The sequence below is a fragment of the Bufo bufo genome, chromosome 3 (genome assembly GCF_905171765.1).
Source record: "Bufo bufo chromosome 3, aBufBuf1.1, whole genome shotgun sequence".
Classification (NCBI taxonomy): Eukaryota; Metazoa; Chordata; class Amphibia; order Anura; family Bufonidae; genus Bufo; species Bufo bufo.
Genome location: NC_053391.1, coordinates 584,421,362 through 584,565,540, shown reverse-complemented (window position 1 = coordinate 584,565,540; position 144,179 = coordinate 584,421,362). Strand labels below are relative to the sequence as shown.

The following is a 144,179-nucleotide window of genomic DNA, read 5'->3' as shown; positions in this document are numbered from 1 at the left end:
CTTTGAAAATCATGAATATCGGCCGTTAATATCGGTAAATCCGATAATCGGTCGGTCCCTAGTATTTTAGGCCCCGCCTACATTGGTTGTCCCGCCTACTTGTTTTGGCCTGTCTTCTGTCAGTTTGGACCCACCTACCAGTGATGGTCAGTTCGCAGTGTTTGCCAATGAACACATGCGGGCTGCCATCTTGACTCACCCGTCCGGCAATGCACAGGTAAGCCCTTACCTGTGTCGGGAGCCGATCTGAAATCAAATGCGGTCACCGGGAGCAGGCAGTTCCGGAAAAAGCCACCGGGGGCCTTTATCGGGCTGTTCTCGGAACTGCCTGCTTCCGGTGACCGCATTTGATTTCAGACCGGCTCCCGACACAGGTAAGGGCTTACCTGTGCATCGCCGAACGGGTGAGTCAAGATGGCAGCCCGCATGTGTTCGTTGGCGAACACTGCGAACTGACCATCACTGCCACCTACAACATGGGGCCACTTTTATTTATTTTTCCTGGGCCACTTTAAATTCCCAATCTACCCCTGCCTGTCAGCAGCTCCCCTTGGTAACATCTCTAGAGTTGTCACCCATCTTTTTGAGACACTTGGCTGGCTAAGTATATTCCATGTGGGGAGCCCAGCACATGAGGGGACATTTTATACTCTTGGAAAACCCCTTTAAAATACATTTGTATTAAAGGAGAAATGTTAATATTTCTCTTGCTATCTGAAAACCTAACCTATGTATTACTATGGTTTTATAAGTATATGTGTGTATTATTATATATAAGCAATGACATCCGCACAACCAGCTCTGAATAACCTTCATCTGTCACACACACCAGGCATACAATCTTTGAAAGTCAGACTCAGAATATAGGAGGTGGGTAAAGCCTAGAATGTATGGGCGTCTGAGAGGTTTAGGTCACGTCACGTGGTCATGAAATGGGTGGTGGTGAAAAGTGCGGGCACGCGCTGACGTCACTGACGTCCTATCCCGTGCACTCTAATCCCCCATCCACTAGATGTCGCTGTAGAGATTTGTCTCAGCTCTCGGTTTCTGCGCTCTTTTCTCTTTCTTTAACAGCCGCTCTAGAAGAACGGGCATGCGCATCACCTTCTGTCAAAGGCTGTCATTGCGCCTGCGCTCCTTCCTTCTCTCCCCGCCAAGGTGAGGCCCCGCGCTGCTGCAGCCTGCTTGCAGGTCTGCCGCTCTGGATTCGGTTGGGGGTGCGGTGAGCTAACGCAACGGGTTCGCATAGTTGTAGTAAACGGGTGTTTGTAGCGGGGTGCCCGGTGTTACTGTCCCGGCTGCCTCGGCGGTTTCTGTGACCTTGTGCATGTCCCTGTCAGTGCAGTGGTCAGTCTGCAGGGTGGACACTTGGGGTTACCGGGGTGTAATGCAGAGTAGAAGGGTGGGTGTGTGGTGTGAGTTCAGCCCTGTGCTGAAGTGGATATACTGCTATATAGGCAATCAGTGCTGCAGGGAGGCGCCCATTCCCTGTGCCTAGAGGGGCAGCCTATGAGGGCGTCAATGACTGTCAGCTATAGGATGGGGGATCTCTTCTTAAAGGGATAGGTCATTTCTGTGCAGTGCACCTGCTGATACGTATGCTGCGTGCATTGTCCTGATCCTCAGTGCTCACCAGAGCTGTCATCTGCAGCATATCCGACATCCGTCCATTGTCTCATCGTGACTGGCAGATGCTCTATTCAGTGATACTGGCCATGAGGATAGGCTCTAAGTGGTCATTTTTTGCAATCCATGTGGTCACCCCGAGTCAGTGTTGGAATGAATGGACTGCGAGTACGGAGAGACGCTTGATGCATTTAACGTGTTTCTTTCTTTTGCAGCAGTTCTTCTTGCACTCAGTCCGTCCACTTTACTAGCAAAATGTTCGCTTGTGTCAGGCTTATGTCCAACCCATCCATGGTGAGTGCTTTATGCTGACGCAGCGCTTCGGTTAGCAATTTAGTTATTAGTAGTGTTGAGCGAACTTTGTGTTTCAAGTTCGGCGTCCAAGGTTCGGGTTATCTAAGAATTCCGTTACCACGGACCATAACGTTTTTTAGTCCATGGTAGCGGAATCCTTAACGGAATTCTTAGGCCTCTTTCACACGGGCGTCCCGGATTTGCTCCGGATGCGTCACGTGTGCATTGCGGGAAACCCGCATGAGTGCGCACGCAATTTGTCATTTTTGACTGCGATTGCATTGTGGTGTTCAGTTTTTATCGCACGGGTGCAGTGCGTTTTGCACGCGCGGGATAAAAAGCTGAATGTGGTACCCGAACCCGGACTTCTTCACTGAAGTTTGGGTTCGGTGTTCTGTAAATTTTATTATTTTAGCTTATAACATTGTTAAAAGGGAAAATAATAGCATTCTTAATACAGAATGCTTACTAAAATGTCAATTGAGCGGTTACAAAATAAATAAAAAAAATGAACTCGCCTCATCCTCTTGTTCGCTCAGCCGGCATAGTCTTCTTTCTGGACCTGCCAAAGGACCTTTGATGATGTAATCGCACTCACCACGTGGTAAATGCAGTGATCTCCAGCGCAGGTCCTGCTGAATGAAGATCCTTCAATCTTCATTCAGCAGGACCTGCACTGAGGTCACTGCATTTACCATGTGATGAGCGCGATTACGACATCAAAGGTCCTTTGGCAGGTCCTGAAAGAAGACTCTGCCGGCTGCGTGCACAAGTGGATGGGGTGAGTAAATTTTATTTAATATTTTTTAACCCCTCAAGCAACATTTTAGTAAGCATTCTGTATTAAGAATGCTATTATTTTCCCTTATAACCATTTTATAAGGGAAAATGCATATATTCCCTATTTATAAATTGGTGAACAATTGAATAATCATGTATCTCTCCAATGATCATTGCAGAAAATGGTCTTATGACTTGGGTTGAGCTTAAAGGGGTTGTCCAGTTTCCAATATTGGTGACCTTTTCTCAGGATAGGTCATCAATATCAGATCAGTGGGGGTCTGCAACATTCTCTTAAAACAGCTGATCAGCGGGGGGGACCAGGAATTGGAGAATAGGTCATCAATATTAGAAACCGGACAAAACCTTTAAGGGGTATTCCAGCTAGGATGGCTAACCTCCATCTGTGGTAAAACTATGACTCCCAAGATGTACAGTTGCTTGGCTGTTCTCAGAACTCCATAGAAATGAACAGAGCATGCTGGGAGTTGTAGTTTCGCCACAGCTGGAGTGCCGGTTAGTCACCAATGTCTGGCACCTCCACTGCTCAGCTGTTTTCAGCAGTAAACAAACTAAACGGAGGGTGGAACTGGAAGCGGACTCCTCCGTCCATTGTGTGGCGGCCGTCCTAGCGTACTGAAGCGCAGCTGCCTGTATGGTTGTCGGCATCTATACCCTGTTACTTCACTACAGAACCACAAATGGCCTAAGTCGATCATCCATACTAAGTAATGCATCCACTTCTGAAGTGAAGATATAAATGATCATACGACTAGAGCTGTGTAAATCTAGTGCTCTACTAAGATCCCATAATTATTAATGGTTTCTGTAAGGAGGTTTTCTCAGTTTCCGATTGGCTTCTTATAAAGATGTCCTTGTCCTCAATATCCTTTCAAGCTCCCAGACGTCCACTGATAATAGATTAATACCAGAAGATTCAGGGGGCTGTAGACTAGGGCCAAATGAGATGGTTATTTGCTGAATGATGGTGTCAAGAGAAATGGCTCCACATACAGGTCTATGGCTGATGACCGATGTTTAGTTCACTGTGGAAAAGGGAATAGGTTCCAGCCAGATACATCTGGCTTCGATCCTTCTCCTGTGGGAACAAGGAATTGGACCTATTAAAATCCAATAATCCTGTCTTTCTTTCACAGAGGAACAGTCTGGTGGTCCATAGAACCATCGGATCGTTGTCCTACCTTACTAGGATATGTAATATTTATGGCCAGCCTAAAGGTGGTCATACACTTTCGGTAACTGACTCTCCCATGTCCCTCATACACATACGTGTTCGGTTCAGCCAAGTGTGTATTTAATGGGGAAAGAGGAGAAAGCCGCTGCCAGACACCTAAATACACAAAATATTAGCTTCACCCGATCCTTCCCTCCCCCGGCAGATGATGTCGGGAGCTCCTCGCACACATCAGGGGCTCCTCGCACACATCAGGGGCTCCTCGCACGGTTCATCTGAGATTACACTAATCTGTATGGGGGCATCAAGAGCTTACAAGGTCTGTCCATGCTCACTAGTCTGTGTGACGGTGAGCAGTAGATGACTGCAGCGTCAGCGCTGCCACTGGAGGCACAGGTTACTGTTAGGAGCAGTTATAGCTGCGGGCTGGCCTGTAGTATAGCCACATTGTGCTGCACCCTTGTTTTGTCTGCATTGAGGTTTGTATGTGAATGTGACTCTTAATATATTTGTTTTTGTTTCTTTCCATACACAGGTGAGGAGCGGAGCATGCCTGCTCGCCAGACCCCTCTCCACCTCCCTGCTGAGCCAACCTGCAGTCAAGACAGAGCAGGTATGGGGAATGCTGCTCCTCTGTGGACATGTGCTTTATACAGACTGCTATTCTATCACATAGTCACACGGCAAAATCCACAGCAGAAATCAGTGGCAGATCAGTAGTGCCATTAGCAGCTGAAAACAGTTTTTTTTTTTTTTTTTTTTTTTTTTTTTTCTTGGGTGGCGGTGGCAAATGCACTCCATGTACACCTCTGGCTGATCAACGTATTTTACTTCATTCCCATTGACTTCTATGGAAATCGCCATCAAATCTGCTTGAAAGAAGTAACATGCCACTTCCCTTGGTTTTTCAAATCCACTGCAGAAAAAAGTGACGACGTGCATGAGTTTTTTTTAAACGCTGAAGTCAATGGGAAGCTGTTGATGGTGTTTTTCCTGTTTTCCGCTGCTGAATCTACAGCGCATTTTGCCCATGTGAACATAGCCTAATGCAGAAAAGAGTTTTTTTTTTTTAGTTAGTCCAAGCTATGAATGATTTCTTGGGGTCAACAGAAACAATGGTGAAACAAGGATGCCACCATCTTTGAATCGCTACTGTAAATTTTAAAGGGGTTTTCAGGACTTTAATCCTCAGGATAGCCCCTCAATATTTGACCATCGGAGGTCTGACATCCCGCTGTTTTGCAGTAGTGTCAGAGCTACAAAGTTCCATCTTTATGTAGTGGATGCAGCTGGTTAATGCAGCCTTGCTCCTAGTGATGTGAATGGGAGCAGCCCTGCAGTCACCATCTCTGTCCGCTACACAATGGACAGAGCCGTGGAGTGCCAGAGCTACCCCAAAACAGCTGATTGGGTGTCAGAAAAGAGAAAATTTGACAGGCATATTGACTGAAAACCAGGCCGGATGCTGGATTAGGCCTCATGCACACGGCCGTTGTTTGGGTCCGCAAAACGGCGGCTTGGATGCGGGCCCATTCACTTCAATGGGGCCGCGAAAGATGCGGACAGCACTCCGTGTGCTGTCCGCATCCGTTGCATCGTTCCGTGGCCCCGCTAAAAAAATATAACCTGTCCTATTCTTGTCCACCCTTTGTGGACAAGAATAGGCATTTATATTAAAGGCTGTCCGTGACGTTCCGCAAATTGCAGAACGTGCACGGATGCCATCCGTGTTTTGTGGATCCGCGATTTGCGGACCGCAAAACACACCACGGTTGTGTGCATGAGGCCTTAAGCAGCCAATTGTCTTACATCATTAAGCATTTTGTATATGGCATTGGCATGGCATTTGGTATGCTGGTGAATAGCAGTCTTATCATTAAAGGGGTTTTCCTCTGGATAGGCCGTCAGTACGTGCTTGGTGGAGATTCACTTAACTGCAGCAATGTCACTGATCGGCTCAATCCACTACACCATGCACGAGGCTACAGGGTAACAGCTGATCAGCGTGAGTGTCTGAACTCTGCCGATCCTATACTGATAGGCTGTGGGTATCAAAATCCTGGACAGTGCCTTAAAGGGATTCTGTCATGACATTTGAGGCCTATAACCTAAACATATGTCCAGGTCCCTACTAATAACCTGAATCCGAAACTGTCCTTATTAAATGTGCCTGTTGCTCTATTAGCACATAAAACAGGTTTTTAAACCCTGTCATTCACCTACCTAAGGTGCCCAAGGGGACGTCTCTTCATACAGGGTGCCCGGCTGCAGCCATCTCCGTCTGGTGCCCAGCGCCGCCTTCCTACTAGAAATCGCCGCCCTCCCTTTCTATAGAGCCGCCTTCCTCACCACAGTATCGCCTCCGAAATCGTCCGCTCCCTCAGCCAGATCCCGTGCGGCTGCAATAGGGCAGTCAAGGCAGCTTTGAGCGAAGTGCGCATGCGCACTTCGCTCAACGAGGCCGCTGCCAGGAGTCCGCACAGGCGCATCAGGGTTTACCTAGTGCGCACGCGCGGGATCTGGCTGAGTGAGCGGACGATTTCGGAGGCGAGGAAGGCGGCTCTATAGAAAGGGAGGGCGGCGATTTCTAGTGGGAAGGTGGCGCTGGGCACCAGACGGAGATGGCTGCAGCCGGTCACCCTGTATGAAGCAATTCCTGCTGGGAATCCTTTCTTATAATATTGCTGTGGATTGACGTCCTCTTCCGGGCAGCATGCACCTGAGTGAGTGCTGGTTTCTCCACATCCGTCACCCTGTATGAAGCGATGTCCCCTTGGACACATTAGGTAGGTGAATGACAGGTTATAAAAACCAGTTTTATGTGCTAATAGAGCCACAGGCACATTTAATAAGGACTGTTTTGGATTCAGGTTATTAGTAGGGACCTGGCCATATGTTTATGTTATAGGCCTCAAATGTCATGACAGAATCCCTTTAAAGAATACCCACAGTGAGAAAAGTCTGCTGTGTCTCCACATGTGTAACATGGATTCTTTACACTGACACACACCGCAGGTGAATTTCTTTGCAGAAAGTTTGCACAGCACATGGACGAGATTTGTTCAGATTGCACTGTGGATTTCCTTTGCTAATCTAGAAGCAAAATCTGCAGCGTTTCCATCCCATACGGACATGTATGTTGAGAACTGTGTTCGTGTGTTCTGGTTCTTGTGTCGTTCCAACTGCTTTTCTCGCTTGTTTCCATCAGATGGCGCTGGTTCCAGCTCGAGGAATTCAGAGCAGCGCTGTGTGCCGGGATATTGATACTGCTGCAAAATTCATTGGTGCTGGAGCTGCCACTGTAGGTGTGGCCGGTTCTGGTGCTGGTATTGGTACAGTGTTCGGCAGCCTTATTATTGGATATGCCAGGTAAAGACATTTTATCAGCTCATTTCATTTTAGGGTATCAATACTATAGTCACATGCTAAATGTGTCTGTCGAGTAAAAAAAAAAAAAAAGTATCTCTTAAAGGGGTTATTCCATGATTAATGTAAAAATGAAAATCAGACATCATAACCACCTCTGCTCTGTACCTCACATGGATCCAGAGATCTCTCCATCCATGGTTCCAGTTGGGGGGGGGGGGGGGGTGTCCTTTCTCCTGCAGCTTTCTCCCTGTACCTGTCACATCTGCTGACATTACATACAGCCGGTGGCAGTTGAAAGATGGAACTGAGCATGTGCGACCACATCAGCGTAGTTACTGAGAGGGACAGAGAAAAAAGAACAAACAGGTGGCAATATACTGCGATTTAATGGAGTAACTCTGTGGCTATGTTTATATTTTTAATTATGCCAAAAAAAGACATAGATTGGACCTCCACATACAATGCATTGATCTTCTGATGCGAAGCATAATTTATAAATGTGAACACGAGACACTTTGTAAGTAAGTGCATTGTCCCGGTCACCACATCAAAATGGTCTCTTGAGTTTGTCTCTTCAAGGGTTGCATTGGGTATTGAAGTATTAATGCTTTTTCGATACCTTGATGCCCAGTTCAGTTCGATACTGACATTGTCAGTATTTTTATACTAATCTGCTCTATTGTGTACTTAAAAGGGTATTCCCCCCACTGATCTGATAGTTATCCCCTATCCACAGCCTCACATTAATAGTGAGAGACACCCCCCCCCCCCCCCCCCCCCCCCGCCCCCAATCAAGTACCTTCTAACATAGTGGACAACATGGGGTTAATGTGAGGTACGTAATGAGGTTATTTACTATTGAGGCACACTAATGTTTAGATTGATGCCTCACATAAAGTGCCTTATGTTTTCAAAGTATCGATTTGGTATCGAGTATCTTGATACTTTACGTGGTATCGTGACGACCCTAATTCTTACACTAATTGGCGCAGCACCACATGGTCATCAGTGTCTGATCGGTGGATGTCCAACACCTGGGACCCCCAACGATCAGCTGTTTGAGAAGGCACTGGTGCTCGCAGTAGTGTCATGGCCTTTTCTCAGCTCACCAAGCATAGTGTGATATACATTATATATCGGCAGTGCTTGTTGTTGCTCTCGGACCCATTCACTTCAATGAGGCTGAGCTGCGCCTAGGTCATGTGACCGATAAACGTGTTGTCCCTTGCCTAGGAAAATCTGGAGAAGCAAACGGAACTACTGCGAGCACCGCTGCCTTCTCAACAGCTGATCAGCGGTGCTCCTCGGTGTCGGACCCCCACCAATCGGAGTAAAACCTCTCAGAAAACCCCTTTTTTAATTTACATATGGCTAGAACAAGAATCAAATAGCATTTTCTGTGAATTTTACAAATTACTCCGAGTAATCAAGAATCAATTCTGGACCAGCATAAACTGATAAAGGTATTGTGGGCAGTTTTCAAACAGGTAAATGAGATGTGAGGCTCCCTTAAAAAAAATAAAAAAATAAATCTAAAAATTATTTTAAATAGAAATGGGATACCAAATTTATGTAGAGAAGTTCATACCACCATACAGCAGTGAATGCTGTAAAAATAATAGCGGAATTAGTTTTTTCTCATCCTTCCCTCCGCCAACCAAAAAAAGTAACTTGTTATATGTATCCCATAATAGTGCCCATTAAAAGAAAATTACTTGGCCTGCAAAAAAAAATAAAAAATTACTCGTAGAATATGTTGGTCACTAAAGGGTCACTAAAATGTTAACGACTAGTTTTGGGAATAGCAAATGATTTTACCGTTTTACCCATGATACCTATGAAATTGAGGTGAGCTTTAAAAGGGTTTTCTGAAACTGGATAGGTCGTCATCTGATTGGTAGGTGTCTGACACCGGGCACCCCCACCGATCAGCTGTTTGGGAAGACACTGGCGCTCCTGTAAACACAGCTGCCCTCTAAGTGCCGCACATTGTATAGCGGATGTGCTTGGTAACGCGCTCAGCCCCATTCACTTCTATGAGCTGTGCCTAGGCCACGTGACCGATGAAAGTGTTGTCACTGGCCTAGGAAAAGGACGAGGATCTACTGCAAGTACCAGTGTCTTCTCAAACTGCTGATCGGTTGGGGTCCTGGGGGGTCCAGACAATAGTTTGTCTCGGAAAACCCCTTTAAACAGAACCAGTCACTTCTGACATTTCTGTTGTACGAACTACTTGCTTTCATCGTTAAGTAGCAATTCTAGAGCATCTTTTATGTTGTCATTCCTCTGTTATTCCTGTTAGAAGTTTATGGATAAATTGCTAACCGGATGTTACCATTACCCTTATCTAATGGGTGTGTACTGTCCCTACACAATCTGACATTGGCAGCACTGACTGGACAGTGTCGGTGTGCAGGGACATAACCCCACTGGTAACACCCAGTTGTCAATTTATGTGTAAAGTTCTAAGGTTACAATTAGACTTGAGGGATCATAGATCCGAATCGATTCATTCAAATACTTTGACTTTAATGCTGTTTCCGTACAGCATTAAAATATATTGGCTCCGTGGAGGAAAAGGGTTTCCGCGCGAGACATCAAACAATTCCTGCTGTATTCATATCTATGTATTAAAAAAACAATTTAAAATAGCAATCCAAAGTGGGCTTCGGTAGTGGCTGGTACCTTTGTACCAAAGCCCACTTCGGATTGCTATTTTAAATTGCCTTTCGAAACGCAGATATGAATACAATAGGAATTAAGCCAAGTCTCGTGTGACTTCAGGCGAGGTATGATACCTAAATAACAAAAAATATAAACATCACGGGTATCGCCGCAACCCAAAACGCCCGTACTAATAAAATCTAAAAATATTTTTCCAATACAGTGAATGGCGTAATGGAAGAAAGGGTCATTGCTTATCAAGCTGGGACTCTAATTGTGTCCAGTCCCAGTGCTGTCACCCCAGTATCGGGTAGCTAGCTAATGGTAGCTAGCCATCTGAGACCCATGTACTGTATTAGATTCCATGATCTCACGGAACCCTTGCTACCGCTATTATCTAAGTCTGGCTAATAATCGTACCCCCTGCTTGACGTGTTTCTCCGTTCATCAGGAGCTTATAGGGCATAGATGATACAGGTAGTGTAAATAGTAGAGGTGGGACGAATTTTTTTCGAATCCGAAAAGGTTCTCGAATATATCAAATCTCGAATCCTGTACATAATTGTGTGAACGCAGGGTGTAAGAAACAGTCAGACCGCGTCAGTTTGTCTGAACCTCCACCTCCCAGTCACGGTCGCACCCTATATGACGGCGGTGACCCCTGCTATGACCCCTGCTCCTATCACTACAGAACATACAGGGTAATAGAGCGCCCCATACCTCTTACATCCAGTGACGTCTCCTTTGATGTAGATGTTCTTTCCTCATCTTCTCCTTTCAGAACTTCAGACCAGACACCATTTTTCGGCCGTTTTTCGTCTCTGAAGTTTGACAAAAAAAAAAATCTTAGTTTACTACTTTTCCATCATCCTCCCATCTTCTGGACAAATCATCCTAACACCCCCAATACTGTGCCGCTGTGCTCCCCAATACTATACCGCAGAAACAGATAATACCCCTGATAATACTAGTACCACACAGAGCCCCCCATATAAAATACCCCTTCTTTGTGGCCTCAGTAGATGCCCCCATAGTGCCCCCCAATAATGTGCCAATAAGAAGTGGCCCCACAGTGCCACCCAATAATGTGCCAGTAAGTGTCCCCATAGATGCCCCCCTAATCATGTGCCAGTATCAAGTGCGGAGTGCCTCTCTCCTCCTCCTCCCCCCCCCCCCCCCCATGTGCCGGTATCATAGTGCCATCTCCCCCCATAATGTGCCGGTATCATAGTGCCATCTCCCCCTATAATGTGCCGGTATCATAGTGCCATCTCCCCCCATAATGTGCCGGTATCATAGTGCCATCTCCCCCCATAATGTGCCGGTATCATAGTGCCATCTCCCCCCATAATGTGCCGGTATCATAGTGCCATCTCCCCCCATAATGTGCCGGTATCATAGTGCCATCTCCCCCCATAATGTGCCGGTATCATAGTGCCATCTCCCCCCATAATGTGCCGGTATCATAGTGCCATCTCCCCCCCCCCATAATGTGCCGGTATCATAGTGCCATCTCCCCCCCCCCATAATGTGCCGGTATCATAGTGCCATCTCCCCCCCCCCCATAATGTGCCGGTATCATAGTGCCATCTCCCCCCCCCATAATGTGCCGGTATCATAGTGCCATCTCCCCCCCCCATAATGTGCCAGTATCATAGTGCCATCTCCCCCCCATAATGTGCCAGTATCATAGTGCCATCTCCCCCCATAATGTGCCGGTATCATAGTGCCATCTCCCCCCATAATGTGCCGGTATCATAGTGCCATCTCCCCCCCCCCATAATGTGCCGGTATCATAGTGCCATCTCCCCCCCCCCATAATGTGCCGGTATCATAGTGCCATCTCCCCCCCCCCATAATGTGCCGGTATCATAGTGCCCTCCCCCCCCCCCCATAATGTGCCGGTATCATAGTGCCATCTCCCCCCCCCCATAATGTGCCGGTATCATAGTGCCATCTCCCCCCCCCATAATGTGCCGGTATCATAGTGCCATCTCCCCCCCCCCATAATGTGCCGGTATCATAGTGCCATCTCCCCCCCATAATGTGCCAGTATCATAGTGCCATCTCCCCCCATAATGTGCCAGTATCATAGTGCCATCTCCCCCCATAATGTGCCAGTATCATAGTGCCATCTCCCCCCATAATGTGCCAGTATCATAGTGCCATCTCCCCCCATAATGTGCCAGTATCATAGTGCCATCTCCCCCCATAATGTGCCAGTATCATAGTGCCATCTCCCCCCATAATGTGCCAGTATCATAGTGCCATCTCCCCCCATAATGTGCCAGTATCATAGTGCCATCTCCCCCCATAATGTGCCAGTATCATAGTGCCATCTCCCCCCCATAATGTGCCAGTATCATAGTGCCATCTCCCCCCCATAATGTGCCAGTATCATAGTGCCATCTCCCCCCCATAATGTGCCAGTATCATAGTGCCATCTCCCCCCCATAATGTGCCAGTATCATAGTGCCATCTCCCCCCCATAATGTGCCAGTATCATAGTGCCATCTCCCCCCCATAATGTGCCAGTATCATAGTGCCATCTCCCCCCCATAATGTGCCAGTATCATAGTGCCATCTCCCCCCCATAATGTGCCAGTATCATAGTGCCATCTCCCCCCCATAATGTGCCAGTATCATAGTGCCATCTCCCCCCCATAATGTGCCAGTATCATAGTGCCATCTCCCCCCCATAATGTGCCAGTATCATAGTGCCATCTCCCCCCCATAATGTGCCAGTATCATAGTGCCATCTCCCCCCCATAATGTGCCAGTATCATAGTGCCATCTCCCCCCCCATAATGTGCCAGTATCATAGTGCCATCTCCCCCCCATAATGTGCCAGTATCATAGTGCCATCTCCCCCCCATAATGTGCCAGTATCATAGTGCCATCTCCCCCCCATAATGTGCCAGTATCATAGTGCCATCTCCCCCCCATAATGTGCCAGTATCATAGTGCCATCTCCCCCCCATAATGTGCCAGTATCATAGTGCCTCTCACCCCTCCCCCCCATAATGTGCCAGTATCATAGTGCCTCTCACCCCTCCCCCCATCCCATCCTATAACAGTGTAATCCACAGACCCCCCCCCCCCATCCCATCCTATAACAGTGTAATCCACAGACCCCCCCCCCCCCCATCCTATAACAGTGTAATCCACAGACCCCCCATTGCCGCTCCAGTACAGTTATAAAGTATGTAATTTAATTAATAATGAATGATTCATGCTGCCCCCTCTGTCTGTAGTACATTCAATATATCCAACTTACAGGGCTACTGACATCGTAATGCAGGCCAGCCGGGCAGACGAGCGGCAGAGTGACTGACTGACGTCACCTGCCTGCGCCGCCTGCTTTATGAATGAAGCAGGCGGCGCAGGCAGGTGACGTCAGTCAATCACTCTGCCGCTCGTCTGCCCGGCTGGCCTGCATTACGATGTCAGTAGCCCTGTAAGTTGGATATATTGAATGTACTACAGACAGAGGGGGCAGCATGAATCATTATTAATAGAATACACATTTTATAACTGTACTGGAGCGGAGGGGCCGGAGCACAGTGAACGCATCGGCCCCCAGCTCCTCCTCCCAGTCCCTCCCACCAGATTCGTATCGGGTAAATTACGTCGGGATTCGAGTCCACGAATCCAGCAAGATTCGAGGGATTCGTGGATTCGACGAATCCCCCGTCCCATCTCTAGTAAATAGCCTAGCAGACAGAGAGCTGATAATTGGTGCTGCACTGAGAGTTGTGCAGCAGCGCTGGTATGGCTGATAGGAATGTGGATGACACAAGAGTTATAGTTATAAGAATAGAGGCTCCATAATGGACATTTCGCGTGGAATGCAATTATTTACTTAGACCAGTGTTTCCCAACCAGTGTGCCTCCAGCTGTTGCAAAACTACACCTCCCAGCATGCCCGCACAGCCAAAGGCTGTGCGGGCATGCTGGGAGTTGTAGTTTTGCAACAGCTGGAGGCACACTGGTTGGGAAACACTGACTTAGACATGTCAGGAGTCCTCTTTATATGTGCCATATCCAGTACCACTGCTCTGCCCATGCTAGAAATACTCTGTGCGGAGTGGGACTGGTACATGAGCTGAAATGGGCAGGATACGGAGATATGCATTTACAGTAGGACGTGTTCTCATACTGTGTGACATCTGCAGTAATCCTTTGTCTTTATCTTTGCCTTGCAGGAACCCGTCTCTTAAGCAGCAGCTCTTCTCCTACGCCATCTTGGGCTTTGCCCTGTCTGAAGCTATGGGACTGTTCTGTCTCATGGTTGCTTTCCTCATCCTGTTTGCCATGTGAAGGGTCTCCTGTCCTGCAGATTCCTGTATGTCCACTAGTGCTCCGTGGCTCTGTTTTTAGGGGTGGTTCCCTTGCCACAAGATCTGCCCTGCCGGTGAATGCTGGGAAATTAATAAATTAAAGAACATGTTTCTTTTTGGTCTGTATTCTCTATTAGACTACAGGATGGTAAGATATCTGAAGTGAGCTCTTAGGGTACAGATTTGTGTGCAGAAAATCCGCTGAAATCTGGACATGCTGCAGATTTTAAAATCCTTACAACAGGTCAGTTTCTGTACCTAAGAAAATAAACAAAGCGTACTTGAGATTTGTGAAATCGCAGTCACTTTGCTGGTATATTATTACCCTGCGCTTTTTTTAATTCCCACAAAAATCCTAATGCAAAAACTGCACGTAATCTGCACAGTGTGCAGCCACCCTAAATAATGACACTGAAGAAGACCTGGAGGACTTGCAGCATGTCTTCTCTGTAGCGGTGTTCCTCCTCTCCATTTGAATGTGAAAATCTGTATCCCACATGGATGGATTTAAAGAGGACCTTTCACCGATTACCCTATGAACTAAGTATACAGACATGTAGAGCGGCGCCCGGGGATCTCTCTGCACTTACTATTATCCCCGGGCGCCGCTCCGTTCTCCTGCTATGCCCTCCAGTATCTCTGTTCCCTAAGTTATGGTAGGCGGAGTTTGCCCTGGTTCTGCTCTAGCGCTGGCCAATCGCATTGCAGAGCTCACAGCCTGGGAGAAAATAACCTCCCAGGCTGTGAGCTCTGTGCTGCAATTGGCCAGCGCTAGAGCAGAACCAGGGCAGACTCCGCCTACCATAACTTAGTGAGCGGAGATACCGGAGGACATAGCAGGAGAACGGAGCGGCGCCCGGGGATAATAGTAAGTGCAGTGAGATCCCCGGGCGCCGCTCTACATGTCTGTATAGTTAGTTCATAGTGTAATAATCGGTGAAAGGTCCTCTTTAACCACTTCAGCCCCCAGTGCTTAAACACCCTGAAAGACCAGGCCACTTTTTACACTTCTGACCTACACTACTTTCACCGTTTATTGCTCGGTCATGCAACTTACCACCCAAATTAATTTTACCTCCTTTTCTTCTCACTAATAGAGCTTTCATTTGGTGGTATTTCATTGCTGCTGACATTTTTACTTTTTTTGTTATTAATCGAAATTTAACGATTTTTTTGCAAAAAAATGACATTTTTCACTTTCAGTTGTAAAATTTTGCAAAAAAAACGAGATCCATATAGAAATTTTGCTCTAAATTTATAGTTCTACATGTCTTTGATAAAAAAAAAATGTTTGGGTAAAAAAAAATGGTTTGGGTAAAAGTTATAGCGTTTACAAACTATGGTACAAAAATGTGAATTTCCGCTTTTTGAAGCAGCTCTGACTTTCTGAGCACCTGTCATGTTTCCTGAGGTTCTACAATGGCCAGACAGTACAAACACCCCACAAATGACCCCATTTCGGAAAGTACACACCCTAAGGTATTCGCTGATGGGCATAGTGAGTTCATAGAACTTTTTATTTTTTGTCACAAGTTAGCGGAAAATGATGATTTTTTTTTTTTTTTTTTTTTTTTTTTTTCTTACAAAGTCTCATATTCCACTAACTTGTGACAAAAAATAAAAACTTCTATGAACTCACTATGCCCATCACGAAATACCTTGGGGTCTCTTCTTTCCAAAATGGGGTCACTTGTGGGGTAGTTATACTGCCCTGGCATTCTAGGGGCCCAAATGTGTGGTAAGGAGTTTGAAATCAAATTCAGTAAAAAATGACCTGTGAAATCCGAAAGGTGCTCTTTGGAATGTGGGCCCCTTTGCCCACCTAGGCTGCAAAAAAGTGTCACACATCTGGTATCTCCGTACTCAGGAGAAGGTGGGGAATGTGTTTTGGGGTGTCATTTTACATATACCCATGCTGGGTGAGAGAAATATCTTGGCAAAAGACAACTTTTCCCATTTTTTTTTATACAAAGTTGGCATTTGACCAAGATATTTATCTCACCCAGCATGGGTATATGTAAAATGACACCCCAAAACATATTCCCCAACTTCTGCTGAATACAGAGATACCACATGTGTGACACTTTTTTGCAGCCTAGGTGGGCAAAGGTGCCCAAATTCCTTTTAGGAGGGCATTTTTAGACATTTGGATACCAGACTTCTTCTCACGCTTTGGGGCCCCTAAAATGCCAGGGCAGTATAAATACCCCACATGTGACCCCATTTTGGAAAGAAGACACCCCAAGGTATTCAATGAGGGGCATGGCGAGTTCATTGAAAAAAAAAAATTTTGGCACAAGTTAGCGGAAATTGATTTTTTTGATTTTGTTCTCACAGTCTCCCTTTCCGCTAACTTGGGACAAAAATTTCAATCTTTCATGGACTCAATATGCCCCTCAGCGAATACCTTGGGGTGTCTTCTTTCCAAAATGGTGTTATTTGTGGGGTGTTTGTACTGCCCTGGCATTTGAGGGTCTCCGCAATCATTACATGTATGCCCAGCATTAGGAGTTTCTGCTATTCTCCTTATATTGAGCATACGGGTAATGAGATTTTTTTTTTTCCGTTCAGCCTCTGGGCTGAAAGAAAAAAAATGAACGGCACAGATTTCTTCATTCGCATCGATCAATGTGGATGAAAAAATCTCTGCCAAAAAAAGAAAAAGGAGGGGAAAGGCGTCTGCCAGGACATAGGAGCTCCGCCCAACATCCATACCCACTTCAGCTCGTATGCCCTGGCAAACCAGATTTCTCCATTCACATCAATCGATGTGGATGAATAAATCATTGCCGGGATTTTTTTTTTTATATATACAAAGTGTTTGCCAAAGTATAGGAACACCGCCACCTCCTCAGCTCATATGCCTCGGCAAACGTATCTTTTACTGCAGAGGAGAAATCTCGTCTTGCAGCGCCGCATACACCGACTTGCGTGTAATCTGACAGCAGCGCAATGCTTCTGTCCGAATGCACATCAGTGCTGCAGCTAGTCGATCGGTTGGTCCACCTGAAAGGTAAAAAAAACAAAACAAAAAAGAAAAAACCAGGCCGCAAAGCAATAACTTTATTAACTGTTGAACAGAACATAGAAACTTTTTTAAAACTTTTTTAACTGAACATTTAACTTTTTTACTTACCGGTATTTTTTTTTTTGTTTAGTTTTTTTTTACCTTTTATAGAACAAACCTCTCCTTCCCCATGGGACAATGTGCAAAGCGCAAATCGCCCAAAGATGTGGCGAAGTACGTTATGCACTTTATCCCAGGTGAAAGGAGAGGTTTGCAGCAGCTGTGAGTGAATGGGCCCTAATAGCCCTGTGTGCCTGTCCTGGTGAGATGTGATCCCTATGCTAGGTGTACCTGTGTGTGGTACTTCCGGAAACACTCTCCATAGCATAGGGCAGGGTGGTCAGGACAGAAATAGCGGGTGTCACGCCTTATTCCACTCCTGCTACAGACACGACATCTTTTTCGGGGTGACGGTTGGGTTGAGGTACCAGGAACGACACTGGGGAAATGTCGCTCGTGTAGACGGCTAACTACACTGGTGGATGGGGCCACGGAACCTCCTGGGTAAAGGAGGTTCTCGATGATCTCTTCCTGGAATTTGAGGAAGGATCCTGTTCTCCCAGCCTTACTGTAGAGAACAAAACTATTGTACAGCGCCAATTGAATCAAATATACAGACACCTTCTTATACCAGCGTCTGGTTCTGCGGGAAACTAAATACGGAGACAACATCTGGTCATTGAAGTCCACCCCTCCCATGAGTGCATTATAGTCGTGGACACAGAGGGGCTTTTCAATGACACGGGTTGCTCGCTCAATTTGGATTGTCGTGTCTGCGTGAATGGAGGAGAGCATGTAAACGTCACGCTTGTGTCTCCATTTCACCGCGAGAAGTTCTTCGTTACACAAGGCAGCCCTCTGCCCCCTTGCAAGACGGGTGGTTACAAGCTGTTGGGGGAAGCCCACGCGACTAGTTTGCGCGGTGCCACAGGCGCAAATCCGTTCTAGAAACAAATGCCTAAAGAGGGCCACACTTGTGTAGAAATTGTCCACATAAAGATGGTACCCCTTGCCGAATAAGGGTGACACCAAGTCCCAGACTGTCTTCCCACTGCTCCCCAGGTAGTCAGGGCAACCGACCGGCTCCAGGGTCTGATCTTTTCCCTCATAGAGCCGAAATTTGTGGGTATAGCCTGTGGCCCTTTCACAGAGCTTATACAATTTGACCCCATACCGGGCACGCTTGCTTGGGATGTATTGTTTGAAGCCAAGGCGCCCGGTAAAATGTATTAGGGACTCGTCTACGCAGATGTTTTGCTCAGGGGTATACAAATCTGCAAATTTCAGGTTGAAATGGTCTATGAGGGGCCGAATTTTGTGGAGCCGGTCAAAAGCAGGGTGGCCTCTGGGACGGGAGGTGGTATTGTCGCTAAAATGCAGAAAACGTAGGATGGTCTCAAATCGTGTCCTGGACATAGCAGCAGAGAACATGGGCATGTGATGAATTGGGTGCGTTGACCAATATGACCGCAATTCATGCTTTTTTGTCAGGCCCATGTTGAGGAGAAGGCCCAAAAAAATTTTAAGTTCGGAAACTTGGACTGGTTTCCACCGGAAAGGCTGGGCATAATAGCTTCCCGGGTTAGCGGTTATAAATTGTGTGGCATACTGGTTGGTCTCTGCCACGACTAAGTCCAAGAGCTCCGCAGTCAAGAACAGCTCAAAAAAATCCCAGGGCCGAACCGATTTGAGCCGTCTCAACCCGAACTCCAGACTGGGCGGTGAAAGGGGGAACTACTGGTGCGGCGGAAGTTGGTGACTGCCAATCAGGATTTGCCAGCACCTCAGGGACTCTACGGGCCCGTCTTTGCGGTGGCTGCGACGGGATAACTATTGCACGTGCCACCGTACCAGCTTCAACTGCCCTTCTGGTGCTCGCTACTTCACCAGGTTGTACGGCAGTGCTGGTACTAGGTCCAGGAAGGGCTGCGCTGCTGGTGTATGCCTCACCACGTGATCCGGCAGCGACAGCCCCACTCTGCTGCTCTTGAAGCGGATCCTGCGTAACCTGTGGTCTAGCGACATGGGGCCGGGTACGCCTGGTGCTGCCAGGGACCTCCACCTCCTCGTCCGAACTTTGGGTCAGAGAGCCACTGCTTTCCACAGGTTCATATTCTGACCCGCTAGATTCGTCAGATGAGGGTTCCCACTCCTCATCCGACTGGGTCAGAATCCTGTAGGCCTCTTCAGAAGAATACCCCCTGTTTGACATTTTGGACTACTAAATTTAGGGGTATTCCCTGAGACTACCCAAGAAAAAAAGCAAACCTGTCTTAAAAAGGGGAGGCTAGCGAAGTACCGGAGGCTGCTGCGGTTGATAAAAAATATCAAAACTGATTTTTTTTATCGCCGCAGTGCGTGTAAAATGAATGTGCAGTGATCAAAAAATATATTTTTTGTCACTGCGGTGGGGCGGGCGTGGGTGAACGCACGTGTGGGCGACCGATCAGGCCTGATCGGGCAAACACTGCGTTTTGGGTGGAGGGCGAGCTAAGGTGACACTAATACTATTATAGATCTGACCGTGATCAGTTTTGATCACTTACAGATACTATAAAAGTACAAATGCTGATTAGCGATACACTAAACAGCGAATAAAAGTGACTGCGGTGCGGTGGGGTGGGCGCTAACTGACGCTAACTACCTAACCAAGGGGCCTAAACTATCCCTAAAACCTAACAGCCAATACCAGTGAAAAAAAAAAAGTGACAGTTTACACTGATCACTTTTTTTCCTTTCACTAGTGATTGACAGGGGCGATCAAAGGGGTGATCAAAGGGTTAATTGGGGTGCAGGGGGGTGATCTGGGGCTAAGGTGTAGTGTTGGTGCTACTCACAGTTCAGTCTGCTCCTGTGCTGGATCCAACCGACGAAAAGGACCAGCACAGGAGCAGACAAGCCATATAACAGATCATATTTACTAATATGATCTGTTATATGACTTTGGATTGGATTTTTTGAAAATCGCCAGCCTGCCAGCCAATGATCGTTGCTGGCAGGCTGGTGACGAAATACTTCTTTTAATTTTGCCGGCCCGCGATGCGCATGCGCGGGCCGGCTTTGAGCGAAATCTCGCGTCTCGCGAGATGACGCGTATATGCGTGACTCTGCGCAGCGCTGCCACCTCCGGAACGCAATCCTGCGTTAGGCGGTCCGGAGGTGGTTAAATAGTAGATGGAGTCCAGCTCACCTGCTTAAGGCCTTCTGTCACAATGAACTCCTGGTGCGTGGAAAAGTTAAGACCTTGGGAAACTTGGCTAATAGAAAAGATCCGGCACCAAGGAAATGTAAAGCTGTGCGCTCCTTTATTACAGTGGTAAAATTCATGCAGCAAATCGACATCCAGTGACATCCATCTGTTAAGTCAACATGTTTCAAACAAAACTGTTCTTAATCCATGACTTGTGGGATTTATCTCCATAGCTGGGTTTATAAAGGAGATTTCTGTTTAGGTTCCTCCACTAAATGGGGGGTGGAAAGAAAGATCATGTGTGATCACTCATCCAGCTAATGGGGAGAAATCCATGAGATTCAGTTGACACACATACAAAAAAACATACATGAGGCCCTTGCTGTACTATACCTCTAAGTGGACTGGCTCAGCCCTGTATAGTATATGATATGGTTTCAGCATACGCCAGCATTCAGACTAAGCGGTTTGTCAGCAGACTCTAGCGCCACCATATATGGTATATTTAGTGGTTGATTGGTACTCTTTTTGCTGACTTATCTGCATAGTCTTTATAGCATGTGTTCTCTATTTTAACCACATGATCACCATGGTTTTATTTGATAACTTTTTGTATGCTTTTTTTTTTTATGCTGTCAACTGAAATCCCATGGATTTCTCCCCATTAGCTGAATAAGTGATCAGACATGATCCTCCTTTCTTTCCACCCCCCCCCCCCCCCCCATTTAGGGGAGGAACCTGAACAGAAATTTCCTTTTATAAACCCAGCTATGGAGATAAAACCCACAAGTCATGATTAAGAACAGTTTTGTTTGAAACGCGTTGACTTAACAGATGGATGTCGTTGATTTGCTGCATGAATTTTACCACTGTAATAAAGGAGCGCACAGCTTTACATGTCCTTGGTGCTGGATCTTTTCTATTAGCCATGGATGGATTTACAATGCGTTACCTGCACAGTCTGAACCTAGCGTCCTGTTTGCATATATTCACCTTCCTGCCTTTTTAGCGCCACATCAGAGTTAAATGGTTCAGGACCAGGATAATTATGATGTTTAATGCTATAATTCAGTAAATTTCTGTAATGTGTAGATTAGGCGAGCTTTACTGCCTACAGATTGTGTTAAATCCACACGTGTGCTTCCCATTTCTGTTCACGGGAAAGGAAGGTGTAGTCACCATGTACCACATGTATACTATGTGCAGGTAAGTACTGAAGAGGATGCAGTGCTCACACAAGTGCCACGGCCCCTTCTAACAGTGCATCAGTGGGGGTGCCAGGCGGGGATGCTCACCCCCTGCTGATCTGATATTGATGACCTATTCCTGGGAATAGGTCATTAATAACCTGAAACCAGACAACCCTTTTAAGTGGAGGAATCCTTTTAATATAACAAAAACTACCATTTCGCTCCACCACACCCATTTTACCTGACTGCAAGAGGTGCTTTATAAATATGGGGCTCATTCTGAACTGCTTATTTCTCAATGTATTACACCAGACAAGTGATGTAAATACACTAAGTTTCCCCCTATACAGCTATTAAAGGGGGTTTCCAGGAATAGATATTGATGACCTATCCTCAGGATATGTCACCAATCTCAGATTGGTGGAGGTCTGACACCTGATCAGCTGTTAGAAGTCGGCGGCTCCCTGAAACAGCTGATCCGCGGGGGTGCTGGGGCTCAGACCTCTGCTGATCGGATAATGATGACCTGTCCTGAGGATAGGTTATCATTTACTGAATAACCTCCCTAATCCCTACTTCTCACAAAGTATGTGATAAAACTTGCATGCTGTCACCACTAGGGGGAGCACAGTGCCTAGGCATTTATACAGCTACCACTGAACTCAATGGAAGCTCCCTTAGTTGGGGCTGTGGTTTCATGTCTGGTACCATGCTTTCCCTCACCACAGGCCCCATTGCAGTGTAATGGTCTATCTCCATGGTGAATATGCCCCTGAAATTAGAAGGTGTAATTGGTGATGGTTGTGCTTGATTTATTAAAAGGTACACGTGTCTGGTGCATTTAGAATTTCTATCCAAGGTGCCCATACGCCTTCCGCAGCTGAGGGATAGTTCTGCCGACAGCCTTTCTTCCCAGTTCTCCTCATACACATGCCTGCTTAGCATGTGTTCTCAGTGGGGAGCAGAATAAGTCACTGCTGGAGGCTGCAGTGTTTGGGAGAAAGGATGTGTTATTGGAGTATAAACTTAACCAGACTCCATGTGCAATCGTCGATCGGATCCTAGACGCCAGGATCGGGTAGATAAATGCTTCCAGATCCTTCAGCTGGAGACTACAATACCGCAGTGCTCACATGGTTATCGGTCCGGGCTGTAGAAGCTGTGGACCAGCTGCTCGGCCTCTCTGCCAGGTCCTCTTTTTGTTGCCATGATTTTGGCAGCTGCGCTGTTTATTACAGTTGTTCCTGTGCTTTGGTAACGCTGCATTTTCTCCAAAGCAGACGCGTGGGAAATCGGTTTCGTGCCTGATGGGGTATTTTTAGGCACGATTTTCAAATATCATAGAGAAACAGGAGCTCCTGCCAGACCGGAAGTCACAACGGTTGAATTGAGGGCAGATGACAAGATTACATGGAACCGGTCGCTTGCCTTTGGGATGCTGAATCACCAGCATGCTGTTATTCGGCTGGGGTTTAGTTTGTGTAATAACTGTGAATTGACAGGGTTGTCCGGGTTCAGAGCTGAACCCGGACAAACCTCCATTTTCACCCAGACAGTCCCCCTGACTTGAGCATCGGAGCAGTTCATGCTCCGATGCTCTCCTTTGCGCTGCGCTAAATCGCGCAGGGCAAAGGCTCTTGTTTACAATAACACACTGCCAGGCGGAGGCTTTCGTCCAGCAGTGTGTTCGGTGACATCACCGGCTCTGATGGGCGGGCTTTAGTGCTGCCCTAGCTGTTTTAATGGCTAAAGCCTGCCCCCTCAGTGCCGGTGACGTCACCGGGCTCCCTGAGCAGCCGGAAGAAGAGGCTTCAGCTCGCCTGCAAGAGACCCGGTACGTCACCGGGTATAAGAAAACAATCACTTCCGGCTAAGAATATCCTATATGAAAACGGCGCTTCAGAAATATGTGGCAAAGGTAGGACATGTATGTATTATGTATGTATGTCACTCTAGTACTATTACACCAATGTCCCCAATCCTGGACAACCCCTTTAATTATCACTGTAAAAAAAACTTGATGCTGAACTCTGGTTTGGTTCACAGTGGTACCTTGAAACTGAACCAGAGTTCGGTATCAAGGTTTTTTACAGTGATAATTTAGTTCACAAAGTTATTACACAGTCTCGTGAGACTTTGCAAAGTAATAAGTTCGGCTCATCAGAGCTCCCACTCCGTGCAGTATTACAACAAAGTTTTATGCGAATCGACTTAGAATGAAGCATCTGAAGTTGATTCGCTCGTCCCTACTCCTCACCAGCTACATTATGTGCATATGGTGAGATGGTTTCTAGGCCTAAGTCCTCTTTCACAAGAGCGAGTTTTTACGTGCGACGTGTGTAGTGAACACGTAGCATTCAGTGTTAAGGACAAACTGCAGCATGTTCTACAATGTGTGTTTTACACTCGGCTCTGGCTCTATAGCAGTGAATAGAGCTTTTGTGAAAACGGTAGGAATCCGGATGCAATGGGGGAAGATATATCATTATGGTGTGCGCCATAATCTGCGACTTTCTTACGCCACACTAGCAGCGTTAAGAGCTTAATAAATGTCTCAATGTGTTTTTCGTTGATGGCTGCTAGGAGATGTAGATTATTCTTCAGTCTTTCTTCATATGCGTGAAAAACGCATCAAAATTGATGGCATCCAATGCAATCGCAGAAAAACTGATTGAACTTGAGTGGAAAACCATCAGTTTTTTCCCTGATCAGATCCTGACACAATCCATATTGCTCGTGTGAAAAGTCTTGAACAGGTAGTTGAGTCAAGGAAATACTACAACCTAACATATGTGCAGAAGGGGTCATGTCATGCACAGGACCGTGATCGGCCGGGGACCTGTGGGTCGGCTGAGCGCAGCTCCCCTGACCTGACTGTATCATAGTGACTTATCATGCAGCCTGATCACAGGGCTATTATAGGAGTACAGTACAAGAGACCCCGGATCATAAATCACTATGATACAGTCAGTTTGGGTCGGAGGTGCACCGACACATGGACCGCGTTTCCCAAGCCGATCACGGTTGTGTGCATGAGCCCTAAACTTAGGATAATACAAGTGGGGCCATGGATTATAAGGGTGATAGAAATAAATTGTCCCAGGGTTATATCTCTCCTATGATGGAAATCCACCAGTGATCTACAAGCTGTAGCGCTATCCTGAGCAGGGGAAGTAGCCTACAAGGAGCTTACTGCTACGTTCTAGAATAGCCCAAAAGGCTTGAACATTCAGGAATCTACATTTTTCACTCTATTTTACTCACTTTTATAGCACTGCTATATTCCGCTGCACTTAGCGGACATTTCCATCACGCTGTCCCCAAAGGAGCTCACAATCGAAGGTCCCTGTCAGTATGTCTTTGGAGTGTGGGAGGAAACCGGAGAACCTGGAGGAAACCCACGCAAACACGGGGAGAACAAACAAACTCCATGCAGATGTTGTCCTTGGTTGGATTCGAACCTAGGACCCCAGCGCTACATTTCACGCTTTCTTCGCTGGCGTTTCAGAGTGGCATAAGGCACATCCCAAATTACTTGGCCCACTTAAGTGCCTATCGATACAAGGATGTAGCATGTCTTCACATCTAGATGAATACTGGGCTATTCTACAGAACTCAGGAACATAATTCACCACAGCAGGGTCATCTGTAACCCATTGCAATAAGACATAACTGGTAAAACCTGGCGGAGCAGTGTGCACAGAGCATGTACCACAGCATGTGCTATTAGATGCTGCATATTAGGCTGAGTTCACACGAGCGGGTCCGGAAGCGTTGCGGCAAACCCGCGCGAGTAGGTACCCAATTGCAGTCAGTTTTGACTGCGATTGCGTTCCGTTCAGTTTTTATCGCGCGGGTGCAATGCGTTTTGCACGCGCGTGATAAAAAACTGACTGTAGTACCCAGACCCGAACGTCTTCACTGAAGTTCAGGTTTGGGTTTGGTGTTGTGTAGATGTTATTATTTTCCCTTATAACATGGTTATAAGGGAAAATAATAGCATTCTTTAATACAGAATGCTTAGTAGGTGGTCAATTGAGGGTTAAAAAAAATAATTAACTCACCTTCTCTTGATCGCGTAGCTGCTGGTCTCTTCTTACTTCTTTAATCATGAGCTGCCGGCTAAAGGACCTGTGGTGACGTTACATCACATGGTCCGTCACCACAGTGATGGACCATGTGATGTGATGTCACCACAGGTCCTTTAGCCGGCAGCTCATGATTAAAGAAGTAAGAAGAGACCGGCAACTACGCGATCAAGAGGAGAAGGTGAGTTAATTATTTTTTTATTTTCTAACCCTCAATTGACCACCTACTAAGCATTCTGTATTAAAGAATGCTATTATTTTCCCTTATAACCATGTTATAAGGGAAAATAATACAGTGAATAGACTGTCATCTTAGCAACCATGCGTGAAAATCGCACTTTCACTTCTATGGGGCCTGCGTTGCGTGATAAACGCACAATATAGAGCATGCCGCGATTTTCACGCAACGCATAAGTGATGCGTGAAAATCACAGCTCATGTGCACAGCCTCATAGAAATGAATGGGTCCAGATTCAGTGCGGGTGCAATGCGTTCACCTCCCGCATTGCACCCGCGCGGAAATCTCGCCCATGTGAACTCAGCCGTGGGAGGTTTACTCCACGGGAAGGATTACGTCTAGAGGTAAGTCGTTTAGTACATACAGCACCCAACAGAGCCTACAAGGCTCCATACACACAGATATGCCTTGTGCATTTAGCTTAAAAGAGCACGTGACAGCAGGATTAATCCTATGATACCAGCACACCGCCTGGCAGTGTTGACACTGGTGATTAAAAGGATACCTGTCTTGTGAAAATCAGTTGTGGCATTGCTGAGAAAAAATAATTTTATTCTTTCTGCAAATAAAGACTTATGTGCACCAAGAGGCGGGGCCTAGCCCCTTGTTGGACCTCCTCTTAGTGCTGGCCACGCCCCTTGCTGCACTGAGGCTCCATATTCTACAAAGGGTTCAAGCCTTTTTTTTTTTATCTTGGGAACATCAAAACCGATTTTCACAAGACAGGTATCATTTTAATCTGCAGGATCAATCCTACTAGGCAGAACGTCTGGTTGAATAGGGTTGATCCTGCTGACAGATGCCCTTTAAGGCCCCCAAACACAGCGGAAACTGCTGAGAACAGCAGACAATCTAATGTCTATGGGGAACTGCCTGGGATCGGGCGAACGAGACATTTTGTTCTTCCTGGCCATAAGCTGTCTCCTAGTGGACAACACAGGCATGCTCGGCTGAACTGAGCATGTATGTGTATGGGGGAGTCTGGAGAGAGCCATCAGCTGAACAAGCATTCGGCTGACAGCTATTGACTGTGCAGGGCCACCTAAGTCATCAATATCTGCTGTTTGCACAACCCCTCAGACTTTTATGCTGTCAATGGCAGAGGCGTTGCTAGGTTTAAACATTCGGGGTCAAGGCCCCTGATGTTTTGTCCCAGGCCCCAAATGTCCTGCCTGCCAGATAGATACAACTGCATTACCATCCTCAGGACGGCAATACAATTGAATCTAATGCACTGCAAGAGCTGTAGGACCTGTGATGACCTCACAGGTCATGTGATCAGTTCTAAATGCAGTAGATGAAAAGGACCTGGGATGATGTCACCATCATGTGACCAGTGCAGGAGAGGACGGTCCAACAAGGGCTCGATAGAAGGGACTTATAGATCCGCATTATTTCTATGGGGGCCTTATTACTACTGAGGGGTCTGTATACAGCTTTATTACCATTGGGGGAACAATAGGGGGCCTTATTTCTACTGGGGGCTCAGTAAGGGTATTATTAATACTGGAGGGCTCTTCTACTAATGGAGGCACTCTTGGGGAGCATTATCACTGTTGGGTCCAGTAGGGGGCAGTATTACTAATGAGAGCATTCTAAGGGAATTACTATTGGTGGGACTATGAGGAGTACTGTTACTATGGGGGGGCGCACTCATTTCTCTTCAGGATAGTATTTGGGGGATGATGACAGAAAAGTAAGGAAGCTAAGATGTCTGTGCGTCACACTGTGTGGTTGTTCAATGAACTAGACCATATGCATTGGTGCTTGTGCCCCGAATCTTTTGAGACCCTAGCAACGCCCCTGGTCAATGGGCATTGATGGGGCCAAAAGCAGTTGATCATAGTATAAAGTGACCTGACTGGTTGTTATGGGCAACACTGACACTTTTCCCCTGAACAGTTTTCATAACGCAGTCATTATAGTAATAGCCTGCTATTGTAATGATTGGGTTCCCCCCTACATGACACCTACCCGTCCACTCTGTTTCTAAAGGATTCTCAGCAGCTCCCAACTTGCATAATACACATAGGTGTAGTAACGGGATGGCCTGCAGAGGGCGCTCCTGCACCTATTTACTCCCCCAAATTCCCATGGACAGCAAGTCACCTCATCCAAGGGTCTCCGCTGTCAGTCAGGTCGCTCAGCCCCACCCGCTCGCATTCTTTACAGTCATCACGACCCCGCCCACTGAGTTGTCAGCGTCCTAGCCCCGCCCCAATCCCCTGACAGTCAGCTGGAAGCGCTGCACGTCACGAGGAAGGAGCCTGCCCCGCCCATGTTGTTCTCGCGAGAATTGAGGATTGGGGCGCCCGCGCTGCTGTAGGTTGCTGGTGGAGGACAGCGGGGCCGGGACTCGGAGAAAACGGAGAGTCGACACGGTGAGAGATGGCGGCCGAGAGCTGACTCGTCCGTAGCACACACACCGCATGTCACTTGCGGGCTCAGCGACACAACGCCCCAAATACCCTAGAGGTTCGGAAAGGGCCCAAACCTGGGAGACGCCCCCTTTCCTTGGGTCTGCTTTGAACAGCCAATAGGAGGCGGTGTGTGAACAAGTGACAGGTAACACACCCAATAGGAATTTGCATGGAGGCGGGTTTTTAACAACAGGGCTGGGACAGAACGTACGCTTTACAGACTTACTGTCTGAGCTCCCAGCCATCACTGTCTGCTCCCTCCCGGTCCTGGGTGCCTGCTCCCTGCTCCCTCCCGGTCCTGGGTGCCTGCTCCCTGCTCCCTCCCGGTCCTGGGTGCCTGCTCCCTCCCGGTCCTGGGTGCCTGCTCCCTCCCGGTCCTGGGTGCCTGCTCCCTCCCGGTCCTGGGTGCCTGCTCCCTCCCGGTCCTGGGTGCCTGCTCCCTCCCGGTCCTGGGTGCCTGTGGAGCACAATGGCGGTTTTGTGTAGATATTAGTTGTTTGTGTCTTTTACTCTGCTTTTGTGTAGCTTCATACTGGACTTTCCAGTAATAATACTCATCATTACTACTTGTGAAATCTGATGTGGCAGCCATGTCGGCTCCTCATAGTCTGTAGTAGGATCTGTATGTAGCCACTAATTTATAATAACTGTAGCTCTAGCAACCCCCCAAAAAACTGGGTTTAGTGTTACTACAACCTTGTCGGTGAAGGGGGTTGTGCAAGTGAAGCCTTGCAGTCCACAGACAGATGATCGCTGGTGGTCCGGCCACAGGAATCCCCCATCATTACCAGGGAAAGCTGCCGGCGCATCTTCTGAAGAAATGTGGCGTTTTACTGGGCCCAGCGCTGTGACTTGCTGACCGTATGGACACAAGGAGGACTGTGACCTGGACCCAAAGGCTTGTTGGGAATTTCCCATTTTCCCGGTGACCTGCAGACTCCGAGCTGTCTGCTGTCGCTGCTTACAGATCTATCGCACACTTATATTTTTGAATGCCGTTTCCCCCAGTTACATATTCAGTATGATGAATTACAATTGCTTCTGCATCCTAAAGGCGCATTTATATGCCCCAAGCAGCAGCAGAAAGGAAGCGTTCCTTCCCGACAGTCAGCTGCTCATGCAGTGGAGGAGACTGCTGATATTATATGCAGTGATCACCTCCACAGAGGACAAGGGGTCGATATTGCGATCGCTTGTCCTCATACAGAATCATTGTTTCTGGGCCGCAGATCGCTGTTTATATACAGCACGATCGGCTGCCCAGAAACGATAATTTAGATGCCTGCACAAATGACAGTATCACCCGAGCGAAACGTGTGTGATTGGTGCACCTTTACATGGGCAGATTGCCTGTCTAAATCCACCTTTAGGGTCCATTCACACGTCCGTGAATGTGTCTGCATCGGAACGGGTGCGGACCCATTTATTCTCTATTGGGCAGGAATGGATGCGGACAGCACACAGTGGAGCCGCGGACCGGAAGATCGGGGGCACGCTCCGAAAATGCGGATAGCACACTGTGTGCTGTCCACATCCATTCCATCCCCATAGAGCATGAATGGGTCCGCACCCGTTCTGCAATTTGCGGACTCATTATACGGACGTGTGAATGGAGCCTAAGGCTACTTTCACACTAGCGTTCAGAGCGGATCCGTCTGGTGTCTGCCCAGACGGATCCGCTCATATAATGCAGACTTGGGATCTGTTCAGAACTGATCCGTCTGCATTATATTGTAGAAAAAATTCTAAGTGTGAAAGTAGCTTCAGACGGATCCGTCCAGACTTTACATTGAAAGTCAATGGGGGACGGATCCGTTTGAAAATTGAGCCATATAGTGTCAAATTCAAACGGATTTGTCCCCATTGACTTACATTGTAAGTCTGGACGGATCCGTTTGCCTCCGCACGGCCAGGCGGACACCCGAACGCTGCAAGCAGCGTTCAGGTGTCCGCTCACTGAGCGGAGGCTGAACGCTGGCAGACTGATGCATTCTCAGCGGATCCGCCTCCACTCAGAATGCACTAGAGCTGGACGGATGCGTTCGGGGCCACTTGTGAGCCCCTTCAAACGGAGCTCACAAGCGAAGCCCCGAACGCTAGTGTGAAAGTAGCCTAATTCTGCCAGAAACAGCCGAGCGCCGCTCCTCCTTACAATTTGTGTTGGTGGTTTGAACAGGCAACCATGACCTCCCTGATAGTGATAGGGGGACGTACCTGTATTTTATCCTGTAGTCATTGGACATTTATCAGTTATTGAGGAGATGTGTTATAAATGTTTATATGTTGACACTGTGCGTATTCTGCAGGAGAGCTACCAGTTTCTACTGTGGTTTTCACTTTGAATGCCATGGACCTGCTTGTAGTTTAGCCTCATTGAATGGAGCTAAACCGCAAACAGACGTCGGCCGCAGAGTCCATCCAGACTATAGTGGAGATTTATCAAGACTGGCGCTTTCTGCGCTGATGATAACCCCTGCGCTGCCCGAGGATGCGCCACATTTTTACAAGATTCTGACCTTGTTATAAATTAGGCTTATTCTCCTGCAGTCAGTGCGCTTGAACAGAAATCGAATGAAGATTAATTTGTTGTGGTGACGGCACGCCGCCTTCTAGCCCTTGCCACCGCCCCCTTCAGTTTCACCCTAACCTGTTTACTCTGGTGACCAATCTCCACATGATGGCTGAATACTGCTCCTCTTACTGCACTCGCAGCATCGTGACGATTTCTGATGCTGTGAAATCCTTCCTGATTATAGGTCTACTGTACTGAACTGACATGATGCTATGAGTAGGGTGCAGTAGATCTGCATTCAGGCAGGAACTCACAGCACCCTAAATGTGAGTACAGTCAGAGGAACAGTGTCTGGGAAAAGCAGCCATCTCTGAACACACTCATGTTATTAGTCTTCTGGTGCGTGGTACATTTAGGGCTCATTCAGATGGCCGTATGTGTTTTTGCGGTCCACAAATTGCAGATCCGCAAAACACTGATACCGGCCCGCTTGCTTTCCACATTTTGCACAACGCACACGGCCAGTCCTATGAAAGAAATGCCTATTGTCCGCCTATTTGAAGCACGGCGTGCTGCCTGCATCTTTTGCAGCCCCATTGAAATGAATGGGTGTCACGATCCCTCCCGTGACAGAGGTTAGAAGATCTGAGAGACTGGCTGCACTTGAGGTTATCTGACAGCCTCTCGGTTTTCACTTATTGCAGTGTTGTTGTTGGTAATGACCACACCTCTTGTCTCAGGTGTAGCTTGTGGTCATTACTGCTCCTCTGTTTAGTCTGGACTCGTACCTCTTACCATGTGGTTTATATTATCTGCCTGGCGTTGGAAGAGCTGGTGTGTGGTTCTCATCTGAGTTCCTGCTCATCCATTTTCTTTTGAAGATGAGTATACTTCTCGTTGTATTTTGTTGTTCCCATTTGTTCGTTGTTTACTAGGCCTCAGGGAGACGCTGGTTCGTTCATCTGGGAAGGAACCAGTAGTCTCAGACCCTGTCACTACTCCTAGGGCTATTCAGGGTTACTAGGGCCTAGGTTTCCGGTGTATGAATATTCCCACCTTCAGGGTCTATTCACACTGACAGGAGTCAGGTTTAGGGTTTCCTAGGTGGTTACCGTTTCCCTTTCCCTACCCTTGAGGCCTAGTTTCTGGTCATTTTCCTTCTGTTATCATTCTGGTGTTCCTCCCCTACGCTGTGACAATGGGTCCACATCCGATCCACAAATTGCGGATCGTATGCAGTCACCAACATACAGCCGTCTGGATGACCCCTTACCGTGCTCGGTGTGAGATCTGGTTACTTTGTGGTGTTCCTGGATATTCCGTTCCGTATTCTGATTTATTGTGACTTTTCAGTAGAATCGTTATCAAATTCTGAACCCTTCCCCGTAATTACTAGTAGGTTTTCTAAGGGCTCTTTCACACCTGCGTTCTTGTCTTCCGGCATAGAGTTCCGTCGTCGGGGCTCTATGCCGGAAGAATCCTGATCAGGATTATCCTAATGCATTCTGAATGGAGAGAAATCCGTTCAGGATGCATCAGGATGTCTTCAGTTCCGGAACGGAACGTTTTTTGGCCGGAGAAAATACCGCAGCATGCTGCGCTTTTTGCTCCGGCCAAAAATCCGGAACACTTGCCGCAAGGCCGGATCCGGAATTAATGCCCATTGAAAGGCATTGATCCGGATCCGGCCTTAAGCTAAACGTCGTTTCGGCGCATTGCCGGACCCGACATTTAGCTTTTTCTGAATGGTTACCATGGCTGCCGGGACGCTAAAGTCCTGGCAGCCATGGTAAAGTGTAGCGGGGAGCAGTGTACTTACCGTCCGTGCGGCTCCCGGGGCGCTCCAGAGTGATGTCAGGGCGCCCCAAGCGCATGGATCATGTGATCGCATGGATCACGTCATCCATGCGCATGGGCGCTCTGACGTCATTCTGGAGCGCCCCGGGAGCCGCACGGACTGTAAGTATACTGCTCCCCCCTACTACTATGGCAACCAGGACTTTAATAGCGTCCTGGGTGCCATAGTAACACTGAAAGCATTTGGAAGAATGCTTTCAGTACACTTGCGTTTTTCCGGATCCGGAGTGTAATTCCGGCAAGTGGAGTACACGCCGGATCCGGACAACGCAAGTGTGAAAGAGGCCTTACATTGACATATTAGTGTCTCACATCCCATCATACAGGTCCTATGTGGTTACATGATTGCGGTAGTGAAGAGCGAGCCTGCTCTACCAGTTACACAGACTGTTCTTCAAGAGCATTCAGCTCTGATAAAGATGCTTTGAAGCCACCTTCAATAGTAGGGTATTCAGTTCTGAGGCTGGTAATCCCTTCTTTTGTCTACCATGGGGCCAAATTTTCTTCCCAGTCAGGATCATGTTTTTTGAGGCTGTCCATAGATGTAACTATTGTCATTAGCCGTCCAGCCATTAATGATTGGCACTAAAATAGCTTCACATTTCTACTTTCCAGTTGGAGTCCTACTGGCCAGTACAGTTATAGGACCTGCTATAGGGAAGGGCCACACAGTCAGGGTTCCTGGTGCTGTTTTGGAAGCCAAAACCAGGAGTGAATTCAGAAAGAGGAGAAGTTGTATCTGTCCTTCACCCTCATGTCCTCTGCTAAGAAGATCTGCAGGCTTGTTCTGTCTCAAAAGCTACAGCAGTGGTACCAGATGTCGTGATTAAAATTGGAAACCATGCGGGTGCACAACCATATCCGTATCTCGGTCCGCAATCCACGAATCCGTAAAATATGGATACCTTCCGTGTACACTCCACCTTTCTCACTCCCATCAATAGAAATGGCTGTTCTCATCTGCAAAATGGACCTGAATAGGACATGTTGTATAATTTGTGAAACAGCCACACAGATCTGCCAAAAATATGGATGTATGCATGGCCCCATAGAATTCAATGGGTCCATGTGCTTTCAACAAAAATAGCAGCTAGCAAACAGATGAAAAATGCGGTAGTGTGCAGAAGGCCTAAGGCTCCATTCCTACAACCGTATTTTTGGTCCGCATCCAATTCGCATGTTTTGCATTTAGGATGAGGACCCACTCATTTCAATGGGTCCACAAAAAGGCGGACAGCACTTCTCCATCCATATGTCCTTTCCGCAGCACCCGCTAAAAAATAGAACATGTCCTATTCTTGTATGTTTTGCAGACAAGAATAGGCATAGTTACAATGGATCTGCAAAAGGATGCCCTCTGAATTTCTGCGGACCGCAAAAAACGTAGTGTGAATGCACCCTCAGGGCTGCATTTTTTGCGGATTTGATGCGCACCCATTCACTTCAGTGGGGCTGCAATTGATGCGGACAGCACATCGTGTTCTGTCCACATCCGTAAGTCAGTTCGGCAGCCCCACAAAAAATAGAACATGTCCTATTGTCCGCATTACGGACAAGGATAGGACTATTTTATAGAGAGCAGGACGTTCGGTTCTGCAAACTGCGAAACTCACACGGCCGGTATCCTTATTTTGCGGATCCGCAATTTGTGGACCACAAAAACACCAACAGTTGTGTGTATGAGACCTAACTCTGAGAACCATTCATTGGTTATATTACAATCCACGTGGCTGACTCCTGTTTTTGGTTCCCCCTTATTTCTGTTCGTTCTCCTCTTTCGTGTCCTCTTCAGTCTGTGTACATGTGAGCAGAAAGACAAAAATGATGGGAATATTGAATCCATCAGGACAGCAATGGCCCCTGACGACCCCGTTCAATAGGTCTTTGTCATATTACCGGACAGCGTGGTGTTATTTTGTCTCTCTCTTGTGGTGGAATCTCCTAAGGAGGTGCCAGAGTAGATCTGAAGGGTAACTGTCATATAAAAAAAATAAAAAAAAATAAAAATTTATTATTATTTTATTTTTTTAGGTAATTGGATTGGTCTGACTAAGTTTACCTTAGTTCCCTAGTTAATACTTTTGTATAGGTATTGAATTACCTAGTAATTGCAGCATGTTCTTTCCTCCCCCAGGCATTTCAGTGGTGCGGCTAAAACAGCGTTTCTAGGTGTCTTCCGTCTCCTATCTTCTATATACAGAAGACGGAAGACGTAGTAGTGGGCAGTAGGGTTGTTGCGATACCAAAATTTTGATTTGATTTCGATACCATAAAAAAGTATTGCGATATTACATACCACGCGAAAAAAATAAAACCAAAAAAGCCACGTGCTTTCTGCATTTAAAAAAATGGCGACTCGCTCAGTTGTTATTTATATATTTTTTTTCTCTGTTCCAGCGTTCACTACATAGGAGATTTTTTTTAAAATATACACTGCTCAAAAAAATAAAGGGAACACAAAAATAACACATCCTAGATCTGAGTTAATTAAATATTCTTCTGAAATACTTTGTTCTTTACATAGTTGAATGTGCCAACAAAATCACACAAAAATAAAAAAATGGAAATCAAATTTTTCAACCTATGGAGGTCTGGATTTGGAGTCACACTCAAAATTAAAGTGGAAAAACACACAGGCTGATCCAACTTTGATGTAATGTCCTTAAAACAAGTCAAAATGAGGCTCAGTAGTGTGTGTGGCCTCCACATGCCTGTATGACCTCCCTACAACGCCTGTGCATGCTCCTGATGAGGTGGCGGACGGTCTCCTGAGGGATCTCCTCCTAGACCTGGACTAAAGCATCTGCCAACTCCTGGACAGTCTGTGGTGCAACGTGACGTTGGTGGATAGTGCGAGACATGATGTCCCAGATGTGCTGAATTGGATTCAGGTCTGGGGAACGGGCGGGCCAGTCCATAGCATCAATGCCTTCGTCTTGCAGGAACTGCTGACACACTCCAGCCACATGAGGTCTAGCATTGTCTTGCATTAGGAAGAACCCAGGGCCAACCGCACCAGGATATGGTCTCACAAGGGGTCTGAGGATCTCATCTCGGTACCTAATGGCAGTCAGGCTACCTCTGGCGAGCACATGGAGGGCTGTGCAGCCCTCCAAAGAAATGCCACCTCACACCATTACTGACCCAATAAACCGGTCATGCTGGAGGTTGTTGCAGGCAGCAGAACGTTCTCCACGTCGTCTCCAGACTCTGTCACGTCTGTCACATGTGCTCAGTGTGAACCTGCTTTCATCTGTGAAGAGCACAGGGCGCCAGTGGCGAATTTGCCAATCTTGGTGTTCTTTGGCAAATGCCAAACGTTCTGCACGGTGTTGGGCTGTAAGCACAACCCCCACCTGTGGACGTCGGGCCCTCATATCACCCTCATGGAGTCTGTTTCTGACCGTTTGAGCAGACACGTGCACATTTGTGGCCTGCTGGAGGTCATTTTGCAGGGCTCTGGCAGTGCTCCTCCTGTTCCTCCTTGCACAAAGGTGGAGGTAGCGGTCCTGCTGCTGGGTTGTTGCCCTCCTACGGCCTCCTCCACGTCTCCTGATGTACTGGCCTGTCTCCTAGTAGCGCCTCCATGCTCTGGACACTACACTGACAGACACAGAAAACCTTCTTGCCACAGCTCGCATTGATGTGCCATCCTGGATAAGCTGCACTACCTGAGCCACTTGTGTGGGTTGTAGACTCCGTCTCATGCTACCACTAGAGTGAAAGCACCGCCAGCATTCAAAAGTGACCAAAACATCAGCCAGGAAGCATAGGAACTGAGAAGTGGTCTGTGGTCACCACATGCAGAACCACTCATTGGGGGTGTCTTGCTAATTGCCTATAATTTCCACCTGTTGTCTATCCCATTTGCACAACAGCATGTGAAATTGATTGTCACTCAGTGTTGCTTCCTAAGTGGACAGTTTGATTTCACAGAAGTGTGATTGACTTGGAGTTACATTGTGTTGTTTAAGTGTTCCCTTTATTTTTTTGAGCAGTGTATTTTAATAGTTTGGACTTTTCGGACGTGGCAATATGTGATATGTTTATTTATTGTTTATATATTTTATATGTAAAATTGGGAAAGGGGGTGATCTATACCTAATAATTTTATTATTTAATTTTATTTTTCTACTTTTTAATTTTTTACTTTTTATTTAATAACTATTTCCACCCTTAATGGGCTAGAACCTGGGGTCTTTTCATCCCTTGTCCTATTCACCCTGATAGATCTCTATTAGGGTGAATAGGACTTTACACTCTCCCTGCTGCCCTGTATAGTACACACATCAGCAGGGAGATTACCATTGCAGCCAAGAGCTTGCCTGGCTGCCATGGTAACCGATCGGAGCAACAGGATTACACTGCTGGGGCTCCGATCAGAAGCTGCCACTGCCACCAATGAGAAGGGGAGGAGACCCTGATTTTAATAGTGGGGAGGGGGGCGCACTGCGCCACCAATGATTTTAATACTGGGGGGGGGGGGGGGCGCACTGCACCACCAATGATTAACCTTTAATACAGGAGGCAGGTGCCGGCAGCAGATCAGCGGCAGTTAACTCCTTGGTGCCTCCCTGTCAGAGGCAGGGTGTCTGCTATGTGATTCTGCTGCCGGCACCTGCCTCCTATATTAAAGGTTAACTATCATTGGTGGCGCAGTGTGCCCGCCCCTCTCTCTTCTTATTGGCAGCAGCCGCTCAGGGGGGAGGGAGAGATTGATGACTTCTTCCCTGTGCTGCTGAGGGAACATGAGCGCGCTGACAGCAGCGCGCTCCATATTCTCTGATGCTAGGCTGCGCAGTAGGGCAGCCTAGTATCAATAAATATCAAATCATAAATATCAGGGGGACCCGCCGATACTGACGGAACAGTACAGGGGATTTGATGTGGGCAGACTAGACACTATAGACAGTAAATTGGTAGACATACTGACGGTGGTTCAGACCACTAATCAATCGGTCATAGACATCTCCACCACGGTAAAGACACTGCAGGCGGAGTTAACTCTGATTAGAGATGATATGAATAAAATTAGGGCCAGTATTAAATATGTTGAAACTGGTTTATCAACGGTTCAAATAGAACAGCGACAGATGAGTACAAGAATAAATGATTTGGATAAGGAAAATAAACAGATCAATGCGAGATTAACAGATATGGAGGATAGAGCACGTCGGAACAACCTGAGAGTGTCGTCGGCTTCCCTGAGGGTGTAGAGGGGGGGAACCCCGTGGAGTTCATACAAAGATGGTTGACGGACACGTTGGGAGTCCGAGGGGACGCCCCCGTGCTCTGCGTGGAGAGAGCGCACAGAATCCCTTTTAAAAAGCCTCCGCCGAGTGGCCCTCCTCGCTCCCTCTTGATTAGGATACTATCCTCGAGCGACAGAGACTGGGTGCTCCGGCGTAAGAGGGAATTAAAGGAGATTGCCCTCAATGGGAACTTGATACAAATATATCCCGACTTCTCTAGGAACACCCAAAATAAGCGCAGGGACTACTTTGACATAAAGAAAAGATTACGAGATGCCAACATCAAATACTCCATGCTATACCCCGTCAAACTAAGAGTGGTCTATAGGGACACTGTAATGTTCTTCCCTACACCTAGAGAAGCCTTAGAATGGCTGGATACTGTTAGAGAATCGACAACATGATGTCGGCTGAGGTAGAGGGAGGATGTCTGGACGTAGGGGGTGGTGGGGACGATGGGGGGTGGGCCCATGGACGGATGGGCGAAATATAAGAGGTTGACAAGATGCGTCGCATCAGTGAACCAGTTTGGGGGATAGTGGGTGGGGGGGTAGGAGGGTGAGGGGCGGCTTGGGAGGGGTGGGTTTGGGCGATGGGGTGGGATGCGGGGATTGGGTGGGGGTGGGCTCTGGCCTGGTTGCGGCTGCCCTTGGGGGGGGCGACGGACGCTCCTTTTATAGCTCCATGACATGACAAATAACAGAGTTATGATATGGAATGTGCGTGGATTGGGTGATAGAACGAAACGGGTTGTGGTCTTTGACCTGATTATTCAACATCTCCCCGCAATAGTTGCCTTATTGGAAACGCACGCTACACCTGATATCCCAGAATATCTAATAAAGAGATGGGCGGGGCATCAGTTCCACTCCGGCTTTTCGTCATATTCCCGAGGGATCAGTGTATATGTACATCAAAGCATTGATTTTTATCTTACTGGACCAGTTGATTGATAGAGATGGGAGATTCATCTTCCTTTATGCTCAATGGAACGGTAGAAAGTGTGTTCTAGCCTTCTTGTATATCCCCCCACCATTCGCAATGACAGTCCTAAATCAGTTGACGGTTTTCATGTATAATAGAGAGCGGTCCCCGGTATTAATATGTGGCGACTTTAACTGCGTCCTGGACCCGACGTTGGATAGAATTTCAGCTGCGGGGAAAAGCTTGCAGGGAAAGTACGCCTTACTTCGAGGTTTTTGCGAGGAGATAGGACTAATAGATGTTTGGCGATGGCTTTATGGTAATAAACAGGTATTCTCTTTCTTTAGTAAATCATATAGTGCTATGTCCAGGATTGATATTGCCTTGGCCAATGGTGAGATGCTCGACTCCATCTTAAAAATGACATATGAGATCCACGGCATCTCCGACCATTCACCGATTTTACTGGTAATGAAGATCGGGCAACAAGCCGGGACTACTAGATCGTTCAGATTGAACGAGCACTGGTTAACCATACTAAACGACTCCGAAGGGATCGACAAAGAACTTTGGCAACAATTTTGGCAAGAGAACATTGGTACAACACATGTCCATTTTGTTTGGGATGCCATGAAGGCGTTTATTCGTGGGCTATACTTTTACAGAATAAAAAGGAAGAAAAATGAATTCTTTAAAGAGCAAAAAAATTTGGAAGCAAACATTGCATATTTAGAGGGTTGCATCCGAATACATAACGACGCGAGCACACGCACTAAGTTAAAATCCGCTAAATACCACTATATAACCTATATGAGGAATAAAGCTCAGAATCAATTATTTTTTATGGGCTATAAACATTTTTGTGAGGGCGGTACCCCAGGTAAGCTATTGGTCTCTATCATAGCGAATCAAAAGCCCCCCCAAAAAAATTAGACAAATACTGACAGGTGACGGGCACAGATTGGAAAGAGGAGTGGAGATGGAGGGAGAATTTTTTAAATATTTCAGCAACCTTTACTGCTCTGGAGCTGATGATACGGAGACTAAGATAGACGACTTTTTAAAACAGGTCAAGATCCCGGTGCTGTCGGATTTGGACTCGGCCCTCTTGAGCGCCCCCATCTCCTTGGGTGAGCTACAGGTGGCTTTGCATGAGACCCGGGGCTCCTCGGTGCCCGGATCGGATGGACTCCCGTTTGGCATATATAAGAGCCATGCGGGGGTGCTCCTGCCCGGGTTGCTGCAGGTCCTGAACGAATCTAGCAAATGTGGCAAGCTGCCCCCGTCTTTGACGGAGGCAATTGTTACATTGATCCTGAAGAAGGGGAAAAATGGAAACAAAGTTGATGACTATCGCCCTATATCACTGCTTAATGCAGATTATAAAATAATTGCAAAGGTTCTCTCTAACAGGCTAAAAAAAGTAATAGCTGGCCTAGTCCATACAGACCAGACAGGGTTTATCCCCGGGCGACAGATCCAGACCAATATACGCCGGACCATTCTCAACATCCAGATAGGAGGGGGGGAGGACCGCTCCATCCTGTCTTTGGACGCCGCTAAGGCGTTTGACCGGGTGGAGTGGTCCTTCCTCTGGCGTGTCATGCATAGGATGAACCTGGGACAGGAATTTATTGGATGGGTCAAATTGCTATATAGTGGACCAACGGCCAGAATTAATGTTAACGGGGTGCTTACCCCTGCCGTCTCCCTAAAGCGGGGGACACGACAGGGATGCCCACTCTCTCCACTCCTCTTTTCAATTTTTATGGAACCCCTCGCCTGCAGGATACGGGCTGAACCTAGTATAGTGGGGTTCGGGGGGAGAGGGACGGACGATAAGATCTGTCTATATGCAGACGACGTATTGCTCTATCTGAATTACGGATGGAAAAGCGTCCCAGATGTTATGCGGATAACAGAGGAATTTGGTAGAATTGCCGGATATGAGATAAATTGGGTAAAGTCTGTACTCTTCCCCCTGAATCGGATACCCCCCTTGAACGATCTCAGGGTCAGAATTATTGCCCCAACAGACCACTTAGATTATCTAGGGATAAAAATTGGCAGCACCATCAGGGACTACAATATATTAAATGTTACTCCCCTAGTCGGGAAAATAAGGGAAAAAATAAGGGTCTGGCAGAAACTTCCGCTTTCGCAGATTAATAGAATTGCGCTGATTAAAATGGTTCTGTTGCCCTGGATATGGTACACGGTTAGTTGCTGCCCTGCCTGGATTGAGGATAGTGTTTTTAATCTGATTGATCGATTGATAAATGACCTGATATGGGGCAGAAAAAGGGTTCGCATCAAGCTACAATACCTGCGAATGGCGGCAAATAACGGTGGCCTTGGCTTGCCTCACTTTCAAATCTATTACTTGTGTTCACAACTACAGTGGTGTGTCAATACGGGGGATGGAGTACTATTAACCCATATTCTAGGGCAACGCCAACAGCATACATACAATATATTCAGCATATTGGAATCCAGGCTTCTGGAGTGTGCGGATTTTGTCTGTCCCATCGGGGCAGCGCTACAGAAGACCTGGAATAAAATTAAGGTACTTACTCAGGCCCCTCAAGTTCTGGATTTTACCCCGCTATGGGACAACCCTGCGTTAACAGAGTTTTTGGCCCTTAATGAAAACGACTATTGGACTCGGAGAGGTATTACGTTATTTTCACATATATACACGAAAGGGAAAATTAAATTAATAGGGGAATTGTTTCAGCAGACACCAATAACTGCATTAGAACACTATAGATATTTCCAATTACAACATGCATTAGCATGCACACTTAAAAAAATACTTTTGACAACAACCACTCAGAGGTTTTTATTATTTTGTTATAATATAGTAGGGAATAAAGTTAGGGTCTCATTAATATATAGGAGATTTATCGAGGAATTAAGCACGGTCACTAAATTTAAAAGTGTAGATAAATGGAAGGTGGATATAGGGGAATGTAACCCTTCACAATGGCGGGAAATATATCAAAACATTAAGAAGGCTTCCCTCTCACGACAACACCGGTTGACACAATTTAAAATAATACACCGTCTATATGTTACCCCGAGTCTTTTATCTAAAATGTATAGTAACAAGGGACAAGAATTTAGTTGCATGAAATGCTCTCTTGTAGCTGCAGGGTATGTACATATGCTGTGGGATTGCCCAGTTATCAAGACCTTTTGGGGCAGCATATTCCAGGAGATGGCGGCACTAAGCGGGAATAGCCCCCCTCCAACCATCCAAGTAGTTGTGCTTGGACTCCTCCCCCCCGAGTACAAAAATAAAACTACTAAAAACGAACAGGTTTACTGGCTGAAGGGATTTCTATTGGCTAAGGTAATAATCTTGAGACAATGGGTGAAAGATAGATCGCCAACAATAAATGAATGGCAAAGCTTAATGGCAAGAGTAACAAACTTTGAGTGTATGAAACGGCGCGGGATGAGCTATATTTCAGAAATAGGGTCATAGATAGGGGAGGTGGCAAGAAGAAATATCCGGACTGGAACTGATGACCCCCCATTCTCTGTGGCCAAGCCCTAATATAAACAAATACATTTTCTATCACCTCTAAATAATAAATAATAAATAAACATTACAATTAGTCCACATTAAATAGGATCTGCCCCTATGTAGGTTTGTGAAATACCCTAGAGAGGGGCATGAGCGTCCTACCGCCCCTCGTGGCGGCCGTACCAGGCCAGGTATGTTGGGGGGGAGTGGGGGGGGGGGTTCTGGTGTTTGGGGGGGGGGGGGGGTTGGCTTTGTTTTGATATGTGCGACAGAGAATTGACATTAATTTAGGGCATCTTTCGATCTAGATGACTCTGTATGTATGTACGCTGCCTAGCACCAAAGTAACACATTGTTTAAATGTACCTGTCAAACGTGTTCATTCTCTGTGACCAGATATCTTTTTTACATTGTTTATATGTAAGAAAAAAAAATCAAAAAATAAAAAATATCAAATCCCGGTATCGTATCGATACCGGGACAAAAGTATCGATATTTCGATACCCGCAGCAACCCTAGTGGGCAGTCCCGAACGCTGCGTGCGTGCTCCCGTCGGACCGGGATAGTGCCGATATTTGCGATAAAAATTCACAAAAAAACTACTCAGGAGGAAGAGGGCGTGTTTAAGTCTGGAGAAAGCCGACTGGTTGGGGTGAGGCTGCGCGTTCCCGAGATGAGCCGAATGAATTCTGGGTATTTAGGGAGGGAGGTCTTAGCCTCAGGGTAAGGGCATTGGCGGCCATCTTGAGAATATAGTCAGAAAGACGTCTTGTGAGGAGCGGTTGAAAAATATAAGTTATCCTTTAATTCTGTAAATCAAATCCATGGAGGGTGCTGTATCTGCATCGTGGCCGCTAGGGCAGAGTGTGCTCGTCTGTATGAGACCTTGCATAGAATCATTCTTTATTTGTATTCTTTTTTAAACATTTTTTGGCTCATCTGCTTTTTTTATGCGTCCAGATGTAATTTTTAAAGGGGTTTTTGCGGTTTGCATCAACATACTTTAAAATAATGAGTACTGAAGTCCGCTGTCATTTTATAATACATTTCTTTTACCTTTTAGGCCCCATTCACACAACCAGAGGCCGCGCTACATTTTTTCCGGAAGAGTAAAAATACTCCTCTGACCATTTTTGAGGAGTATTTTTAGCCGAGGAGGAGTACGTAATTTGCGGTAATTCATATATATAATACACAGGCCTAAATAATGTTAAGATGTTGCTATTTCGGCAAGGAAACCATTACCAGTCTCCTCTATAATGTCTTCCATGCAGAAATAGCTATTTTTGACCTTTTTAATTTTATCTCTCAGAAGACCAAATCCCTACCTTTCTTGAAGCACCAAATCTGTCATGTAGAGATCGGAGCGGTAGACTGTGCAAAACACAATGCAATAAGAATTGAACAGGGACGTCTGGTGGTTGTGGCAGGGAGCAGTGGGTGGCGGTCTGGGACGAATGCACAGGAGTCAGTTATAGGACAGTCTTATACACGGTATATTGGACTATTGCACAGTATAGTGTACTTGGCGTCTCTGTACTTTACATCTATGAGCACTGTGGCTTTCACTATAAGGTCTGAAGCACACGACTGTATCCATTTTGCGGTACGCAAATCACGGATGCGGTCCGTGTGCAATCCGCATTTTCTTGCGGGCCCATTGATTTAAGTGGGTCCGCCAGAACAGGAGATGCTCTATCTTTTGCAGCATGGAGATGTGGATAGCACACGGATGTCCATATTTTGTGGATCTGCGATTTGCAGACCTCAAAATGGATACAGTCGTGTACATGAGACCTAATGGAGGCAAAATGGCTGTCCGGATATCTGGGACAATCTATTGCTTATTTGCCAACCCTCCTTGGTTTTTCTGGAGTCTCCCTAAAAATGTAAGCCCTCTTAGATCCCAGCAGGACACATAACATTGCACCAATCACAAATTGTGCCGTCTAATTATGAGAAACTCATTTAATGTGCTCACCAATCATAAGTCTTGCAATAGTCCCATTTACTTCATGTTCTGGACGGTCGGGCTGAGGGTCACTTTCTCCATGTGCTCACAGCGTCCTCTCCAGTGAAGAACGTGCGCCCAAACTCATAGCCCACCCCAAAACATCACCATCAGCCCCCCCAGTCTCCATGTCAACATGCGCTGCGCCCGACTGGCCTGGCACGGACCCGATCATTTTATTCATCCGACCAGGGAAATCATGCTCCGGCATATAGTGCCCTGGGGAGAGTTTGTTGGTATCTAGTTGCTATGGAGTTTGGGTGCACATTCTTCACTGGAGAGGACGCCGTAAGCACATGGAGGAAGTGACCCACAGCCCAAGACCGCTTACCCCGCCAGGCGCCACCCGGTGAGAATCTCGCGCCGCTGCAGGACTCTTCCTCCTCACTTCAGAGCAGTGTGCCGAATGGTCCGGCTGCCCGCTCAATCCGACCAATAACAAAGCTCCTTGCTGTAAGGAGCTTTGTTATTGGTCATTTCAGGCACAGGCAGCATCGCTGCGCTGCCTGTGCTGCTCACTGCGCTGATGAAAGGCAGGGAAAGTCTAAGGCGTATTGGTACACCTTAGACTTTTTTTAAGGAGTAAAATCGCCAGAAGACCCGTCTATGTACAGGCGTTATTGCGACCTCTGCACACAACCGTATTAATTTTTTTTTCTCTGCATCCGTTCCACATTTTTTGTGGAATGGATGCGGACCCATTAATTTCAATGAGTCCGCAGAAAATACAGGCAGCGCACCGTGTGCTGTTCGCATTTGTGTGTCCGTTCCGCAGCCCCTCAAAAAAGATAGAGCATGTCCTATTCTTGTCCGTTTGGCGGACAAGGATAGGCATTGTTACAGTGGGTCATAAAAAAAACAAATACGCACATCATCCGTATATTTTTCAGAACGCAAAATACACACCGTCGTGTGAATACTTTCTCCCTTATTTCTACTGTTTTCTGTTCTGGGCTGTGGTCACATGACCATGTCCATGTATCTCTTTCTTATTTCCTGTGATGTTATGACGATGAGCGGGGCAGTGATAGGGGAGTGTCTATGTAACTAGCTGGGTGTTAGGGGCGGGGCTGGAGCTGTGGCTGAGAAAGGAGAAGTGCATCATGGGTTTGGTTGGATACAGCAACATGGAGTCATACATAGAGGAAGTGACCAACCGAAAACGGTCAGGAACTGCTGCTCCCCCTCTACTTTGATTGACAGAGCCATGTGTGACGATGATTTGCCTGCCTGGTCCTGTCAATTAAAGTGCAGAGGGCGCAGCAGTTGCAGAGAGAGCAGAGCCTCTAAGTGTAACTGCATATATTCAAACATCATTTTTCTCAGTAATATGAGCAAATATGTACATGGGACCAACACAGATGTCTTCAGCTGCCAAGTGCACATGGAACAGGTCAGCCAGTGTCATAGGGACAAATCTGCCTTTTAGATAAATGCTCTTTAAAAACCATAGTAATCCCAGAGAACCCTTTTAAAGGGGTTTTTCCTGTAATGAACATTTTATTATTATTTTTTATTTTTATTAATTTTTTTAAATAAGTGTCTGCAGCCGCCCCTTAAACAAAAAATTAATTTCATACTTAACTGCTCCATGCCGCTCTGGTCCCCCCTACTGCCTCTGTGTCCATCTTCCGGCGGGTGCATGGTCACAATCACCATTCCAGCCAATAACTGGCTTTAGTGGTGACGTGCTCCTTATGGCGTCATCACCACTGAAGCCAGTCATTGTCTGGAGCAGCACATGTGATCATGCACCACTGGATGTGACAGTGCGGGGACCGGAAGATGGACACAGCGGAGGCAGTGCAGAGGACTAGAGCGGTGTGGAGTAGTTAAAGGGGTTCATTCAAGTGAACAGAGCTTAGCCGCGCCCAGGCCAGTTGATACTAGTCGTGACTTCACTGGGCCTGCGGTAAACAGCGAGAAAGCTGCGGCGCTGCTAGAGCGCCGCTGCCTTCTCAAACAGCTGATCGGCAAGGGGTCCCAGGTGTCGGACTCCCGCCGGTCAGATGCTGATGATCTATCCAGAGGATAGATCATCTATTTAAAAAAAACTGCAGAACCCCTTTAAATATGAATCTTTTGTTTCAGGGGGCAGACTGTGGTCACTTGCTAAAAAAAAATCTTTATTACCAGAAAAGCCTTTTTAGGGTACCTGCACATGGTGAAGATTTGTATGCAGAAAATATGCATGAAATCTGCACAAAAAAAGGCTCAAATCCGTATTGTTTATTATGGATCTGGTGTGGTGTTTGATACGGGGATTAGTGCAGATTTTCTTTTTCTGTTAACAACCCCATTGAGGTTTTTGGGGAATACCCCTCTACAGAGTGGGTGGAGCGCACAAACAATTGACATGCTGCAGATTTTTAAATCCACCCAACATGTCAGTTTCCACATGGAAGAAAAAAACAACGGGGTTATTTATTAACCAGAAATACGCATATACTAGGTGTATTCCGGGCACAGATCTGCGACTTTTTTCCCGCTCACGCCAGGTCTAAAAAAGTGGGCGAGGAAGGGGCCGGGCCGGTAGGCCCATATCATTTGCCATTTCCTGCGCCTGGTTTAGGCATAGAAAATGGTCTAAATGTAAGACGGCAAGAAAGCAGTCTTACACTTGGGGCTTATTCACACGATCGTATTATTGAGTCCGCAGACCCATTCATTTCAGTTCCACACCAAAAATTCCATGTGTTACTTGCGGTTTTGTGTAGATCTCTCCCTTGCATTGAAAAGAGTGCAATCCGTAAAAAGAATCGCCATGCTGCGAATTTCAGAATCCGCACGGAACGAAAAAGCAAAGTGTGCATGAGATTTGTGTAATCTCATCCACTTCGCTGCTGCTGTTCTGCGGTGCTGTTTTTCCGCAAAGGAATCTGTGTGGGGAAAATAATGGCATAATCTGTAACGTGTACAGGTAGCCATACAGTCTGTGGGGCTTGGTGCCGGAGCAGTGTATGCAGGCTGCTATCCTGACCAGAAAAGCACGTACCGTCCACGGTTCTGTCGGCACACCGTGCCTGCCGTCACATGGCTCAGAAGAGGGCACAGTGCATGGAACTACACATATAGAGAGAGATAAGTATATCTGTGCGAGTATAGGATACATGGACTACTGTATATATGGAGAGTATGTGATAGGAGTTATGTATACCATATGACTGGAAGAGTATACAGTGCTTCCTCAAGATACAATGGCCTCAGGATACAATATGTTCAACATACAATGGTCTTTTCTGACCCATCGTAAGTTGAAACTAAACTCAACATACAATGCCTCAGATCCAACCAATCAAGGTCACTTCTCTGGTAAAATAGCTGCTGATCCTGGATGTTATATGTAAGGACTTGTTTTATCTTTAGTTATCTTCTTATTTTTCTTCAATCTTCATTTTCTCTTATCTTGGATGACATTTTGGGGCTTACGAACCGATAACTTAAGTTACCACTTGAGGGACCACTGTATAAGAAGTCTATATTATGTATGAGAAGTATGGTGAGTTTATGGTTAGTCTATACATGGTTTGGCTGTGGTGGCCAACACTCTGTGACTTACCTGCATCTTCATTGTACTAACTTTCCCACTGGCCCATCCGGTGAGCCTCCTGCTGGACTGCATCCTGGGCCAGGAGATCGGGAACCTGTACAACAGGAGATGCTCAAGTTTGGTAAAAAGCAGAGGGGGCCTGTGAGGATGCAGGTTCCTCTCTAACTGGAGGACTATCAGTCCCATCAGACTGGCTTGTTAGGCCTTGTAGTTCTCCACCCCAGTTGTTGCTCAGAGGTGAAGACCCTCTGGATATGATTACCTAATTCTAGTATAGTAATGACCTCTGATAGCAGATGTTATAGTGATTGGTGACTGATGCCGCTGATCTCCAGATTTGAACTGTTCTGGCTGTGAACATTAAGAACCTTCATCTAGTGAAAGCAGCCATATGGGCCGTTAACACAGGCTAATGATCGACCTGAAAAACTTCTGTTCCAAGTCAATGGCCAATCGGTCAACGAACCACCACCCCCCTGTTTATCTGCTGATCGGGACTTTTATGTTGGCGGCACATCTCCTGTGTAACCGGTGGATGTGCTGCCGACAGTAACTTTAAATGAGCCAGTTTTTCATGCAATAGTTTGGGTAATTATTGCACCACGTGAAGCTCCTTAGGTGATCGATTTGTTGTATCAATGACCTGACCATACACATTAGATGTATGTTAACCAAACCCATCGATTTCAGTGGGACAAGCCAACTGGGGGACATTACTGGTAGCATTTTAGGGGGCATTATTATTACTGGTGGGAATTATTATTGCTGGAGACACATTATAGGTGCATTATTAATTCTGGGGGGGGGCACTGGGCATTACTATTACTGGAGGTATTGTACAGGGCATTTTTACTATTGGGAGAACCATATTTTTTGCAGTATAGTTATTGGGGGGCAAAGTGGGCACAATATCGGGGTGGCAGCAGGGTAAAACTGTTGGGGCACAAAGATGGGAAGTTTGTGTTCAGAAGGTGGGAGGACGACCCTTAGGGCCCATTCACACATCCGCAACTGTTTTGCGGTCCGCAAATTGCAAATCCGCAAAACACTGACACGGGCCATGTGCGCTCTGCATTTTGCGGACCGCACACGGCTGGCACTATAATAGAAATGCCTTTTCTTGTCCGTGTCTGCAGACAAGAATAGGACATGTTCTATTTTCCAGCTCATCCCTCATGTCAGCACAACAGAAGGTTGTTCCCCTTTGACCTTCTTGGGACAGGAAACAGAGAGGTTAAAAAGTCCCTCCCACCTTCACCCACCAGTGTTCTTCCTGTCCTTACAGGGGATAGTTGCAGAGAGGTTCCCTGCTCTAGGGTTGAAGAGATTCTACAAGAACTTTTAGGGCCCAAGGCTGGGACTAGGATCGGGGGGGTGTCCGGCCTCTCCTTCCAGGTCTCGAATAGCCTCGCTAACGCCTTTCAGGGTAGAGGTCCCTTAGCAGCCCGGAACCCACCTGGCAGAGTCCAAGCCTATAGGTGGGTTCTCTGATGGCCTGGGTTCTTCCTCATCCTTCCTACCCTATAAGTGGTCGTGCCAGTACCTCTTATGTGGAGGTCCCCTGGCTTGCTCCTAACCCTCATGAAATGGGTAATGCAGCTGGTGGTTACCTCACTATGGATGTCTATGGGTTCATGGAGCTTAGATCCGCTGTTCCTTAATGGAGTTCAGCAGGATCGTGTGCCTCAGTGCATCTGAAATGGGGCCTTTTCTCCTCTCCTTACCAACGCTCCGTATGCAAGTGTTGGCAGAAGCTGCATGACATTATTGGTGCTTGCTTTGGCAGCACATACTCCAAGATTGGTAAGTAAAGCATGCAAACTATTTGTCAGGTAAGTAAACCATGCATGTGTTTAACCAGCTGGATTGCCTCAGTTCTAATTACTTTAATTGAGAATCTGTGTGTGGATCTAAATGAGAACTCGGGCAATAGTAGCATCATCAGTTTCTTTAATGAGGACTGAATGTGGATTAAAATTTTCAGGCTGCATTCAATTGACAAGGTCGCAGATTTAAATCTTTCAGGTCTAGCAACGTGGCTTAGTTATGTCTGACTTGAATTCTTTATCTAGGAAAAATGTATCTGTGCCTGGCGTGCCCCCCCTCATGGCCTCTGTGCCTGGCGTGCCCCCCCTCATGGCCTCTGTGCCTGGCGTGCCCCCCCTCATGGCCTCTGTGCCTGGCGTGCCCCCCCTCATGGCCTCTGTGCCTGGCGTGCCCCCCCTCATGGCCTCTGTGCCTGGCGTGCCCCCCCTCATGGCCTCTGTGCCTGGCGTGCCCCCCCTCATGGCCTCTGTGCCTGGCGTGCCCCCCCTCATGGCCTCTGTGCCTGGCGTGCCCCCCCTCATGGCCTCTGTGCCTGGCGTGCCCCCCCTCATGGCCTCTGTGCCTGGCGTGCCCCCCCTCATGGCCTCTGTGCCTGGCGTGCCCCCCCTCATGGCCTCTGTGCCTGGCGTGCCCCCCCTCATGGCCTCTGTGCCTGGCGTGCCCCCCCTCATGGCCTCTGTGCCTAGCGTGCCCCCCCCTCATGGCCTCTGTGCCTAGCGTGCCCCCCCCTCATGGCCTCTGTGCCTGGCGTGCCCCCCCTCATGGCCTCTGTGCCTGGCGTGCCCCCCCTCATGGCCTCTGTGCCTGGCGTGCCCCCCCTCATGGCCTCTGTGCCTAGCGTGCCCCCCCCTCATGGCCTCTGTGCCTGGCGTGCCCCCCCTCATGGCCTCTGTGCCTGGCGTGCCCCCCCTCATGGCCTCTGTGCCTGGCGTGCCCCCCCTCATGGCCTCTGTGCCTGGCGTGCCCCCCCTCATGGCCTCTGTGCCTGGCGTGCCCCCCCTCATGGCCTCTGTGCCTGGCGTGCCCCCCCTCATGGCCTCTGTGCCTGGCGTGCCCCCCCTCATGGCCTCTGTGCCTGGCGTGCCCCCCCTCATGGCCTCTGTGCCTGGCGTGCCCCCCTCATGGCCTCTGTGCCTGGCGTGCCCCCCTCATGGCTTCTGTGCCTGGCGTGCCCCCCTCATGGCTTCTGTGCCTGGCGTGCCCCCCTCATGGCCTCTGTGCCTGGCGTGCCCGTTTGCCGCTGGGCAGTGGCCGGCTCACACTTGCCTCCTACTGGTGCCCTGACCAATAAAAGTAACAAGGTAGGAGGCAGGAAGTTAGGTTAAAGCTGAAGGGGTCCTAAGGTGAAGACCACCGGTAAGGACCCAGTGTGACAGAAAGATTAGGGAAAGCCTAGTGGAGATGAGTGGTAGTTCAATCTACAGTTTACCGCACAGCTGTATTTGGAGCCACGTTCCTCCATGGACAATGTGGACAATACTAATGGTAATTCTTTGTAATTCAAGGAGTGCAGGACATATACCGACCATGTGATTTATAGGGTATAGTATACTCTACAGCTGGAGATAGGATGGGTCAGCCTGAAGTTAAAGGAACATTAATGTGACCAGAGCTCTGAAATTTAGTAAAGATCTTACCCAGACCTATTATTTGGGAGGCAGCACCATCCTGGCTGGGATTTAGTCTTTTATGGATTATAGCTAACCCTTCTATGGCAATAAATTGGTATACCTACCTCAAGACAAGCGATTTTCAGTAAATGTCAACTTATGCCCAACTAAATTCCTCTGTTATTCTATCTATTTGCACCTTAGGGTGCTGATGTCACAAACATTAGGGACCCTGCCTTTGTTGCACCTAATACCCATAACCTCAAGGGCACCTCTGTCATCTCTGGGAAGGAGACTCCCCTCACTGCACGCCAACCCAGGGAGCTATAAAATGGCGATAGAGACTGTGCTTTCCTCTGTCCACATTCACACTTACAGCCATGCTCACACAGATAAGCTGCGGCTATGTACGCTGCATAGGTCCTGAGTCTCCTGGCTAGTGCCATGTAAAGATCTTGTGAAACCCTTAAGACTGGCTCTGACCTTGAAGCTATGTCGGCAGGTGGGTTCTTGCTTGGCCTGGTTTCGTCTGGAGAGTTCTTTCTCCTTTCTTCTCCTTTGAGTTCATGCCAACCCCTCCCGCTACGGGATACCAAGCCTGTCCTGGACCGGTATGAAGTTAATGGTACAGTTTGGTTGCCTCATCGTTGATGTCCATGCCTGCCGTGTGCCAGTGCTGTCAGCTTGGCTCTGTTTCTTGCATATACCTTGTAGACATTCTGGAGTTAGTTTATCAGATTATAACAATTAAGCTCTTGGGAATGAACTGCAATGGGGGTCTACAGTAATGGGGGTCTACAGTACATTGTTACTCAGTGTAGTGGTTATATATGATGTAACCATATTTTATCTGGTTTTAGAGCGAGTCACTTTTACGCAATGGTACTTACCATATAGACTAGGCTTAGAGCTAAAGGGCATCCTTTTTATGGCCGACGTCTAATAAGACCATGTATTCTTCCTCTAAGTATTTAAGTCTAGAAACAGAGGTAGGTCTGTTGATCAAGGATGCAGATAGAGAGACATTTCAGAGATACGACTGGGTTCACAAATTCTGTCATCAAGATTTCGTTTTCTGGCAGAATCAAAAAGTTTCTCTGTCAGGTTTATTCCTGATTCTATGAAATTGTATTTTTATCTAATGATAAATATCTGAGATATGTTGTCCTTAGACTTGGTTCCCCCCTTCAATTATAATCTGGTACGTCTCCTGTTGTGCTGTCATGAGGGATGAGCTGGAAAAAAGGAATTAGACTTACGGGTAATTCGGTTTCCAGAGATTCCCTCATGACAGCACCTGTACATTCCCTCCCTTACTGACTACTATGTAAATATTGCATATAAGATTTTCTGATGATTGTAATAAATCAGTTGCATTCATCCTGGTGTAGTAATCTGGAAAAACACTGGTGGGTGGAGGTGGGAGGGACCTTATAACTTCTGTTTCCTGTCCCAAGAAGGTCAAAGGGGAACAACCTCCAGTTGTCCTGTCATGAGGGAATCTCCGGAAACCGAATTAACGGTAAGTCTAATTCCTATTTTTTTGCGGGGCTGCGGAACGGAAGTGCTGATGCGGATGGCACACTGTGCGCTGTTCGCATCTTTTGCGGCCCCATTGAAAATGAATGGGTCCGCACCTGTTCCGCAAAATTGTGGAACGGGTGCAAACCCATTTTGCGGACATGTGAATGGACCCTTAGCCAGACCCCACTGTGAGCCCATACCCCCCCCCCCACCCCCCCCCATACATGGTACAGCAGCTGTGCTTGGTATTGCAGTTCCAGCCCCATTCACTTGAATGTCGGACCCCTGACGATCTGATATTGATGACCTATCCAGAGAGGTCATCACTATTTATTACCGGATAACCCCTTTAAAGACCAACTTGAAGGCTATCTTGTATTCATGTGCATTTTGAAGGCTGAATCGGGCCCGTTTCAGCTATATTCACACGAGACTGCTATGTTGCAGAAATTTGTGCAAATTAAAATTAGTTCCATTTATCTTAAAGAGGACCTTTCACTAGAATAAAAAATGTAAACTAAGCATACAGACATGGAGAGCGGCGCCCAGGGATCTCCCTGCACTTACTATTATCCCCGGGCGCCGCTCCGTTCTCCCGGTATAGCCTCCGGTAGCTTCATATGTTCAGTTCAACTGGGTTGAGCCTGCTGGCGTCTCCTTCTCCCAGGCTGTACTCGCTGGCCAATCGCAGCGCTCAGCTCATAGCCTGAGAGTTTTTTTTTTCTCTCAGGCTATGAGCTGAGCGCTGCGATTGGCCAGCGAGTACAGCCTGGGAGAAGGAGACGCCGGCAGGCTCAACTGGGTGGAGCCGAACATATGAAGATACCGGAGCCTATACCGGGAGAACGGAGCTGCGCCCGGGGATAACAGTAAGTGCAGGGAGATCCCTGGACGCCGCTCTCCATGTCAGCATACTTAGTTTACATTTTTTTATTCTAGTGAAAGGTCCTCTTTAAAAGGGCTATCCGACTCTGTAATGGAGGATAGATCATCAGTATCTGATCAGCATTCATCTCAATGGGGCGTGCAGAAATCTACGTGTTTGCTGCCAACAAAATTAAAGGTTATAGGACTCATCAGGATCTGATATACTGGGCATTAAAGGGAACCTTTCTGCTGCACTGAGGGAGGGCAACTTTATGTAGTGAGAGACCCGCTGATTTCATTGGTCCGTCACTGCTGTGATGGCATACAGTACTAGCGCAGTGAGCAAGAGGAGTCCGATGTGGCTCGCTGACCCCGCCACCGGATGATGGACAGAGTTCTTGTTCTTGCCTGTGCCCAATAGAATAGATCCCTGTCAACTGTCCGTCTGGGTGCAATGTGTGAAGCATACACATAGCATCCGGACTGAATCTTGACCCATTCATTTCAATGGGGCTGTGTACATGAGCGTTTTTTTTTTTCACGCATCAATTCTGCGTTACGTAAAAAACATGGCATGTTCTATATTCTACGTTTTTCACGCAGCCCTGGCCCCATAGAAGTGAATGGGGCTTCAGTGAAAAACGCATTGCATCTGGAAGCAAGTGCGGATACAATGCGTTTTTCACTGATGGTTGCTAGGACATGTTGTTTGTAAACCTTCAGTTTTTTATCACGCATGTGAAAAACGCATCAAAACGCATAGCACCCGCGCGGAAAAAACTGAACAACTGAACGCAATTGCAGACAAAACTGACCGAACTTGCTTGCAAAATGGTGCGAGTTTCCCTGAACGCATCCGGACCTAATCAGTCACGCTTGTGAGAAAGAGGCCTTAGGGTCCATTCACGCATCCGCAAGTGTTTTGAAATTCGCAAATTGGGGATCCGCAAAACACTGACACAGGCCATGTGCGTTCCTCGTTTTGCGGACTGCACATGGCCATCACTATGATAAAAATGCCTATTCTTGTCTGTGGCTGTGGGGCCACGGAATGGAAATGCGGATGTGGACAGCACACTGTGTGCTGTCCGCATCTTTTGTGGCCCCATTGAAATGAATGGGTCTGCACCCATTCCGCAAAATTACGGAACGGATGCGGACGTGTGAATGGACCCTTAGGATAGGCCATCAATATATGATCAGTGGGGTCCGACCCCTGCCAAGCCTATTGATCAGCTGTTTGAAGAGGTTGCAGTGTTCTGAGTGCTGTGGCTTCTTCTTAGACCAGTGACATCACATTCATCAGACACACAGGCTAGGTGCAGTTCAGTCTCATTCAAGTGAATGGGCCTGGGCTGCAGTACCAAGCACAGCCACTATACAATGTACGGCGCTGTTCTCGGTATGCTGTAAAGCTACAACTCTCACGGAGCACCGCGGCCTCTTCAGATGATCGATGGGGGGTCCCAGCAGTCGAACCCCCCCACAGATAAGATATTGACTATCTATCCTGAGAATAGGTCATCAGTATTCTACTCCCGGAAAGCCCCTTTAATATACAGTAACTGTCTGCCAAATTATTCTCCTGGCAACTGTCCTCTGACCCCCCCTAAGCAGACATATATGCCCACATTTATTATTTAGTTTATGCCAGTTTTTGATGTGAACACAGCCTAAGAAAGTTGCAGTCCAAAATTCACTTATTTTATTAAGAGGCGTTCCCTTCAACAAAACTGCGGGAGTTCCTGGTAACATGTTGCGCACCATCGCTATGTGTGAACCCAGCCTTGTTTGTGGCCACTTAATGCAATTTCTGATTCTAAAAATTGTAGCAACCATAAGATGGGCATTTCTACCAGATTAGCATTTACAGTGCCGTCAGAGAGCTTGGATATTGTGGGGCCCCAAAAGATGCAGAGTCTGCATCTTTTCTTCCGTTCCACGCCCCAGCAAAATAAATAAAACGCACCATTCTTGTCAGTGAAAATAAGGATGTGGCCCCATTGAAGTCTATGGGTCTGCAAAAATGTGGACTGCAGTCTGTTTTTTTTTTGCAGACATGCTGAACTGTCCGCAATAATGCGTATCCGTTTTTTTTTTTTTAAGACAGCAGAAAACATACGACCATCTGAATGAACCCTAAAGGTGGTGCCAATCACCCGGTGAATTGCAGACACTGAATGGTCGTTGTTTCTGGGCAGGAGATTGTTCTGTGTGAACTGGAATCTGCTGTCCAGAAATAATGAATCTGTATGGGGGACAATCGATCATAGCAGCGATCACTCGTCCCCTTACAGAGGAGATTAGGTAAACACAGCTATTCTTTCCACTGACGAGCAGGAAATGGTTCGTTCCGGATTGCCTCGTCAGTTGGCCCAGGTAACGGGGGCTTTAGTGCGTATGGTTGGATTCAGTTACTTGTTCCACTGTAACTTATAACTTTTTAATGATATCAATGCTTTTTTTTTTTTTCCCCTTTGCTATTTATTTTGAGAAGAAATTGCTATTTCCTCAGTAAGGAGTCTGCTAAATGACTATTTTTGTGCCTTTTTGTATGACATTGTTCATCAACCCTAGAGCAGTTTACACTAGCGCTTGCACAGCGTTCTAATGTTCCTCGTTTGACTGTTTATTATCCCCTTGAGTGGAACTGGGAGCAAAGTGTTGACTTCCACGTATTTTTAATATCTAATTTTAGGCTTGAAGTGAAAAGCTGTTATGGAGCATCCTAATTTAATTGTTTTGTGGAATACCACATGTTGCTGCTGTTCCTGTTTTATAGACGTGTCTCACTGCGCAACAAACCTTTGGCAGCAGTGGAATTTGTTCATCATTTTTTACTTTTGAAGAAGATTGTGATGGTTAATTTCCAAAAACATTGGTTAAAGGGGTTGTCTCACTTCAGCAAATGGCATTTATCATGTAGAGAAAGTTAATACAAGGCACTTACTAATGTATTGTGATTGTCCATATTCCTTCCTTTGCTGGCTAGACTCATTTTTCCATCACGTTATTTGCTTGTCGTTTCCATGGTTACGACCACCATTCAGTTCAGCATCGGTGGCCGTGCTTGCATACTATAGGAAAAAGCTGCGGCCTATGTGCACTCCTATGGCCCTGGCCTTCAGAGAGGCCAGTGCTTTTTTCCATAGTGTGCAAGCACGGCTGCCAAAGCTGGATTGCAGGGTGGTCGTAACTAGGGATCGACCGATATTGATTTTTCTAGGGCCGATACCGATAATTTGTGAACTTTCAGGCCGATAATTTATACCGATATTCAGTGAATTTTCATTTTTGAAAAAAAAAAATTCCTACACAAATCTGCTGAAAATTAATATGTTTATTGTTAACGTGTATTTTTTATTTTTTGTAAATCTTTATTTTTCATTTATACTTAATATTTTTGTGTTTTATTTTTTTTTACTAACTTTTAGCCCCCTTAGGGACTAGAACCCTTGTCCTATTCACCCTGATAGATCTCTATCAGGCTGAATAGGACCTCACACGGTCCCTGCTGCTCTGTGCTTTGTGCACACAGCAGCAGGGAGCTGAACATGGCAGCCAGGGCTTCAATAGCGTCCTGGCTGCCATGGTAAACGATCGGAGCCCCAGGATTACACAGCTGGGGCTCCGATCGGAGGAGCAGGGGAGAGGGGATCCTGTGGCCACTGCCACCAATGATTAATACTGGGATGGGGGGCTTGGGTGGGGGGTGCACTGCGCCACCAACGTTTTTAATACTGGGATGGGGGTGGGGGGCGCACTGCACCACCAATGATTAATACTAGGGGGCTTGGGGGGGCGCACTGCGCCACCATTGAAGAGAAATCTCTCATTAATTCATATACAGGAGGCGGGAGCTGGCTGCAGAATCACATAGCCGGCTCCCAACCTCTATGAGCAGTAGCGGCGATCCGTGGCACCTAAGGGGTTAACTACCGCGGATCGCAGCTACCGCTCATAGATTCTGCAGCCAGCTCCCGCCTCCTGTATATGAATTAATGAAAGACTTATCTTCATTGGTGTAGCGGTGGCCACAGCCCCTCCCCTTCTTTTGTCCTCTCTCCTCTAATTGGCGGCAGCAGCAGCACAGGGAAGGGAGGAGACACTGCTTCCTTCTCCCCTGTGCTGCTGAGGGAACACAGAGAGCGCTGACAGGAGAGTGTTCTGTGTTCCCAATACGTTATCGGTATATCGGCAAAATAGATACCGATAACGTTCAAAATCGTGAATATCGGCCGATAATATCGGTAAAACCGATAATCCGTCGACCCCTAGTCGTAACCATGGAAACAAGCAGTGTATAATGTGATGGAAAAATGTGTCTAGCCAGCGAAGGAAGCATTATGGATACTAACTATACATTAGTAACTGGCTTATATTACCTGTCTCTACATGATAAATGCTACTTCTTAAAGTGAGACAATCCTTTTAAGGCTAGACTTCACTGATTCCCCCAATCATGCCGTTCCAGTGCTTCTCTTCTTCCTGGTTCCTGGACTCCACACACAGGAAATGGCAGGATATGCTGCTCTGCCAGTCACTGGCCACATTGGTGACTTGCCTCACTGAGTGACTGGCTAAGTGGGCATTTCCAGTGTATCGGGCTAAGACCGGAATGTTAGAGCACTGAACAACCCCTTCAACAAGAGCAAAAAGATCTGTGTATTTGTCTCTATTTTATTAATAGTTTAACCCCTTAAGGACCGGGCTCATTTTCACCTTCAGGACCAGGCCATTTTTTGCAAATCTGACAAGTGTCACTTTATGTGGTGATAACTTTAAAACGCTTTGACTTATCCAGGCCATTCTGAGATTGTTTTTTCGTCACATATTGTACTTCATGACACTGGTAAAATGGAGTAAAAAAAAATCATTTTTATTTATAAAAAAAATACCAAATTTGCCCAAAATTTGGAAAAATTAGCAAATTTCCAAGTTTCAATTTCTCTACTTCTATAATACATATTAATACCTACAAAAATTATTACTTTACATTTCCCATATGTCTTCTTCATGTTAGGATAATTTTGGGAATGACATTTTATTTTTGGGGGATGTTACAAGGCTTAGAAGTTTAGAAGTAAATCTTGAAATTTCTCCGAAATTTTCAAAAACCTACTTTTTAAGGACCAGTTCAGGTCTGAAGTCACTTTGTGAAGCTTACATGATAGAAACCACCCAAAAATGACCCCATTCTAGAAACTACACCCCTCAAGGTATTCAAAACTGATTTTATAAACGTTGTTAACCCTTTAGGTGTTCCACAAGAATTAATGGAAAATACATACAATGTCAAAATTTCACTTTTTTGGCAGATTTTCCATTTTAATATTTTTTTTTCCAGTTACAAAGCCAAACAAAACTCATTTTTTATGGCCCTGATTCTGTAGTTTACAGAAACACCCCCAGGGGTGTGGAAATAAAAAAAAAAAAATACTTGTCGAAGGACTAAAGTGGGGGCTCAATCTACTTGTCCCTCATGACCATCTACTTGTCCTGAACTTATACTAACGTTATACTGTATGGGGGCGGGGGCCACAAGGCGATGTTATACTGTATGGGGCGGGGGCCACAAGGAGATGTTATGCTGTATGGGGCGGGGGCCACAAGGAGACATTATGCTGTATGGGGCGGGGGCCACAAGGAGACATTATGCTGTATGGGGCGGGGGCCACAAGGAGACGTTATGCTGTATGGGGGCAGGGCCACAAGGAGATGTCATGCTGTATTGGGCGGGGGCCACAAGAAGACGTTATGCTGTATGGGGGCGGGGGCCACAGGGAGATGTTATATTGTATGGGGGTGGGGGCCACAGGGAGACGTTATATTGTATGGGGGTGGGGGCCACAGGGAGACGTTATATTGTATGGGGGCGGGGGCCACAGGGTGACGTTATACTGTATGGGGGCAGGGGCCACAGGGTGACGTTATACTGTGCGGGGGCAGCCGCTTGGTGATGTTATACTGTATGGGGCACTAGGGCAGCCCCAAGGTGACGTTATACTGTGTGGGGGCCACAAGGAGACGTTATACTGTATGGGGGCCACAAGGAGACGTTATACTGTATGGGGGCAACAGGGAGACGTTATACTGTATGGGGGCAACAGGGAGACATTATAGTTTATCAAGTGCCACGTGCAGTGCAGATTGCAGGCAGGGCCAGAGCCTCAGAAGACAGACAGCACAACCTTTATTTCTGACACCCCTGCAGATGAGCGTTCCTCCCGGAGCCTGTCCACATCGCAGCTCCCGGCCTGACCTGCAAGCGCTGACTGGGGTCACATAGCATTATACTGATTTATGATGCTATGTAACCATTACAGTTCTGGAATGTATTGGATAACACTGACATCACAGAGTCCCTGCCAGGGTTCCTACTCTGCTACATTGCTGCAAGCACCCTGTACACACACAGCTCTGCTACATTGCTGCAAGCACCCTGTACACACACAGCTCTGCTACATTGCTGCAAGCACCATGTACACACACAGCTCTGCTACATTGCTGCAAGCACCCTGTACACACACAGCTCTGCTACATTGCTGCAAGCACCCTGTACACACACAGCTCTGCTACATTGCTGCAAGCACACTGTACACACACAGCTCTGCTACATTGCTGCAAGCACCCTGTACACACACAGCTCTGCTACATTGCTGCAAGCACACTGTACACACACAGCTCTGCTACATTGCTGCAAGCACACTGTACACACACAGCTCTGCTACATGCAATACTATACCACCCCCCCCAGACGGACTTGTCAGGAGACAGGGAGCCGCAGAGCAGGAAGCCTGGCAGGGACTCGGTGACACGTCTCTGACTCATTCGATTCTTTTAACTAATAAACTCTCAGACGATTCTCTGAGTCCCTGCGATTCCCCCTGTGCTGTGAGTCAGTGCTGGACTGCTGGTTGCCTCTGATTGGTTGGAGGGAGGGGCGGGGCTAGCTTCCACTGTCTGCTCCTATTACACTGCCTGCTGCTGAGGTTGTGAGTACAGAGAGGGAGAGGATCGCAGGAGATTTCAAGTTGTTCACATCGGAATATTACTATTACAGTGAGCGGGGCCCGGTGTTATGTTATTCTGGGGCGGGCCCCCATCCCGGCCGGGCCCTCGGACCATGTCCGAAGTGCCCGACCGGTCAGTCCGCCTCTGTATGTACGGTACTCATATGCACGATGCAGGGGCAGGCTGACATAGATGTAGGAGCGGTCAGCTCACGGCTAGCATATGACCGCTCCTATTACTGCCCGACCGACATGTCCCTGCTACTTGCCCGCACAGGGCTAAACAACTGTTCAAACTACTTGCCCGGCGCCCGGAACTGCATGTCTTGGGCGTCGGGCGATAGAAATTCCACACCCCTGACCCCATATGTGGTCGTAAACTGCTGTATGGGCACACGGCAGGGCACAGTAGGAAAGGAATGCCATACGGTTTTTGGAAGGCAGATTTTGCTAGACTGTTTTTTTTTGGACACCATGTCCCATTTGAAGCCCCCCTGATGCACCCCTAGAGTAGAAACTGCAAAAAAGTGACCCCATTTTAGAAACTACGTAATAGGGTGGAAGTTTTGTTGGTACTAGTTTAGGGTACATATGATTTTTGGTTGCTCTATATTACACTTTTTGTGAGGCAAGGTAACAAGAAATAGCTTTTTTGGCACCGTTTTTTTTTTGTTATTTACAACATTCATCTAACAGGTTAGATCATGTAGTATTTTTATAGAGCAGGTTGTCACGGACGCGGCGATATCTAATATGTATACAATTTTTTTATTTATGTAAGTTTTACACAATGATTTCATTTTTGAAACAAAAAAAATCATGTTTTAGTGTCTCCATATTTTTTTTTTTTTATGGGCGATTATCTTAGGTAGAGTCTCATTTTTTTGTGGGATGAGATGACGGTTTGATTGGCACTATTTTGGGGTGCATATGACTTTTTGATCGCTTGCTATTACACTTTTTGTGACGTAAGATGACAAAAAATGGCTTTTTTTACACCGTTTTTATTTTTATTTTTTTACGGTGTTCACCTGAGGGGTTAGGTCATGTGATATTTTTATAGAGCCGGTCGATACGGACGCGGCGATACCTAATATGTATACATTTTTTTTATTTATGTAAGTTTTACACAATGATTTCATTTTTGAAACCAAAAAAATCATGTTTTAGTGTTTCCATAGTCTAAGAGACATTTTTTTTTTCATTTTTTGGGCGATCATCTTGGGTAGGGTATGATTTTTGCGGGATGAGATGACGGTTTGATTGGCGCTATTTTTGGGTGCATATGACTTTTTGATCGCTTGCTATTGCACTTTTTGTGATGTAAGGTGACAATTTTTTTTTAATTTAGCACAGTTTTTATTTTTTACGGTGTTCATCTGAGGGGTTAGGTCATGTGATATTATATAGCTGGTCGATACGGACGCGGCGATACCTAATATGTATACTTTTTTTATTTTTTTATTTATGTAAGTTTTACACAATAATATCATTTTTGAAACAAAAAAAAAAATCATGTTATAGTGTCTCTATAGTCTGAGACCCATAGTTTTTTTTATTTTTTGGGCCTTTGTTTCATGTAGGGGCTAATTTTTTGCGGGATGAGGTGATGGCTTGATTGGTACTATTTTGGCGTACATGCAACTTTTTTAATCACTTTTATTACCTTTTTTGGGAAGTAAGGTTGGCAAAATTTTAATTTCCTTATAGTTTTTATTTTTTTATTTTTATGGCGTTCACCGTGCGGGGAAAGTAACATGACCGTTTTATAGATCAGGTTGTTACGGACACGGCGATACCTAATATGTGTAGTGTGTTTTTGTTTTGTTTTTTAATTCAGTGATAAATGTGTTTTTTTTATCTTTTACTTTTTTCACTTTTTTTTTTTTTGACCCAGACCCAATTGGTTCTTGAAGATCCAGTGGGTCTGATCTCTGTAGAATACAGTACAGTACTCTATATAGTGTATTGTACTGTATTTTACTTACACTTTGTCTGAACAGATCTATGCCTTTAACACAGATCTGTTCAGCACCATGGACAGCAGGATGCCTCAGAAGGCGTCCTGTTGCCATGGGAAACTTCCCCGTCTGCCACAACTGAGCAGACTGGGAAGGGGAAGGAGGGGGGCTCCCTCCCTCTGTGACACCATCCTGTCTGGGGGCTGCAAAGGCACAGCTGCCCCCCGATGGGAGAGGGAGGGAGCTCCCTGACTGTTAACCTTTTCCATACAGCGGTCCGTACGGACCGCGGTATGGAAAGGGTTAAACGGCTGACATCACAGCACAGATGTCAGCCGTTTATACCAGAGTATCAGCAATGATATACACTCTGGTGTACCCACTGGACGCCAATGAATATTCAAGAGGAGGCACGAAGTACCGGTACGTCCTTAAGGACTTCGGGAAACATGCTGTACCGGTACGCCATGTGTCCTTAAGGGGTTAAAGAGAGTGGGTCTTCAGAAATTGACCTATCGTTTAAATCATTTCTTTATGTATAACATGTTTTAAAGAATTTTTGATATTTTTAATTTTCCATGTAAATATATTTAAAGGGGTTCTCCGGGTTCAGAGCTGTACCCGGACATATGCCCATTTAAACACCATCCAGCCCCACGGACATGAACATTTCATGCTCCAATGCTCTCCCTTGCCCTGCGCTGGACCGCACAGGGCAAGGGCTTTTTTGTTTATATTACACTGCTAGGCGTAGCAGTGTGTTCGGTGACGTCACCGGTACTGATGGGCAGGCTTTACCGCTGGCCTAGCCGTGTTACAAGATTCTGGCATTGCCATTCTACTGTTGCTCCCCGTTATTTTTATTTGTATTTATTATGTATATTATGAATTTTCTTGTAATAAAGTGATTTCTATTTTTGATCATTTTGTCGTTGTTTGTTATTAAACAACACTGTAGGTATATGTTGGTCTTTACATTTTTGCCCAGATACATTGTTTCATACATTGAGGCCTGTTTTGGTTTAGGGCAGCGCTAAAGCCTGCCCAATTGTGCCGGTGACGTCACCTAGGCGGAAGCCTCCACCTAGCTTTACCCATGGAGAACCCAGTATGTCACCGGATCTCCAGAAAATGCCTTTGCCCTGCGCGATACAGCACAGGGTAAAGGAGAGCATCGGAGCATGAACTGCTCATATCAGGGAGACTGAGGAAGGGGATATGTCTAGGTGTTCATCTCTGACAGGGGACAACCCCTTTAAATATATTGAAATGGAAAATTTTAAAATAACATCATCAAAAATTCTTTAAAATATGTTAAGTATAAAGTTTTTTTTAAAGGGTCAGAATGGGTTAAAACATTTTAAAAAGACCCACCGCAGCTGTTAGGATGCTGCTCCGATCCTGACTGCTCTAACTTCCTGACCTCAGCCCGATACACCAGAAATGACTGGAAATGCCCACTTAGCCAATCACTGAGTGAGGAAGGTCACCCCTTTCAACAAAAAATAATAATTGGCTCCACTTCTTGGTCTGTACAGATCACTTTACTGCAGTTACCTGCTCATCTATACACAGAGGTGATATCATTACAGGTAGGATTAGACGGGATCCACCATTCACAATAGGTGATTGTCAAAGCTTCTCTATTCTTTCCTTCTATGTCTACGGACCATGGGGCTACCATAACTTTTTTAAATGCAGTTAAGAACAGCTCGGGCAACATGGCTGCCCCCATAATCATGTTCAGGAAATAAACACGTTTCCTTTCATTGTTAAATTTGAATAGAAGCTGTTGCCAGTTTTCAAGAGGTAACCGGACAACTCATGTGATCGACCTGTAATAAAGAGTAGATCAACACCTTACCTGATGGATCTCACGTCGTCACTCCTATTCAAATGGCAGGGCTCTGTTTTTCTGGCTGCAGCAGTGACATCCTGTTGACTACAGGTGACCACTGCAGCCAATCGCTGGCCTCTTCAGTGCACCTCTGAGGCGAATGCAGCAGTCACATGTCGTCGACCTGGTGTCACTGATGCAGCCAGGAAAACAGAGCCCTGCCGGGAGTATTGGAGCAGGCGCTGTCGGGTAAACGAATAATCCATTCTTTATTACAGGTCGGTCCTCTGAGTTGTCCAGTTTCCTCTTGAAACCCCTATAAAATAAAATGTAGAAAGCACTAGGGATTGACCGATTATTGGTTTTACCGATATTATCGGCCGATATTCAGGATTTTGACAGTTATCGGTATCGGCATCTATTTTGCCGATATTCCGATAACGTATTGGGAACACAGAACGCGCTGCTCTCAGCGCTCTCCGTGTTCCCTCAGCAGCACAGGGGAGAAGGAAGCAGTGTCTCCTCCCTGTGCTGCTGCTGCTGTCGCCAATGAGAGGAGAGAAGACAAGAGGAGGGGCGGGGCTGTGGCCGCTGCGCCACCAATGATGTTAGCTTACTCATTCATTCAAATTGAACAGGAGGCGGGAGCTGGCTGCAGAATCACATAGCCGGCACCGACCTCTATGAGCGGTAGCTGCGATCCGCGGTAGTTAACCCCTCAGGTGCCGCGGATCGCAGCTACCGCTCATAGAGGTCGGGAGCCAGCTATGTGATTCTGCAGCCAGCTCCCGCCTCCTGTATATGAATTAATGAGAGATTTCGCTTCATTGGTGGCGCAGTGCGCCCCCCAGCCCCCCAGTATTAATCATTGGTGGCGCAGTGCGCCCCCCACCCCAGTATTAAAAACATTGGCGCAGTGCGCCCCCCCACCCAAGCCCCCCCAGTTTTAATCATTGGTGGCAGTGGCCACAGGATCCCCTCTCCCCTCCTCCTCCGATTGGAGCCCCAGCAGTGTAATCCTGGGGCTCCGATCAGTTACCATGGCAGCCAGAACGCTATTGAAGCCCTGGCTGCCATGATAAGCTCCATGCACAAAGCACAGAGCAGCAGGGACAGTGTGAGATCCTATTCACCCTGATAGAGATCTATCAGGGGGAATAGGACAAGGGTTCTAGTCCCTAAGGGGGCTACGAGTTAGTAAAAAAAAAACACCAAAATATTAAGTATAAATTAAAAAAGAAAGATTTACAAAAAAAAATACACATTAACAATAAAAATATTCATTTTCAGCAGATTTGTGTAGGAATTTTTTTTTTTTCCAAAAATGAAATTTCACTGAATATCGGTATAAATTATCGGCTATCGGCCTGAAAGTTCACAAATTATCGGTATCGGTCCTAAAAAATCAATATCTGTCGATCCCTAGAAAGCACCCATTGGTTGTTTAGCGACAGACCTCTCCAAATATCCGTGAGCGCTATCTTATCGAGAGAAGTTGGCAGCGGCACAGCGATCAGCGCTGTATTGTGTTCTAGCTCAGAAAAGCGGTTTTCCTGAGGATGTGTTTAATGCTGACAGAAAATAGCTGAGCCGTCCGAACAGTTGTGGGAATTCTATTTTGAGAGCACCGGTCTGGATAGAAAAGTGTGGAGGAGGGAACAAAGCTGATGGGATTTACCATGTGTCCAGAGCCATCATCGTGCACCCTGAATAGCCGGCCCAGGGTGGAAAACAGGACTATTGAAAATGTGCCACTCTGGAAATAGCAGGGAATTGAACTAATTTTGGCGGATGTAGTGCTGAGTTATGTCGGCATATGTTTCCGTTACATACTGTTGTTCACTTTTGTCTGGCAACCGCGGTTTTCATCCATGACCCGGTAACCCTATATGAGCGGCTCATTCTAGAGGAGATGCTTGTCGTGTCTAGCAAGGTACACAGTTGAAGTTTCATGTTCAGATGTGCATTTGGGTTTTCTTTCTCCTGTTCTATAAGAAGAACAGAAAAATGAAAAGGACAGTAGTGCCAGCACCCAATGGACCACATAGACTTCAATGGGGTCATTAGAGATGAGCCAATATTTATGTTATGAAACTCGTTCACACTTAGTTTGGTGGTAAAAGCATAATTGCGTTATGGATTCCGTTACCACGGACCATAACGCAATTCTATGACGGAATGTATAACGGAACGCCTTTACGTTATTCATTCCGTCATAATAGAAGTCTATTTCAATTGAGAAATCTATGGCACACCAAAAATTAATAAAATAATAGAAGTCTATGGGCTGCCAAACAGATCCGTCCGGTTTCCCGTCCCGACTCCCCTGCATAACGGAAACGGGACAGATCCGTTATGTAGCCCATAGACTTCTATTATGACGGAATGAATAAAGGAATGTCTCTAAAGGCGTTCCGTCATAGAATTGCGTTATGGTCCGTGGTAACGGAATCCATAACACAATTCTGCCTTTACCACCAAACGAAGTGTGAATGAATTTCAAAATATGAAATGCGCTCATCTCTAGTGGTCCTGTTACTGGAGGCCTATTAGGCAGTTAGTTTGGAGCCTCCAGCTGGGATGTGCACAAGGCCTTGTTTTGAATCGGCGGGGGGCATTTATCAAATGTTTTGCACTGCTATTGTGGCGATTTATTTTTTATAATGTACTCTTAAAGTGGGTGGGGCTTAGAGGGGGCGTGCCTTCTCAGGCCCAACTTATTTGCAGTCATTTATGCCAGAAACGGCGTACGGCTCTTCCTATTAATAAATTGGGTGCATTGCATTGGCGTACTTTTGTACCCATGCCATGCCCCAACTCCTGGCATTTGTGTGCTGTTTTTCCCTGTTTGAGTTCATTCATGAAAACAGTGTCTGATAAAAAGCCAAATTACACCTAAGAAATGTGTCTAAAATATCTCTAGATTCAAATAATGTATAGAAAATGAATTAGACTTAAAACTTTTTGACAAAACCTAGTTTCATCTGACATGTGGGTGTGAGGAGCACAGGGATCCCTGGGGTGCCATCTTTACCTTCTGCCCTGCTGCTTGTCTTCCCTGTGTGCAGCTGTATGTGACAGGACGGAGTGCACCATATAGCCGCATGTGTACATTAGTGACGGCAGATGTAAATGTGACTGCACATGTTGACGACCGTGGCTCCGGGTGACTGATTGTGTAAGCAGTGTAACTGGAAGCGAGTGCATGCGTCACAATGACTGCTGGAAAGTGAAAGTTAGTCTGGGCTGTCCCTTGCTCTTCCTGTCGAAACCTCTCTGCCTCTTACTAGACAGTTCATCTAATAGCCGATACAGGATTTCCATATACTAGTAAGCTGGGCGTGCACCGAATGCTATTGTGCCTCTTGTACCCCAGATCGATAACTCTGCACCTCATCAGCGTCACTCTGTTCAAGTTGCCATTTCAACTTGGGCATCACTGTCCGAGACCACAACCTTCTCAGACCAACCAGTGACTGCCTGAAAACCCTGATGTGCAGACGGCTTTATTGTACCATTTTGAATATTAAGATTTATTGAGTACGTCCTAATGAAAAGGTTTACAAGGGTGACTAGTTTGCCTGTTGGTCTTCTGGGTTCTTTTGGTGCTGCAGCAAACATGCTTTGAAAGGGTACATGCTCACGGCAGTGTAGTTTAGGTGGCAAGTATGCCTGATAAGGGTACATGCACACGGCAGTGTAGTTTAGGTGGCAAGTATGCCTGATAATGGTAGATGCTCACTGCAGCGTAGTTTAGGTGGCAAGTATGCCTGATAATGGTACATGCTCACGGCAGTGTAGCTTAGGTGGCAAGTATGCCTGATAAGGGTAGATGCACACGGCAGTGTAGTTTAGGTGGCAAGTATGCCTGATAAGGGTACATGCACACGGCAGTGTAGTTTAGGTGGCAAGTATGCCTGATAAGGGTACATGCACACGGCAGTGTAGTTTAGGTGGCAAGTATGCCTGATAAGGGTACATGCACACGGCAGTGTAGTTTAGGTGGCAAGTATGCCTGATAAGGGTAGATGCTCACTGCAGCGTAGTTTAGGTGGCAAGTATGCCTGATAATGGTACATGCTCATGGCAGTGTAGTTTAGGTGGCAAGTATGCCTGATAAGGGTACATGCTCACGGCAGTGTAGCTTAGGTGGCAAGTATGCCTGATAAGGGTAGATGCACACGGCAGTGTAGTTTAGGTGGCAAGTATGCCTGATAATGGTACATGCTCACGGCAGTGTAGTTTAGGTGGCAAGTATGCCTGATAATGGTACATGCTCACGGCAGTGTAGTTTAGGTGGCAAGTATGCCTGATAAGGGTACATGCACACGGCAGTGTAGTTTAGGTGGCAAGTATGCCTGATAATGGTACACGCACACGGCAGTGTAGTTTAGGCGGGTTTTCCACACAGCTTTCGCTGTTTTTGTACCCAAAATCCGAAAATCTGTACAAGCAGTTTACATGCTGCTGATTTCAAAATCCACACCGCAGGTCAATTTCTGAAAAAGCACTGTACCGTATTACGGTGTAACCCGCACTCTGTGCATATACCCTTAGGGAGCCTTCACATGTCTGGTTTTACAGTGAGGTTTTGGCTGTCCGCACTGAAATTCTGCTGAAAATGTGTCCACGCCCTTTCTTCCATGCATCTCAATGGGAGACCTCTGTGAGGATTGTGGAGTGGCATCTTATAGCCATGCTCGCGCCGAGAAGGGACATGTCCGTTCCCAGAGTGACTGTGGCTTTTAGGTGTCACTCCGCTTTCCTCGGTGCTGCGTCTCATCGAAACGAATGGGAGCCAGAAAGGACACGGCTGCTTCTGGGGTTTCAGCAGAATTATGGCATTGGTGTCCGTGCCAAAATTCCACTGCAAAACCCGCCATGTGAACATCCCCTTTCTATCCCTATGTGTGATTCAGTGTGGCTGCTTGCTGTCCTGGGACGACTCGTTGTTATACGATGACAGTCCAGCGTGCAGAGGAATACCCTTCGTGTACCTTCAGGAACACGCTGTGTGGTAGACACTGCCTTCCTGATTCTCCCCTCCCTCCCACACACAGGCATAGTCTAGCCAGAGCAGCGTGAGTGAGTGGGCAGCAGCCCTACAAATCTCTCCTCCGCACATGTGGGGGGAAGAGCAGAAAAGAACATGAGCTGTAGACGCCTGCCCATTGACAGCAGGTATGCCATGACTGCTGCCCACCCGTTCTTACCGTGTGTCATGTCTGTGTGCTATTAGACAGCAGGAAAGCAGCTGGGCCTCTGGAGGAACGTTTAATGCTTGCCGGTCTTGAACATACCTGTATGGAAACGTAAACATCTGCACAGGAAGATGAAGAGATACTGCATTACCAGGGGTGAGTATTACTGGCATGTTGAGAGTTGTAGTTGCACAGCAGTTGGAGACTCAGGATTTAGGACTTTAGTGAGAAAACGGAGACTCACCGGTTTGGTGTTTCTTATGATCCGTACTTTTTTTTTTTTTCTTTTCTTTTGCAATTTCTGACTTCTAGAATTCGAAATCAAGGAAATCCAAGCTCGGCCCCAGAAGTCTGCAGTGTTTTTTTCTTTCCCTTTCCCCCCTCTCACATTCCACGGTTGACTTTGCCTCTCCCAAGCAGGCAGCAGGCCAAGCCGGTGGGACTCTGTTGTTTTAACAGCAGCCTCAGAATAGGAAATGTGGAGAAGAATGATCGGTTTGTGCCAGCGCTTCAGCTTTGTATGGATCTGCAGGCATCACCTTTGCGGCTTTGTAGCCTGCTCTGTGCAGTCACCTCTGGGGCGGATTCCTGGCTGCTGCACGGCCTGGAACAGGTTTATGTGTTTATTTTGTGCGTTGGTGTCTAAATCGTTGTGGGCTATTTCAGGGAGCTCCATCTTATTGCAGTCACAGTTTTGGACTAAGATCTGTTCAGTAAGAGTGTTGTCAGTTTGTTTTTTCTTTTGGCTTTTGAGGGTACAGTAGACCCTAAATGCTGCAGATTCGCCACCGCAGAGTTGCATGCTGCAGATCCACAACTTTTTACAGCAGCAGCAATGTGGATGAATTTTTTTTTAAAAATCTCATCCACACGCAGCCAAAAAGTCCACTGTGTGAATTGTTTTTGTAGCATTTTAATTTATGCTGCCGATTTATTTTTATGCAGAAATGTAAATTGGCAACAAATGCGCAGTGGAGATTCTACTGCAGAAAACCCCCAAGTGCACCCTAGAAGTGAGATACAGTTCCAAAAAACGCTACTGCTAATTTATGTAAAAACAAGAGAAAAAAACACATCTAACTGCAAGCGTTTTTCTGCCATTTTGAAGCGCCACCTAATAGTCGGTTTTACATACAGCCTTTTCTGCGCATTTTTCTCCGTTTAATTACTCGTTATGTAAAAAGAAATGCCTTGGGCTGATGTTAGTGTATCTAACTTTTTAAACAATTTTATTGAAACTGTTCTAAGTGGCCTATAATTAAAGGGGTTGTCCAGGCGTTTAATATCCTTAGAAGAGGTCTTCAGTATCTGATCGGTGAGGGTCTGACTCCGGTCACCCCTGCTGATCAGAAACCAGTGACGTCATACCACACTTCTGCTGAATGTGCTATGCCCGCAGTACAGTGGAATCTGTATACCACTGACATGTCAGATTGGGCGCCTATTTTGTCAGTAAAATGGGGGGGGGGGGGAAACAAAGTACAATATATTACAAAAAATATTTATATACTATTTATGGTAAATGTTCAAAAGGTTAATTACCCTTCTGGGGGGGGGGGGGGGTTATCTTTCCCCATTCTGCCGGACCTGCAGAGGACAGATGACTTCCCCGTTTTCTGGCGCCAGCTCCCCGCTCCTTCTACTGCAGGCGTGCGATGCTCCGCTGGGCTCCTGCGATGTCAACATCCAGTTTTGCATCACCGCCGCCGATCACTGGCTGCAGCGGTGTCTGGATCCACATGCAACCATGTGACCATTTGTCATGATGCAAGGGGAGCCGGCCACTGCTGCGGCCATGTCAAACCGGATGTTGACCTCTGTGGCTAAGTCATCTTCCCTCCCCCCCCCACCCCCCAATTCTTGGAGAACCCCTTTAAAGTTCATTAATCTAAAATATTGAAAAGTCTTCATGCATAACATTTTTTGGCCTAGCTTTTTCCCCATTTTACTACATCCCTATACAGAAAACAGTTTTAAAATGTGGGACAAACGGGTATAATGACTGGAGATAACGTCATTGTAGGCAAAGAATGTCTCAATTCTATTTCTTTGAAACCATCCTAATGAACCATGTATTGGACTGTGTGCTGTGATAGAAATGAGTGAAGAGAGTGGCTGGCGCCGTGCACAACCACCTCTGCTTTCACTCTGCGTCTGAATGTGGTGGCAGAATGGCAAGATGACTACTATAGCTGATGTACCTGTAGAGAGGACTTCCATATTCACCACCACCTTCCCACTTGACTATGTGGAAATTACTTCCAAGATCTCATGAACAAAGTAAAAAATACTTTCTTAGAAAAACCATGGAAGTGACATATTACACTCAGGATTGTTTTGGGGCTTTCCAAGGGCCTCAGAGAAGATGTCTCAAGCTTTTTTTTTTTTTGGGACAGACTATTCTTCCAGAATCAGATGACCTATTATCAGGATAGATCATCAGTACCTGATCGGTGGAGATCCTACACCCAATATCCCCACCAATCAGCTATTTGAAGAGGCTGCATCCTCAGAAATTCCACCTGCAGGCTTTAGGCGGCCTGCTCGCCCGACACACTGTCTTCACGGCCCATTCACTTGAATAGGACTGAACTGTGCGTAGGCCATATGACCGATGAACGTAACATCGCTGGCCTAGGAAGCGGCTGCAGCACTCACCGGAGCACCACAGCCTCTTCAAACAGCTGATCCAGATTCCTGGAGTTGGATCCCCACCGATCAGATATTGATGACCTGTCCTGAGGGATAGGTCATCAATATTTTACTCCTGCAAAACCCCATTAAAACCACATGCATTCATAAAGTGCAGTGTGTTGTCATCATTTTCCATATTTCTATTTATTTCTGCTACCTATTGACTTTAATGATGATAAAATAATATCCTGGTAAGTAAAAATGGATGCACAGGGCTTTTCATCATGTCGTATAGAGATTAGTCCCCACCCGTGTGATTTCCCGTAGTGAACTCTGCTCCTGTGACAGGACCACACAGCATATAATGAGTTATAATGCTGTGTGCCTCTGCCCGACCTCCACTGTAATGATTTGTACTCGCATAATGCAGTCAGTACATTATATGCTGTGTGGTTCTGTCACAGGAGAAGTGTCTAGTCCAGGAAATCACCCCCCCGCATGGAGCGTTTTTCCCACTGTGGACACGCTTATCTCAAACTATCCTAAGGAGACAGGTCCACCCTCCTATTAGCCTAAAGATCACAAACAAGGAAATGAGTTCCCCTTTAATTCTAAATACCAGGAGAGAAGTTCATGAGCAGGACTATGACCCCCGTGTAGCGCCAGGATGACTGTTTTTATCCTTGACTTTCTGAGTTATAGATATTGTAGCTACAGATTCAGGTCTCAATGGCTAGCTTTGAAGGACAATAAAGTCTCCCAACCATCTACTTGCCCTAGCCACAGAAACTCTTCTCTTCTAAAAAAACAAAAAAACAAAACTTGCTGTTACAGTATGTGCAGCAAATCTGGCAACCTACGAAGTGGTGTGTCTTAAAGTGTTTATTAGATCATGATCAGTTTTGAGTAATTTTTTTGGACCCTCTTGGAAGAAGCTGATTGAAGAGTCCCCTGTAGGACCACCCCCCTGATGGACAGACTATTACTAGAGGCCATTTGAGGACAGTAGGTGTTTGTGTTAAGTTGACCCCTGTGGCCCTCCTAAGCCTGTACTGGAGGTGTCATTGGCTCCAAGGGTATTTTACACAGGGCGACGATCACCCAAAAGATTGTTCATATGAATATTCGTTCCCGATCATTGCCCAGTGTGGACATTGAGTGTGTCCAGCGATTGAACAGCAGCATGTTGTCCGTCTTCAGCTCCCAACTGGTGGAGGTTGGAGCTCAGAGTTTGGGGTGAGATAGACTTGCCTAGTGCCTGTTTTAGCAAGTGCACTGGGCCGACCTTGGAGGAAAGAACAGCTGTTGTCTTATACTATAGTCTAGCAGTGGATCTGATTGCCATGCACTGTGGCTAGCCTTATGCCTGAAGGCCGCTGCTGACACCATGACTTTTCATAGCCTGTCCCCCAGCTTCCCATCACAACCAGCGAGTGGCGTGCTGCCGACTTGGAGCGTGACCCGGGCGCTGAGCTGCTAGAGGGAGGGGTCGCTTTTTCCCTTCACGCTTCATTTCTAAATAATAATAATAAAAAAATACACATGCAGCGCTCATGGCCTCCAAATGCTTACTGTGTCGAGCACGCTTTCCCAGGAAATGTTTGGGGACTGAGGCTTGTAAGACGAGCAGTTTACATCTGTCATGGAAATGTGCAGAACTCGTGTTGGCTGCCGTGCATGTGTGTCTTTCCTGCCGTTCTGGTCCGATGAAGTTGGATGGCTGAACACTGCAGTTAATATCCATGCATTATAACCAGATCAAATATGGGATTTTTAAAGGACAGTTTTCAAATTTGCTGGTGTCCATGCCAGAGATGGCACAATTCCACACCATTTTTCTCACTTTACTGGATTTACTATCTGTACTATGTAATACTTTTTAAAATAGGGTGTTTAGATAGATAAAATACTGTAAATCTGCATTGTATACATGGAGCACCGTCTGCAAATGTGAGCAAATCCTAACAGCGGTGCACAGAAAGTCAAAAGGGTTGTTTAAAAGTTATATATTATATATTTTTTTTAATACTCCTATCTTCAGTCCCCTGCCAATCCAGAGCAGAGCTGTCAGCAGTTAAAACCGCGAAACGCGTGCGCAGTTCCCTCTCACAGACAAGGTTCAGTACACACTTGCTGTTTTCACCCTACTGCTGCGTCCTGTAATCTTATGATGTCTGCGTTCAATGCATTGGATGCATCGTGTATTCATTTGCTATTGGGCCCGACTACCCTGAATATTGCCGCCATAGTTAATAAAATAACAAGGTCTGTCAACAGCAGCTGGTTGATTGTTTCCAGGGTACAAGTTTGACCGCCGGTCTATTCAGAACCCTCCTAGCTGCAGTCTTGCGGCTGCATGGTTGGGGGGCAGCGATCACTGTGGGTCCCAGCACTTGGACCACCACCGATCTGGCAGTTAGCGGCTAATCCAGTGGGTAAAGGAGAATTGCTTCTGTCCAGAATACTTGTGTCTGCTAGGTTCCCAAACTGTGGCCAGATACCCACCACCATGTTTTAGGAGTAAATCCTGGTTAAAGGGAATCTGTCACCAGATAAATTGTAAGAATCCATCTTGTGTGTGAGATGTGCGCTGCTCAGTACACTTGGTTCTGTTTCGTTAGGTGCCCTCTTTGTTGAGAAATTAGCTTTTATTTTATGCTAATGAGGGCAGTGCCATTGCACCCGAGGCTCTGCTCATATTGCTTCCCGGCTGCGCCCCCACCGCCATAACAGACGACAGGGCCAGGCAGTAAATATGTACTCGGTGGGTTCAGCGCATGCACTGTTCATGGCTGAAGATCACGTGTGTGCGCCCAGCGAGCTACCTTGAGACTTTATGGCCAGCTGTGGGTTACTGCCTAGCCCTGTTGGTCACATTGGTAGGGGCGCAGCTGGGAATGAAAAGAAGCAGAGCCACAGGTGCAAAGGCACTGCCTTCTTTGCACATAGGCGCTAATTAGCATAAAACGAAAAAGCTGGTTTCTCAACAAAGAAGGCACCTAACGAAATAGAACCAAGACAATTGCAATGTACCGACGAGCGAGCATCTTGCATGTAAGATGGATTCATAACGATGGATCTGGGGACGGATTCCCTTTAAATTTGAAAGATTTAGCTTTACCCACCAAGTACCAGCAAACGGCACACGCGTTACTTGTGGAATCTAAAGAATCCTTTCAATCTAACAATGGTTCTTGTGTTTCTGCATTGAAAAACAGCATTGTTGGATAGAAATTACCCATGCAGCCCTGAGATTGATTGAGAGAAAGGGCTCCTCCCCATCAATCATATAAAATATTATTGTATATGTAATATTCGCAAGGAAATTAGTGACTACTTTTTTGGTCATATTGGACGACACTTTCCCCATCTTAAATTGACCCTTGAATACCATTTTTTGTTTTTAAAGAGGACCTTTTATCAGTTTTCAAAGACTCCTCCCCCCCGTTCATCCGCTGTTGGCCCCGTTGATTTTGGCGCCTTATATTATAATGTTCCGATTTGGTTATACTAGGCGGAGACTCGCAGTTTCGCTGGGGGCGGTTCTCTTCTCCCTGGCTGTGAGCGCATCCAATCAGAGCGCACCGCTCTTAGCCAGGGAGAAGGAGCTTATTCTCCCTGGCTAAGAGCGGTGCGCTCTGATTGGATGCGCTCACAGCCAGGGAGAAGAGAACCGCCCCCTAGCGAAACTGTGAGTTTCCGCCTAGTATAACCGAGTCAGCTCATTATAATATAAGGCGCCGAAATCAATGGGGCCAACAGCGGGGGAGGGGGGGTCTTTGGGGGGGAAAAAAAGTGCCATGGCATCAGTGGGGGCCGCCCTATAAGGTAAGACCATAATTAGACTAGGGCTAAACTGATGAAAGGTCCTCTTTAAATAGGTTTACAATCCTGAGCGCATTCATTTCTTTTCAGTGATTGGAACAGATTTTCTGCTACTGAGCTCCAAATCCTTTACATAGAGGTAAATGACAAACTGGCTACCTGCAGCCACCACTAGAGGGAGCCAAGGAGCTTCCTGCATACTGTCATACACTAAACTCTATGCTAACACTGCCATAGAGATATATTAAGACATCACAGCGCAGGCGCAGTGAGGAAGGCGGCAGCAGGAGCGCGTCCTTCACTCACTGCGCCTGCATCAAATACTAAACTGGACGGCGCAGACGAGGGATTTACTGGACACTACGGAGAACTCGAAAGTCAATCAACTGGACCTGGGCATGCCAAAGGGTGCATAGACCAAGCCTCTAGGTGCTGAAGCAACGCCCTGATAGCACCTAGAGGCTCATTAGCATATTTCAAAAGTCTTTATTTTAAGAGAACGGCGGCAGGCAGGGAGTTATAAAGCATACAGTTATGTAGTGCTGACATTAGCACATCGCTAGTGTCAGTCAGCTACATAATGTTTTCTCATGACAGAAACCCTTTAACACAGAATTTTAGACCAAAACATGTGTTCTGACTTTCTTGTATCCAGTTTTACCCTAAGGGCTCATGCCGGCTGGGCCCGTGCTTGTGATCCGCAACGTGCGGGCCCCAACCGTGTGCCCAACCATCGGCAGGCGCGGACCCATTCACTTGAATGAGGTCTGTGATCCGCAGTGCTTCCGATCTGTGCCTTCATTCTGCACCGTACTGTATCATCGGGATTGCGGGCCCATTCCAGTGAATTCACTTGCGTTGCACATACAGCCAGTGCCCGTATATTGCGGACTTGCTGTTTGTGGGGCGCAATATGGGCACGGCTGGGCAACGGGAACATTATTCAAATCAAGCTTTTACTGTCAGGTCCATAAATATTGGGACATCGACACAATTCTAACATTTTTGGCTCTATACCAGGGCTCGACAAATCCCAGGCGCCAGGTCGCCATGGCGACCAGGAATTTAGTCCTGGCGCTTGGGTATTTGTCAGCCCGTTTTCAAAGGTGCCCGGGCGATGGGTGCTGAGCTGCCGTTCTGTCCGGAGGCAGCACTGTGTGAGTCAGCGCCGTCACAGCACACAATAGCAGAGACGCTGGCAGCAGGGAGGGGAGGGACTCGGGAGGAGTGTAATCTGATCCTAGAGTGGAAGCTGCTTCTGCCAGCCCCTCCCCTCCCCGCCCACCAACCAATCAGACCTCAGGCAAGGCAAGCACCAGCAGCTCTGAGCCGAGTCACTGACACAAGTACAGGGAGTCTAAGTAAGAAAGAATCGAATGAGTCAGGTTCAAAGAATCTAAAGATCCTACAGTTAGGCTGCGTTCACACGGGCGAGATTTCCGCGCGGGTGCAATGCGGTAGGTGAACGCATTGCACCCGCACTGAATCTGGACCCATTCATTTCTATGGGGCTGTTCAGATGAGCGATGATTTTCACGCATCACTTATGCGTTGCGTGAAAATCGCAGCATGCTCTATATTCTGCGTTTTTCACGCAACGCAGGCCCCATAGAAGTGAATGGGGTTGCGTGAAAATCGCAAGCATCCGCAAGCAAGTGCGGATGCGGTGCGATTTTCACGCATGGTTGCTAGGTGACAGTCTATAAACTGTATTACTTTCCCTTATAACATGGTTATAAGGGAAAATAATAGCATTCTGAATACAGAATGCATAGTACAATAGGGCTGGAGGGGTTTTAAAAAATAAACTCATTAACCCACCTTCTCCTCTTGATCTCGAAGTTCCCGGTCTCTTCTTTACTTGAGTTGTGGGCTAAAGGACCTTTGAGTTGAGTTTACTGATGAGTTGTGGGCTAAAGGACCTTTGGTGACGTTGATGGACCATGTGATTGGAGCATGAGATCTGACATCACCAAAGGTCCTTTAGCCCACAACTCATCAGTAAACTCAACTCAAAGGTCCTTTAGCCCACAACTCAAGTAAAGAAGAGACCGGGAACTTCGAGATCAAGAGGAGAAGGTGAGTTAATGAGTTTATTTTTTTAAACCCCTCCAGCCCTATTGTACTATGCATTCTGTATTCAGAATGCTATTATTTTCCCTTATAACCATGTTATAAGGGAAAGTAATACAATCTACACTACAACTAACCCAAACCTGAACTTCTGTGAAGAAGTTCGGGCCTGGGTACCAGTGTCGGTTTTTTATCACGCGCGTGCAAAAAACATTGCACCCGCGCGATAAAAACTGAACATCGGAACGCAATTGCAGTCAAAACTGACTGCAATTGCATTCCTACTCGCGCGGTTTTGCCGCAACACACCGGGACGCATCCGGACCTAATCCGGACACGCTCGTGTGAACCCAGCCTTAGTGACTCATTCGATTCTTTGAGTTAAAAGAACAGTCAGTCAGACTCTAGAACAGGTTACACTGAGGCTGTGCTGATGCTTTTGCAGCAGTGATAAGATTAAGGGACAGGAGCAGAGAGATAAGAGAAGTGACAGGACAGTTTAGATTACAGTTTGAATTAACCCTTTAGGATCAAATTGGCTTCTCAAGGAGATATATATGTTAAAGGCATCCCTTCTTCTGTCTCATTCAGTAGCTATATAACTAAGGCCTTATTCACACGTCCGTTTCTTTCCTGATCTGTTCCGTTTTTTGCGGAACAGATCTGGACCCATTCATTTTCAATGGGTCCTGAAAAAAAACGGACAGCTCAATGTCAGGAAAGAAACAACGGACGTGTGAATAAGGCCTAAGGGTACTTTCACACTTGCGGCAGGACGGATCCGGCAGGCTGTTCACCCTGTCGGATCCGTCCTTCCGCTGTTTCGCCGGACCACCGCTCCGTCCCCATTGACTATAATGGGGGTGGAGCTCCGGCGCAGCACGGCAGTGCATGGTGAAAGGCCGCCGGACTAAAAGTACTGCATGTCCAACTTTTTAGTCCGGCGGCCTCTCACCGCGAACTGCCATGCTGCGCCGGAGCTCCACCCCCATCCCCATTATAGTCAATAGGGTCCGGGGACGGAGTGGCGGTATATGTAACATGGTATACAGCATTATTGGGGGGGGCTCTATGGAGAAGTGGGGGGGGGGGGCACCTACTAGGGGCTTTATGACGCGGCTCCGCCTGGCTCCTAACTTTTTTAGCTGGCTCCTAGATTCCAAGGAAATTTGTCAAGCCCTGCTCTATACACCACCACAATGGATTTGAAATGAAACGAACAAGATGTGCTTTAAAGGGAACCTGTCACCGGGATTTTGTGTATAGAGCTGAGGACATGGGTTGCTAGATGGCCGCTAGCACATCTGCAATACCCAGTCCCCATAGCTCTGTGTGCTTTTATTGTGCAAAAAAAACGATTTGATACATATGCAAATTAACTTGAGAAGTCATGTACAGGACTCATCTCAGGTTAATTTGCATATGTATCATGTCCTACTTGGTGTATCATGTCCTAAGTAGTGCATGTCCTACTTTTTTCACATTTGCGGACAAGGATAGGCATTTATTACAAGGGATCTGTGGGGAAAAAAACGGATCCTCCAAAAAAAACGGATGCCGCATTGCGGAATCAAAAAACAGTGTGCATGAGGCCTTACACTGAAGATTTTCGACACGAAAATCCATGTGTAATACACACTGTGTGCATATGGCCTTGAAAGGATTGGCCGCCTTTTTCGGGGGGAGGGTGCAGGTTGGCAAATCCTCCCCTCACCTGCGAAGGGAAGAATACTTGCTTGCTTCCCAGTGCTGGATCCCAACTCCCCAACCGTGGCTGCTCCGCTGGGCTCCCTGGATGTGAACTTTGTTTGCCGCCGCAGTGACCCATCCACCTCGCATCATGTGACCATTAGTCATGACGCAAGCGGGGGTCACTGCTGTAGTGCCGGAAAACGGGAAGTTTACATCTGGGGAACCCAACGAAGCAGTCGAGGCTGTGGAACGAAGGAGCCGGGAAGCAGTTGGGAAGTATTCTTCCCTTCACAGGTCTACCCAAGAAGGACGTTTGAAGAAAAACAAAACAAAGCTATGCACCCCCTTTAAATGAAAATTTAGGTCCCCGGGGACTTGTGTACTGATACAGAATTCTCCATCGGCTGCCGTATAGACATGGTGCGCTGCTCCCCCCGAACCCAGCACAAACAGTGCTTCTGGGGAAGAAAAGCTCCTGTATGGGGTCCTACAGAGGTGCACACTTGTCATCTGCCAGACTGCTCAGTTTTGCTTATGCTGCATCTGGAGAAGAAAATATAGTTTAATTCAATACCTATCTACCGTACTCTGTTAATTATGTAGCCCCTTTAAGAGCATATTGTCGTTCGTGATTCAAAAGTGAAGTCTCCTTATGAAATTGAACTTTATCCTGGAGTTCTGAGCCAGAAAGCAATGGCAGATTTTCAGGATTTCTGGATGGTCAGACGTTGGATTTGAAGGAATTTAGCTCCATATGATTTCTTGTAATTATAGTCGATCAGGATTTTTTTTTTTGGGGGGGGGGGGGGGGGGCAGCAGGTTGGTGAAATGACAGGACAAAAGAATCTGCTGCTGGTTGGATTGCCACCGTGAGAGCGGTGAAATGAGAGGTTTCCTTGCGAGTGGTGAGAGGCGTCCAGATCTCGCACCTGTTTGACCCCGCTCAAGGTTGTCGCTCTGCACTAGTTATCACTGTGCGCACTTGGATCTTGGCCTGGGAGAAGTTTGAACCCACATGCACTTTATGAAACCAGAAGCTAAGGTGAGACACACACACTGCTGACGCCGCCACTTATTTATTGGTTCTGCTTCCTGCGGCAAGCGTTTGTGTCTCCCGCTGTCTTTTGATGTATTCTGTATTTTACCGATACCATGGTGAAGTCATTTTTAAGATCTGATTGCTGGCGGTGACTGCAGACTTTCCTGGTTTTGTTCCAGAAGCTTGAAACTCCATGCTCCCTTAATACTAATCACAGCTGAGGGTTTGCTACAGTTGTATCTAGTGAGCTTAACCAGCCTGCACCCTGGACTGATACTGAATCTAGAAGGAGGGATTTGTGCTGACGTTGTGTTTTGTTCTCATAGGATTACCTAGACCGGATACTATTGTACCTACCTCTCCGCTGTCAGCAGGCCTAGGTTCCCTGACAGCCAACAGAGATCTTGAAAACCAGTAAATCATTAAGATGGAAGGTGTATTAGAAAGTCGGGGGTTCTTTATTTAGCCCACAGACCAAGGGGTTTTCCTACTATTCAGTTGCAAAAAAAAAGTAAAAAGTAAAAGAAAAATGATTGTTGAATTCCTAATTACAGTATTCCATTAACCCACCCACATATGTTCATCCCCCCATTTCCCACAGGTGGTAATGCTGTTCCAGTATATAGAATGCCAGGAATCGGCCAGACACAAAACTGTTGCCTACATCAGTATTTGTCCTGCTGATTTTCGGCATATTTACCAGATCACTTCCGGACCCCATTATAGTTAATGGAAGTGGACAGCATTCCAGTAGCATCCGTCTGGAACATTTAAAGGGGCTAGGGTACGTTCACATCTGCAGTGAACATTTTCAGCAGGCTGCTCTGGCGGAGAGCTCCATGCCGGCGTTCACCGGCTCAGACATTGCTGGATTCACCAGATCACCGCCGGATCCCTATGGACTATAATGGGATCGGGCTGTGACCCAGCTGCTTTCTGGCATAAATTTAGCGTGACAAATACTGCTGCATGCAGTCTTTTTTTTTTTTTTTTTATCCGCCTGACAGCCGGTATTTATGCCAGATCATGTCGATCAGAGATGTGAACGCAGCCTTAGGGCTCATTCCCACGGCTGTTGTTCTGCCGTGACCGTATTGCGGCCCGCAAACAGCAGGTCCGCAATACAAGGGCACCAGCCATGTGCACCCCGCATCATGGATGCGGACCCATTCCCTTGAATGGGTCCGCAATGCGGAAGATCGGTGCGGAACATAGTGCTTCCGTAGGGTTTCTCTCCGTGCCTCCGCACCACGAAAAAAAATATAGAACATGTTCTATTTTTTGCGGTGCGGACGGATTATCAAGTTGAATGGGTCAGGTTGAATGGGTCCCCAATGCACAGAATGGACGTGTGAATGAGCCCTTATCCGGCTTTTTGTAACTGATCTACCCTCTGGATAGGTAATCAGCATCTGATTGTGAGGGTCCCGGTGATCAGCTGTTTGAGAAGGAGCGTCATGACCTTCGGTCACATGGCTGCGCGCAGTGCAGCCCCATACCAGAGGGTAGGTCATCAGTTACAGAGAGGCGAGTGACCCTTTAATTCCAACCAAATCATACCATTACACTTAACCCATTTGTTTCAGGTTTTATCAAACTTTTGTATATTACCAGTTAATTTAGTTTGTGCAAATTATAATCCTATCAGTTTTGTGGTTTGGGTTATGTACGATCCTTTAGAGGGAGCTAACCAAAACTTTGCTAAAACCCTTCTTGCTACAAACAAAGTTTTAAAATGTTAGTTTCATTGGGTGTATCCAAAATACATAACTGATATTTCCAAATTTACCTCAAACAGTCGACCAAAGAAAATGGGACAATTGGGAAATTCCAAATTGAATTTACCCAATCTAGGGTGTTCGTATCCTATTTTGTGCAAAAATGTAGCAGTATTCTATATCCTGTGATGAAAGATGGATTGTGTATTTATCCTCAGTCATTCATTACTTTATCAGTCCATAAACAATAGTGCCCAATCTAATGCATTTACTAAATCTTCATATACTTGACCGTATCCGTTGTGGGGTCCGCAAACTGCAGATCCACAAAATATGGATGTGGTCTGTCTGCTGTGCGCATTTGTTCTGCAGACCTATTGACTCCAACGGGTCCACATTTTGCAATCCAGTATAGGACATGCTCTATCTTCCTGTGGAACAGACATGCAGATGGAAGATCTGTGCTATCTCTATGTCCGTTCCCCAGAAAGATAGAGCATGTCCTATACTGTGGACCACGGACCCACTGAAGTCAGTGGGTCTGCAAAGAAATGCGGATGCGACATTGATGGTGTCCGTATTTTGTGGATCTGAAAAATACGGATATTATTCTTTTTTTTTGTAACATCTTATACATTTTTCAAATCGGACCCCTTGTATCAATGCTGCGCCATCCCACTGATCTACCTCTAACCTCGTTTTTTTAATTTGATTTATGGCATACTTTAATTGAATGTATCTGAATATATCCCTTTGTGTTAATCCATATTCATGTTGTAAAGGCTCATGCACACAAATGTTGACCGCGGAATACGTAAGGTCGTGTGCATGAGTCCTAATACTTTGAAATCTGCTAATTTGCCTTCTTTAGATACTTGATTACCTAAAGAACTACTCACCGAAATATTATAATTATCCCATAGTGGAGTAATGTCCAGTGATCTTTTTACAAATCTCCTCTCGTGCCTTGTAGCATCAAAAATATTGGTGAGGAATCGGTATCCAACCCCCTTGTCTCTACCAATTTGAAAATATAGCGTGACCCACCACTTCCTATGTCATCAAACCCCTTGACCGAGTCTGTAGTGTTCTACCACTCTGGCACATTTCTATGTAAATTGTGAGATAAGATAGTTTAGTGTTCGGAGTTGCCAAGCCCCCATCCCTATAACTTAAACAGGATTGTCCTGCCCTCTATATTGATGACCCATTGTCAGTATAGGTCATCAGTATCTTATCGGCGGGCGTCCGACACCCAGCACCCCGACCGATCAGCTGTTTGAAGAGGAGGGCATTATACTACGTGTGGTCTCCTGTGGAGCGGGGGTGTAGTGTAATAGCGTTCTCGCTCCATGGAGCAAGTACTTGTCATTGCACTGCACTTCCGAGGCGGCGGGCAATGTGATGAACAGGAAGTGGCGCTCGCATGAAGCGCTTCCGCCGCATAAAACAGCTGATCATGAAGCAAATGGGGCTGATCTGCAATACCAAGCAAAGCTTGCTGTGCTTAGGAGAGATGCCAGGAGCTCCGGCCAGCGCTGTGGCTCCCTGTAACAGCTGATCGGCGGACCCCTGCCCATCTGATATTGATAACCTATCCTGACGATAGGTTTTATAATAAATCAGTCCGGTTCCTGTCAGTTGTCGGGTTTTATTTTTTGATGGATACATTTGTACACATGCTAAGCAATTTCATAAAAAATAAATTATACAATTTTGCTTAAAAATTTTTTTTTTATTCTATTTGCAGATAAAGGAATGGGAGACGATCGCCCTTTTGTGTGCAGCGCCCTCGGCTGCGGACAGGTAAGAGACAAGTAGAGCTGAAGGCATTCATTACATACCGGGAAATTCTCTTTTCTTTCTTTTTTTTTTTTTCCTGAGTTGACGTGGCGAGGTTAGGCTATTGTTCCCAATGTTCACCTCTGATGGAAGGCTTTGTTTGGAGCTTCCATCACAGGTTCCATTGTTTTTGATGGGAGGAACAGTGTTGCTTGCAGCAGTGCTGTTTTTCCCATCAGGACATCATTGGCCGCCGCCGATGTCTGTCGTGCGATGGGAACTGAGCCTTAAATGTTTATAGTGCTTGCGGCATCCATTCTAACCACCACATGATTGCTGAGGTGGTAATATTTGCAGTCGATGCACGATGAGAAGCTAAAGATAAATCTTGTGTGGACTTTCCTCCATTGCTTAGTGACACTGCTATCAGGATGGTAAAAACAGGTCCATCAAGTTCAACCACTCGCCACTTTCCTTTTCTGCAGCTGTAAAACTAAATTCCTTTCCTTTAATATTAGAAGAACCAGTTTAGGTGGCAGATCATCAGATATTCCCTATTGGGACATTCGGACATCATAGAGCAGGGAGCAGCAACCTCCGGCACTCCAGCTGTTTAGAAACTACAACTCCCAGAATCCTTTCTTCGCTTCTATGGGATTAACAAGAACAGCCAAGTAAATGTGCATGCTGGGAGTTGCGGTTTCAGCTGGAGTTCTGAAGGTTTTTGATGCTTGTCATAGAGGATGCCCCCCACCTCAGACTAAGGGCGGCTCCATTAGACCAACATTCGGGCAGGAAGAGCATCGAGGACAGTAAACTTGTCCATCAGTGCTTGTTTGCATCCGTCTATTACACAGGCATATGCAAAGTGAATGGGGAGGAATGATCACTTCCAAGGTCATTCCTCCCCCATTCAGTTCTATTGATTATCGGCTGCACATCCCTGATTGCACAGGGAGATATGCTGACAATAATCGGACAACTTTCATCCTGATAAAAAGTGCAAATCTGCCTGATCGGCATCACTTTTATGCTGGACAATTATCGGAAAGGAGCTATCCTATGAACACGTGTTCCAAATAACTGGCCTAAAAAATCATACAATCTAATAGGACCCTTAAGTGGGCCATAGATATTCGATCTATGTCGGCTAATCCCTCTGATTCGTTAGGTTCAGACAGCCATTTGTGTGTGTGTGTGTAGCATCCTCCTGTCACTAATGTTTGGAGAATCGAGCAATGACGTGCTGGATTTCAGCGGTCCAGTCATTTTGTTCTAAGGATATAAGCCGCCAGCAGAGGTGGCTGACAGCGGCTTTCTCCTCCCTGCCCATTCACTACATGCCTATGATCAGCTGAGCTGTTTCTGCATATGGATGGGAGGATCGGGAGACATAGCTGTCAGCCAAAAGAACCTTCAGTCAGCAGCTATCTCAAGTGTCTGGCCAGCTTTACTATTGCTATTAGTGTATTATGCTTGCTTTACTTGTTTTTCAAGGTGCGGTATAGGTTGTGCACCAATTCTGGCAAGAGACTACGTTACCGTCAGCTTATAGTAAGATTCCTGCATTTCTCACTTTAAGGGCTCATGCAAAAAACACGAACAGTGTGGCCGCACTATATGGGCATCAGCCGTGTGCACACCGTATCTTGGATGCAGACCCTTTCATTTAAATGGTCCGCAGTCCGGGAGGTGCGGAACAAAGGCACGGATCGGAAGCCCATGGAAGCACTACAGAGTGCCGCCGCTCCGCAAAAAAGTAGTACATGCACTACTTGCGGTGCAGACCGTCAGATGCGGATCACAGACCCTATTCAAGTGAATATGACCGCGGCCACAAGATCGGCGCCCGTGCATTGCAGTTCAGCACGGGCAAGGCTGGTCGTGTGCATGAGCCCCAAGGCTGTGTCTGTGGTAAAATCTGGGACAAAATGGTCAGTGTTTCATCCGTGAAGAATCCATATTTGATCCGTGTGTCTGTCTGTTTTCTGCTCTCTGTGTCAACCATGTTCCACGAACACTGCACAGTTGAAAAAAAAAATTTTGTGCAGCTCCTATAAATGGTCCATGAAACACGGATAGCGTCTGTGTTGGGTCCTTGTTTTTCACGGACCCTCGACTATAATGGGACTATAATAGATGTGTAAACATTGACAAAACACCAGTCGTGATCTAGTTTGCAGTGACATGACATGTGCCGAATTTATTAAGAACAGAGTCTGCTGCTTGAAAATGTGTGCAACTCGTTACAAATGGCTAGAGAAATTTTGAGTACCACTAGTTATTGGGTGCCCACAAGGGTTAACATTGGGCTGTGTTCTCTTGCGGTTATCACTGCACATATAGATAGGGCTTGTCATTAATATGATTTAGTGGATAATTTGTGAATAAACTCATAAATAGACCCAAGCAGCAAGTGAAGATTGTAAGCTCCGGAGCCCTAAATGAGGCTGTCTTCTGCTGGACCTTCAGGCCCAATATGGATTGCAAGCAGTGGCCCTACTGGTTGCAACCTTGGTGACCATAGTTTGATATTGATTGCCTGTCCTCAGGATAGGTCATTAGTATGTGATCGGTGGGGGTGCGTCTCCCAGGACGCGGTGCTACGGTGAGTGCTGTGGCCTCTTTCTAGGCCAGTGTCGTCATATACATCGGTCACCTCGTCTAGGCGCAGCTCAGTCCTATTCAAGGGAATGGGGCAGAGCTTTAATAGCAAGCACTACCTCTATCCAATGTACGTCGCTGTGAGGAGGCCCCAACGCCGCTGCCTCTTCAAACAGATGATTGGCGAGAGTCGGACCCACCGATCAGATATTGATGACCTATCCTGAGAATAAACAATCAGTATCAAAATGTTGAATAACCCTTTAAAGAGATTACTGTAAAACATTTTTCATTTTGACCGGGTTCTTGCTGGTGAGAAAAAAATATTGGTCTGTACTAGGGCTGCACGATATGGGAATTTTGTGCGATTGCGATTAGGGCCCTAAAAATTGCGATAACTATATGCGATGCGATATTTTAAGGGAATTGTGCTAGAGGTCTATTTGCTTGGATTTTCCCATATGAGCCGCTGACGCGGCTAGGTATGACATACTTATAGGGGATCTGTGGATGACACTGTTATGGGGGATCTGTGGATGACGCTGTGTTGTGGGGGATGTGTGCTATGACACATAGGGCCATGAGGGGGGGCAGCATAAGACATATAGCATCTTATGCTGGTCCCCCTCATGGCCCTATGTGTCCCCTCATGTGTCCTAAACTGCGCACATAACTGGCTTTGTGTGTAAAGTATTTTACTAGTGTGTAAAACAAGCTCTCTCCTATTGATAACATGGCCAGCCTATGTACTCACTGTCACTATGAATACACTACAGCGAGCGGCGCGTGACTGATGTAACTTAGTAACGCTCCTCCCACTTCAGGAAGCAGGAGCGTTACTAAGTGACGTCAGTCACGCGCCGGCCGGCCCGCTCGCTGCCGTTCGCTGCAGTGCATTCATTGTGAAAGTGAGTACAGAGGCGGCCATGTTATCAATAGGAGAGAGATTGTTTCACACACTAGTAAAATACTTTACACACAAAGCCATTTATGTGCGCAGGGCCCCTTCATATATAATCGCGGAATTTTCGGGTCGGCCAAATCGCCATATCGCATTTGCCGATTATCGTGATTTCGATTTATCGTGCAGCCCTAGTCTGTACAGTCTTCCTTAGTGATTAGTGTTGAGCGAACTTGTGTTGTCAAGATCCGCGTACTAGGTTCAGGTTATCTAAGAATCCCGTTATGGATTCCGCTACCACGGACCATAACGGAATTCTATGACGGCATGCACCCAAACCTTGTGCGCCAAACTTGAAAACACAAGTTTGCTCAACACTACTAGTGATCCTAACAAACAGCAGGTATCTGTTGCGAATGTTTTAGATGGCCAGATGTAATATAAGGCCTTTAGGTTGCCTGCACATTGAATGTCGGCGCGGGCCTAACGGGCTGTGTGCGAAGGTGAGCAGTAAGACAACAGCAGGTGATTTCTTTTTATTGCATCATCTCCGTGCAAAGTCTCTCAGGAATAGCAGTGGAATTTTAGATTTCCACTGGAAAGGAGCTTAACGGCAGATTGTGGCGTTGCTGTGTAGGAGAAATGTTGAAGGACCTATGGGGGCTAATCTTCCCTGCATGTCCACCGCACCATTCAACTCCATAGGACTGCTGGAGGTAGCTGAGTGCTTGTACTCGGCTACTATATCTCCAGCAAGCCCAATAGCGTTGAATGCAGTGGTGGACATATGTGTTTATTTTGACACTTCATTCAAGAGGATCATGGGCCTCCCTATTAATGGTCGGTGGTGCCCCAGCAGTCAGACCCCCGCCGATCAAACACTTATCCACTATCTTGTGAATGGGTATAAGTTGTCATGGGGCAACCCCCTTAAACGAGCACCGATTGACTTGCAATATCATCAGTTGGCACTCTTTATGGTCTGACATCTGCCAAAACCCTTACCCAAAATTTTGAGTTATAATTGTCAACAAATCTGTCTTTTTTACAAGTACACTTAGCTACGTCCTCTTTTCTCGTCCCCTTTTAAAACTGTTCAGTGAGGCATAAAAGGTATACAACACGTAATAAATATGGTGCATGGCATGAATGCCAGTGTCTTGGTGCAGTTTGAGCCCAAATGCTAGCACATTCTACTAAGTAAATCCCCCGCGATATGTATATATGTAGTAATGCTGTGTATTTACTTCACTTAGAACCTAAAAAGAGAGAATCAGAGGCACTGCAAAATGAAAGAGGAAGGATTCAACTTTTTTTTTTCCCCCTTTTATAATGACCTATCCTAGTTCCTTCTCCAATTTTTCCTAGGCCGTGTGACATGACCGTCATCGGTCACATGGCCTAGGAGCAGCTCAGGCCCACTGAAATGAATAGGGCTGAGCTGCGATACCAAGAACAGCCACTACACAGTGTACTTTTTTTTTCTTTCTAGTTTTTGTTTTTTTAACTACTAATCCACTGTGCTTGGTAAGAAGAGAGAAGGCCACTGCACTACTATGAGCTCTGGTGCCGTCTCAAACAGCTGATTGGCGGGGGTCCCCAATGTTGCACACCCACCGATCAGATACTGATGACTGGAGATGAGCCAAGCGAGCTTCAGATGCTACATCTGAAGCTGCTTCGCTAAAAGATTTGTCAGAATGCTGTACGGATACGGAGATCTGTCTCCGTACAGTATTAGAATGTATGGGCTCCGATGAGCCGAAGTCAGTTATTCACAAAACCGCTCGAGACTTTGTCTAATAACTTCGGTAATTGATTATTACAGTAAAAAAACACTTCACAACTTGGAACCGAACTCTGCTTTGGTTCAGAGTGGTACCTTGGATCCGAAGCAAAGTTCAGGTCCAAGGTTTTTCCTGTAATAATCAATTACTGAAGTTTATTCAACGAAGTCTCGCGCGACTTCGTGAATAACTTGCTTCGGCTCATCGGAGCCCATACATTCTAATACTGTATGGAGACAGATCTCCGTACAGTATTATAACAAACTTTTTAGCGAAGCGACTTCGGATGTATCATCCCAGGTCGCTTCACTCATCTCTGACGACCTATCCATGAATGCAGGAAGGGTACCACTGGGAAGAAAAAAAAAAAACATGCGTTCACATGCTTGCTACATGTATTTTTTGCTGATCCTTTCATTTCCGTGGGGTCATGCCACATCCATAAATTTTTCGGATCGCTGTGCCCCTTCTGAAAATTATAGAACACGTCCTATTCTTGTTCGTATTGCAAATGAGAATACCTCTTTCTGTTGATGGGAGTGATAAAAAATATGGAATGCACATTGCAGGTATCTGTTTTTTGCAGACAAAAGTATGGACAGGTCATGCATATGAGGCCTTAGGAAAGTGCAAGAGTAAAAAAAAACAAAAAAAACATAAATGATCATAATAATGTGACACCTCCCCATTTTTAACACCTTTTTATGTACTTGTCTGCATTGTTAGAATACCGTTTGGGTGTGCACAATGTTCTCCTTTTTCTCTTTTTGATCGTTATTTCCTTGAACTTGACGAGTGCTTTACCAGTGGCTCGGAAGTGCCGAGAGCGACATAGTTCTTCGAGAGTCCACTTCTCTGGTATACTGTAAGATAGCACCTGTTCCATAGAGATTAGTGGTATCTATTCATATCCTGACGTATGTATTGCTTTCTTCACGTCCTGCAGGATGGAGATAAGAATGTAGGACGTGTCTGTTAAGCCTATATGATGGGAAGACACATGGGTCACCTTCACAAATCAGTCTCTACGAAGGAATAAATAACAGGGTTGGATTGACGTATACCGAGGGAAAAAAAGCAATAAGGCCTTGGGGGTTTAGGCCTCTTTCACGTTTCCATTTTTCACTGACATCTGCTGTCCACATTTTCTGGGGACTGAACACGTACCCATTGATTTAAATGTGTCTGTTCACATTTCAGTCACGAGGACATGCATTACAATGGGCGTGCTTGATCCGCATCACGGATCGAAGTCTATGGGTCTGTGAAAATCACTCGCACACATCCGTGTTTCTGTGTTACATCCGTTTTTCACTGAAGACTAATAGGAGATTCTTTGGAAATAAATTTTTTAGCTAAGCAACGTCCGTGAATTACGGATGACACACGGATCCTTCACGGACAGCTTCGCGGATGAAACATGTGACACGGAAATGTGAATGAGGCCTTAGTGTGAAGACATGCGTGATCACTCCTGCAGCTCCTGATCCTGTATCGGTGCTTATGTTTACGTTCCTCTTGCTGGAGGTTAGGTTTATATTGGTTGTGCTTTAGTTAAAGTCTCAGAAATCCAGCTACAGGCGAGAGCTTTGAAGTTGGGTGTAAGTTTTGGAATTTAGCAGCAGTATCTCCTGCCTGGTTCATCCCAGAACATTCTGATCATTTGTCCCTTGAGGAGGGCAGTGTTGAATGCAATATAAACATCTTATGGTTGCTAGGTCTCCTCTTGCGGTTATTTTTGGACTTGGCTCTCCGATCACTGGCAAAGTCGCAGCTGAGAACTCAAAAGCAACCCTACCTCAGTCAACCCTTGGGATTAGAGGGTCGTTTTCTACACCGGTCCTTCAGCCCTTACTGTGTACGCTATATCGGACATTAAAATACATTTCCACCTTCTTTGTATAAATAGCTGAGGCTTTAAAAATGCCCCTAGACAGCACAGGGTACAGGATGCATTTAGTCTTATTTAACTTGGATTATTCTCTCTCAGCGTAACCACTTTTTAATGAATTCTGCGGCACCAAAATGACTAGACAGCTTCGGGCAATTGCCAGGATTTTCACCTACATCATTGCGTTTGTTTTTTTTTGTCTTGTATGATATGAAAAGGAAAATTATAAAAAAAAAAAAAAAAAAGAAAGTTTTCTCCTCTGCTGTACCGCAGAAGTTGAAAAAAAGACAGACGAGTACAAGGCTCAGCAATTTCACTCATCGCAATAGACCAGTGATGGCTAACCTCCGAGCCAAGCAAGTGTACATCTTGGGAGTTGTAGTTCTGCCACAGCTGGAGTGCCAGGGGTTAGCCATCACAGCCATAGACACTCAGTAGAACAACATGGCACATGCTCAACCAGGCTACTCAAATTCCTCTTCTCTGCAGGTGTGGTAGCATGGTGACTTGCAGAGATGGGGTCCTGGTTTCAAACCTCAGCAAGGGGAACATCTGCATGGAGTTTGCATATTCTTCCCATATTTTCATGGGTCTCCTCCTACACTCCAGTTGACCCTAGTGAGGGGATTTTGAGGATGAGCGTCTATATGGCAAGCCATGGCGTGTCCCAGCTACACAACCATCCCCTATGAGAGAAAAGTGTATTTCAAACATTAGTCATTGCAAAAATGTTTATCAAGACTAGTGATTCGTGGGGATGCCAGCGTACCTAGAAGTTGTTGTTTTTTTTGTTCTTTTTTAAATCATTCATGGAGTACTTGAAACTTCATTCTTTTTTTACACTTGACTGACTTTTCCATAATTGTCTCCTGCTGAGTTCTTGGTAGACATTGTCAGTTGATCTTTATAGGATATGACAAAGTCCCCCCCCCCAGCGGTGGCTGCTAAGGTGTTTTCCGGGAGTTTGACATTGATGGCGTCTCCTTAGGATAGGTCATCAGTATCTGATTGGTGGCGGTCCAACATCCGACACATCCGCCGATCAGCTGTTTAAAGAGGCCAATGATGTCACTTTCATCGGTTTCATGTCCTATTTGCAGCTCAGTCCAATTCAAGTGAATGGGCCTGGACTGCTGTACTAAGTTCAGCCGCTATACCATGTAGAGTTCTGTGAGTGGTGTGCTGTGAGGAGGGTGCCCCGCCAATCAGATTGTTGTCCTGTCCTGAGGAACACTGCCCTATCCTCAACTCCAATCCTCAGGGCCCACCTACCGGTCATGATTTCAGAATATCCCACAGAATGAATACCTGTGGTAAGTCCTGATCCATGGACACTAATTATATCACTTGCTCAATACTAAGGAAATCCTGAAAACCTGACCGGTAGGTGGACCCTGAGGACTGGAGTTGCTAAACCCTGGGATAGGGCATCAATATCGATCTCTTGGAAAACCTCTAAACACTTGCAGATGTGTTTTACAGGCTTTTGGAGTTGCTGTCCCATTTATGGGTTCCTTTTTTCCTATAAGGTCTCTGTCCAAAACTAGATAATCATTTTAGCTACTTTGATAAATGCAGTCCCTATATGACCTTCAAAAGCTTAAATCAAGCCTTTTATGACCGCTGAATTGCAGCTTGTGACTTCAACAGACATCCTGTAGGGTGGAGGCATGAGTTTCATGTTATCCTTTGGGTCAACACTCTGAGCATCAGGATCTGGCTTAGTCTTGCTAGCACAGAAATGTCCTTTTTAATGTTGAAGTGCACATGGCCGTCCTAGTTGCTGGAGAGCAATTATTACATGTGGCTGTTTCTAATGAGTTCATGTGCTTTAATAAAAATCATTGATGGTAAACCTTGAATGAAAAAAGTGCAAAATAGAACCTGGAAAGAACAAGCACCTGAACCTGCTACTTCTTCATGGAGGAGCCACCGCAAATCCAATTACCGCACTGTAAAATCTCTGGAGACATCTGAAGGTTCGGCTTCCAAGAAATACTATAAAATGATGCTAAACCTTCCTAATTGTTGTACCTTGGGCCCCAAGGAACAACCTTAAAGTGTAACCGCCATGTTTTCATCAAAAGATCAATTTCAGTATATGTTACTGCTGCTGCTGCTGCATTATGCCTAAAACAGTCTTTAGTTTCTTCACATACCACTGTTTCTGTTTTCTTTGAGTTTTTCCCTTAGTTACAGCTGTTTTAACCTCTACAATATAAGGACCTTCTCAAGATGGCTCCTCTGCCAGTTCTGAGGCCAAAACTGCCTTCCCTCACTTAACATACACACTTGCTGTAGCCAGCAGCTCCCTGCCAGCCAATCAGATTGGATTACTGAGACACGCCTCCTCACTCTGAAGCCTAATGCAGCCGTGCAGTGTGGAGGACCGCCCCTCCGTCTTTATACTTAAGGGAAGACGGATAAGCCATAGCAACGGTCTTTTAAGGGAGCAGTGGAAAGGGACAAGGGACATTAAAGGGTTTCTGTCACCCCACAAAACTCTTTTTTTTTTTTTTTGGATAGTTAGATTCCTTATAGGGCGATATAGGAGAATATAATAGTCTTACTTACTTTCATGCGGCCGATTCTTTATAAAACGAAGTTTTATAATATGTAAATGAGGGCTCTACCAGCAAGTAGGGCGTCTACTTGCTGGTAGCCGCAGCAGCAATCCGCCCCCTCGCCGTGTTGATTGACAGGGCCAGCCGGGATCTCCTCCTCCGGCCGGCCCTGTCAGTAATTCAAAAATCGCGCGCCTCTGGTCATTCGGCGCAGGCGCTCTGAGATGAGGAGGCTCGTCTCCTTAGTGCGCCTGCGCCGATGACATCACCGAAAGAGAAGACGTCATCGGCGCAGGCGCACTGAGGGAGTGCTGAGGAGACGAGCCTCCTCATCTCAGAGCGCCTGCGCCGAATGACCAGAGGCGCGCGATTTTTGAAATACTGACAGGGCCGGCCGGAGGAGGAGATCCCGGCTGGCCCTGTCAATCAACACGGCGAGGGGGCGGATTGCTGCTGCGGCTACCAGCAAGTAGACGCCCTACTTGCTGGTAGAGCCCTCATTTACATATTATAAAACTTCGTTTTATAAAGAATCGGCCGCATGAAAGTAAGTAAGACTATTATATTCTCCTATATCGCCCTATAAGGAATCTAACTATCCAAAAAAAAAAAAATGAGTTTTGTGGGGTGACAGAAACCCTTTAAGGAAAACTGTTATTATAAGGTAATTACAGATCTTTTGACAATTTATTGACAGACTAAGGCCTCATGCACACGACAGTGTTTTTTCACTGTCAGTGATTTGGCTTCAGTGGTCCGTGTCCGATTTTGCTTCAGTTGTGTTTCCTTGTGTCTTCCTTTTTTTTTTGTCTGACAGGGGGAAAAAAAGGAAGGTTAATGAAAAGTGTAATTTTATTGCACCAAGGTCTTGTAGAAAAAAACGGACACGGATGACATACCAGTTGTGCGTCAGTTTTTTTTGACGGACCCATTGACTTGAATGGGTCTGTCCTCCGTTTTCCACTGACAAGAATAGGACAGGTTATATTTTTTTGACGGACTGGAATCACGGACGCGGAGAAAAAACGGAGGACTATCAGTTTTTTTCCACAGCTCCATAGAAATGAATGGGACCTCCGCTAAACTGTGAAAAATTACGGAACGGACGCGGATGCACACAACGGTCGTGTGCATGAGGCCTAACTCTGGTATACATGCCTAGCTCTAATGAACTAGCAAATAAAATAAAAAAATGACAGTTACCCTTTAACGTAAGTGAAACCTTGTCCTAATGGTTCCTCTTCTAGCAGAAACTCATCAGTGAGACCATAACTCATGGGAAATGTTCTCTACTCTGTGACTGGTAGAACTTCCTACTAATATTAGTCTCAACTGGAGAAGTTTAGATTGATGTGATGTTATGACGGACCATTTTTTTAGGTATTGCACTTTATGGTACAGTTTATATGTAAGGGTACTTTCACACTTGAGGCAGAGGATTCCAGCAGGCAGTTCCGTCGCCGGAACTGCCTGCTGGATCCGGCAATCCGGACGCAAACGGATGGCATTTGTCAAGCGGCTCCAGATGCGGATCCATCTGACAAATGCATTGAAATGGATGCATGCGCAGACCAGAAAGCCGGATCCGTTTTGCCTGAATACTTAATGCCGGATCCGGCACTAATACACTTCAATGTAAATTAATGCCGGATTCGGCATTCTGGCAAGTGTTAAATATTTTTGGCTGGAGAGAAAACTGCAGCATGCTGCGGTATTTTCTCCGTCCAAAAAACATAAGTCGGACTGAACTGAAGACATCCTGAACGGATTGCTCTCCATTCAGAATGCATTAGGATAAAACTGATCAGTTTTTTTGGGGTATTGAGCCCCTGTGACGGAACTCAATACCCGAAAAGAATAACGCTAGCTTGAAAGTACCCTAACGCGTTTAACCGGGTTCTATAACGTTTACTAACGTCTTATATGAACAAGCAGGCCCAGTACTATTTACTGTGGGGAACACAAATGGTGGACTGTTATCCATGTGCTTGTTCATACAGGCTTCACCGAACTGTAGACTCGGCTGCTGGAGATATTGGAGCTCGCCACAGAAATGAGTTATCTATCAACCAAATGATATAGGCGGTTTCTGCATTTGTCACATTTGCTCTCCTCTGATTTCTTAAAGGATTGTACCATTAATGTAAACATATCTCAGTCCAGAGATATCCCTAATTAGTACCATTGTGTAAATACGTTCTATGGATACAAAAATATCTGCCTACTGGTGCCGCATGTGCCGATTTTATTTGGAAATGATGTTCCTCCTGGTTATGGTGGTCACACACGCTCATTACAGTCAGGCTATGTGCAGTGTCTTGCAGAGAAATCATCTGCTCCTATCCTGACAAGGGGGTGGAGTTTACAAAAAAGGGGCGTGACTTAAAGCACAATATTTAGGAACAAAATTGAGCCACAATTGTGACGTAAAATTCTGTCTCAAACTAAGACAACCAATAGTTGGTATAATGTTAGACAAAAGTGTGCATCTCTGCACCACCTTTATCTAGGGCTGCAGTAAACGATTATTTGAGAAATCGAGTATTCTACCGATTATTTTTACTATTAATCGAGTAATCTAATAAGAATTTTTTTTTTATTAATAGACTGTTTTCCTTTATAAAAACTCATCAGACCCCCTGCCATCAGTCCACAACAACCTTTGTTCCCCCCCTATGCGATCAGCTCCCAAGTGCATCAGTTCCCCCCCAGTGCCATCATCTCCATTCCCACCAGTGCCATCATCTCCATTCCCACCAGTGCCATCATCTCCATTCCCACCAGTGCCATCAGCTCCACTATCCACCAGTGCCTTCAGCTCCACTCCCCCAGTGCCATCAGCCCCTCCATGCCATCTATTGCCATGTGATGTCCACCACTCCCCCAGTGCCATCAGATCAGCCCCTCCATGCCATGTCCCCCACTCCCCCAGTGCCATCTGCCCCTCCATGCCATCCATTGCAATGTCGTCCTCCCCAGTGCCTCCATGCCATCCACCATGTCCCCCACTCTCCCAGTGCCATCTGCCCCTCCATGCCATTCATTGCCATGACCCCCTCCCCCAGTGCCTGCATGCCATCCATTGCATCTGTCCCCCTCCCCCAGTGCCTCCATGCCATCCACCATGTCCCCCACTCCCCCAGTGCAATCAGCCCCTCCATGCCATGTCCTCTAGCGCCATCAGCCCCTTCAAATCACGGGTGCCCCCCAGGGAGATTCGGGCCCCTGCTAACTTATATTTCCCTTTCCTGGCAGTGCGCTGACATGGAGTCTGCAGGAGACGGACAGCATCTTCTTCCCACTTCCCGGCATGCACTGGGCGGGACCTGACGTCACACACCGCGTCAGCCAGCGCGCTGACTATGTATGCACGTAAGGCCCTGGCAGCGTGGTGCGGACGGGAGGCCACAGAGTGGTGAGTGAGAGGCTTCTCTTCACTCGCACTCCGTGGTTGCGTGATTTAAAATAAATCTCCTTGCATCGAGGATTTTTTTGCATTGATTACATCAATGAATCGTTGCAGCCCTAGTCTACACAGCCTGGTTACGTGGTCTACATCATTAGTAAGTCTTCCCCAATGAGTGAAGTGCTTGAAGACACTTTTTTTTTTCTCGAAACTAGGAAACCGACCAATGGTCAGTTTACATTTAGTTGTGTCTTTCACTACTGTGTTGGATCACACAAGTGTTGCCGGTCGTCTGGGGGCTGACATACTGCAGGCTCATCAGTGCATTCTTGTGGAGTGCAGATGCCACATCCCTCGGCCTGGAAACATGCTGTAGGCTGGGACAAGCTGGACGGTTGTGCTTTTAACTCCAGTATGAACCATGCTAGAAGATTCGGACATACTGCCGATTTAGCTGCACAGGAGCACGATGGAAGAGTGGAGGGCGCTCTTGCTTGGCAGAGCATTAAAGGGGTTGTCTCATCTCAGACTGTTGTGGAAATTTTATTATGCGGACATTTTACTTTAGGATGTGTGTGTGTTTTTATAGTTTGTCATCTGTCTCCCTGTGTCTGATTTAGCCGGGGAGCGCTCTAGCAGAGGGTACTTTGGCTGAATCGGGACCAGTGGTAAAACCGTCAGTATGAAAACCTTCTCATGGGCTTGGAGACATATCTGCCTTTAAGACATGCATATCTGCCTTGTCGGTATACTAGTACCGTATACTGACAATAGCTGTAGCAATGTCTCGCAGATAATCTCAAACCTATGGGAACCAGTAGAATGATCTTTATTAGACACTGATCACCTTTGAGCAGTATTGAATGAGGTCCATGCTGACAGTGATGGGGGGTGGGCGGCCACCTGGCTGATCAGACAATGGACATGACTCATCCTTCCTTATACAGGGGTGGGGCGTGTGCATTGTCTGCCCGGCCACATTGATTGCCCCGCCCTGTCCTTTGACATCACTTCCTGCATGTTATAACTTCCTGTATCCTTGTCTTGGGCCAGCCCCTTTTACACCTTTTGTTAGTAAATAAAGGTGAGCAGACTGGGGAGAATTTTCAACCAAGATGGTAACATTGGTGTCGCTCTCTGACTGCGGCTGAGAGAAGGGATTCACCTTTTTCCTTACACAAACTTTGATGCGAGTGGATTACAACTATTAATATTTTTACTACAACAAGACAATGGGGGCATTTCGCTAGGATATGTCCCCATTGTCTTATAGGTGCGGGTCCCACCGCTGGGAACTGCACCTATCGCCTAAACTGAGCCAAAGTGGTGGCTGGAGGACTCTGGTCCGGCCACCACCAAATGCTCTCCCCATAGAAGTGAATGGGAGTGCACTGTGCTTGTGCAGCCACCGCACCCATTCATTTCTATGGGCCCGACGGATATAGCCGAGCCAGCGCTTGGCTATTTTCGGTGGCTCCATAGAAATGAATGGAGGGCGGCTGCGCATGCGCAGTGTGCCCTCCGCCACTTTCAGGGCTCCGTTCTCGGTATAGGTGCAAAGGTGTTCATGTGTTAAAAAAAATAATAATAAAAATCTAGTAGCAGACCACGTGTTAACGGGTAACTATGGAGTATTTTGTCACTTTAAATCTCCACGTCGATGCTTCTGTGGTCCCCCACCCGTGTTTACATGGCAGTAGCGATGATGCACCAAGACTGCTGCAGCCAATCATTCTATAGAATGACTCCTCTAGGGCCAGTGATTGGCTACAGCAGTCACATGTCCATGGCCGGAGGAGCCAAGAAGCTCAGAGACTGGCGGGGGACCCAGAAAGTATCGGCACAGGAGCAGCAGAGGATCGGTAAGGTTGGTATTACTTGTTTTATTATTTTATACCATTTTGAGCAGTGTTTGGGGGAATTTTTTTTATTAATTTGCCAGTCGACCCCTTTAAAGGCGTTTTCCAAAACTTTAGAACTAATGCCCTATCCTCTGGATAGTTTATCAGTATCTGATGAGGGGAGGTCCGACTCTCGGAACTCCCTGCTCCTATGAATGCCGTGGCCTTCTCGCAGCTTACCTAGCACAGAGCTGTATCGCAGCACAGACCCTTTCGCATGAATGGGACCGGGCTGTGCCTAGACTCGGTAAAGGGAAGAGGAGACAGTTTCTCAGGAGGCGTCTGTGAGCTGTCCAGTCGCTGCGGACCGCGTCACAACCAGGGAGAAGGGGAGCCCCTGAGAAACATGGCTGTCTCCTCCCTGTACCGATGATATGGATTAGCATACAGAGTGGGAAAAGGAGCAGCCCATTGGGAAAAAAATAAGCGTGAAGACATCTCTTCAACATGCCCTACAATGCCAGGTATTTACCGTATTTTTCGCTTTATAAGATGTGCTCCCCCCCCAAAGGGGGGGGGGGGAGGGGAGTGACTGGGGAGTGAATCTGTCGAAAATCAAGCAGTGTTGCAGGAGCTTTTAATTAGCCTGCTCCTGATCCTGCGATTTAAGTGTTGGGCGGGAGGCGGCAGTTAAGCATTCATTGAAGCTGAATGCCGCCAGTTTGCACGTCCATAGTACGCAGCTGCTGCCTGGGTCCGCTCCATAGAAGAGGAAGGGGCAGGAGAGCCGTTCTCCTTCTCTGCTGCACTGCCGCCTGCACGTTCTGATGATTGGTTGTGTGCGGTTGTTATTGGTGGAGGTGGGAACTGCCACCTCCACCAATAAGCTTACCCCCTCCCTCCAGTCCGGCCATGAGCGCCGTTGCCACAGACCACCAATGGAACTGCTGTGAGATGGGAGGGAGGAGTTGTAGTGGCCTCCGTCGCCCTGTTCTATCCCCTGTCACCTAAAGTCCCTGGTAAGTGACAGCTCAGGGGCTGACCTAAAAATTAACTGTTACCCCCTCATCCATAAAAATGCACCTATGTACTGCAGTACAATGGTGCATTCTTAAGGATGAGGGGGGTTATAGTCAAATTTAATATAAACACATGTCAATTACATTACAGTCTCTAGACAGTATTAATATTAAATGGGATTATAACCCACCTCATCCTTAAGAATGCACCCATGTACTGCAGTAAATAGATGCATTCTCATGGATGAGGAGGATTATAGTAATTTTTAAATAAACACAGGCAAATTACTTTATAGTCTCTGGACAGTACTGATATTAAATGTGACTATAACCCACCCTCATCTTTAAGAATAGACCAATGTACTGCAGTCCATGGGGTTATTCGAAAGGATGAGGGGGGTTATAGTCACATAACAGTGCGTCATCCAAAGATCTCCCAGATCTCCTCCTCATAACAGTGTGTCATCCATAGATCCCCCATAACAGTGTAAACTATTATTGTTATTTTATTAAATATTTTAGCACACCTTTTTTGGTTCAAAAATATTTTTTCCTTTTTTCCTCCTCAAAAGCCTAGGTGCGTCTTATAATGTGAAAAATACGGTATATTGTAATGTCAGGACTGGTGAAAGGTCCACTTTAAGTTTGTTGACTTGGTGTCTTTTTAATTGTTTTCGCTCCTTAGGCCACGTCCGCACACTGTTCATACAAAAATCTCTGCGACTACGTAAGGAAGCAAGGTTTTCTTGCTGTTGCTAGCAACAAACAGTCCATTCAGCAGCTGGCTACATTTGATCTCCTTGCTTCCGGCGGGGCAGTGTAGTCACCTGCAAGTGCTGCTTGATTTCTCCAGGGAAAATTGCCACCAGTCTCCTTTACGGCAATGTTGACTTTCATAATCCAGGGATATTTAGCGAGGACGTAGAAATAGAATTTTTAAAATGGGTGTTTCATTCACAAGTGAAGAATGTGTAACCACAAGAGCTGAATGAAGAACGTTTCACGTAGCTCAGATTCCTCCGAGCAGTGGCACAAGTGCTTACATTTGCAGTTTTTTATTATGGAGTCTGTCATGTTCTAGTTTTTACACATCAAACGTTCTGCGGCTTTCACTTACATCCCGGGGGGGGGGGGGGGCACCAGGAAGAACGTTCACGTCGCTGCAGACAGTGAGGAATCGGACTCGTATTCTTTCTCATTCATCAAGCTCAGTCGCCGTGCATATCGTGCAAGTAGTTTCTGCTGTTAGGCACTTGTAGAGGAGACATCAAGTGTGTTTTTCGGCATGGTTCTGCTCTGCGCCCTTTTCTTTCTTTCATCGGGCAGAATTTAGAATATTTTTAGCATGTGTGTTTCAACAGCTCCGGCGTCTGACCTTTTCTTCTCCGGCTTGTGTTACGCTGTTGATTCTGCACAAAGATTACAAAAGCGACATTAGGTTGTGTTGTCTTTGACAAAATTCCAGTGTTTCTTCATACATTTTCTCTTGTATGGAGTGCACTAATGTTGTATAGACATCAGCGGTGTACAGATTGCATGATGCATGGCCACCGCAGCAGTGCATGTTGCTGATCGGCGACGGCTACCATACACAGTGGTCACCTTTAGAAGAAGATGTTCCTCTATTGAAACGTGTTGTTTAATGATGAAATCTTCAAAAGTCCCATCAAACAGCTATGATCGCCCTAGAAGCTGCGAGGGGCCGTACTGTTACACCTGTCGCTACCAATGCAAATGAATGGCTGACCATGTAATACCTGGGTCCTCCAGGACAAGAGCCACTTGTTGGTGCCGACCCCCACTGTGACCTTCTTAACCCTAACTGGGAATATGGAAAGGGGCTGTCTTCATGAGGAAACCCCTATATTACCTAATGGGCAGCGTAGGTAACAAAAGAGTTGTCAGGGGGAGGAGTTTTTATTTTTCAAAAAGAGCCAGTATGGATTAAAGGGGGTTTCCAGTTTGCATCAAAATCCTATAAAATAATCATTTATTAAGATAGCTGTAATTTTAGAATGTATCTCCTTTACCTTTTTTTGCTCCTATCTCCCGTTCCCGGCCTGTGATCTTATGATTGTGTCCAGGTAGCTTTTTCTTATTTCCTGTCAGGTTATGTCCATGGACAGATGAGTGATGGGGGAGTGTCTATGTAACTAGCTGGGTGGGAGGAGCTATAACTAGCGGTAGTGCTTGGGGCTGTGGCAATGAAAGGAAAGGTAATATATCACAGAGAGAAATGACTTTTCATCTAAAACATAACTTTTACTATAATTGGTTAAAATATTACCCCATCTAAATATGAATGTTAGGCTACGTCAAATGAATAGACAAGGCCTTACTTTGGACGTATCCAGGATAGTACAGTCCGATATATAAAAAATAACGGCAACTTACAGTTAGATGACTGTGGACCTGGCCAGACGGTGAAAGAGAGGTGAAGTCTGGGCCAGGGATAGATGAGGGGGAGGGGGAACAAAGTCCCTAATACATCCCTCAATGTACCCCTGCCTACAGGCGGAGCACCCGACCGAAAGGGGCGACCCCACCTCTCGGTCGCTAAGCCCTCTCTGTCGCCTAGTATTACCCTGCCTGTAAAGATTGAAGATGTTTGTCCCTTCTTAGCAGTACAAACTTTTTATTTTTTTGTTCTCTAGCCCAATCTGGTACTTTTTTTTTCACAAAAATATATATTCCCTGGACAACTCCTTTATCATTATTATTATTAATTATTATTATATTTATTATTGGGCACATCAAATCCATTTCAACTTCTGTCGGCAGTCCAAATTTTGCTTGGATGCAGACCCATTCATTTTAATGGGTCCGCAAAAAATGCGGACAGCACACAGTGTGCTATCCGCATCAGTACGTCCGTTCCGTAGCCCCGCAAAAAAATAGAACATGTCCTATTCTTGTCCGTTTTAGGCATTGTTACAATGGATCCGCAAAAAAAATGGATGGCATACAGACCGCAAAACACATACGGTCGTGTGCATGTAGCTTTTTAGTGATATTTTTTCCTGACCCTAACGGACCTCTGTTCTAATCATGAGACACAGTACGTGAAAAAGTAGCATTGGCTCAGATATTAAGTAATCATATCTTGGAATCTTTCCATGGGAGATGCAGCTTAGGCTACATGCACACGAACGTATGTGTTTTGCAGTTCGGAAGTTGCAGATCCGCGGGGGGAAAAAAACGGATGACATCCATATGCCATCCGTTTGTTTTTTATTTATTTTTTGCCGATCCATTGTAACAATGCCTAAAACGGACAAGAATAGGACATGTTCTATTTTATTTATTTTTTTGCAGTGCTACGGAACAGACCTACTGATGCGGACAGCACACGGTGTGCTGTCTGCATTTTTTGCCGACCCATTGAAATGAATGGGTTTGCATGCTATCCGCAAAAAAAAACGGAACAGACACGGAAACCAACAACATTCGTGTGCATGTAGCCTTAGGTTGACGTTTTTCTGACAGCCCCATTTATCGATTGTCCGTGTACTGCACCGAACGGGTTATCTGTCACTAGGATCCTGATGTGGAAAAACGAACCTTTTGTGATAACGAGAGTTGAAAATGGAATGAGGGCAATATCTGGTGAATGCTGGTAAGTTCTGTCAGATTTTACATTGTAAGAAGAACCAGAGATCGGGTGGTAGTTTGTGTCTTCAATAAACTCAAAAGTTCAGACCACGACTGTGCTAGAAGACTTTTGCCGTTAATCAGTTAAAACCCTATTTTGCAGATGAAACCTTTACTTGGGGATGATTCTTATGACACATTCTCTTGTATGTGGATTACGAGTCCATGTAGAACGTATGATCCATTGTTCTTGGTGAATAGGTATCCTTACTTGATCTCGTAGTTGGGACATGAGATGTTTCTGTAACGAGTCTCGGCAGATCCCGGGCCCCTTTTTATTTGGTGGAGAGCCAGATATATCCTGATCCCTTTCCACCAGTATGCATATTACAAGCACGTTTTTTTCCAAAAGTTCGATTTCAACCATTTCTGTACTCATGGCGTTGAGTTTGGCTACATCTGTATAATTGTGCTCACCAGGGCTGTGGAGGTGGTAAACCAAGCGTCCGTCTTTCCACTCTCTCTTCGTAAATGGCTCATGTATGATAATTAGTGATATCAAATGTACTGTAGTAAAATCATGGTGACATCAGGATTTTAAATGTGTCCTCTCTACTATGTAATATTTTTATTTTGAAGCCAGTATTGGAGTCGTAACATTTCTTCCAACTCTGACTTCACAGCCCTGTGTGCTAGTGTCCATGACATGGTGCATTATGGAAGATATCGTATGTCATCTATTGGACCTACCAAGCAGGACCACAGGGCTCGACGTACAGATGACACCTTTGTCTTGATGAAGACATCCACTGACGACCATTATCCAGGTTTCATTACATCAGGGGACCGGGGAGCCTCATGCCTTGTACTGCACGTGCATCGGACACAGTGGCGATCACGCTGCTCTGTGAATAAGTCTACACGCCTGACCTTGTCAGTCAAAGAGGTGGTGGCACGGCATGTGGAGAGGGATCAGTGCAACGAGGTAGAGCGGCCTTGTTGCACCCAGGGACTAATCTACATATGAGTGAAAAGCTTTTTTTTATTTATGTTTCTCCAGTAAGGCAGCAGAGCAACAGGGGAGCAAGAACATTAGAATTAGATTGAAAGGGCTCACTGGACATGTAAGCTGGTTTTACTAGGATGGATTTGATGACAGAGTTGTGTTCATACATTGCAGATTTGGGGCTTTTTTTATATATGCATAAATCCCAATGTTTGGGTCCAAAATGTAACATATGTGTGCCCCTTTCTAATTGTTCTCTGTTTGGGATTCATGTACCCCGCAGCAGTACTATGTGAACATGATGCCAGAATACTTATTTTTACTCTAAAAAACAATCCTCACTTAAAGGGGTTGTCCTGCGAAAAAAATATTCTACAGTTTTCAAACCAGCAGCTGGATCTGAATTCTTTTATAATTGCGTGTAATTTAAAAATAGCATATCCACGGAGTTACTCAATGAAATGTATCTGTACAGCACCACCAGCTTTTAGTTTTTTTCCCCCTTATTTCTTTGTCCTGCTCACTGAGATGGCCGCACATGCTCAGTTTCATCCTTCATCTTCCTCCTGAGCTGTGATAGGGAGAACATGGACACGCCCCCTTAGCTGCAGCAGAAAAGACACTCCCCTGAGCTGCCAGCTTGATATAAATCTAGCAGAGCAATGAATGGGGAGATATCTGGATCCATGTGTGGTCCTAGCCTTGTCAGAAAGAGATTGTCCTATACTAGATGTCAGATTTTTATGTTTTACAGCTGGGCTGCAATACCAGAGACATCCCGGGGGCAATGGTGGTGCTGTCTGTGGGAAAAACAATTCTGTACACGTAAAGACACAAATGCTCCCTTGGCCAAGGACTATTTCTACCTACTCCACCATAAACATTGATGCTCCTCTCAGTCGGGGCATGTTCCTCCCCCTCTCACCATTGACATACAGGGTTCTCCTTTCCCTTCTCTTGCCCTGGAGGACCTGTGCTGTCCTACATTACACAGCTAACCCATTAAATTGAGTAGATATGGTGTAATACTTCATTTTCCCTGGTGCGCTGCTGGGAATTTGAACACTTACTTCCGGTTTCCCCACTGTTTACAACTCATTGTTTGGGGTTTCAATAGAAGGACAATTTGTCATCACTTTAGACCGGTCTAAAGAAGTATGGATTGTCCATAACAGACCGTCCCCTTTTTAAGCTCTTGCTGAAAACAGTCCTTCTCCTTTAAGCCTATTCTGCACATACTCCAGCAGCCCCACATGGGTAATGACTCATCACCACTGCAAGATCCGTCATGTCAGCCAAACCCAGACATGCTGTTCTTTTATAATGCTTTTTTTTTTTTTTTTTTTTTCTTTCACCATTTGGTTCGTGTTAACCTGTAGACACTTCTGCCAAGATGCTTATTGAACACAATGAAATTCTGCATACTTTGTTAATTATGTGATTTGTTGTGGCATGATGTGATGGAGCGCTATTGAATCCCGTCTTATATAAGGGATATCCGTTTTTTTAAGGAGACATTTGTGCATCAATTAGAACGTGTAACACAGGGGTCAGCAATCTTCGGTACTCCAGCTGTCGTGAAACTACAATTCCCAGCATGCTCCTTTCATTTCTATAGGAGTTCAGAGAACAGCCAAGCAAGTGTACATGCTGAGAGTTGTAGTTTCACAATGGCTGGAGTGCCAGGGGTTGCTGATCCCAGTTCTAGATGATTGATATTATTATAAAACTAATGTTTGAGTAACGCTCCGTTAAAATAAAGCGCGTTTTCCTATTGATGTGCACCATGTGAGGCAGCTGAGAAGAACTTCACAGAGTAGAGAGACTCTGGCAGTGAAGGGGTTACTCATCACAGACGTCACCGCCATCCTGTTGGCCATGTAATGCAGAGTCTAGGTTACACTGGTAGTTGTGTGATTCATGCCCGGGGATGCACATAACCTTTCCTTTTTACAAAGTGTCGCCTGCTGTACAGAAAAAGTGCACTCCGACTACTCACTAATGACTCGCAAGCAAACGGGGACTCCGCTTATAGTCATTAGGACCTGAAGATGTCCTGATGTCTAATTAGAATACCATGTAGCCTGAAGATGTCGTCAAGGAGACCTTACTCCTCCTAGGGCCAGTTAACGCAAAAAAAAAAAAACACATGTGAATTCCAATTTTCTAAATCCGTGGTGTGAACATACCCTTTACATGCAGCCTGTGTAATATAGGACATTGAGTGGGCATTTTCCATCTTTTACCTAGAAATCTACAGCCTGATTTTGTGTCAGATTCCAGGTCCTAAGATTAATGTTATGTAAAACTATAAAACAGTGCCCGATGATGGCACCATGAATTGCACTAAAATACCCCAAGTACTCCAGCATGTTGTGCGCAAGTAATAAAGTACCCAAAAATCAAAAACCTATTGCTACTGTAAAAAATGTTTAGCTTTTAGCTTTCTGGCCTTGTTGCTCTGCTGCCACCATTGTAGGCTCCATGATGCAGGCCACGTGCCTGCTGCAGCCAGTCAATAAACTGCCTGTGGTGGTCCAAGTCATTTTGTGTGTGTAGAACCTGAGACCAGAGCAGCATGGGAATGATTATGGATCGGTGGGATTGATTTTAATTTTTTTTTATTTCTGATCGTATTTTTTTACATAAAATGATTCTCCTGTAAAACAGTTATGTTATGGCATAAGATCCATATTTGATACCCCCAGCCACCCATACTGTCCCTTATCTAGTTGTCACCTTTGAAGAAAATCTTTATTGTGAGCCTTCTTTTTCTCTTCTGGGCACATCTGTCTAGATCCTAACAATAAGACGGCCTCCGAGTAAATGAGGATCAAGCTGTTTGAATTCTAACATGTGCCATCGTTTGTTCTGGCGGCAGATAAGCCACTGACAGAGGTGTCTGGCATTGACGTCCTCCCTTCTCCCCGTCCAGAACATGGGCATGCTCGGGATGGGGGGAGGAATAGCTGTCAGTCAAAGTTTTTGCATCTATGTAAAGTATGTGGCTGCTTAAAGGGGAACTCCCGTGTGCGAAATCCAATCTAGCCACATTGCAGCAGTCACTTTGAGATGCTGCTCACCGTATGAATATTACTGTGGAATATCTGGGCATGGTCCAGATCAGGGAGTCACACAATCGGCGAAACAACCTCGCCCCATCCTGCTCGGATTGACATCAAGTAGAACTTGCAAAAATCCAGGTCTTGTACAGGTAGATTGGTGCAAAAAAACAATAAAACAACCACTGGAAAAGGTAAAAAATTCCTGTGGTTGTCAAGTTCAAAACTGCCTTTTTCCTTGAAGGGTTAAGCCCTGCCTTTAATTCCAATTTTTTCCATTCCTTTTCCTTGTCTTAGTTCGGTCTCTCAATACACATTGAATAATATGAGATGCTCACACATGAAATCCCGTCGAGCATTTTCGTCCTTTCTCCAGCTGCCTCCCCCCCTCCCCTCGCGTACACATATGCTCTCCTTCAGCCGAGAGGAAGTGGAGGAACATGGTTGTGTGATTGGATGTGTGCAGTAATCCCATAGCTCTCATGTTTCCGCAGGCTGTGCGTGCCAGGCCTGGACACGGCTTCCAGGGGCCTATTTTTCCTGAGGTTGTTTTGGCACTGAAAGCACGGGACTTGAGGGGGTGCGGTGCCCTTTATTCACTTTTCCTGGCTGCTGGAATGCATTTCTCAGCTGTTAGAAGAACTCCCCGTATTCTTTTTAGTTCCCCCTCCTAATTTATCAGCGTGACCCTGCGGTGTAACTGCTCACTGGATCTGTTTTTTTTTTTTTTTTTTTTAGCATTTCATATTTTCAGTCTTGTGTGCAGATAACCTATAAATCGAGAGCTGGAATCGCAGGGCTCCGTCATGGCGCCCGTCCAGCTGTATGATCACATTCAGAGTGCCCGTTCTCGTCCCTCCGCTGGTGCGGACGCTGCTCCAGTTAATCTCGAGTTTATTGCTACACTTAGATGTTCAGTCTTCTTCTTGTGAGGCTAATTAGAGCTACTTGAATTTTAGTTTTTGTGTATGTAGCATGTTACCTATTAGCACCAGCCACCTGTATGAGCATACTGTACGTTCAGTTGGAGCCGGGGGACGCTGTGTACACTTGTTGCGCATGTACGCGTAGTCCGATGGTACATAGTTGCAATTTAATTTACATCTATTTAAATGAAACCTAAAAAATATTTTATGTTAAGAGCTTCTGTCACCAGTTTCATAGCATTAAGTCTAGGACCCATCCCGATATGTGGCCGCATTTTGGTGAAACATTTTTTTAAAGGGTTTCTGTCACCACAATTTTCGCTATTAAACAGGCTGACATTATACATGTGCAAATGTCACCTGAATTTAACTCTGCTATTCTTTTTACAGTGTGCCCACGTTTTTGTGCAATTATAACTTTTATTATATGCAAATTAGCCTTTAGGAGCGGCGGGGGAGAGGCGGCGTTGCACCTGCTCCTAGAGGCTCTGTTCTCCCACCCCATATCCTACCCTGCCATCCTTGATTGACAGGGCCAGGTCCCGTTCAGTATTCGGCGCAGTGAGGCAGCCGGCGAGCCGTCCTTCCCTGCCTGCGCCGAATACTGAACGGAGCGGCGCAGGCGCAAGAATTCCCCGGCAGACAGGGCTGGCAGGTGCAATTCCCTCCCCCCCCCCCCGCTCCTAGAGGCGAGGCCAATTTGCATATAATAAAAGTTATAATTGCACAAAAACGGGGGCACACTGAAAAAAAAGAATAGCAGAGTTAAATTCAGGTGACATTTGCACATGTTGTATAATGTCAGCCTGTTTAATAGCGAAAATTGTGGTGACAGAAAACCTTTAATATATACGTAGGAGGAATGGGGGTGTTTCATTTACACCTAGAGGCTCCATTCTCCCTGCTGCTACCGCTTCCCCCTGTGCATTGATTGACAGGTTCCGGCATTATGAGCATCTTCACACCTGGTGCTGACTTCCCATAAAGTTTAGCGTCTGCTCCGATGCATGCGCAGTGCGGAAGAGGACTGCTGGCGAGCCTCTTCCCTGTACTGTGCCTGCATTGGTTACTGAACAGCACGGAGCAGCGTGAGACTTTGAGAAGTCCTGGCCAGGCATGTTGACTTTATTAATGCTTGGCCCAGTCAATCAAAAAGCAGGGGTTTCGGCAGCACCAAAGAGAACAGAGCCTCTAGGAGTAATGGGAATGCCCCCATTGCTCCTAGAGGTGCATTGGTTTGTATTAAAATCCCTTCTTTTTTTTTTTTTCACCAAAATTTGGCCACATATCGGGATGAGACCAAGACAAATCAATTCTGCTGACCAGCGAACGGGTCTAAGGTCAGCCTGTTCTAATGCTAGGACACTGGTAACAGAAGCCCTAGATCCGGCTGCTCTTCCAGAAGCAGTGGTGCCACTGTTTTCAGGCTGGATTGTAAGTCTGCCCCATTCATTTCGTTGGGGGTGAGCTGCAATACTGGCCTCAGCCGTTACCGGAAGCAAGCAGGACCCCTTTTTTCTCTAATCCTGCCTAACCCCTTTAATTCACTGAGGATATTTTCTGGCATAGGTTGGTTGAGCTTTCTTTTATGTATAGATTTGCTATTGATTATGCTTCTTCTCACTGTTGACCCTGTGTTCTTTTCATTGCAGCGTTTTACAAATGAAGACCATTTGGCCGTACACAAACACAAGCATGAGATGACTCTGAAGTTTGGGCCCGCAAGGACGGACTCTGTGATCATCCAAGGTAATGTTGCATGCCATCTTGGTAATACATATGGAAAAGAAAGTGACTTGGGGCCCTATACACAGGCCACTTATTAGCTACTAGTTATCACAGACCACCAATCATGTTGGCAGCATTTGCGGGGTGCCCCCCCCCGCCCCCGTTTCCACAAGGCAATATGGTGCTAACAAACAATGGTTTTGCATGCCATATGTCAGTATGCAAACTGAATGCGGGATGAACAATCATAATAATGATCATTCATCCCCCTTTTATTTTCCATTGGACTGTGTGAAAGGCGCATGTTTGTTGCCCAGCGTCGGCCCTTGTAAGAAGAGCCTTGGTGATCATCAGTCTCTTACAGAGAAATTGGCCTTGGTGCCCATTGCAAACCCATCAGTGCAGCTTTCATTTCCAGACCATTGTGATAAGTCTCCTCCAGCATGTTACTTACGTAAAGCCCCCTTTTTACAAGTGGAGTTTTTGGAGGAGGTGGTTGAGACACTACGTGAGCAGTGTCCGTTTTGCTTTCCTGACCACATGCATTAAACCTATCCATAAGCACCTATTAGGCTACGTTCACACTCGCGTTTGGTGCGCATCCGTCATGGATCTGCACAAACTCATCCGTTCAGATTATACAACCGCATGCATCCCTGCAGAATGGATCCATTTGTATTATCTTTAACATAGCCAAAACGGATCCGTCTTGAACACCACTGAAAGTCAATGAGGGACGGATCCATTTTCTATCGTGCCATATTGTGTCAGTGAAAACGGATCCGTCCTGGCACACAATGTAAGTCAATGGGGACTGATCCGTTTTCACTGACACAATATGGCACAATAGAAAATGGATCCGTCCCCCATTGACTTTCAATGGTGTTCAAGACGGATCAGTTTTGGCTCAGTTTCGTCAGACGGGAGGCAGGCAGCGTTTTGGTGTCCGCCTCCAAAGCGGAATGGAGACAGAACGGAGCCAAACTGATGGATTCTGAGCGGATCCTTATCCATTCAGAATGCATTAAGGGAAAAACTGATCCTTTTGGACCGATTGTGAGAGCCCTGAATGGATCTCCCAAACGGAAACCAAATCGCCAGTGTGAAAGTAGCCTTAAACCAACAGGAGTGTCCTTTTGGCCTCCATCCACTGATATATGTTGGTATACCTTTTTTTCTTGCACTATACCATACAGAGGTTTCCAACAAAATTGCACCCTGCAGTAAATGTTTTTTTATGTTTTTCTGCCACTGGCACCTACACAGTGAAATCAGTCACAGGTAAACTTCTAGAAATTCATCCTCTGCTATGCAATGTAAATTGACTGTAGGCACCACAGCTATCATTTGCAGCAGCTCTACTGTTTTCTTCCTTAAAAGATTACTCCTGTGTAGGGATAAACGAACCCAGTAAAGCCGAACTTCAGGTCAGGTTCGGGACCCGAACTTGACCGGAACACTGAACCCGGACTCCATTAAAGTCAGTGGGGAACCGAACTTCACTTTATTATTTTCCGTTATAACATGGTTATAACGGAAAATAATAGCCTTCTTAAGATAGAATGCTAAATAAAATGACCATTGAGGGGTTAAAACATTTTTGAAAAAAAACCTCGCCTCATCCACTTGATCACGCAGCTGGTATCCTCTTCTTTCTTCAGGACCCGCAAAAGGACCTGCGATGACGTCACCGCGCTCACCACGTGGTTCGGGTTCGCTCAACCCTACTCCTGTGTTCTTCACTATGTCTGTCCTCGCCTTTTCTCTAAAATTGCAACCATTCTGAAAAAATTTGATTTGGATAATAGTTGTTGCAGTAGTGGCGGTATATTAAACACTTGCGGACCACCAGAAAACGTTAAATACCCAGCGGATTTGCAGGGATGTTTCTGAACATCTTTCCAGAGTTTGCAGCAGCACTCGAAGCAGGAGCGGGGAGCAGGTTGTCGTGGACAACCGGCCACTCTGTAGAAAGCAGAAAGAGTTCATTACTGTCCCTGCCATCAATAAATGCTGTGTGTACAAATCAGGAAGCGGCCATGACGTTTCCTCTTCCCATTCCAGCAATTATCTGATCACTGGGTATCTGCTGTAGTTGCGGGGTCTTAGCAGACCCAGATCAGCTCTGCAGTGAGGTTCAGGAAGCTGTATTTGTCCCAGCTACAGAAGAAATCTGCACTAAAAAAAAATTGCACCACTCCAAACCGCAGCATCTCGCCCTGACCCCAGCAATGGTAAACTATATATCCCCTGAATCAAAATGACCGTGAAGAAAAGGGGACATAATCTTGTTGCTTTTTATGCGGCAGTTTGTTACCTTTTATTTCCCAATGTTTAATCCCTTGGTGACCAGTCTGTTTTGGGCCTTACTGACCAAGCATTTTTTTTTTTCCTTTTTTCATTGTCGCCTTCCAAGAGCTATAACTTGTTTTTTTTTTTTTTTTACGTTATAAATTTTGCAGCATTAATTTTTTGCAAAAGAAATAGCATAATATCTTTTATTCTCTGTGTCTGTACGATTACAGCAATACCAAATGTATGTATGTGTATATATATATATATATATATATATATATTTTTTTTTTTTTTTTTTTTTTTTTAAGCTTCATTACTTTTGTGCAATAAAACCCCTTTTTTTTAAAAAAAAAAAAGAAAATCTTTTTTTCATTGCCACATCCTAAGACCCATAACTTTTTTACTTTTATTTTTAAGGATTTTTGTAAGTGCTCGATTTTTGCAGGACGACTTGTAGTTTTCATTGGTATCATTTTGGGGTAAATAACACTTTTTTTTTTATCGCTTGTTACATTTTTTGGGTGGCAACTAAGAATAAATGAGCAATTCTGTTTTTAATTTGGATTTTTTATTTTACCACTTAATAGTCCCACAAGGGAACTGTAACAGGCAATCTTTTGATTGCTTCTAAAATACAGTGCATTTTAATGTCAGTGCTATACTGACATTGACCAGCAGGCTGCACCAGAAATGCGCAGCCTGCTGGAGAACACTCAAGGCAGGTTTGGGGCCCACACCAGGTCCCAGCCTGCCTGTACACACATCGGCACCCCGCAAATGCAATCGCATCAATGGGAGACGGAAGGAGTCCGCCACTCTGTGACCGCTTACATGTGCAGACGCCATTGCCCGTGCAATATGAGGGGTTAAGCAGCCCAGGTCGGCACTCCTGCTGGTCCGGGCTGTTAGAGCAGGCGCACGGTTCCCATGTGACCTGTGCAGCGCTTAGACTGGGCCGCCGTGAAAAGGCAGCGGTCCAACCTAAGGCCTCTTAGTGACTGCCATAAAAAGGCGTATTGGTGGTCACTAAGGGGTTAATAACCAAACTGAAAAAAGGTTTTTGCTTTCAAAAGGTCATTAGTATGTAATTGGTAGGGATCTGACTTCTGACAACCTGCCTGAATCCCCCCTCAATGGGTCTGAAAAAAATGTGCATGCAACACAGACTGCATCTGTATTTTGCGGATCCGTGGTTTGCGTACTGCTAAACGGATGCGATCGTGTGCATGAGACCTTAAATTGTATTGTGGAAGTTCTGATTATGTCATTCCCTAATGTACCAGGTAAGGCTCTGTTCACATCTACGTTGTTGCCCACAGCACTATGCCAGATCCTGTGCTTACACAGGTCTAGTTTTACCCAAAAAAATATTTGTTGCAGCAATTTCTGCAAAGGGAAAAACCCCTTTCATTCATCTATGTAGGGCTTGCAGAAATCCACCCCCCGCTACAAAAACAACCACAATTTAGTATTTTAGTCACTGAAATTTCTACAACGAATAAAGGGGGCTCGTCAGGGTTCTGTCAGTGATTCAATTGAGTTTGATGGCAAGAAAATGACAACGGTCATACCTACAATGTCAGGCTTAGGTTCGTCTTCAGTGAAAACCTGTTTCCGAATATATTTTAAAAAGTGGCTCCAATGTGGCGCGCTCCTTTAGCTATGTCTATTCTATCTAGTGTGGTACTTGTTGAGTAGATGCTGTATAATTACCCACCTCTTCTGTCTTCATAGATCAGACTCCCACTCCCACACGGTTTTTGAAGAATTGTGAGGAAGTCGGTCTATTTAATGAGTTGGCCAGCTCTTTTGAACATGAATTCAAGAAAGGCACGGAAGAGGAAGATGACAAAAAGGTGACTCATGATGCTGGCCCCCAGCCTTCTAATACAGGGCCTATCACAATCACATATTGTCCAGTTGGGGAGTGTATACAGTATACATACCAGAACTTTCTTTTCTACTGCTCTGGTTGGTGACAGTTGTCAGTAAGTCAGTATTCTGGCATAGTAGACTGAAAATATTGCAAATGATGCTACTTTATTAATTCCCTGCACTGTTTTTAATGGTCAAGAAAAGTGGACAGAGGTTCAGATTTGCGATGAGATTGGATGCCACCTTTCTAGTTATAAATGTGGAGAACTACAACATGCCAGACTTGGCCTACAGTAGTTTTTAGTCCATACCAGATACATTGGTTGACAATTTTGGGGTACACTGCATGTGAGAGATACTAGTGACCCTTCCCTCCTAGATTCTGGTTTCTGTGGACAACAAGACCACTTTTTCCAGTCCATTTTTGATGCATGGAGTCCTGGTCTACTTTCACATCTGCTTTTCATCAGAATTTTTTGTCTGTCCAAAAGCCGGCGTTTATGCCGGAAAGCGTCCAGAACCCTATTGACTCCCATTTTAGTCAATGGGGGTCTGGCGGATGGCGGCATTATCCAGCTATGTCGGATACAGTGAACAGCCTGCTGGATTTCAAAACGCGGATGTGAACGAGGCTGACTTCATGCGGGGTAGATTCCCATCCAGGTTTGAGACTAAACACCGACCCAGTCAATTGAATGGGTATTTATTTAATGAACTCGCTTGTATAGCACCAACATATTCTGCAGCGCTTTACAGACTCACTAGAGCTCACAGTCTGTCTTTGAGTGTGGGAGGAAACCAGAATACCTGGAAGAAACCCATACGAACTCCATGCAGATGTTGTCCTTGGTCAGATTTGAACCTAGGACCCCACCAATGCTAACCACTGAGCCACCATGCTGCTTCACATGAGTGATTTTTCCACATGTCTGTGCCAAGAACGTCCTGGTGTATTTTGTATTTGTCCTTTTTTTCGGTCATTCAAACGACTACACAGACTCCATCCTCATGCAGTCCATCTAAAACGTCTGGAACATGGTATCAACCTGATTATTTGAAGGGCAGCACATTTGGTTCTCTCTGGTTTTTGCTATTCTGTACTCTATAGATCAGTATTCCAGTTACCATATGACTAATCTGTATCGTTAAGATAATAACCTATAGCACATTATCATGCTCGGCCCAGTGGTTTCCTCCATTGAAATGAATGCAGAGAGCTGTGCACATACTCTCCTTTAAAGGGGTTCTACAGAACTTGAAAAAGATGGCTGCTTTCTGTAAGAAACCATCACATCTGTCCAAAGATTTGGTGTGGGATAACAGCTCAGCCCTATTACCTTCAGTGGAGCTGAGATGCAATACCAGACACAACTCATGGCCAGGTGTGGTGCTGTTTTTGGGATAAAGCAGCCATGTTCTTCTAATCCCGGACAACCCCTTTAAGGTCTCATGCACATGACTATATCCAATTTTCACTCATACGTGCCATATGCATTCCATTTTTTCTCATTCCCATCACCAGAATGGGTTATTCTCATCCGCTGGTATAGACAGGAATGCAGGGAGATTTGCGGATCGGGCACACAGATCATGAAATAACATTGTGTGCATGGCCTCATATAAATGAGTGGGTCCATGTTCTTACTGTTTGTGAAAAAAAATGGGTAGCACACTGAAGAAAATTATGGTTGTGTGCATGAGGCCTAACAAACCCTCCTTTTGGACAGATTTGTGGATCCCAGTGGTGAAATATACAACATACTCCTAAAATGTCTATGCATATGTCATAAATGTCTATGATGGGAATACCCCTTTAAATAAGGGGAATGATTAGCATGAAGTTATCTAATGGCAACTTTTTAGATAAGCCATCACCAGGATGCCTGGAATTGGCTTTCAATGGCCCGATATTTGGGCAGATTATTGGGAACGAACATTCCTATGAACACTCATTTTTTTAAACGTGCTGCAGATTATCGGATAAACAAGCAAAACGCTCGTTCATCAGATGACAAGATCTGAGGTGAAGATGCCTCGATAATCGTTCCCGGGCTGCACACTGTGCTGTCTAAACAGCACTCTGCTGCCCAGGAGCAGGGATTTTGTATGGAGACAAGTGATACTGTGGAGGTGATCGCTGCATGTATTTGCAGTGCTTCACCTCCACTTAAGGAGCAGCTGACTGTTGGGAAGGAACGCTTCCTTCCCAACAATCGGTTTCTTCTCGGAGCGTGTAAATGCTCCTTTACTCTCTCCATTGAAAGTACAGTTGTGTTCAAAATAATAGCAGTCAGACATCACTTACCTGATCAATCACTGTTTTTGGTAGAAATGATATTTCTACGTGGCAAATAATTTACTAGCAGGTGTAGTAGAGTAATAGAAATCCAACAGACCCAACAGTCATGACATGCATGCTGCTGATTCTGTGTACGGTAATTGAATCACTTATTGAAAGGGGCATGTTCAAAATAATAGCAGTGTGGAGTTTAATGAGTGAGGTCATTCATTCTTTGAAAAACAGGTGGCAATTATTGCCCTTTATTTAAGGAAGGAAGGCAGCAAATGTTGTTCATGCTGGTTACAGTACATTTTTCTCTCTGGAATACTGTGGAAAATGGGTTGTTCCAGACATTGTTCAGAAGAACAGCGTACCTTGATTAAAAAGTTGATTGGAGAGGGGAAAACGAAGAAGTGCAGAAAATGATAGGCTGCTCAGCTAAAATGATCGCTAATGCTTTAAAATGGCAACCAAAACCTGAAAGATGTGGTAGAAAGCGAAAAACTACCATTCGAATAGATAGAAGAATAGCCAAAATGGCAAGGACTCAGCCAACAATCAGCTCCAGGAAGATCAAAGAAGGTCTTAAGTTACCTGTGAGTACTGTTACATTTAGAAGACGCCTGTGTGAAGCCAAGCTATCTGCAAGAAGCCCCCGCAAAGTCCCACTGCTGAAAAAAAGACATGTGCTGAAGAGGTTACAATTTGCCAAAGAGCACATTGACTGGCCTAAAGAGACATTTTGTGGACTGATGAAAGTAAGATTGCTCTTTTTGGGTCTAGTGGCCGGAGACAGTTTGTCAGACGACCCCCAAACTCTGAATTCAAGCCACAGTACACTGTGGAGACAGTGAAGCATGGTGCCGCAAGCATCATGATATGGGGATGTTTCTCATACTACGGTGTTGGGCCTATTTATCACATATCAGGGATCATGGATCAGTTTGAATACATCAGAATACTTGAAGAGGTCATGCTGCCTTATGCTGAAGAGGAAATGCCCTTGAAATGGGTGTTCCAACAAGACAACGACCCCAAATACACCAGTAAACGTGCAACATCTTGGTTCCTGACCAACAAGATTGACGTTATGGAGTGGTCAGCCCAATCCCCGGATCTTAATCCAATAGAAAACTTGTGGGGTGACATCAAAAATTCAGTTTCTGAGGCAAAACCAAGAAATAGAGAAGAACATTTTTCAGTTTATAAAGTGAATGTTTGAGTTTGTAAAGAAGAATACAAACACTGCTATTTTTCTGAACAGTCTAATATTCACTTATTTGTCAATTTTTTTAGAGGAGCAACACAAATTTGATATATTTTTCTTCATGTTTTGATTTGGAATAGAATGTGTAGTGTTCCCAATGCATTTGTGTGTATGGAAATAAAAGCTATTAGAAGGATTTTGAGCTTTATTCACTTTTTTTTTAAACACACTGCTATTATTTTGAACACAACTGTACATACCTCCTTGCTTAACCTCAGCGTCTATCTGTGTCCATGAGGTGGTCTATGGGCACCTTGAATTAGAACATTAACATTCTTTGGTGTTTTAAGTAGTTATAAAAAATGATTATCCGGGTGTTCTTATGAGCAACTGGTAACAGATGGAATATCTCTAAGACATAGCATGTTCATTCCTTCTCCTTGTCTTTTTGCAGAGTGCGGGACCACTGGACATGTCTTTACCTTCAACTCCTGATATTAAAATCAAAGAGGAAGAACCAGTAGAAGTGGATTCCTCCCCTCCAGACAGTCCTAGATCATTAGCAGAGGAGAAGGTAGTGACTTACACAGGCCAGCTTTTCCACACACCTTTTGTACCTAGATAAATGCACTTGCATTTGAAGCCGATAGATTAACTCCCCTTACACACAGTGGAGCGGTGTGAGAAACTCCATCCTTGTGGCCCTGTAATATGGCGCCACAGGCACTCCAGGTGCCGCTTACTGGACCGTAAACTATTCAGAAAATATACTTTTAATTTTTGTCAGATTTTTCTATAATCGGGGGGGGGGGGGGGGGGGGGGGACTCTTGGACATATAGAAGTACAGTAGGGCCTCATACGTCTATAGGTGCCATTGTACAGCTTCATACGACTCTGGGGTTGTATGGAGCCTTAGGCTAGTTTCACACTAGCGGTACAGCCTTCTGGCGGGCTGTTCCGACATACAGTGCTGGCAATCGGCCGGACGAAAATCATTGTTTGTCCGGCTGATTCTCGGCATATTTGCCGTGTTGTACCTGGATCTCCTCCGGTTCCCATTATAGTTAATGGGGCTGGCAGGCATTCATGTTGCATCCAGCAGTGCCGGATCCAGAGAGCTCCGGCAGGCTGTTCCCTGCCAGATCTCTTCACCACTAGTGTGAAACTAGCCTTAGTACAGTTATTTGCAGTTCTAGCTTTAAAGGTTGTTGATATTGGTTTACTAGGTTATTTTTTTTCTTCAAACTAGATCTACAAATTTACCAAGCTATAACACTACATTTTTGTGGTTATCTAAAGGCCCCGGTACACAACTGGCTGTTGATGGCCAAACCTGCTGTTCTTGGCACTCTGCATATAGGGAACTTCCAACTCTACCTTGACAGATGATGATGGATGAGAAAAGGATGGGGCACTTTGAATTTCAGCCCCCTTATCCTTTTGTTCTGTGGGGAGATGAGCCACCACCAGAGGTGACTGCCCGCAGCTTTATCCTCTCTCCACTGGAAATGGATGCATGTTCGGCCAAACCGATCATGTACAGTATGTGTATGGGGGCGTCAGGAGAGAGAGCCATCAGCTGTTGAAGGTACATGGGCACCATGAGTTAGAACATTGAGGCTGAGTTCACATCACGTTTTTTCCCATCCGTTTAACGTATGCAAAAACCGTATACTTTAAACGGATGCCTCAGACTGATGCCATTCAGTGGCATCTGTTCACCATTGTAAAAAAAAAAAAAAGTATCCTTTTTTTTTTTTTTAAGCGGACTCTGCAGGATACAAGAATGTGGTGCGCGGCATTTTTGTATACTTTTTTCTAACGTGTACGTCAAACGGAGGCAGAAAACGTGATGTGAACTAGGTTTGTTTCGATACCAAAATTCTGATTCGGTTTCGACACCATAAAAAAGTATTGCGATACTCGATACGATTCAATACCACGCAAAAAAAATAAAACGCCAAAAAAAAGCTGCGTGCATTTTATGGAACGCCCGGCTCCTGATCGAACAGTCCGGTCCTATTTTTTGGGGGGACAATGTGACTAAAAAAATGGCGAATTGCGCAGTTTTTCTTTTCTTTTTTTCTGTTCTGGCGTTCACCACATTGATTTTTTTTATTTTTTATATTTTAATAGTTTGGACTTTTCGGACGTGGCAATATGCGATATGTTTATTTATTGTTTATATATTTTATATGTAAAATTGGGAAAGGGGGTGATTCATACTTAATATATTATTTTTCTTTTTTACTTTTTTTTTTTTTTTTTAAACTTTTTATTTAATAACTATTTCCCCCCTTAGGGGCTAGAACCTGGGATCTTTTGATCCCTTGTCTATTCACCCTAATAGATCTCTATTAGGGTGAATAGGACCTCACACTCTCCCTGCTCCCCTGTGCATAGTGCACACAGCAGCAGGGAGATTACCATGGCAGCCAGGGCTTCAGTATCATCCTGGCTGCCATGGTAACCAATCAGAGCCTTGCGATTACACTGCTGGGGCTCCGATCAGAAGCTGCCACTGCCACCAATAAGGAGGAAGGGAGGGGACGCTGTGGCCACTACTACCAATGATTCTAATACGGGGGAGGATGGGGGGCCCACTGCGCCACCAATGTTTTTGGTACTGGGGGGGAGGGCGCACTGCACCACCAATAATAGTTAACCTGTAATACAGGAGGCGGTGCCGGCAGAATCACATAGCCAGCACCCTGCTTCTGACAGGGAGCTGCAATCAGTGGCAGTTAACCCCTCAGGTGCGGGTTAACTTCGGCTGCTCGCAGCGCCCTGTCATAGAGGCAGGGTGCCTGCTATGTGATTCTGCCGCCTCCTGTATTTGTATTAGAAGTTAACTTTCATTGGTGGCGCAGTGCGCCCGCCCCTCTTCTCCCGTCTCTCTTCATTGTCAGCGGTGGCACAGGGGGGAGGGAGAGACTGCTTCCTTCTCCCCTGTGCTGCTGAGGGAACTTGGGGCGCGCTGAAAGCAGCGCGCTCCAAGTTCTAAAATACTAGACTGCGCAGCCCAGTTTCGAAAAAATGGAAATCCCGGTATTGTATCGAAACCGGTACAAAAGTATCGATTGGGTATCGAAATTTCGATACCTGAAACAACCCTAATGTGAACCTACCCTAACATGATTAATTAGGCTGATACCAGGTTTCCTAGTATATTGCATAAGTAGGTGCCATAGAGAGTAGATGAAAGACAACTTTGTATGAATGATACCACTATATCAGTATATTGCTTGGAAGTTATATAGCAGGGGAGGGCAACCTGCGGCACTCAAGCTGTTGTGAAACTACAATTCCCAGTATGCTCTATTTCTATGAGAGTTCTGAGAAGAGAAAAGCAGAGCGAGTATGCATGCTGGGAGTTGTAGTTTCACAACAGCTGGAGTGCCGCAGGTTGCCCACCCCATTCATTTCTGTCCTGCTAACCTTTCGTGGGTAATCCGCCACTAATATGGTGCTCAAGCATTTTGCTGAAATGTCATTTGTCATTGGCCGACAGGCCCATAAACTCTTGATGGCAGCCGCAGAATGAAACAAACTGGATAGCAGTCTTCAGAACCAGTCATTGCGTTTTTATCTAATATGTATGTGCTTTTTGAATTGTAATACACCTTGTTAGGATGCGGATGATTTGTATCCATTTCATGCATGAGGTTCACTATTTTTATTGATTATCTTTACTGTGTCACTCTGGTTAAGGTTCCACCGAAGCCGCAGGTCAGCTCAACACCCACTCCAACAATAGTCCGGCCTGGTTCACTGCCCCTCCATATGGGATACGATCCTTTGCACCCTACACTGCCTTCTCCTACATCTGTCATCACTCAGGCCCCTCCGTCCAACAGACAGCTAGGGTAAGGAAGCCGTAGTTGCACTTTGTTTGTTCTTGGCGTTGGCATACAATCCACTTCTGCAATGTATCTCTTTCCATAACTCTCATTTTCTCTATATTCCATTGGTGTGTGTGCTAACCTCATGTAGATACATTTTCTCCAGAGATGTAAAATTTTGTGCAGCAATGAGACTATAATATCTTCTTTCCATCTTGTAAAGTGATGGCATAGCTAAAGGATATCATATAACCTCTGGTACCTCCAGCGACCCCCCCCCCTTCCCAGAATGAAGGAGCCGCAGCAATGGTTTTGTATCGGGGAGCGCCACAGTTCATAGGACTGCAAGTTGCCCCATTCATAAAATAGGGCCGTGTTACAGCTCCCTGCACAGTGTGTGGTTGTGGTGCTGGCGTGCAGAGGAAAAAAGGTAGTGGATAAAGGGCTCGACCAGCACTACATCCCCTTCATTATTAGGTGGGATCGTCGCCAAACGTATCACTAGGATATGCCATCACTGCATAAGATGAACAAATGTTGAATTTATTGCCTTGGGTTATCCATTCCATCAGCATTGATGTTATCTCCCTCTTTAATAGTAGTGTCTTGTACATAAATGTTAATAATTTTTTTTTCTACATTTAAGTTCCCCAGGCGGCTCTATGTCCCTTATGATGCACCTGGGCAGTGGTCAGACTGTTCCTTTCCTTCCAGGTCCTCACGTACAGATGCCATCAGTTATATCGGTAAGGACCTCTGTCCGGCCAGTTGTAATGTTTGTTGGAAGGAATTTGGTTATCACTTACTTTTTTTTGCTTTTGTATTATTTGGCTTAGTTGGCAAGACCTATGAACATGGTGCCTAATATCCCAGGGATTCCTGGACCCCCAGTTATCGGCGGTGGGGGGCATATTTCTCCTTCCGGTCTTTCAGCTCATACAGAAGCCAAATTGGTGAGTTGTTGGACAGCACATAGTGTAAGTTGTGAGGGTACTATTTTCCTGTTCTTTGAACTGTAGAGAAATTTTTGTTTGTTGTGTAAAGTTAATTTTGAAGTATTTTAAGATGATTTGGTGATTTAGGTTTTATACCCCTAATGATCAAGAAAATCAAGAATAAGTTATTGGAATGAAACTTTTTATATGTAAAGTTTTACCCAATAAACGTATCCTTTCGCTCTAATATTGTAATCACTTACATATATCATTACAATATATGTAAGTGATTACAATATTAGAGCGAAAGGATACGTTTATTGGGTAAAACTGTACAATTGAAAGGAGGCTCTAGTGCCCTCTATGGAGGCATACAGGTTCCATATGGTATCCTGCGGCACATTTGCCCACCGATGTTGCAGCTAGGCCTGTCGATCCTGCACATGTAGGTTTCCAAAGCTGGTATCTCAGCTGGTCCTTTAAATACTAAATTGGTGGTAAATATGGTGACTGGGCAGCCCAACTAAGTGCTGCAATCTGCCGGACGTTCCTTGGAAACCCCTGCTGTATGTAGGCAAGCATTATCCTGCTAAAAATTGCCAGGTGGAACCTCTGCCATGAGAGGCAACACATGTGGCTGCAGGATGTCCTGCATATATCACTGAGATGTTAGTGTCCCTCGTATCACAAGGCCTCCATACTGAAACTAGACCACCGTCAGATCCCAAACAGGACCTGGATTCGTAGCTAAAGATGTTACGGTTCCAGTCTGTAGCAGTCCAGGTTTCTCGTTCACGACACCACTGCAAACAAAGGTGATGGTGGTTGGCCGTCAGGACATGTGATGGGTGCCTGACACCAAATTTCCACCTGCTAAGCGCCTAGAAAGTGTTGGGGCGGAGACGGGTGTGTAATGAAGGTGCCACCTGTGTCTGGATGGTGGACAAAGAAAGTGTGGGAGCTGCTCTGGTTTGTCAGCAAATCAAATGATCCTTTTTAACTTGGCCATCCGGAGCCCTCACGTAAACCACTGCTCATAACATCTCCTAAGAGCTAGGTCAGAATGGCCTAGTTAGTGGGCAATATGTCAAAACAACCACCCTTCTTCTTCCAGTCCAATGATATGCCCCCTCTCCAAATTTGTCAGCTGGGTGAAATGTCTCCGCGTGCAGTGTAGAGGCATGTCTACCAGTCAACGATCGCTCACCAAGAGGTACACTACCTAAAAGCCTCTAAGAGCCTATTTATAGGGCAGTGGGGGAAGCACTTTCTTACCCTCTTGTGGCAAGACCCAGTGTCTAATCCTTTATGTTTAATCATATTTTATTAATTTTCATAAGATTAAAGTATACAATACAGCAAAGGAACACCTTTGGATTAGGCGCTCCGTATTGTCTAATCCTTTATATATCTGCATGAGACATACTGTAACTGCAATGAGTGCTTTTTCATCTTAAAGGGGTTGTCCAGCTTTTAGATATTTATGACCTATCCTCCAGCTAGATCAACAATATCACATCCAGCACCCCCGCTGATTAGCTGTTTGCTGCAGGTGTCAGAAACAAGACTCTGCCCACTGTGTAGTGGCTGTACAAGGATACAGCACTATGCTTACGTTCAAGTGAATGTGAGCCCATGAGCCCAGCTGCTGTATGCTGGCGCAGCCACTGCACAGTGGACAGAGCCTTCTGCTTCTTGCTCCCTTTAGTTTTGTTTCCGGCTTCGTTGGTTGGAGGTGCCGGGTGTCATCAGTATCTAAAAGGTAGGCAACACCTTTAAAGGGATTTTTTTCACAGCACACATTTACGCCATAGCCATAGAATATTACCTAAATGTCTGATGGGATCACGGCTTTGGGACCCACCACCTAGCGGGACATTGAGGTCCCACTGATCCCCGTTACACCAGATGAGCTACAAACTGAATGGAGAGGAGACTGTGCATGGGCTTGTCCCTCTCTATTCAAGTACACTGGGGTGAGTAGCTCAGTTCTTTCCTTAACGCCCATGGATCATGTATGGCCTTCATGATCTATCCTTGTGGAACACCCCCTTTAAGATAATATTTGGTAAATTTACGCCATACTCAATAAACAATTTGCTATTATGCCGTACATGAACTGTAGCTGCATTGCACATAAAAGTTAAAGGTGTCGTCAGAGTTAGATAAAAACTCAGGCAGCCCCCATAAATGTGCTAAAATAAAAAAGAATCAACGCTCACCCCTTTTCTGCCCTGCTTCTTCCTGCGCTGCACTCCAGTCCTCCCCACCGCTGTTCGTTTTCCTGGCTCAGTGCTATTCTCCCCCGTACTGCCAAGAGTGGTGTGTACAGAGCATCACTGCTGTCCTCGGACCGGAGTGCAGCGATGAGAGAAAGTGAGCATTGATTCTTTTGTTATTTTACCCTACAGGGGCTGCCCACGTTTTTGTTAAATTCGGACAACTCGGTACGTAATGCTTTTTTTTTTTTTTTTTTCATGTGTTTTTGGACTATTGAGTGGAGTGAAAAATTTGTATATTTTTTTATATATTTATTTATATCTCCAGAGACTTAAAGCCTCCCTTACTCACCATGTTCCATCGTCGCTGAATGGAGGGATGGCTATGGTAGCATCACGACCAGAACAGAGCCAAATATTGGTTCAACACCCAGATGCACCTTCGCCTGCACAGCCTCAGGTGAGAGGCCAGAAAAAATACAAGGGAATTTCAGCAATCAGCTGGATTATTTCAATGACTGGATTAGGCTACTTTCACATTAGCGTTTTTTTTTTACGGCATAGAGTTCCGTCACAGGGGCTCTATACCAGAAAAGAACTGATCAGGCATATCCCCATGCATTCTGAATCGAGAGTAAGGGTACTTTCACACTTGCGGCAGGACGGATCCGACAAGCTGTTCACCCTGTCGGATCCGTCCTTCCGCTATTTCGCCGGACCGCCGCTCCGTCCCCATTGACTATAATGGGGACGGGCGGAGCTCCGGTGCAGTACGGCAGTTCGCGGTGAGAGGCCGCCGGACTAAAAAGTCGGACATGCCGGAGCTGGAGCTCCGCCCCCATTATAGTCAATGGGGGCGAAGCGGCGGCACGGCGAAATAGCGGAAGGACGGATCTGACAGGGTGAACAGCCTGTCGGATCCGTCCTGCCGCAAGTGTGAAAGTACCCTAATCCGTTCAGGATGTCTTCAGTTCAGTCATTTTGACTGATCAGGCAAAAGAGAAAACCGGTTTTATCTCCGGCAAAAAAACCTGAAGACTTGCCTAAATTTTTTTCCATAGGAAACTGCCTGCAACGGAACTGCCTGCCGGAATCAAACAACGCAAGTGTGAAAGTACCCTGAGGCTGGGTTCAGACCTGAGCGTCTTTGATATGCGCGTTTGACGCACGTTTTTTATGCGCGTTTTTTGCAATAGTAAACGCGCGTTTGACGCGCGTTTGTGTGATTGACTGCAATGTCCTATGGCCACAAACGCGCTGTAAAACGCCCCAAATAAGCTCAAGTACTTGTTTGAGCGTAGGGCGTTTTACAGCGCGTTTTTCAGCGCTGTAAAACGCTCAAGTGAGAACCAGGGCCATAGGGAAGCATTGGTTTTCATGTGTTGAGCGTTTTACAGCGCGTTTGAACGCGCTGTAAAACGCTCAAGTGTGAACCCAGCCTAAGGGTACTTTCACACTTGCGTTTTTCTTTTCCGGCATAGAGTTCCGTCACAGGGGCTCTGTACCGGAAAAGAACTGATCAGTTTTATCCCCATGCATTCTGAATGGAGAGTAATCCGTTCAGGATGTCTTCAGTTCAGTCGTTTTGACTGATCAGGCAAAAGAGAAAACCGTAGCATGTTACGGTTTTATCTCCGGCGGAAAAAAAACTGAAGACTTGCCTGAACGGCATTTTTTCCCATAGGAATGTATTAGTGCCGGATCCGGCATTCAAAATGCCGGATCCGTCCTCCCGGTCTGCGCATGCGCAGACTGAAAAAAAGGTGAAAAAAATAAATGCCGGATCCGTTTTGCCGTATGACACCGGAAAGACGGATCCAGCATTTCAATGCATTTTTTCGACTGATCAGGCATTTTTAAGACTGATCAGGATCCTGATCAGTCTTACTAATGCCATCAGTTGGCATACGTTTTGCCTGATCCGGCAGGCAGTTCCGGCGATGGAACTGCTTGCCGGATCTCTCTGCCGCAAGTGCGAAAGTAGCCTTTAGTTTTTATCGCGCGGGTGCAATGTGTTTTGCACGCGCGTGATAAACTGAATGTGGTACCCAGACCCGAACTTCTTCACAGAAGTTCAGGTTTGGGTTCAAGGTTGTGTAGATTGTATTATTTCCCCTTATAACATGGTTATAAGGGAAAATAGCATTCTGAATACAGAATGCATAGTACAATAGGGCTGGAGGGGTTAAAAAAAATGTAAAATAATATAACTCACCTTAATCCACTTGTTCGCGCAGCCAGCATCTCTTCTATCTTCTTCTTTGAGGAATAGGACCTTTGATGACGTCACTGCGCTCATCACATGGTCCATCACATGATCTTTTACCATGGTGATGGATCATGTGACGGATCATGTCATGAGCACAGTGACGTCATCAAAGGTCCTTTTCCTGTGCACAGCAAAGAAGAAGACAGAAGAGAAGCCGAGCTGCGCGATCAAGTGGATTAAGGTTGTTATTTTATTATTTTTTTTTAACCCCTCCAGCCCTATTGTACTATGCATTCTGTATTCAGAATGCTATTATTTTCCCTTATAACCAGGTTAGAAGGGGAAATAATAATGATCGGTTCCCCAACCCGATCGTCTCCTAGCAACCGTGCGTGAAAATCGCACCGCATACGCATTTGTTTGCGGATGCTTGCGATTTTCACGCAGCCCCATTCAATTCTAAGGGGCCTGCGTTGCGTGAAAAACGCACAAAATAGAGCATGCTGCGATTTTAACGCAATGCGCAAGTGATGCGTGAAAATCACTGCTCATGTGCACAGCCCCATAGAAATGAATGGGTCCGGATTCAGTGCGGGTGCAATGCATTCACCTCGAGGATTGTACCCACGCGGAAAACTCGCTCGTGTGAAAGGGGCCTAAGTCTCAAACTCCAATGCTAACCCTAACCCTAAGAAAAGCAATCAGGCAGGCTCTCCATAGGAATTAATGTGTGGCAGCCCCATACCACTCCTGAGTACAGAGGCTGCCTCACACTACATCCGGCTCCTCCGAACCTCGGTGTGGGGGAGCCGGCACACAGCCATGAGTGCGCACTCCCAGTCTTTAACCTCCCAGAAGCCGTGGTCACATTTGACCACCGCATCTGAGGAGTTAAATGTAGGCGATCGACGTTATCGTCGATCACATACATTAGTCCCGGGTGTCTGTTGTTTAAAAGAGCAGACACCCACCGGCTGTGGCGCCCTCTCCACTTAGGCGGTCAGACATTTACAAATGGCCCCAGCTCATGTAAATTTACATGGTGCAGTCGGGAAGGTGTTAAAGGGGTATTTCAGCCACAAGCATTTGTCACTTATTGAGATCCAACTTTTGGTAACCCAACAATTGCCAGAGGGGGAAACCCCTAGTAGGAGTTTGAAAGGAGTGAAGGTGCCCTGCCCTGCTGCTTCATTCAAAGTCTATCCAGTGGATAGCTAATAAATGCTTCTAGACGGAATAGTCTTTTAACCATATAGGTGCTGGAAGCGCAAAAACAGTGGCCAAGAGTATAGTGTGACAATAATCATAATTGTCCTTATAATTCTAATAGCCTCCAATAGTTCATTTGTCTTATTACAATTTACAGGTATCTCCTGCTCAGCCCACCCCAAGCACCGGGGGTAGGCGACGGCGAGCAACAGACGAGGATCCAGACGAACGTCGCCAACGCTTCCTCGAGAGAAACAGAGCTGCTGCTTCACGTTGTCGTCAGAAGCGTAAGGTTTGGGTGTGCTCTCTGGAGAAAAAGGCAGAGGAACTGAACAGTCAGAACGTGCAGCTTAGTGTAAGTTATCGATTGGCTGCAGTTTGTACTAGGATTGGATTATCATCCGTACCGGGCAGATTTGGCTGAAAATACTTCTCTTTGAATTTTCACCTGTAGAATGAGGTTACTCTTCTGAGAAATGAAGTAGCCCAATTAAAGCAGTTGTTGCTGGCACACAAAGACTGTCCTGTAACTGCCCTGCAAAAGAAAAATCAGGTCTATCTAGGTGAGTAGTATTTGTCTTGTATACAATACCAATGTGGTACCTGCTTTATCATTAGGGCGTCTCTCAGACGATATTTATGTGGCCTGTCCCAGTAATTTGTATCTGTGGGAATCCTCTAGGAAAGTCCAACTAGTTAAAAGGGTTGTCCGGGTTCAGAACCCTGACGTATCCCCATCTTCACCCCTCCGGCCCACCTGATATATAAGAATTGGTGCTTTTCGTTCTCCGATGTTCTCCTTTGCCCTGCGCTGTATCGCACAGGGCAAGGGCTTTTTTGTTTATATTGACACACTGCTAGGCGGAGGCTTCAGCCCAGAAGTGTTGCTGGTGATGTCACTGGCTCTGATGAGCGGGCTTTAGCACTCCCCTAGCCATTTTACAGGCTAGGGCAGCGCTAAAGCCCGCCCATTAGTGCCGGTGACCTCACCGGGCTCACTGCTAGGTGGTGGCTTATGGAGAGCCCGCTACGTCATCGGATCTCCAAAAAATGACTTTGTTCTGCGCGATTCAGCACAGGGCAAAGGAGAGCGTCGGAGCATGAAATGTTCCGATGCTGATATCAGGGCGGTTGGAGGAGTGAAGATGGGGATATGTCCGGTTTCAGCTTTGAACCCGGACAACTCCTTTAAACTAAAACACTTATCTATGGTGCATTCTGTAATCGTCAACGTTTTCATTCTAAAATGAATGGTGTGTGGCAAGAATTGCATAGTTTCTTGTTAGCCCAAAAAAACTGTGATGTTGAATACCTTTGCGTTAAATACAAAACACTTATAGGATATTACAGCAAAACATGTACATGGGGGGGATGCATAATTAAGATCAGGCCCAGCATCAAGTGGACATGGTCAGAGGAGACATTGTAGATTATGCATTGGGAGTCGAACTGAGGGAGGTGTACATTTTGTCTAAATAGTGGGTCATAAAACCAGGGGTGAGATTCAGTCCATCACTTAATGACTGGAATGTAGTCATTTTAAATTCCCAAGTTTTTATGACTCTTATCATTCTTAAAATTCCCTTTGCGAATTAAAACCTTTAAGTCGTCCATGAAGTGTCCTGGTCCAGAGTAATAGATCCCCACAGTTGTATCGGCCTTGTGGTTTATCTTGAATCCGTGCAAGTTCATTCTGGATGCAATATGTTTTTTTCTGGTTAACCTATAAAGGTATCACTCCCTTAAAGGGGTTATTGGATTTCAGAAACATCCCCCCCCCCAATGTGCTGGGAGCGGGGTAAGTATATTACCTGTGAGGGGCCCGGCACATGGGGGGGGGGATGTTTCTGAAATCGGATAACCCCTTTAATGCTTTTGTATTTATTAACGCAAACGTATTCAACTTCTCATATTCTAAAATGAAGAAAGTTGTCAGATTGAAGCTATTCTTCCTGACTCTCCCATATGCATGCATGCTTGGCTAAGTGTGCATGTGTTTTGAATGAGTAGATACTTCTGACTGGGCATGGTGAAATCCATTATGACCTGGTCTGCTTTCCCCCACCATCTGTTTTTGTAGAACACCCATAGACATGAGGTTTGACACGCTTTCCTTTCAATGAGTATGGCCCCACCTTTAATATTAAACATGGCCGACTTCCTTTCAAAAGATGATGGTCTGTCATTGGTCGGATAAAACGATAATTTGTTAAATTTTAACCTACAAACGATTGTTTTGGGTCAAGTCGTCTGTTTTGATGTGTGTACTGGGTATGGGCACCCTTAAATGAGTTTTCCGGTAAAAATGATGTTTTATCAAGTGCCCCTGAAACAGAAGATTCATACTTACCTGCTCACTGCCCCTCTGGTCCTACGTGCTGCCTCCATCTTCCGGTCCCCGTACTCTTTACATCTGGCTGGCATCACACAGTCATTAGTTGGAGAGGTGCATGTTTCAGGGGACAGGCTGCAGGCACATGATAAAACATCATTATTACTGGAAAACCCTTTTAAAGTGCACCTCTCTTATGACCAATGCCCTTTATCATTTTTACAGTTGCTTTTCGCACCAGACACTGTTTTGAACCGAAGTCTTAACCATTTTCCATGTAAATTCTTTCATCTTCTCGGCTGCAGAACATATGTTGGACTTGATTCTGAGCGTTTATTTCTTTTAATGTTGGTGATTATGGCTTACAGCTGAAGAAAACCCAAAAGTCAGTATCTCAGAAAATTAGAATATTGTGAAAAAGTTCAATATTGTAGACTCATAGTGTCACACTCTAATCAACTAATCCACACAAAACACCTGCAAAGGTTTCCTAAGCCTTTAAATGGTCTTTCAGTCTGGTTCAGTAGGTTACGTAATCATGGGGAAGACTGCTGACTTGACAGTTGTCCAGAAGACAGTCATTGACACCTTCTACAAGGAGGGTAAGCCACAAAAGGTTATTCCTTAAGAAGCTGGCTATTCAGAGTGCTGTATCCAAGTGTATTAATGAAAAGTTGAGTGGATGGAAAAAGTGTGGTAGAATAAAGTGCACAAGCAACAGGGATATCTGCAACCTTGAAAGGATTGTCACGAAAAGGTCATTCAAGAATTTGGAGATTCACAAGGAGTAGACTTCGGCTAGAGTCAGTGCTCCATAAGCCACCACACACCAACTTATCCAGGACATGGGCAACGACTGTCACATTCCTTGTGCCAAGCCACTCGGAGACAACATCAGAAGCATCCTACCTGGGCTAAGGAGAAAAAGGCCTGGACTATTGCTCATTGGTCCAAAGTCCTGTTTTTAGATGAAAGTAAATTTTGCATTTCATTTGCAAATCAAGGCCCCAGAGTCTGGAGGAAGAGTGAAGAGGCATACAATCCACGTTGCTTGAGGTCCAGTGTGAAGTGTCCACAGTTAGTGATGGTTTGGGGACCCATGTCCACTGTGTTATATCAAGTCCAAAGTCCTGCCAGCACTTCATGCTTCCCTCTGCTGACAAGCTTTATGGAGATGCTGATTTAATTTTTCAACAGGGCTTGCCCATACTACCAAAGTACCAATACCTGGTTTAATAACCATGGCATCGCTGATTGGCCAGCAATCTCGCCTGACCTAAACCCTGTAGGGGTATTGACAAGAGAAAGATGAGACACCAGACTCAACAATGCTCTGATAGTGGCCTTCAGTTCGTTTGCATTCTTGGGATCCATTACACCTCAGCAGTGTCACAGGCTGATCACCTCCACACCGCATTGATGCATTAACTCATGCAGAAGGAGCCCCGACCAAGTATTGAGTGCATAGATTGTACTGGCTAAAGGCCAACATTTTTTTTATTAAAAATCATTTTTAATTTATCTTATTTTATTATTCTAATTTTCTGAGATTTGGGTTTTCATTAGCTGTAAGACATAATCATCAACATAAAAAGACGCTTGAAATAGATCATTCTGTATGTAATAAATCTATAGAGTATATGAGTTTCACTTTTTGAATTCAATTACTGAAATAACTTTTCAATGATATTCTAATTTATTGACCTGCACGTGTATGTTTTTCATCTGCCATTTGTGACAGAACTGTTGCATTGTTCTCCGGTATTTTCCCTTCTACATTTACTGATTTTCTGGACTTTTTTTTTTTCCCCTTTTTCTTTTGTGCAGAAAACCTCAAAGACAATTGCGATACCAGAGGCTCTCCAGGCCCAATCTCCCAGCACAGTTCATTGTCCTCTGCCTCCCCTAATGGGCTCCGCTCACCAGCTGAACACATGGCCACTTCAATGCTCACACAGATGGCTAGCCAAAGGACAGACGGCCACAGTCAGATTCTACAGTCACACGTCATCATGTCACCACAGTCGCAAGCAGCCAGCAGATGATGTATCTACCCCATTAAACTTAGAACTAACCAACGGGATGCCTCAGCCCCAAAGACTGAGCAGAATAACTAAGCCCCAGCACATGACGGGCGGATACGGATAATAAAAAAATATATATACGTATATATATTTGTTTTTAAAGTTCGGTAAAGGGTGTTTAGGGACTATGTATCTTTCATTTTTTTTAGTACACAGACATCAAGTGACTAAAGCACTAATCTTCAGATCCCATCAGGTCAAATCAAGAACCTCGACACACAGATCGTGTAAGGGCTTCAAGCACTAACAGACATGTCCACGTTCCCGCACCCTACCGCTCGCTGTGTGGTGTATATAGAATACAGCTGAGGTTTACCATTTCAGTGCCAGCAGGGTGGTTTTTTTTCCCCTGGTGCTACTTGTCTGAGCATTTTCCCTGTCCTGCTCTGTTTGTGTAACAAATTCGTACCGAGAAACCCTTTCCGTATTTTACTACTATGATTTTTACTCATTTGGAAAAGGCAGTGCCATCCATACTTAACCTGTCCATGGCATTTCAGTGTTGCTAGAAATTACATTACAGACGAGGCCTTATTGCGCAGTTGCCTTCCAGCGTTGGATACTCCTGCATGGAATGAAGAAGACAGAGAGGCATACTCTGAACCTGGGGCCCAGCCTGGTGCTGGATGGACACACGAAACAGAGGGAAAACTATGGGCAGCTGCGTCCAACCACAAGGGAGAGACCCGGGAGCCGTAGTGGGCATGCTTTACAGCCACGTGATCAAAGAGACCTCCATTTGAAATGCTTTGTGGGAAAAAAATCTGCAAGTCTTCCCCCTCCTCTTGAAATGCTGCTGATGTTTTCTTCCTCGAACTTGAAGATTGGTGTCTGCAGCATACTTCAACACTAATTCTAACCAGCGTTGCGGCCTCTTCGTAACTTTTCAGTCTTCCAGTCATCCATATCTGAAATGTGGGTGACTTGTGACCTCTCTGGGATTTGGCGTGCAGCAAGGAGGCACCTGATCGATAGATGTGTATGAATTAGACGCGTGATCCCCGGGGAGAATCAAAGTCAGATACTATAGGAGTGACTTTTTCTCCATGTACCGTAGGTACGGCACTAGCTTATGCTCGTTGTCCCATGAAATGGCAGCAAGAGGCTTCTCAGTGTCGATTGGAAGGCTGGCTTCACGTGCCTCTTATTGAAAAAGTGGAGTGTTTTTTTGCACCAACTGTATAGTACTTTGATTGCTTTTACTTCTAGCTCTTTCAGGTATTCTATGCAGTCACTTGGACCTTTCAGAGAAATGTCTTGCTAAACTTTGGAAAGCTCCAGTTTTACTTGCAGGTTCACAAGGTAACATGAACAGATTCCTCCTCTGAGCATCTTCCTTCGTGGAGAAGTTTACAATGTAATATGCAGAGCTTTATGATGATTAATGTGCACAGCACTTGCCTGCAGTCTCCAGGCTTTGTGAAGCAGATTCCTGTAGCTGTCGGATTCTCCTGGCTAATGTCGCTGTAGACATTGGCTAGACAGGCGCACGGTCGACCCTCCTTACTGGGATACACTACATTGTCTTTATTAGGCGTTTGTACTGTGACATCTCATTGCCCAATCGCAGCAGACGCCCTTTCACAGCAAATTGCGTGGTGTTAGTTGTTAATTATATGCAGAGTCCATATAGTGGGAAATATTAGCCATTTGGGTAGAGGAAAACAAGGTAAGTGAGGTCTTGTAGACAAGACCAGCTACACCGTGAATCCATCACGCTCCTAGAAGTGGAACGTGTCGCTAGTAACGAAGAGACAACTTTTAAATTGAGCCTACAACTATTTTTTAATGTGCGGGACTAAAATATTTTTATACAATGGCATTAAAGGGCATCTGTCAGCAGTTTTGTACCAATTAAACTGGCTGACCTGTTGCATGTGCGCTTGGTATCTGAAGGCATCTGTGTTGGTCACATGTTTGTTTGTGCCCGCATTGCTGAGATTTTTTTTAAAATATATGCAAATGAGCCTCTGGGAGCAACAGGGGCGTTGCCGTTACACCTCGAAGCTCTGTTCTCTCGGCAACTGCTGCGCCCTCTCCACTTTGACAGGGCCTGGCAGTGAAAACATCATCACACCTGACCCTGTCAAAGTGCAGAGGGCACGGCAGTTGCAGAAGGAGCTGAGCCTCTAGGTGTAATGGCAACGCCCCCGTTGCTCCTAGAGGCTCATTTGCATGTATTAAAACATCATTTTTCTCGGCAATGCAGACACATATGAACATGGGACCAACACAGATGCCATCAGCTGCCAAGCGCACATGTAACAGGTCAGCCAGTCTCGTAGGTACAAATCTGCTGACAGATGCCCTTTAAAAGCAAAAAGTTCTTGTCCACACTGAACAACCCGTCTCCTGTCCATATTAGGACGTTTTAAAGGTGATCCCCAAATTAGCCCCTTCCATTATTTGAGCAGCAAGCCACTATATGGGTGGTTTCACACTACATCTTTTTTTTTTTCTCCAAAAAATACTTCTTTTTAGGGCCGCCAAAAATGCACCAGTGAAATGTTACATTCTGGCCAATAAAAAAATTCTAAAAGGACTATGACACTTCAAGACCATTCACTTGCGGTTTCTGTTGCCTTAGTATATTTTTAATTGCAGCATGCTCTGGGTGTGGTGTTTTATTAGACGTTTTCTCATAGACCTTTTGTAGAAAAACAAAATGCCTGAAAAAATGCAAAGACTAAAAAAAAAATAAACACCGCCTGGAAAAACACCTGGCTTTATTACAAGGCTAGAAAATGGCCACAAGAAAAATGTAGTGTGGCAGCACCCTTGGGGGCATCTCCCACTGCGGTGGGCTTTATGTGGCCTGAATTCTGATCCGGCTGTCCAGATGGGATTACTCCTTCAAACCTAAATTAGGTTTTCCCACAAAAGTATTCTTTGGCTTGATAGAATATAAAATATCATCAGGGATTCAGGACCCCACCAATCATAAGAATGGCCCTGTTATGGCTTATAAGCAATATCTATAGTGTTCAGGGGCTTACTAGCGTGGAGGGTAAACCTAGTATTTACATTTAAAAAATGGTATGCAGGGAACCAGTTCATACCCACCCATCCATTTTGGTTTCCTTTACCTGTTTTTATAGCAATTAGAGCTGTTTTTTTTTTTTTGTTTTTGTTTTTATGATACAGAGCTCCAAATCCCCTGCATAGACCTAGGTATAAAATCAATTCTGGCTTATACCTGTGGCCGTCACTAGAGGGAGCCAACAAAAAAATGATTCTGTATTATTATTTTTTTTATTGTAGGAAATTGCTCTTAGGCCCCCTCTAGTGGCCACTGTGGGCAGACTGGAGATTATTTATCTCTTTGTTTAAACAGTTCTGTATCATAGAAATGGGAATTTCTGAGCACAGAATTTTAGGCCTAAAATTACGCTGTTAAAAGGTGGAATTTTTCAAATTAGATTGGAAATGCATGTTGGAAAACCTTCAGATACATTAGGAATTTTAAAATCCAGTTAGTGGGACCATATGGCAATCATTCAGCCATGGTCTGTAGATGTGATGAGTCCTTGCTTGCGGATTTTAAATACAGCACTTAAATGCTGCTGTATAAGGCTGTGTTCAGACATTGCAGTTATGTAGCATTGTTTTCAGGGTTTAGCCCCACTTGAATAAGCATACAAGCTTGTACCCTAAGTAATAGGTCACCGTTGCGTGTAGAGCAGACTGAGATGTGCACAGCAATTGGATGCAGAATTAAAGGGGTTTATCCAGTCAGCATGGTGTGTGTTTTTTTTTTTTTAGGTTCAGATTGGCAGCACCCCAACCCCCACCACTCCCGTTCTGACGCTCCTGGGTCCTCTTTGGTCTCTATGTCCTGGTCACTCCCCCCCCACAGGATATGACCTAGCCAGTGATTGGGTGAGCGGTCATTTGTCGTGTTTCGAAAGGGACCCAGAAAGCGCCAGAACGGGAGCAGCACAGGAGTCGGTGAGTTATTTCTACTGACAGAATACCGTCCTGATAACGCCTTTTGCATGGAAGGAGCACGGTGTCCCATTAAGAAGTCACCTGGTCAGAGTTTTCAGATTTTAAACAGCGAAATGCTTTTTATTTGAGCGTTTATAAGGAATTATTTCTGTGTCAAACGTATAAAATTGACTTTTTAGATTGTCCAAAATATTGGAACTTTATTTTCTATTCTGTGCTGTACATTTCAGTTATCAGATGTAAGAACGGAAACGCGTTAAATCTTATGGATGATGCGTTATAACGTCCAGCCATTCACCAGTAAAGTGCACTTACACTAATTTGATAGAGGCCCTGGATAAGGGTCCATTCACATGTCCGTAACGGGTGCGGACCCATTCATTCTCTGGGGCAGGAATCGATGCAGACAGCACACAGTGTGCTGTCCGCATTTCCGGAGTGCGCCGCCGATCTTCTGGTCCGCGGCTCCGGAAAAAAATAGAACATGTCCTATTCTTGACCGCAATTGCGGACAAGAATAGGCGGTTCTATGGGGGTGCCGGCCGGGTGTATTTGCGGATCCGCAATACACTACGGACGTGTGAATGGACCCTAATGGTATGACTGCAACGTGTGAACACACCCTAATAATGCCTGTGGTTGTTAGGGTATGGCTTCACGTGATGGGGAAAAATTTTCAGCAGATAATTTTTTGCATCTGCGTTGCTTCCGGAATCGCAGGGGCTCTTCTGCTGCAACGCGCTTCGGTCTGAAAACCCACAGTGATAGTCAGTTTACGTTGTGAGCTTACTCCACAGCTTGTGGATGAGATTTTGAACAGTGCTAGTACTGTAAATGCTGCTGATTTTTCTGCACCGATTTCTGCTTCGGAGAACCCACAGCATTTACGTCACTTGTGGCCGTACCGTCAGTCTTCAGAATAAACTCCATAACTCGCCCATCAATATTACATCTGTATCCTGAGAATCCGCTACAGCATAAAATGTGCCTTCCTATATCTAAGGCTTCATGTATGAATACTGGTGCCCTGGGCAGCCTGTCCGAATTGCTTAAAATTTTCAAGGCGGGTCTTGATTGCACTAGTTTTTCATAGATCATGCCATTATTGTAGACATTTTATTGGTTCCCATTATAATAGTTTTCAGTGCCTTTGCATAAAATTCTAACAATAGTGATGCTGCAATCTCATTTTCTTCCCCCAGAAAACAGTGCCACCCTCGTCCAATGGTTGAGTGTGGTATTGCAGTCTGGCCGCATTTGCTTGAATGAGGGTGAAGTACAGTCCCAGACACATGCCGCCTGTGATTGTTGCCTAATTGAATGTCCTCTAAGCCAAATTGGCTGCCTGAGAAGATGTGCCCTGCATGGGCGACATTATTGTAAACCCATTTCTAGTTATAATCTGTACAGCCTTTGTGATATTCCTGCAGAGCGTCTCAACTCTGTGGATGCCATGTTTACATGTTAATCATATTCTATGTAGAAAATAACCAACTATGAATTTATGTAGGTAGTCGTGATTGTGTCCATCACCTGACGGACTTGGGCATAATCATATTTTAGGATAAGTCTTCAGCTGTGCCCTTCCTTGCAGTGCCTTCAGGGACAGGCAGGCCAGGTCGTATTCTTCTGTCCTGTGCTTTACCGCCATTTCTGAACTTTTCGCTGCCTTTTATTTTCAGAAACGGGTTGAAAGGGGAAATCCAAGAAAAATTATCTTCTGATATGTCCAAGATTTATGTGTGAAAACATCATTGGTTATGTCTGTGACCTTGGTCTAAGGCCGTGTTCACACTTTGTTTTTTCCCTTCTGTCAGCTGTGTACGTCAGGAGTATTGCCCAACGTTTACCTCCTACGTTTACAGAGCGTAATGCTAAAAAGGGCTGTATTTAGTGCTCAATACCCTTTGGCATGGCCTAGAATATTGGGGCAAATTCATGGATGTAAATGAACCTTTGCTTAACATGTTATGTCATTACAGTATGAGAGATATCTGGTCAGTGTCCAAGGGGTTTGCATGGTCTGTAAATCCCTTTTGTGACTCTAGATCAATTTGACTTCCCTTCCTCGTTAAAGGACATCTGTCAGCAGATTTGTACCTATGACCCTGGCTGACCTGTTACAGGTGCACTTGGCAGCTGTAGGTATCTGTGTTGGTTCCATGTTCATATGTGCCCGCATTACTGAGAAAAGCTGCTGACAGATGCCCTCTCAAGGGAAGTTGTCACTAGTGTTCAGCGAATCGAAGTTAACAAAGTGGATCCGAATTTCAAGAAAAATTAGATTCTTCACTATGGCGAACTCCCCCTTGCGTAGTGGCAACGAATCAATTTTTTCTGAATTGGCGGTAAAAAAACAACATACCTCATACATTTGAATGTGGAAAAGCCGTCGTGACCATCTTGATTGAAGAAAACGCGCGAAATCTCGCCCACTCTGACATGTGACGTCATCACGGTGGCCAGACACTAGATTTGATGCATTTTCTTCAATCAAGATGGCCGCTACGACCTCTCCACGATCAAATGGATGAGGTGAGGTCAGTTTTCTATGTGGGCCATCTTGCCAGTGATTGATAGCGCTCCCTGTGTATGCTGTCAGCCACTAATACGATGGCCCCCGTGTACAACTGAGCTCAGAAATGGCAGAGATTCATAGGTATAAATTACAAGTTTTACTGACTCTTCCCATAAAACTATACATCAATCTGCTCAGCTCCTCCTGCTCTATAACATGCCACCTGCAGATTATGCAGCATTTTCTGGTGAACGGTTTAAGTGCCTCTTGGATTTTACACTCAAATGATCTAAAAAGATCTGCAGCTACATGTACACTACAATCCTGAGGAGATTTCTAATAATGACCATTGCATGAATGTCCTTTCATTAGATCAAAGCCAAGTTGTGATTTTTCTCATGGAAGGTTAAGTGTTGTTGCTTTGCACGACTATGTCCGGTCTGTTCACAAGATAACTTTCTGTAAAAGGAAAATATCCTTCAAATATTCTAACTGTGAACACGTCATACTGAAACACGGTTTAACCTGTAACCTTGGAATAGATTACAACTGAAACGGATTATCCAGGATTTTATTAATTTGGTTGCTATAGGTTTTATGCACCTTGGACATGTCTGGCACAGCTAAGCAATGTAGGAAATGAAGGATCCTGTTACATTAAAAAAATTATTATATTTTTAAAGAGGACCTGTCACCGCTCCTGACATGACTTATTTAATAGCTTCTTGCATCCCCCATGTAATAACAATTCTGGAGCATCTATTCTTATGTCTCTATGTTGTGCCATTCCTGTATTATTTCTACTAGAAGTTATGAATGAATTGCTAGCAGTCTGCAGTAAGGGTACAGAGGGGTGGTAACCGGTTGGGGGTGTGTACCTGCACAGAATCGCTCTATCCAATCAGTGCTGCCATTTTCAGGCTTGGCAGGTACCCCCCCCCCCCCCCCCCCCCCAACCGGTTACCACCCCTCTGTACCCTTACTGCAGACTGCTAGCAATTCATTCATAACTTCTAGTAGAAATAATACAGGAATAGTACAACATAGAGCCATAAGACAATTTCTTTTTGTAAAATTATGTAATGGCTGGAGTTTATTCTGTAACTTACATCATTACGACAAGTTTGCATCCAGTATGAGCTCTGTACATACTGCACAGGGTGTTGTATCTAGTGCTCATGTATATCGGTTTTACTGCCTTGTAGGACAGGAGTGTCGGCACATGTAGGACTGTTACACACGTGTGGGAGCCTTAAAAAAACGAAGCGTCTGCTGCAAAATCAACACTTAGCTTTCCATGGTCTGCTGGTATAAGCCATGTGCTTAGTTCTGTGCAAAATAAGATGTTAATTTACTGTAGAAAAGCAAGGCCTCCAGTCCAGACACGCTGACTGTTTTTATTATTATTGTGGTGACTCTAGCTCTAAAAGGGCAAGGCAAATCGGCGCAGTTTTGATTGCATGCCATGGAAAGGCGGGACAGCTACTGAAATCTAGAAGATGATTTGGACTTCCATGCCTGTCTCCGCGCCATTCAGCGATGTAAAATATTGCAGCTAAACTGCCATGACTTCAATAACTGCATTGAGCTACCATTGACAAAGCAGATGTTCTATCAGGAAGACTAAGATCTGCCCTTGTTTAGTTACTCAGGTACATTTCTCACATTAATCTCTAGACCTGAACACTTAAAATGCCGCACGGTCCCCTGGAGTTGGGGGCTGCAGAGGTGTCTCTTCACCATTTCACCCGTCTACCAGAGAACTGCAGAGCAAAAATCTCTGGGAGCGGTGAGCAAGGCCTTTCCCTTCCACCATTGTTGACACCAAATTAATGTTATGTGCCTTTTATTTTGTTAATCATGTAACAATAAACTCTGTTACCAAGTACCCGGAGAATTGTCTTGTGTATGGCTTGCGGGGCTTTGATCACTGCTGTTGTACGGTATATGAGCCAACTGTAGATAATGAACGACCAGTAGGCCCACCAGGAAGATTGCCGCCTCATAGTCGTGTACTTCAATGAGCTCATCACCATCCTTCCTAGTGTAATGTTCGCTGACAAATCCTATAGGCCGGTGGTCCCCAGCCATTAGGTCACGACCCCCTGATGTGTGGCTGGCCATAGGAGTTCTCAGTTATGACCATATATAATGAAAGTGACATTGTTGCAGACCTATCCTAGATTTACCACTAAACTAGCCAATATGGTATAATACTATTGGTAAATTTTACAAATGTTTGCAATTTCATGTTTTTTGTTTCTCCAAATTCAAAATCTCTTTCCTCTATTTTTTAATAGTCTGTTGCTCCTGACCAGAACTGAAAGTTAAATGTGACTCGCAACATACAAAAGGTTGGGGGTCCTCCACTATCTTCTCCAGCACGATTATCTGGATGGCCAGTATAAAGGAACGAATTGTGGGGACATGCAAAGAATTAGCAGCAGTGTTCTTCATGTGCTACATTTATTTATCCTTGGCAGATAGCCATACACCTTAGATAGCTTCCAGCCGATTGTTTCTTCACCATGGGGCATGTGTTTTCATTGGAAAGAGGGAATAAGAGACTGGCAGCGGCTTACCTCCACTGACTTCTAATCTGTATGGACAGCTTAACTGATGCTGAAAAGTACATATATAAGCTTGGCTAATTCTATATGACTTGAACACCATTTATAGGGTTTTATGAAAGACACAAGCTTGCTTCATGAATGAGGCGCAAGTGCAGTGGAGAAAGAAGCTGATGTGAAATATTCCACAACAGCAAAATCTTGCAGATTTGCTGCAGATTTAACCCTGTGCACTGCAAAGGGCGAAATCTACAGCAGACATCTGGAAACATAAATTGGCATGCTGCTGTGAATTTCATTGCGGACATTGTCCACAGCGTTTGTCTTTGTTTATAGATGCAATGTGTCCGCCTCAGTCTGATGCAGTTCATACTTTGTCCACATGATGTCTCTAATCCATTAAATAATAAGGGACGTCTATCACTGCGTACTCTAACAAATACAGGTTTGGTTGTGTAGCAATGTCACGTTTCTGGAACCACATCTCTGTGCATTCACAATGGAAATGTTTGTAAGTGGGGGGGGGGGGAAGTCATATATAATGGTACTTTGTTTCTTTTCTAAAATGATTGACTCTGTCAAACCACTGGAACCCATAGGTGCCATGTTTGCATGAACTGAGCCATGTAATGGTCAGGTGCCAATGCTATACATTTCTTCGTAGTCATGTACTGCCTATGCATATGCACAATACCTGCATAGTATTGGAAAAGCTATAAACTGGCATGCCAATGCCTGTCAGCTTTTTACTCCGAAGCTATTACTTCCCACCAAGATCTATTGGTGGGACTTCCGATGTGTGTTCTCTTGGGGTTACCATAGTGCTAGCTGATATGTGTTTGCAATGCTGCCAAGGAGCTTTTACACTGGCTGATGATCTGACGAGTAAACATTTATATTGAAATTTGTTCCTGATTATTGTCCTGTATAAACGTGTCCAGTGATCACCAAATGAGAAAATGCTTGTTTGTCGACTAATCGCTTCTTTTATGTAGGCAGAGAATTATCAGGTGTAATGAACAGTAAAATAAGAACCAAAAGAATCGGTAGTTACTAAACCAGAGACAGGTGTGTGAAGGATATAATCCCTTCTGTCTAATTGTTTAAATGAAAGTTTAGGATAATGTTAAAGAGGACCTTTCACCGATTCTTACCCTATGAACTAAGTATACAGACATGTGGAGCGGCGCCCGGGGATCTCTCTGCACTTACTATTATCCCCGGGCGCCGCTCCGTTCTCCTGCTATGTCCTCTGGTATCTCCGTTCCCTAAGTTATGGTAGGCGGAGTCTGCCCTAGCGCTGGCCAATCGCATTGCAGAGCTCACAGCCTGGGAGAAAATAACCTCCCAGGCTGTGAGCTCTGCGCTGCAATTGGCCAGCGCTAGGGCAGACTCCGCCTACCATAACTTAGGGACTGGTATCTCCGCCTACTATAACTTAGTGAGCGGAGATTCCGGAGGGCATAGCAGGAGAACGGAGCGGCGCCCGGGGATAATAGTAAGTGCAGTGAGATCCCCGGGCGCCGCTCTCCATGTCTGTATAGTTAGTTCATAGGGTAAGAATCAGTGAAAGGTCCTCTTTAAAGGAGTTTTCCAGGACGTCCCCCATGAAAGCACATGGGAGGT

The 144,179-nt window shown here is 45.7% G+C and overlaps 2 protein-coding genes across 7 annotated transcripts; both read left to right on the top strand.

The window, feature by feature from the left end:
- The first annotated feature begins 1,089 nt into the window (after window positions 1-1,089).
- Window positions 1,090-14,380, top strand: ATP5MC2 (ATP synthase membrane subunit c locus 2). Of its 2 annotated transcripts, none has more exons than XM_040425823.1 (5): window positions 1,090-1,158; window positions 1,842-1,920; window positions 4,431-4,508; window positions 7,104-7,264; window positions 14,134-14,380. In XM_040425823.1, exons 1-5 carry the CDS (start codon window positions 1,094-1,096, stop codon window positions 14,246-14,248), a joined length of 498 nt encoding a protein of 165 aa, XP_040281757.1. In that variant the 5' UTR covers window positions 1,090-1,093; the 3' UTR covers window positions 14,249-14,380. The 2 variants fall into 2 exon arrangements, with proteins under 2 accessions (XP_040281757.1, XP_040281759.1); XM_040425825.1 differs by lacking the exon at window positions 1,090-1,158 and adding an exon at window positions 1,160-1,191.
- Window positions 14,381-28,331: 13,951 nt separating this feature from the next.
- LOC120996104 (cyclic AMP-dependent transcription factor ATF-7-like) lies at window positions 28,332-134,272 on the top strand. Of its 5 annotated transcripts, none has more exons than XM_040425821.1 (12): window positions 28,332-28,422; window positions 84,671-84,726; window positions 110,953-111,049; window positions 115,058-115,179; window positions 119,141-119,260; window positions 122,399-122,553; window positions 123,176-123,275; window positions 123,366-123,506; window positions 126,012-126,143; window positions 129,259-129,456; window positions 129,556-129,664; window positions 133,261-134,272. In XM_040425821.1, exons 2-12 carry the CDS (start codon window positions 84,679-84,681, stop codon window positions 133,476-133,478), a joined length of 1,440 nt encoding a protein of 479 aa, XP_040281755.1. In that variant the 5' UTR covers window positions 28,332-28,422; window positions 84,671-84,678; the 3' UTR covers window positions 133,479-134,272. The 5 variants fall into 5 exon arrangements, with proteins under 5 accessions (XP_040281755.1, XP_040281754.1, XP_040281756.1 ...); XM_040425820.1 differs by having other exon boundaries at window positions 28,338-28,606; XM_040425818.1 differs by lacking the exon at window positions 28,332-28,422 and adding an exon at window positions 69,894-70,095.
- The last annotated feature ends 9,907 nt before the right edge of the window (window positions 134,273-144,179 follow it).

What these genes read in the sequence shown, in the direction of transcription:
- ATP5MC2 (XM_040425823.1), top strand. Translation starts at nt 1,094, where the DNA reads ATGCGCATCACCTTCTGTCAAAGGCTGTCATTGCGCCTGCGCTCCTTC. An exon ending in TTATGTCCAACCCATCCATG is followed by an intron (nt 1,921 to 4,430) that starts GTGAGTGCTTTA and finishes TTCCATACACAG; the next exon opens with GTGAGGAGCGGAGCATGCCT. An exon ending in CTTATTATTGGATATGCCAG is followed by an intron (nt 7,265 to 14,133) that starts GTAAAGACATTT and finishes TTTGCCTTGCAG; the next exon opens with GAACCCGTCTCTTAAGCAGC.
- LOC120996104 (XM_040425818.1), top strand. Translation starts at nt 70,071, where the DNA reads ATGAAGAGATACTGCATTACCAGGG. An exon ending in GAGATACTGCATTACCAGGG is followed by an intron (nt 70,096 to 84,670) that starts GTGAGTATTACT and finishes TTCTATTTGCAG; the next exon opens with ATAAAGGAATGGGAGACGAT. An exon ending in AGATGCCATCAGTTATATCG is followed by an intron (nt 123,276 to 123,365) that starts GTAAGGACCTCT and finishes TATTTGGCTTAG; the next exon opens with TTGGCAAGACCTATGAACAT.